This window comes from Gobio gobio, assembly GCF_949357685.1.
Source record: "Gobio gobio genome assembly, chromosome: 3".
In the NCBI taxonomy this organism is placed as follows: domain Eukaryota; kingdom Metazoa; phylum Chordata; class Actinopteri; order Cypriniformes; family Gobionidae; genus Gobio; species Gobio gobio.
The window spans coordinates 10,031,949-10,176,127 of NC_137099.1; the positions used below are offsets into that span (position 1 = coordinate 10,031,949).

General features: G+C 36.4%; 7 protein-coding genes across 19 annotated transcripts; 6 read left to right on the forward strand and 1 right to left on the reverse strand.

Annotated features, from left to right (window-relative positions):
• Nucleotides 1-737: 737 nt before the first annotated feature.
• Nucleotides 738-20,632, forward strand: abcb6a (ATP binding cassette subfamily B member 6 (LAN blood group) a). Its single transcript, XM_079811456.1, has 20 exons — nucleotides 738-925; nucleotides 1,957-2,509; nucleotides 4,285-4,422; nucleotides 4,519-4,708; nucleotides 7,311-7,403; nucleotides 7,500-7,692; nucleotides 7,937-8,058; nucleotides 9,058-9,167; nucleotides 9,282-9,347; nucleotides 9,494-9,619; nucleotides 13,952-14,028; nucleotides 14,769-14,832; nucleotides 14,915-15,000; nucleotides 15,130-15,187; nucleotides 15,761-15,865; nucleotides 16,724-16,898; nucleotides 17,127-17,239; nucleotides 18,863-18,957; nucleotides 19,092-19,160; nucleotides 19,255-20,632. The coding sequence occupies exons 2-20, from the start codon at nucleotides 1,994-1,996 to the stop codon at nucleotides 19,412-19,414; spliced, it is 2,556 nt and encodes an 851-aa protein (XP_079667582.1). The 5' UTR covers nucleotides 738-925; nucleotides 1,957-1,993; the 3' UTR covers nucleotides 19,415-20,632.
• A 1,018-nt stretch (nucleotides 20,633-21,650) lies between these two features.
• On the forward strand, nucleotides 21,651-32,444 carry cnppd1 (cyclin Pas1/PHO80 domain containing 1). The gene is made up of 8 exons (XM_079811626.1): nucleotides 21,651-21,829; nucleotides 22,232-22,334; nucleotides 23,821-23,902; nucleotides 25,376-25,496; nucleotides 25,614-25,742; nucleotides 27,023-27,084; nucleotides 27,421-27,538; nucleotides 30,498-32,444. Exons 1-8 carry the CDS (start codon nucleotides 21,767-21,769, stop codon nucleotides 31,119-31,121), a joined length of 1,302 nt encoding a protein of 433 aa, XP_079667752.1. The 5' UTR covers nucleotides 21,651-21,766; the 3' UTR covers nucleotides 31,122-32,444.
• Nucleotides 32,445-33,241: 797 nt separating this feature from the next.
• Nucleotides 33,242-43,757, forward strand: prkag3a (protein kinase, AMP-activated, gamma 3a non-catalytic subunit). Of its 11 annotated transcripts, none has more exons than XR_013816145.1 (13): nucleotides 33,242-33,582; nucleotides 34,057-34,093; nucleotides 34,208-34,314; nucleotides 34,427-34,508; nucleotides 34,605-34,663; nucleotides 35,982-36,027; nucleotides 36,698-36,752; nucleotides 38,262-38,388; nucleotides 38,486-38,651; nucleotides 38,746-38,783; nucleotides 39,356-39,502; nucleotides 41,747-41,917; nucleotides 42,976-43,757. XR_013816145.1 is itself a non-coding variant. In XM_079811750.1 (13 exons), exons 1-13 carry the CDS (start codon nucleotides 33,526-33,528, stop codon nucleotides 43,456-43,458), a joined length of 1,032 nt encoding a protein of 343 aa, XP_079667876.1. In that variant the 5' UTR covers nucleotides 33,247-33,525; the 3' UTR covers nucleotides 43,459-43,757. The 11 variants fall into 11 exon arrangements, 6 of the variants coding, with proteins under 6 accessions (XP_079667876.1, XP_079667875.1, XP_079667874.1 ...); XM_079811750.1 differs by having other exon boundaries at nucleotides 33,247-33,582; nucleotides 41,747-41,840; nucleotides 43,442-43,757; XM_079811749.1 differs by having other exon boundaries at nucleotides 33,251-33,582; nucleotides 35,982-36,042; nucleotides 41,747-41,840; nucleotides 43,442-43,757.
• A 1,230-nt stretch (nucleotides 43,758-44,987) lies between these two features.
• Nucleotides 44,988-65,746, forward strand: retreg2 (reticulophagy regulator family member 2). Of its 2 annotated transcripts, none has more exons than XM_079813139.1 (9): nucleotides 44,988-45,347; nucleotides 46,763-46,866; nucleotides 48,474-48,504; nucleotides 48,661-48,790; nucleotides 49,426-49,510; nucleotides 53,052-53,189; nucleotides 53,542-53,630; nucleotides 56,149-56,284; nucleotides 62,422-65,746. In XM_079813139.1, the coding sequence occupies exons 1-9, from the start codon at nucleotides 45,112-45,114 to the stop codon at nucleotides 63,156-63,158; spliced, it is 1,686 nt and encodes a 561-aa protein (XP_079669265.1). In that variant the 5' UTR covers nucleotides 44,988-45,111; the 3' UTR covers nucleotides 63,159-65,746. The 2 variants fall into 2 exon arrangements, with proteins under 2 accessions (XP_079669265.1, XP_079669266.1); XM_079813140.1 differs by having other exon boundaries at nucleotides 45,037-45,347; nucleotides 62,425-65,740.
• A 3,785-nt stretch (nucleotides 65,747-69,531) lies between these two features.
• mdh1b (malate dehydrogenase 1B, NAD (soluble)) lies at nucleotides 69,532-84,021 on the reverse strand (the record flags this gene model as incomplete). Its single annotated transcript, XM_079811960.1, has 9 exons — nucleotides 69,532-69,726; nucleotides 71,879-72,018; nucleotides 72,355-72,530; nucleotides 72,749-72,890; nucleotides 74,167-74,681; nucleotides 77,484-77,626; nucleotides 83,325-83,459; nucleotides 83,579-83,691; nucleotides 84,000-84,021. The coding sequence occupies 9 exons, from the start codon at nucleotides 84,019-84,021 to the stop codon at nucleotides 69,685-69,687; spliced, it is 1,428 nt and encodes a 475-aa protein (XP_079668086.1). The 3' UTR covers nucleotides 69,532-69,684.
• A 220-nt stretch (nucleotides 84,022-84,241) lies between these two features.
• On the forward strand, nucleotides 84,242-93,483 carry fastkd2 (FAST kinase domains 2). Its single transcript, XM_079811622.1, has 13 exons — nucleotides 84,242-84,334; nucleotides 84,671-84,752; nucleotides 85,670-86,306; nucleotides 87,270-87,373; nucleotides 87,466-87,574; nucleotides 88,522-88,645; nucleotides 88,748-88,887; nucleotides 89,167-89,339; nucleotides 90,606-90,769; nucleotides 90,852-91,076; nucleotides 92,442-92,526; nucleotides 92,666-92,780; nucleotides 92,988-93,483. Exons 3-13 carry the CDS (start codon nucleotides 85,707-85,709, stop codon nucleotides 93,114-93,116), a joined length of 1,968 nt encoding a protein of 655 aa, XP_079667748.1. The 5' UTR covers nucleotides 84,242-84,334; nucleotides 84,671-84,752; nucleotides 85,670-85,706; the 3' UTR covers nucleotides 93,117-93,483.
• Nucleotides 93,484-94,481: 998 nt separating this feature from the next.
• On the forward strand, nucleotides 94,482-108,340 carry gtf3c3 (general transcription factor IIIC, polypeptide 3). 2 transcript variants are annotated; one of them, XM_079812118.1, is made up of 18 exons: nucleotides 94,482-94,688; nucleotides 95,018-95,123; nucleotides 96,835-97,112; nucleotides 97,220-97,343; nucleotides 97,849-98,040; nucleotides 99,437-99,602; nucleotides 99,864-100,011; nucleotides 102,457-102,589; nucleotides 102,881-102,981; nucleotides 103,350-103,521; nucleotides 103,661-103,863; nucleotides 103,943-104,044; nucleotides 105,136-105,271; nucleotides 105,575-105,800; nucleotides 107,118-107,308; nucleotides 107,409-107,533; nucleotides 107,705-107,857; nucleotides 108,002-108,340. In XM_079812118.1, the coding sequence occupies exons 1-18, from the start codon at nucleotides 94,602-94,604 to the stop codon at nucleotides 108,122-108,124; spliced, it is 2,766 nt and encodes a 921-aa protein (XP_079668244.1). In that variant the 5' UTR covers nucleotides 94,482-94,601; the 3' UTR covers nucleotides 108,125-108,340. The 2 variants fall into 2 exon arrangements, with proteins under 2 accessions (XP_079668244.1, XP_079668245.1); XM_079812119.1 differs by lacking the exons at nucleotides 94,482-94,688; nucleotides 95,018-95,123 and adding an exon at nucleotides 95,690-95,794 and having other exon boundaries at nucleotides 108,002-108,335.
• Nucleotides 108,341-144,179: the final 35,839 nt, after the last annotated feature.

The window sequence follows — 144,179 nt, forward strand, 5'->3', positions numbered from 1 at the left end:
AAGGATACGTTGTGGTTTTGGGTATTGTACTAACACAATTGAAAATATGCTGAAATGTTTGAAAAAAGGGCACTTTTGATGATATGTTGTGATATTAGTACCATGAGTTTTGAAAATGCACACCTTGCTTGTGAAAATAGTACCAAAGCGAGTAAAAAAAACTGTAAAAGACAAAAAAGTCATAAATCCAAATTGACCTTTTATAAAAAATAAATCTTAAAATAATTGCTCTCTACTATCAACTAATATTATTTTAATTAATCATCATTACCCTCAAACACAATGTTTAAAATAATAAGATATAAAAACATATGACATAAGAATAGCTATATAGTTTCTCTTTATAGTAAAATAAGCCGTATGCACAAGGACTGCCTGCCCTTTTGTTGTTATACAGTTTTGGGCGGCTGATTTCACATGGTAACAAACAAAGACTACTATAACAACTGTTTCACGTTTAATTCCTCGGCGGCTCAGAAAGCCAAAGGTTCCTATGAGTAGCCTACCATTCAAATCTTATGTCTTTTAACTTATTTTAGAAATACGAAAGAGCATGCTCTTTTAAATCGATTTTATTAGTTTTATTATTTTACAATAAACGACGACATTATGAAAATCACCGAGTAACCACAAAGAACCCTGATTGGACCATCCGTACTTGCGCTGAGAAACGTTACACTTACCACGTGACAGCGCAATGCGACCGCGGGCACTAGGACCACGAGGCGTCTGTTTGCACCGGTGTTATTGTGTAAGTCATGGATGGTGGAATTGGTCGGCGTGAGTTTCTGACTGTAAGGTCATATACAGCAAACCACACACGATGAAATGTTTTAGGAGTGCTAACATCATAATCCATCTGAGGGGGTAATTATTCAAGGACGCACACGAAAGACTAGAAGGATCCCAGTGACATTGGAAACAGGTTAGTTCATATTCACACTGGCCTAACACAAGTTCACATGAACGTCGTTTCACACGGTAATAATAAACTTTGGTACAGTAACTAAGTTATATGTGCTAATACATAACACTCACAAAAAAAGTGGAACTGTCATATTCTTTGTACATGCATGCATTATGCATACAGTGTTTTATCATGTTAGTGTATTAGTTGGTCACAACTTTTTTGATAATAAAAATATATAATAAATGGGGCACCATGGCCAAAAAAAAAAAAACCCCACATCGCTATGTAATGGTATTGCATTATAATGCAAGTTATTATTATTATTATAATGACTGGCTTATGAACACCTTCCACAATAAATATTTTTAAAATATATATTATATTTAATACATTTATCAATATTAAACATATGCATCATATTATTATTATTTATTATGCTGATATTTTCATGCTATATTTTGGTCCAATATAATAAATAATACTTTTTAAAAATCAAGTTGATGTTTTTTGTACATGTACTATGGTAATATTCTGGTATTATGTAAAAGTACATTGGAGTATCGTGTAAATACCACGGTATATTATTATGTTAAATCATCCAATACCATGGTAGCACAGTGTCTGAGACTATTACTGTACCATGTTATTTTAGTATTATTGAGATTTTATTATCTTTTTTTAATAACGTTTAAGTAATTTTGTTGTGTGTTTTTGTCTATAGTTTTTAAATTTTATTTCCGTTTTAGTTATTTTAGTACATCAAGTACATTTGTTATTTTTAATTACATAAAATGTTGTTTTTGTTTTTAGTTAACTATAATAACCCTGGTAATACTATTGTGTGGTACAGCCACAGTACTTTGTAGATTTACTACGGTAGTACACGTGTACTATGACATTACTGTGGCATTTTTTGTACCTTGTAGTAAATACCTTGGTGTAAACACCATAGTATGTGGGGTAAAGCTTACATTACCATGGTATTGCCATCTGATACGTCCCTGTGTTATGGTCCTGCCACAGTATGTTTTTATTATTTTTTCCAGATAATCTTTGTGTGGACCCTTCATCATCATCATCATCATGGTGGGGATGAAGAGTTACTGTGAATCCGGCGTCTCCATGCAGCAGGTCTGGGTGGAGGGAGGTCTGACTCTCTGCTTCTACTTCACCCTGGTGCCGTCCGTCCTCCTCACCCTCTTCTTCCTCTTCGGCACGTTTCTGTGTGTTTGCTACAGCCGTTATGGCACAGACATGGAGCCCAAGTTCATCCCTCGCTCTCGACTCTACCGGCTCCAGGTGGGCCTGTCGGTGCTGCTCGTCCTGCAGGCTCTGGGCTGGATGGTGTTCCGGATCGCTCGGAGCGAAGAGCTGCCGGGATACGTGGTTCTGTACGGCTGTCTCTCCATGCTGGGCTGGCTTTGGGCCGTCGCTCTGCTGCGTCTGGAGAGAAAGAGGGTTCTGGTGAGGGACAGAACCAGAGGACACAGTTCGGTACTGTTGATGTACTGGGCCGGGGCTTTTGCGGCCGAAAACCTGGCGTTTGTGTCGTGGATGAGCCCTCAGTGGTGGTGGACTCTGGAGACGTCCGATCAACAGGTACATGCGTGATTGGTTAGGAAAACTCTTGTCTATAAGTAAATAAAGATGATTCGCATATGCTAATTTTTTGCAATAATGTAAATTAATGGGCATTTTTTGCCTGTTTATCAAACATCGAGTTACATCCAGTTACGCACCAGATTGCAGTGCTTTTTAGTGTTTAATATTGCATTATCATGTATTTCTTTAGTATAACCTTTAGCACGTATTCCATTGTCCTGTCTAAAGTGGAAGTAATTGAAAGTGGTGACAGATGTAGGTGTGCTGCTCACACACCATTACTCAGCAAAATGGTAATTTTGTGAAAGGATTATTTACCTTACATATTGAGGATCCCACTCTGAATGACTCTGCAATTCTGTCAAGTTTGGATTGTCATTCAAAAAAGCAGGGTTGTTTAGTCATTTTGTGTTTTTAAATAGTAGTCAGTGACAATTATTGTTGAGTCATGGTCAGTTCTGGCTGCTTTCCTTTCTGGCCTCTTTGGCTACACCCCAAACGTTTACGTTTGACCAATCAGATAACAGGTTATGTGACACTCCATGACGTTGCAGTTTTACTCTGCTCACTCTAGTCTTGCTCTCAACTTTGAATGTTGAATGCAAAAGTTGATTGCATATTATAAAAAAAATATTTTTTATAAAAATGGCAATTTTGCCAGATTTCACTAAAAGAACATTTACAAAAATATTCCAGTTATCACATTTTTTTTTTTAAAAAGTCTCTTTAAAAAAGTTTTTTAACTTTATTACAAATATATTGCAAAATGAAAACAATAATGTAAATATTATTATTATAAGTGTGAATCAAAAAATTAAAAGTACATTTAAAAAAAAATAATAATAAGCATGATTTCATCTCTTAAATGTCTTAGTGTGTGTTTTGGTCATAATGTAGACTTTTTAAAAGCTTTTCTCTCATAATTAGGACTTTTAATCATAATTTAGATTTTAAAAGTCCTAATTTCAACTGTTCATCTCACAATGACTTAGCATGTCATGTTTTTTTACATTTGATTTAATAATGAGGACTTTTAAAATCATATTCTCAATATTTTATCTTATAATTATGACTTAGCATGTCGTATTTTCGACTTTTTATCTCACTATTATGACTTAAAATCATATTTTTTTACATTTTATCTAATAATGAGGACATTCTGATCAGTAATATAGTTGAATATTTAGTGTATATACATAATTTTATATTATCCCTATTTGATTGTCATATATATATATATAAATAATAAAAATTTACTAAATTATTAAACCATTAATACATAATCAATAATTATATATTATTAAACAATAAATATGTTTAAAAATAAAATATAATTCTTAAAAACACATTTTATTATTATAAATGTAAGTAGACCTAAAACGTAAAACTAAATCTAATTGTAAGCAGTTTAATATTATATTTCAGTTTAAATATTTTATGTTTAAAATATTGTATGTTTTTTATGTGCTTTATTTTAAATTTGACACCCCAAACTTATGCTATAATTGTTTTTTGGGGGGTAATTTACTCAAGTACATAAGACAAATTCAGTAAGACACACTGGAAAAAAATGCATTCAAATCCATCACACAAAATAGATTATTTTTAAAGCCAAAGAAACAATAAAATCTAAAGTCTTTGAAGTCGACACTAATGACCAAAAATCTTATCATAATTACATCAGAGATATGTATGATATGATTCTAGCAGATACAAACAATAGCAAAGAATAATGGCTCTGTGCATATTGTTCATTGTGACTCTGTCTGCAGATGGAGTTTGCTTTCTGGCTGGTGCGGTACTTCAGCTCAGGTTTGCTGTTCCTGATAGGCCTCAAAGCTCCAGGGTTGCCGCGCCGGCCATACATGCTTCTGGTCAATGAAGATGAGCGAGATGTTGAGCACACCGCAGTAAGACATTAGATGCCCTCTGCTATTGTCAAATCTGCATGAATATATCTTACTATCATAATCAACAATCATAATCTCATTAATGCAACTTTTCAGCCTCTCTTGGGTAATTCTGACGAGAATCAGTCTACGTGGAAAGACTTTGGGAAGAAGGTGCGTCTGTTGGTGCCGTACATGTGGCCTAAAGGCAATGTCGTGCTTCAGCTGCTGGTTCTGCTGTGTCTCGGGATGCTGGCAGTGGAACGTGTCATCAATGTGTTTGTGCCCATCTACTACAAGAACATAGGTACAGAAAAAGAGTCTTAATCATCATGATTCAATTATTTATGAAATAATTGTACTTTTAGGTCCGTAGTTTTTTCTCAAATGGTATTCTTAGTCTTTTTGTTCACACATTAGCTGTCCGGTTGTTAAGGCTGACGTCACGCGGCAACGCTTCCGGGTCCGAACGCTCTCTCATACCACAAGAAAAACAACAAACGGTGCAAATATTAGGGCTGTGCGATATTGAAGAAAAATGCGATATGTGAGATCCTTGTTAAATTATGCGATACGATATTGCTTTAAGTGTGTAAAATCTATTTCTTTCCCCAACTCTATCTTTCACTTAAAGCATAACTGACTGTGTTTACATGAATACTCATCAAGACAGCCATTTTGATATAACTGTGTGTGTATTTGACAGTTCGAGTGTGTAACATGACAGGAAAAAAAAGAACGGCTTGTGCGCACGTTTCGGTGTGTGTGTGTCAGACAGCACGAGACTGCAAGGAGTTGTTTTTCACAAGTTATTGTGTTTAATAACTCTTTTTAACGTCAAGCAAGTCCCATAAGTAACAATCGTGTGCCCAGTCTATTCTCTGCTAATGCGTCGACCTAAAACGTGCACTTTTCACAATGTTGAAGTAGCCTACTAAAATCATTCAGATATTGCGCATAATTTCGATATATTGTGCAGCCCTAGCTAATACACACACAATGTGGTGTAACACTACAAAAAAAATTATAATCATAACCTTTATCTCCATACCAAAATTCCAGATGGCCAGATAGTGATTCATCTTTTATAAATCGTTAAAATATTAATGTCCATGACGCTGTGAGCACAGAGACTGTTGTGTAGACTGTAAGTATTTAAAATATTTAACTTTTTAAAATGTTTTATGTTTAATATGAATAAATAGCGCTCATAAACGACCGTCGATGGCATTCTCAAGTGAAACGAGTTGAGGCTTGGACCCAGAAACGGCAGGTAGAGTCCACACCAGTGCGGCTTTGCAACGAATTTCGGGAATTAAATATTCTCTAAAAAAATTAATTAGAGCTGTAGAAGTTGAATGTTGCCTTTTCTTGGTTGTAATTTTATTTTTTTAAACATAAGTCAGTAATATACTGTATATACCGATCAAAATATATACCGATTTAAAAAAATTTTTTTTTGAAAGAATAAGTCTCTTATGCTCACCAAGGCTGCCTTTTTTGACCAAAAATACAGAAAAAAACTTCTGTGTGAAAACTTCTTGTGAAATATTAGAACAATTTAAAATAATGGTTTTCTGTTTTAATATACTTTAAAATGTAATTTATTCCTGTGATTTAATGCTGAAGTTTCAGCATCATTACACCAGTCTTCAGTGTCACATGATCCTTCAGAAATCATTCTAATATGCTGATTTGTTATCAATGTGAATATTTGTTATAACCTATGCTACTTTTTGCAGGATTCTTTGATAAATTAAAAGTTTTTTAAAAAGAAAAAAAGGACAGCATTTATTTTTAAATAGAAATCTTTTGTAACAATATACAGTACCATTCAGAATTTTACGGTCAGTAATTTTTTTCTTTCTTTTTTGAAAGATATGAATACTTTTATTCAGCAAGGATGTGTTAAATTGATAAAAAGTGACTAAAGATTTATATTGTTAGAAAACAATTAATGCTGTCCTTTTTTAAATGCATCAATGAATCCTGAAAAAAATCACAGTTTCCAAAAAAATATTAAGCGGCACAACTGTTTCCAACACTGATAATAACTGAGTATCAAATCAGCATATTAGAATGTTTTCTGAAGGATCATGTGACACTGAAGACTAGGTTAATGGCTATGGCTTAAAAAATACATTATATTTTAAAGTATATCAATTTTAAATTGTAATAATATTTCACAGTATTACTGTTTTTGTTCTGTAACAGTAATACTGCTGCTGCTGCTGCATAAATAGACATACAGTTTCTCAAAAAAGTTGATAAAACATTTTTTATGTTTAAAGTTTATGACATGCCCATCTCAGGAATTATTTCCAAACTTCCCAGTGGTAAACACGACATCAGAGGGCGTTCATGTGCAATTTTTACCTAGAAAACTTGCATTTGTACGATAATTCCGATAGCATGTGAAGGCAGCATTAACACACCAGCTCCCCTCTCACACCTGAGACCTTGTAACAGTAACGAGTCACATGAGACCGGGGAGGGAAAATGGCTAATTGGGCCCAATTTGGACATTTTCACTTAGGGGTGTACTCACTTTTTGTTGCCAGCAGTTTAGACATAAAGGGCAGCAAATGTACTCTGTTAAACAAGCTGTACACTCACTACTTTACATTGTAGCAAAGTGTCATTTCTTCAGTATTGTCCCATGAAAAGATATAATAAAATATTTACAAAAATATGAGGGGTGCACTCACTTTTGTGAGATACTGTAAATCCCGTAGCAGATCTAGGCAGGTGGAGCTGGGGAAGGTGGAGGGTTTCAGAGGAACTCTGATAGCGCGCTGCAGGACTAGCCTACTACAGCAAACACTGAACCAGACTATTTAAATGTTGAGCATGCAATCTTGGCTACAGGATCCGCATTTAAAAAAATATCATTTTTATCTCCTTCACAGTGAACCAGCTGACAGACGGGAGCTCTTGGAAGACTCTGGCGACTACAGTGTGTATTTACGGGCTCCTGAAGTTCCTGCAGGGTGGTGGAGCTGGTGAGGGAACGCCACCCAATTGAATGATTGTAGTGTGACGTGGAATATCAGTTCAAATCTGACCACATTCTTATCTTCATCTGTTTCGGTCTGCAGGTGCGTCTGGGTTTGTGAGTAACATGCGTTCATTCCTGTGGATTCGAGTGCAGCAGTACACTAACCGTGTGGTCCAGGTGCGTCTCTTCGCTCACCTGCACTCTCTGTCTCTGCGCTGGCACCTGGGCCGCCGCACTGGAGACGTCCTGAGAAGCATCGACAGGGGAACCTCCTCCATCAACAGCCTGCTGAGGTGACGGCTAAAGAATATAGGAAATATGACACAAGATTGTGTCCTGATACCACAAACCTTCTTATCTCGAGCTGTTTGCATTTGCATGCAATTATAAACAATGGTCTATTTGCAATATTAATCAATAATTTATTGAATGCATACAGACCTTACATATAGATAGTGTGCTTGTACAGGAAAAGTGATCCCAGTCTCTATTATCTTGAAATATTTTAAAATATTTTTATTTGGTTTATTCCAACAGCTACATCGTGTTCAGCATCTTCCCCACCATCGCTGACATTGTCATCGCCATTATCTATTTTATATCCAATTTCAATGCCTGGTTTGGCCTCATAGTCTTCGTTTGCATGGCCCTCTACCTCAGTGAGTATCTAACAATGGCCATTTCTAAATGTGTATACATGAACACACACACACACACACACACACACACACACACACACACACACACACACACACACACACACACACACACACACACACACACACACACACACACATGAATCTTATTGTTGCCCCCATTACAAATTATTTACATTAGAAATTTGTAATATGTCTTTAGCCTTATAATACAGCTGCTCCTTGGAGTATTAAAAGTACATCTGCGTGCTGAAAGTATATATATATATATATATATATATATATATATATATATATATATATATATATATATATATATATATATATATATATATATATATATATATAATTTATTTTTGCGCTGAGCAACACTTGAGCAATATATAGTTAAAATCAGGTATTAAATATGTAGAGCGAATGATTTTTCCTGTACCCAAAAATCTTGTTTCGTGAGTTTTGTTTTTGACGTATGACATAAACTCTAAAATTGCCAAAACAATTAAAAAATTAATTAAAGCTAAATAGAAATATATAAAAAACTAATAAAAATGACAAAAGCTCATGACAAAATCACTGAAATATTAAAATGAATAACATAAAGTTAAATAAATATAAGCTAATTTAAAATATTTATAAATATATTAGTAGTGTATAAATAATACTAAAACAATACTGTCAAATAACTTCATTGTGTGTCTTGTTTGATTCTGCAATTGGTGCACATTTATGACTTTGTAAATAAAAACGGTTATGTTACAGTTAATTACAGTTGATATTATGCCTCATTCATCACACTTTATTTTGTCACGGCATTCCGTGCAAACTGTTAACAGTATATGACATTCTCCACAAATAGTAGTTTGACATTCTGAATATAACTAAACTCTGCAGGAGTGCAGTTTTGATTCTCCTCCACTCAGTAATCATTAAAGACAGAAGAATAGAAATATAGCAGATCAGCATTTGATTGATTGACTGCTCTGTTATCTGTGTCTCTTTCAGCTCTCACCATCGTTATCACTGAATGGAGAACCAAATACAGACGAGATATGAACACACAAGATAACAATGCCAAATCGAAAGCTGTGGACTCTTTATTGAACTTTGAGACGGTATGGAGTTGTTTTCGGTTTGTTTGGCTAAGGTGTCAATTGTGCTTTGTAATATAATGCACATAATGTGCAGTCATTGCATATGGTGTGATTGAGTTATGATATTGTCAACAGGTGAAATATTACAATGCAGAGCGTTATGAAGCGAGTCGCTTTGAGGATGCCATCCTGAAATATCAGGTAGTATTTTTTAAGAACGTTTTTATACTGCTCTCCACATCTGATTTGTTACAACATTTGTATGTTATAGTTTATTGATTAATTGCTCACAGTAATAAATCATAAATATCCCTTTCATAATTACCGGTATATTTTATTTTGCTCAGGTATCGGAATGGAAGACCAACGCCTCTCTGGCGTTTTTAAATCAAACGCAGAACCTCATCATTGGTTTGGGTCTTCTGACCGGATCTCTGCTCTGTGCGTACTTCGTGACAGAGGGAAAGTTTCAGGTACGAACAGTCAGGACACCTCAGATATCAGACCACTGCCAGAAACCTCTGAAGCCATCAAATCATCTATAGTTTAAAGCAGCAAAAAAAGAGATGTGAAACAAATAAAAACAGGAACATAAATTAATTATAACATTTAATTTATTCAGCAAATTGATCAAAAGTCATAGTAAAGACATTTATAATGATAAAAAAATTCAACTTTCTAACTTGAACTTTCTATTTTATCAGTGAAGCCTGAAAAAAAAAAAAAGTCAATGTTGATAATAATAAGAAATTCTTCTTGAGCAGCAAATAATAATAATAATTAATAATAATAATTAATAATAATAATTAATTTATTTGTCATTGTTAGTACAACGAGATTGCATAAGTGCATCAATCGACAGTGCATTTTCATAAAGTGCCAGAGATAAACAGTAACACATATCACAACAAAATCAGGGCAATTGTCATACAGTAGATCAAGAGTGGGGAATATGAATGAATACTGCAGCGATGCAAAGTCCAGTTCTCAGGTATTGCAATTGGTGGATAGTGTGCATAGTAAATGGGTTAAGTTAGAGGGGAGCTGTGTGCATTCAGCAGTCTGACTGCCTGCGGATAAAGACTATTAGCCATTCTGGTGGTCCGGGCTTGAAGAGACCTGTACCTCCTCCCTGATGGTAGAAGACGGAACAAGCTGTTTGCTGGATGGAACCTGTCTCTCATGATGCTGTGTGTCCTACGTAGACAGCGGGAGGTGTACACTGTTGAAATCTCCGGGAGGACAGTCCCAATGATTTTGCCAGAAGTTTTTACCACCCTCTGGATCCTTTGCCGTTCAGCTGTAGTGCAGCTGGAGAACCAAACTAACAGCCCATAAGTCAGTACACTTTGGATTGCACAGTTGTAAAAGTTTATCATGAGCCTCTGTGGCAGTTTCACTCTTTTCAGTTTCCTCAGGTAAAAGAGCCGCTGCTGGGCTTTCCCTACCGCTGAAGTGATGTTTCTGCCCCAGGACAGATCCTCTGAAACAGTCAGACCCAGGAATTTAAAGTTGGTCACCCTCTCTACCTCCTCCCCATTAATGATGATAGGTGACTGGTCAGGATGGTTTTGTTTGCGAAAGTCAACTATGAGTTCTTTTGTCTTCTTTGTGTTAAGAACCAGGTTGTACTTTCTACACCACCCTGTCAGAAGTTCGATCTCCTCCCGATATGCTGTCTCATTGTTGTTTATTATGAGGCCGAGCACGGTTGTGTCGTCAGCAAATTTAATGATGTGATTCGTGGGGAAGGAGGCAGAACAGTCATATGTGTAAAGTGTGTAGAGTAGTGGGCTGAGCACGCAGCCCTGGGGGGCACCAGTATTGATGTTTATAAAGTCTGAAACGTGCTCACCTATCTTCACACATTGTGAGCGGTTGGTTAAAAAGTCCAGTATCCAGCAGCATAGTGACTTGTTTAGTCCAATATTACACAATTTCAGCAGGAGTGTATTAGGCCGTATTGTGTTAAAAGCTGAACTAAAGTCAATGAAAAGTAGCCGTGCATAGGTGTTTTTGTGCTCCAGATGTTCCAAAAGTGTGTGAACCACAATAGCAATGGCATCCTCCGTTGATCTGTTCTCTTTATATGCAAATTGGTACTGGTCCAAAGCAGGTGGTAGGGCCCTTTTTAGGTGTTTCATAACCAGCCGCTCCAGGCACTTTGCCGGGATCGATGTGAGTGCCACAGGCCTATAGTCATTCAGGCATGCGACATTGGCCTGTTTAGGGACAGGAATAATTGTGGCTGCCTTAAAACATGATGGTACCCAGGACCTGGACAGTGACAAATTAAAGATGGTTGTAAAGACCACTGCCAGCTCGGCCGCACAGTCCTTTAGTACCCGGCCCAGTACTCCGTCTGGACCAGATGCCTTCCTGGGGTTGATGTTACCCAGGCAGAGTCTCACTTCATGAACGCTCAGGACAGGTGAGGAATCGTCATCGGAGGGCAGGTTGGGCCACGAAGTATCCTTATTCTCCCTGTCAAAACGGGCTTAGAAATTATTTAGTTCCTCTGCTAGGGTGGAAGAACCACTCCTGGAGGCAGATGTTGTTCCCTTGTAGTCCGATAGTGCTCTTATTCCCTCCCACACTTGTCTTGAGTTTGTGGAGGTGTTAAAATGTGCTTCAATCCGCCTTTTATAATCCAATTTGGCAGACTTGATGCCCCTTCTAAGAGCACTCCTTGCTGTACTGTAATTCCCTCTGTTACCAGACCTATAAGCTGCGTCCCTGTCCTTAATCAGTAGCCGAACTTTGTGAGTCATCCACGGTTTTTGGTTGGGAAAAATATGGATCAGCTTCCAGGATGTGACCCTGTTCACACAGAAATTGATATAATCCATTACTGTGGTCGTATACTCGTCAAAAGACTGGCGTGTCAATAACTCCCGGTCTCTAAAAAATCAGCATATTAGAAAGATTTCTGAGGGATCATGTGACAGTGAAGACCGCTTTGGAATCACTGGGATTACATTTTAAAATATATTAATCTACAAAACAGTTACATTGTAAAAAATATTGGACCCACTTCATATTAGGTGGCCCTAACTACTATGTACTGACATTTAAAGGGGTGGTTAACCACGATTTCACTATTCTAACTTTAGCTAGCGTGTAATGTTGCTGCTTGAGCATAAACAACATCTGCAAAGTTACAACGTTCAAAGTTTAAAGCAAAGGGAGATATTTGCTTTTAAAGAAATCAATTTCTAAGGACTACAGCAAACGGCCGGTAGGCGACTACAGACATTCCTCCCGGGTTGGTGACATCACCAGCCTCAATATTTACATAAACCCCTCCTCCTAGAATATTAAATAAGGGGGAGGTGAGGCCATTTTGTATCGCGGCGCTGTTGTGGTATAGTTAGGCTGGAGTGTTGTTGCCGCCATTCTGGAAACGCTGTTATATTCATCCGGATTGCAGGTCTGGGGTACTTGCTTTGTTCAGCCTTCATAGGGACGGGGGTGCGTTGCAGAGCGTTTAACATACAGCATGTTATATGCATATGTGTATGAGACAGAGGGGAACAGGCGCGTGCGGGGCTCCCGCTGCACATTTCAGAGAGGAAAACTTCCACAATCTTCGCGAGTTCAATGCATGATTTGCACAACGGCTTGTCCTGAAAGCTGGATTTACAAACAGAAGCTGTTTACGGGCCACAACCTGTAAGTCTGATTTATTTTTCATCGATGTGTTTCCTGTAATCGGTTAATTGTGCGTTGTAGCAAGGAAGTAAACAGATGACAGCGCTGTTCTGCAAACCAGTCTGTTAAATGCTCATTCATACTTAACGTTATCCGACGAACACCTAACGTTACAAACACTAACGTTAAAATCTCAACAGCGAACTTGGCATTAGTGTAAATGATTCTTTGATTAGAGCTTTTATGTATTATTTATCTACAGGCATGCTAAACATGGTTCTGTGTGTGATTTGGCTACTAGTAAAGCCAGTGTTTAGTGTTCGTTTTGGGTTAATAGTTCTTGCCACAGATATTTGGCTATAATCGTTCTAAAAATACAAAAGTGCCATTCAGTAGCGATCACTGTAGATCCGCAGTCTTTACTCTCGAGGACTGAACAGGTTCTGCTCGATCATCTTCACTAAAATGTTCTGGGTCTGATTCAGGCTCAGATTGGTATGGTTTTATTGACGCCATTGTTTCTAATACTGACCAAAGCACAGTCTACCGGTAAAGGTAAGGGGCGTGACGTTTCCGATAAACGTGCACTAGGCGGTTAGCGAATCACAACACACTGGGCCAGCTAACCAATCTGAGCCCATTGCGTAGATGCAGTAGATGCACACCTGTATTCAAAGTCATTGTTAAAAAGACAATAAATGCAAACCTGTAATGGCAAATCAATTGAATTTTGTTTTAATTCTTCTATAAGTTTTTATGTTGCAGCCGTACAGTTTGGCTAATGCACTAAATTACTTTATTTTAATTAAAGATTGAGCTTGTGATGGAAATGGCAATGTGAAATTTCCACTCCAGACTTACAACATTAATGGCTTGAGAATTTTTTTTTTTAAATAAAAAAGATATATATGAAAAATGTGTTCATTTGGCACTGGCAAAAAAGTGTAATGAAGTGCAGAATACATTTTTTTAAAGTATAATTTTAATGTCTTTTAAATATGTTTTAAAATAAAAAGGAATAAAATAAGGAAAAAAAATAAATTCGAAATTATAAAAAAAAATGTATTAATATAATTTTATTTGTATTAAAAAAGATTTCATTATTTTTATCATCATGTGACATGAACTACTTGTACCTCATCATGGTCTTCCAGGTTGGAGATTATGTGCTGTTTGGAACATACATCATCCAGCTCTACACTCCGCTCAACTGGTTTGGAACATACTACAGGTATGGAGCTTTTTTGTCTTGGTTGAAGGAACACGCCACTATTTTTGAAAATAGACTCATTTTCCAACTCCCCTAGAGTTAAACAGTTGAGTTTTACCATTTTCGAATCCATTCAGCCGATCTCCGGGTCTGGCTGTAGCACTTTTAGCATAGCTTAGCATAGATCATTGAATCTGATTAGACCGTTAGCATCTCGCTCAAAAATGACCAAAGAGTTTAGATATTTTTCCTATTTAAAACTTGACTCTTCTGAAGTTACTAAGTGTACTAAGAACAACGGAAATTGAAAGTTGCAATTTTCTAGACCGATATGGCTAGGAACTATACTCTCATTCCTGCATAATAATCAAAGAGCTTTGAGTCATACCATGGGTTCAGCGGCGCAATGATATTACACAGCGCCTGAAAAGAGTCCCTAGCATGCTCTCTGTGCAAGCAGGTCGTCACGTTGGTTATATTGACGGAAGTTAGACTATTTTCAGGCGCTGTGTAACATCAAAAACCTACTGCTTTTTTTTTTGAGCGAGATGGTAACGGTCTAATCAGATTCAATGATCTATGCTAAGCTATGCTAAAAGCTACCGCCAGATCCGGAGATCGGCTGAATGGATTCGAAAACGGATCCTATTTTCAAAAATAGTGGTGTGTTCCTTTAATAGTTTAGTTTATCATCAGTGTATAGATCACTTTTTATATAAAAGAACAAATATGACAGTAAGCATGTATCTTTCCTTGAGCAGAATGATCCAGAACTCCTTCATCGATATGGAAAGCATGTTCAAGCTCTTCACTGAGGAAGAGGAAGTGAGTGGAGGGTTTTCTTTGAAATTCATTTCAGAGAAGCTTTTGAATAATTAATGACATGGTAATTTGTGTTTTTGTTTAGGTGAAGGATGATGTCAATGCAGGGAACCTTAACTTCAGACAGGGAAAAGTAGAATTTGAGAATGTCTTCTTCAGCTACACGCAAGGGTAAGAAGCTACTTAAATGTATTTCTATAATTCTTTATTATTATTTTTAGAGGAATTTATTTGACAAATGAACAATAGTCACTCAATAATATGCAACTTTTATTTTATATGATGTGGATATTTGTGCAGCAAGGAAATTCTAAAAGACGTCTCTTTTACCGTACTTCCCGGACAGACCGTCGCACTTGTAAGTCTGTTCTGTTTTATACTGTTCTGCACTAAACTGTCATTGAGTTAAATTCCCTAGAGTATATTTGAGTACACAAAATATAAATACATCCTTTAAAAGTTGTTTTGCTGTTCATGCCTTTTCTGCTTTGTCTTGGTTTGTACACTACCGTTCAAAGGTTTGGGGTCAGTAAGATTTTTACATGGCTGCATTTATTTGAATTAAAACAGTAATATAGTAAAATATTAGTACAATTTAAAACGAATGTTTTCTATTTTAATCCTGTTATGATAAATCCACATTTTCACATTATTACTCTAGTCTTCAGTGTCACATGATCCTTCAGAAATCACTCTAATATAATGATTTGCTGCTCAAGAAACATTTATTATTATCATCAATGCTGAAAACTAGATATCCTTTGTAACAATATAAATGTCTTTACTGTCACTTTTGATCAACTTAATGCATCCTTGCTGAAGAATTCATTTCTTTCAAAAAAAGAAATAAAAAAATTGTACTGGCCCCGAACTTTTGCACAATAGTGTGTGTTTGTGTGTTACTCCTCATGACTGTTTGGATTTCTTTCAGGTCGGACAGTCTGGGTCAGGAAAGAGCACCATCATCCGTCTGCTTTTCCGTTTCTATGACGTTCAGGGCGGGTGTATAAAAATAGACAGTCAAGACATCTCAAAGGTGAACCTGCCATTGGCTTGAACCTGTAACTGGTTTTCCAAAGTTACTAGCCACACAGCATTTTCACTGGCCAATCTTTTAACATGGATACCATGGGGGAAACCTGCCAAATGGATATTTTTAATATTATCTCATAATTTGGTGTCTGCTGTCACTTTAAGACTTGACGCACGGATCCATTATACTGTTACACATGTGTTTTCTTTCTGAAATGTTTACATTCACTTAACGTTACTGACTGTGTATACGCGAATACTCGCCAGTTGTCATTTATTTGTGTGTATCTTACTGTTCAAGCACAATAAGCGAAAAATAACTCAATTTAGTACTGAGATGCGGCTTTATGTGCAAACACTTTGAGTGTGAGCACAAAATCTGTGGGAATGAGTAAAATTATTCACAATGCGCAATATTCATCCGGAGAAAATGAACCGAGCGAGTGAGTGAGGGGAGGCGGGTTTGTGTGTCAAGTCGCTGTCAGAAAGATGAGAGAGAGAGAAAAGCGCAGCTGGTATCTTGTATCTATTCTGCAGAAAATTAGTATTGGAAGAGTTTCAGATATTTCAGTATCTATATTTTTGACACTATTTTGCACTTGGTTTATAATTTAAGATGCCTTTTTAAAAGACTACAATTTGAAAAATGTATTTATTATATATAAAATTCAACCCGCCAAAGTGGCTAGTAGGAGTGACTGTGTTACACACCACTGAAATCCACCCGCATTTGGCAGGTTGGCGGGTGTTGATGTCAAGCCCTGCATATGTAGAGGAATATTCTGTCCTTTGTACTTTGTTTCAAATTTTAATGGTAAGCTCATGTGCGCTGTGTTAATTCATACGTCTGGTTGTGTCTCAGGTGAAGCAGTCCTCTCTGCGTGCTCACATTGGCGTCGTCCCTCAGGACACCGTCCTGTTTAATGACAATATTCGGGACAACATCCGCTACGGTCGAGTTGCTGCTTCTGACCAGGAGGTGGAGGAGGCTGCGATTGCCGCTGACATCCATGACAAAATCATAACTTTCCCAGACGGTGAGAACCATTTTGGCATTTAATTTTTTTAAAATTAAACTAAGCAATGAATATAAATAGGGTGTCTGAAATACAGACCTTGATAAAATGTGCTCTGATTATTTGAGATCATTGTGCTAGACAGAGAGCATCACTTTAGGTTTTTATGCCATCCATTTGGCTCATTTTGAGTCTAGATAATGTTTGAGTTCATACTAGCTGATATTCATAATTGATTTATATTTGTAGGCTATGACACTCAGGTGGGTGAGAGGGGGCTGAAGTTGAGTGGAGGAGAGAAGCAGAGGGTCGCCATCGCTCGCACCATCCTCAAAGCGCCACAGATCATCCTCCTCGATGAGGTACATCATCACCAGTGGATTATGGGAGAATACTTACAAAATTATTCTGTTCATCCTGTTGTTTTTATGATTTCTTGTTGGGAATTGCTTTACTTGTTTTAGCAAGTTTATGTAGTGCTGTGGAATTGACCGTCCGCCAAGACCCGCCCCCTTTTGTTACTGTTGCCATGTCTGACAAGCCATGGCGCTCTCACACCACACACACACACGTTCTCACGTAAAGAAAATACATCGCGGAGCAGAGTTACTTTTGATACGAAACAAAGTCTCAACTTTCAAATTTTGTATTTTTTTTTACGAAATTTAAACAATAAGTAACATTTTGTAGCTCTTTAATGTGTTGTGATCGCTGTAGCGCCTCAGTTAAAGCTGCTCGTGAACCGATCATCTCTTCCTTCTAGTTCATTGATAAGCATCAAATAAACACGAATGAACACTAAAAGAAATGTTGTTTCAACCGCGGAAAGACGTCAGCACACACCGTTTTTCAAGTCTTGACTTTTTCTCTCAGAATTGCGCAATATAAACTCAATTGTGAGTTATAAAGTCGGAATTGAGTTATTTAAACTCACAATTCTGAGTCTTTTTTTCCCTCAGAATTGGACTTTATAACTCACAATTGCCCGTTTATATCTCAGATTTGTGAGATAAAACTATTTACTAAGTCAGAATTGTGAGATAAAAGGTCACAATTATCTTTTTAATTGTTTTATTCTGTTGTGGAAACAAGCTTCCATACAGAAGAGACTTCTTTCAAAAACATAAAAAAATCTGCTCCCAAAATTTTGAACGGTGGTGTCAGGAAAAACACAATGCTACACATTCACAGTATCGAACGATTCTGAGTCAATGAAATTTCAGTGGGTGGATCACCTCTGCTTTACCGGACAGAAACAGAAAACAAGCAACCAATAAGAACTATTTTTGTGATTAGAACAAAAACACAGATTAAAGGTGCACTATGTAACTTTTTGTCAGTAAAATATCCAAAAACCACTAGGCCAGTGTCATATATTTTGTTCAGTTGAGTACTTACAATATCCCAAATGTTTCCAACTATTTGTAAATCGTGAGAAATTGAGTCGCCTGTTGATGGTGTCATATCTGCGTTACCCTCGGTTTCTGGTTTCGCTTTACTCTCACTGCAGTGTGCAAAAAGTGTCATTGCATCCACTGAGAGAACACACGTAGTAACGTCATAACATAATTTTCAACACACTCAGAAGTATCTAATATGATAAACAGAGCTGCGTTACCTCATACTCATGACTGGAAAACCGGAAGTGGTGCCAGCGACTGTGGCATAATAAAAGTCCCGCCGGCGACTATGCCATAATAAAGGTCCAGCTCCTGCTTCATAACATTAATAATCACATCTATGAACATGATTTCTGCCCGAGTCCTATCCCGATTCTTTTCCACCGGCTGTGAGGTGAAGACCACATGTCCCAAGATTCTGCGCTCAAACTTGATGTCATCAAACTACGTATTTACAAAAGTTACATAGTGCAGCTTTTAATAGTGTTTTTTAAATTGTTTCTAGTCTGGTTAGGACAAGTTTTCTCTCCAGTACTTTTGAAAATGTTTTTATCATGGGCTAATTTGCTCATCCTCTGCCCATAGGCCACGTCTGCTCTAGACACACAGACTGAGCGAAATATTCAGGCATCGCTGGCTAAAGTCTGCGCCAACAGAACCACCGTTGTGGTGGCACACAGGTAAACACATAATTAAATGAATTTAGAGTTTTTACTCTCATCAATTATTACAGTAAAAGCATAAGCCATAGGTCTTTTACACATTATAGGATATCTGATTGTATAACACTATCACTGATGTGCTTGTATTTTAGATTGTCGACTGTCATTGGAGCCGACATGATTCTTGTACTTCGTGATGGGCAGATTGTGGAGAGAGGAGGGTGAGTTTATTTATTGCTGAACGCAAAGTCAGGTTTGCTGTGGGTTAATACATGAACTATGCAGTTTAAAGTCCAGTATTATTTTTTTTCGTAGGCATGAGGAGCTGTTGGCGAAGGGAGGGCTGTACGCTGACATGTGGCAGAAACAGCAGCAGGTGCAGGATTCAGACTCTGCCTCTGACAGCGAGACTAAAGACAGGAATTCAGAGAAACTACAGCCACAAACATCCTCTACAGGACACAAGGGGCACTAGATGGATGATGGGACGGGCAACAAAACCTGATTTTGTGTGCATTTTAATCTCGTCCAGTGCTGTTGTGGCATATTAGATTTATAATTATGTAATATTATATTTTCCTTTGTTTTTGCCAGTTCTTAAAAGTGTCCCATTTTGCTTAAGGATTTATTTATAAGATATCAAAATCATATAATCATATATATACAGCTCTGGAAAAAAAATAAGAGACCAGTTCAGAAATCAATGTTGAGTGGCCTCTTAATTTTTTCCAGAGCTATATATATATATATATATATATATATTTAGTTACAATTATTAATGAAAAGATATAATGCATTATAACATACATTATGAATACCTTTATAATGCATTATTCATAAAGGCATAAAGTGCATTTATAATGCGTAATAATATCACCGTTAATGAGAGAAGACTGACAGAGTTATTGTACATTGTATAAATCCCTCCATGTCTATAACTTTAGGCAATACATTACTGACACCTTATTATGATGAATGTACGTTCTGTTATTCAAGTGAATTTCTGTGGTTGCATTGACTCTATGATGCTTCCCATTTGCTGTTCTTTGTAATAGGGAAAACTGATTGTAATTGTAAAAATGATCATATACTTTGAGGCTTTATTTAATTTAAAAATGGATCATTATACTTCTGGAGCCATTGTATATCAGTCAATACTGATAATGCTGATATTTGAATTTCTATACAGGCTAAGATTAAATCTGTATTTAGGACTAAGGGAAAAAATATCATCAATCAATTTTAATGTTAATTTCTGACATCATGTGCACATTCGTCTGACTTTTTTACTTTCGTTATGATCGTTTGTGTGGTTAAACATCATATTTTCTTAAGCTGTGTGTGTGTGTGTGGAGCTTAGATGCAATAGATTGCTGTACTGTACAACTTCAGTTCATCAAAGAGACAAAGGAGATCACTCACTTTATAGCTTTGACACTAAACTCAGGGGACAAGGTTGAAAGGAGCCATTGGGTTGTGTTTTTGTCATTGAAAAAAATTCTAGTACATTTTTTAATGGAGATGCAGACTGGCAGAATTTGCCTTGGATAAAGTAATTCATTTGTGACTGAATGGCTAAAGTCTGAAAAAATGTGTTCTATTGTACATTAAAGCTAGAGAGCATGTGTATGTTTATATAAATATGTTTATTCTGCTTATTGATCGTTCTGTGCATAAAATGCAAATGCGTGTAGTCTCTTCATATTTTGTTTACAAGTTCATATGTGTGTGTGTGTATGTATGTATATATATATATATATATATATATATATATATATATATATATATATATATATATATATATATATATATATATATAGTGTGTGTGTATAATTAAGGGTGATTGCCATTGAGATGACTTGAAAAAAGTGCCCCAATCGCACTGAATTCACCCTATATAAATATATATATATAGTATTATTGACCTCAAGTGCTGATCATGGGGCGTTTTGAGATTAGTTTGTATACACAATAAATGGAAATATAAAGAAATGTTATTTATTTGGAATGGATCAAAAAGAGAGCATATACAGAAATACCAGTTATAAATATCACCGCTGATTTGCTGAAAGCTATATGGCTCATGAATATTAAATACCTTCGTACGTGATTGGACGGTTGACTAAGTCATGCGAAGCATGAATAAAGCCATGAATATTTCGCCATAATAGGACAGGTAAACTGCCATACCGATCTAGAAAAATAACTTAGAAACGTAGCTAACGTACACGAAGGCCTCATTCCTCTAGGGGGCGGTTTACGGCCAAAAAGGAAATACTCCACTCAAATCTAAGGTTGTTTTTGCGTTTTAATGAGATATTTGCACATTGAATAAAAATTAAAAAATATGACTCCCAATGTAGATTACTTGGCATATAAATGAAATTTGCTATCGCAATCTGAAATTATTTTAAAAATGCCGTAACAAGTAATCATAAACGACTGCGATTGGTCCATTAACAACAGCGGTGAGAAAAGTAACATATTCCACGTTGGATTAGCGTTTCGTTATTGATAACACTGAGGAATTTTAATAACCTTTGAATACAAATTCACACGAAAATATCCACTGTACCTGACAAATTATAAACCATAATAAATATGTTTGATCCAACTTCCGCCTACTAAAAGTCCCGCCCCAGTCCGAACTTACACTAACTGCTGTTTACGCTCTTATTCTATTTCTACGCAGCGCATTGACTTGCGTAACTGTGATTCTGAATTCGTTGCAACGCATCTGTCACGGTAGAGAGAGGGCGCCTCCACGACGCCTTTCTTCGGCCTTTCTGTGTTTTCAGCCCTTTTAAATGAACGTTGAAGGCCCAAAATGGATTTTGGCGATTTGTTTGACGAGCGGACGTTCACCTTTTCGGACTTTCAAGAGTTTACGGTCAGTATCTCGGGTGTTTTTTGTTCTGGTTGAGCCGTTTTTGGCGGGTGAGCGAGAAACTATCGCGAAACTGACCAATGCAAGAACTTGTGTATTTAATCATGTCTTCCTTTATATGAAGCCCAGAATTTTAAACTGGGAGAAAATGATTACTCGTGAATACAGCAAATGTCTCTTTTATTTCAGTATGTAAGACAGTAACGTTAACTATTTGCTGTGAGTATTAGTCTAGTTCGAGGCTTCATCATAGGCCCAATGTTTAGGTGTGAAGAAACACGTATACCAGTAGTTGTGTTGTTGCTTTAATGATGTTAAGTACTCACAATATACCCCTTTTTAAGATAAAAACTAAGACGTGTATCTGACACTTACATATGTTTTGCATTCTGTAATCATGAACAGTTCCTGCCAAGACATGAGCACTGGTCGGAGAGAGTAAGGAAACGACTGTATTATGGTCTTGACTCTGACAGCCCGTTGGATGCTTTATCTTGTCCCATGACAGGTGAGTCAACTAGTAAAACTAGTGCAAACTATAGTGTCTCTAGTTGCATTTTAGTGCAACTAATGCCGTGTCATTTAAGTTGTCTTCTTCACCTAACTGCTTGTTTTGTCTTCTGTGTTTACATGGACTTTTTCTTGAAACATTTTGAAGTTACATAATATTTAAACAATTAAAAGTGAAAGTTCACCTTAAAATGAAAATTGTCATTAATTACTCGCCCTCAAGACTCATTCATCTTCGGAACACAAGATATTTTTGATGAATCTGAGAGATTTCTGTCCCTCTATAGACAGCTATGCAGTGACGCTTCAAAAAGATCAAAAATTAATCCTAAAACTAATCCATATGAATTGAGTGGTTTAGTCCAAATTTTCTGAAGAGACTCGGTCGATTTATATGATGAACAGATTAAATTTAGGCTTTTGTTCACGTATAAACATTGATAAGCAAACAGAAACTCAACCAAACCTGCTTGACGCACGAGAACAAACCTCATTGGTTCTCGCTAAAGCTCAAATGTGCTACAGAACACAATAATGAACCACATTTGTTCTTGTGGAAGTGAAATTTTTTTTTTATCTGTGTATATTGTACTTCTATGTATATTTTCATCTGTGTTGTATTTTTTTTCTTTAATATTGCACTGTCCTTGGAGCGGACCTGGCTTTCATTTCACTGCTGGTTATATATGCTCTATATAATTGTGTATGTGACAAATAAATCTCTTGAATCTTGAATCTTGAAATGTGGTGCAGATCACGAGAATAAACCTCATTGGTTCTCGTACGTCAAGCGAACATGCTTGAGGTTCTGTTTATCACAACTGATGTATGCATTGATGAATATTTATGTGAATAAAAGCCTAAATTCAATTTGTTCATCATATAAATCGATCAAGTCTCTTCAGAAAATTATGACCAAACTTCTTGATTCATATGGATTAGTTTTATGATCTCTTTATGAAGCGTCAAAGTAGTAGTTGCGTAGCTGTCAATGGAGGGACAGAAATCTCTCAGATTCCATAAAAAAATAATTTGTGCTCTGAAGATGAACAAAAGTCTTATGAGTTTTGAACAACATGAGGGTGAGTAATTAATGATTGAATTTTCATATTTGGGTGAACTAACTCTTTAAATTAAAAAAATATATATTCTTTACATTTATTTTTACAGTTGAGTGCAATGCATGCAGTTGTATAACAACTAGAAGATTATTATTTTAATAATTGGGTCTATTTTTTTTATTTTATCTTTATTATTTATATTTGTACTTTGTATAAAATGTAAAATTAAAAACGGGAACATTTTACTCGTTTAAGTACTTGGTCTTTGTATGAAATTGATTGGGGTCAAGCAAAGTTTGCATATCATTGCATTCCTAGATTTGGCCTTGTTTGGTTTGACACATTTTATCGTACATATACTATACATATGACGGTTATTGCTAAATCGAGTATACACTTCACTCATAACTGTATTTCCTCTAGATATTGCTGTGGAACTGCTCCAGAAATCTGCCCCAAGTCCCATAAGGAAACTCCACAAGAAATACGCTGCACATGTGGCCAGGTAGGATTGCCTTATGATATCTTTGACTTCAAAATGTAATCTCATTATACTGCCGTCCAAAGGCAAAGCGCAGTAACTACACATTTGGTCAAAATTGAGTTAAGACTTGAAATGGGCTTTGTGACATCTGTTCTGTCTTGTGACAAAGTTTGCTGGTTCAATTTTGTCCAGTTAGAGAAACAAGCGTGTCAAAATTGCAGTAACTACAAAATCCAAGCCAATACCAAGGCAAACCGCAGTAAGTGATGTTACTGTGTTCTAGCTTTGTTTCCCCGTTTTTGACACCGCAGATACTGCGGTTTCAGCCTTGTCACGATGGGGATTGTATGCGGTTTGCCCCGATCGTAACACACAGAAACAACAAGCCAACCATGGCACAATCCCGCAGCCAAATGGTTGAACAAATGGATGGTTGAACTTGCGTTAAAATGCAAATATTCAAAGACTGGTAAGGAAGATAGCAAAAAAATAACTCCTAGTAAGGCAACTGACAACTTTATAATCAGTTAACATTGACTAGCCAGCCGCTAGCAAATTTTGACTTACCTGTGCTGCTCTATTAAAGGCAATATCCTCTGACAACGTAATGATAATCTGATTTAATCACGTTTCAGGCAGCTAGTCCAATTGTATTGACAGGGGTTACACCTTCAAAAGTTAGCTGGGTCTGGTAAAGTTATCATGTTAGACAAAGTTACTCTAAAAGTTAGCAGCGCCAAAACATTATGGAAGTTTGAAAAAGTACACTTGCATAATGTACTGAAAGTACTCTATTTTCACGCACTAATTTCTTAGGCTACTTAATATATATATATATATATTAAAAAAAAGTGCCAATCAGTTTTTTGGATTTCACAGATAGGCTAGCTAAGAATACATAATAATTATATTTTAATTATTAATTATAGCTTTAAGGGTGTAGATAGCATAAACAGGAGAAGAAGTTAGGCTAAAGGGAGAAGAAGCATACGTAAGTTATAACTTACTCTCTAACCTCTAATTCTAGGAAATTATGTGTGGCCATATTAAAGGGATAGTTCAACCGAAAATGAAAATTCTGTATTATATAAAGTTTATTATTACTATAAACATGTATTAAGAAGCATGAAAAAAAGTTGGATGAACACATTTAGTTTGTAGATACTGCACTTTGCCTTTGCAATAGTGTTTTAGTTGTTTAAGGTCATCCAAAGGCAGAGTGCAGTATCTGCATTTTGGGGGTCAAAGATCACATCGGTGGTCATGGTTTTTATCTATAAAAAAATGTCTTCCTAAGAAGGCAATACATGAATGCATTACCACTAATCTACCCACAACATGTTTGACTAGCTGGTGTAAAAACTTTAAAGCCATTTTTCTCAGTTTCAGTGTTTGCGTAGTTACTGCACTTAGCCTTTGTAGGGCAGTATAATACATACTGTATGTTACATATTCACCGGATCAATATGAAACCCTTTTTTTTTTGTGTTACAGGGAAGCATGCATATCTCCTTGCGCTATGATGTTGGCCTTGATATACATTGAAAGACTGCGACACAGAAACCCCGAATACCTGCAACAGATCTCATCCTCAGATCTCTTTTTGATATCCATGGTATGCATATCCAATCATTTTATTAGCCTTAATTTTTTCTGGTTTGATATTCTGTTTAATTTGAATAGTGATGCCGGTGGTGATTAATCTTGTTTTCTCTGAATTTGTCGTCTCCAGATGGTTGCCAGTAAATATTTGTATGACGAAGGAGAAGAGGAGGAGGTTTTCAACGATGAATGGGGAACTGCGGCCAAAATGGATGTTCAGACTGTCAACACTCTGGAGATGAATTTCCTCAATGCGATTGTAAGCATTACCCTCCACTAGGGGTGTGACGAGATCTCGTGCCACAAGATCTCGCGAGACTAAACTGTGACGAGATTTCTCGTAGAGGTGAAAAGCTGTCTCGTGTCATAATCAATTTTTTTACAGTCTATGGTCATAATGTCATGACGGAGTGTGAGGGTGATGTTAGGATAGAATAGGCCAACACTATGTTTACATTACGCATCCACTCTAGTTTTGCTTTTTATATAAATAAAGACGATTTAATTCAGGCGGATAACAGTCGCTTCAATTCCATCAGCTCACCCAACACGAGCTGTTTGAGTCGTGCACGCAGCACTGATCACGTGACGAGAAGACATTGAGCGTGTTATGAGTGTGCGTTACATGTGTTAGTGAAGCGCTCGCATTGTATGAGTGTATGTTACATGTTAGTGGACTCAACCGTGGTGAGTTTATATTTTAAAATGCACGTTCAGCACCACCGCTCCCTATTCCCAAAGTACGCACGATTGCGAAATTCAAAGTGAAAGTAAATGCGAGCGCGCATTCAAACGTGATTTCAATACTTTACCGCTGTTTGAAAGCGGCTCCTTGAGGCACGCGAATATCTCCCAATATAAAAGCTATCCCGTTGTAACCATCTCTTAGCTCTGTATCATGCTTGAAGATAAATTTGGTCTCTATTTGCACTTTGAATATTGAGTACTTTGATTATGGTTATTGTTCGCGCTTAATATCTATGATCAATTTGTGGGAAGGAGTTCAGTTAGGAGGTCAAAAGAAGCTCATGTGCAGTTCTAAGGTCTGAAGAGACAATCATACAGGAAAGAAGCTAGTTGAGTTTTTGCCAAAACCTTTACAGTGCTTTAGTATTGTTGTCTTTTACTGCATATGATAATTCATACTCAGAAAGTAGAACTGAAAATGATATTCATTACAAGATGATAAGTTAAAACATTTCAAATGCACCTGCAAAGAATATTATTTTTTATTTTTCTAGTCATGTATTTCATCATTGAGGATTTCTTAAAAATACTATGTAAAAATCTCGTCTCGTTCTTGTGAACACAATCTCGTATCTTGTCTCGTCTTGTGAGATAAGTGTCTCATCACACCCCTACCCTCCACCCTTCCAAAGACAAAGACAGCCATTTAAAGTAGTTTGGCCTGGTTTGTCCTTTCATACACAGTATGAATTATTAAGGCTAATACTGGATTAAGTTTCATTGGTGGATGTGAATTTTTCTTTTCTTTTTTCTCTATTGAAATTGATTTGAAACGATCTTTCACATTTAAAGGACTGGAACCTCTTCACCGAGCCAAGTGACTTCTTTAAAGTCCTCAGTCAGGTGGAAACCAGGTTGGTTAACACACACTTACTGTACATCTAATGTTATCCTCATACACTTTGAGTGAACACCCCTACTGGCCTTTAAGGGGTCACAGCATACATTTTTGTTCTTTTCAAAAGATCACAGACCATTTTTGATGGCATGACCCATTTTAATAACTCATAAGTATTTAAGTTTTTTGAAACTGGGCAGTGACTCTTCTTGGGCTTAATTCACATGCCCTTTTTAGTCTAATCTGTTAATCAGAGTGATTTGGATTAGCAATACATTTCTTTTAAATCATGTCATGTGCTCATTTTAATGTTATTATGAGATCAATATTTTAATGTGCTTTGTCCCTGCAGCATTGCGGAGCGACAAGGTATGAAGCGAGGCTGGTTCACCTACACGGATCTCTGCGTCCTGTTGGAGCAAACCAATTGGAGGGAAGCCCTATCAGCTATCTACCAGCACTTTACCAAGGTGAACAATCATAGCTTAACCTGTATGAGCTCATAAAAACACCAAAAAAAGTAGCTCCTATGATATGTGCACTTAATTCCAAGTCCTCTAAAGCTTTATGCTATTTGCTGAAAATCTGTGGCACTGTGTTAAGGTGTGGCACTTTACCAAGGTGAACAATCACAGCTAAACCCATATGAGCTCATATGTACACCAAAAAGTAGCTCATCTAAAGCCTTATAATCTTCCCCATCTTGGCACTCAAATCTCCTTTGTTCCAAATATGGCACATTAAGACACCTGTTTTGACATCAGTGATATTTCACATGGTGTCAAGAGAGAAGATTTTTTTGAGCAAATACCGGCTTGTATTTTGGCCTGTTCCTCACACTAAAGCTATTGTATAGTTTAAGAACAATATTTGTGATCATCTTTAATTAGGGATGCACAATTTGAGGGAAAAAATCAAATGATGAATTTTCTCGAAACAATTCTTCAGGTATTGTGCAATTTGGGCCAAAAAATGTGATTATACATCAAAATTAGGGATGTAACGATTCACTCAACTCATGATGCGAAACGATACACGATACAATTTTTTTTAACAAAATGAGATTGAAGGCAAATTATAAAGCAAGTGTCCAAATTCTGCATGTTTCTTTGTAAAGTTTAAATATATATTTTATGTCAAATAATAACTCAATTTAAAACAAATCCTCAAAGTCCCTTCAAGGAGCTCTTCCATGGGTGTTTTATTGGGAGTAGGTTGTGTCAGCTTCTTCACCCTCATCCTGCACTGAGGAGAAGCAGAAATAAAAAGACTAGATCAAATTTAAGTACAACAGTGACAGGCGTTTCACATTGTTATAAAGGCAAGATTTTAATTATAAATTGTATCAGAGTTAGAAAAACAGAACACATTTAGATAAATATGCCATAATAATCAACAAATTATTGAAAAGAAATTCATGTACACATTGAGAGAAGGAGAGCGATAGTAAAATAAATACAACATCTGGTTCTGCAACAGCACAGATTTCTCCTTCAGTCTGTGGAATACATCCTCGGCCTGGTCTTTTTTTCTTGATGAGGAAAGGCCTGGAATTAATTATTTCGCTGTGAAAACACTGATGCACCTTGCGATCTTCATGGCAATCGCCCTGGACGCTGCGAGTGGGGCTGCAAATCCACCGGTCAGTGTGGTTTGGCCATAATGTGGTGATTATGGAAAGTAATCCGCCACACCTCATATTTGAATGATTCCATATGAATGAACTGAAAACATTCGCTTATTTCACTCTTCTTCGCGCCAGTGCACGCACAGTCCATCAAGCTAGCTACAACTTGCTAAAGTGAAGCTGTTTAAAACGTGTATCGCCACTCGTTTAAAAATTTCAACCAACTTGAATCGTCACACATTTATATCTATTTTCAACCGGCTCCGACTGAATCGTTACATCCCTAATCAATATGACTATGAAATAGTAGTGTAATATAGTATTGCTAAATTATTAAAATAATAAAATTGGGAGCTCTTAAATTCCCCATGAAATCAAAAGCTTATCTTATAAGCTAGTGTGCTCCAAATCAAAGATATGTCACATTTAGAAGATTTATAAGCATTCAAAATGTATAGTCTCTCACTTCCGCCAATGTGGATCAGTGACATTGATGACATTACTCTGCACTTCAGCTTCATCAGATTTTCTATCCAATCAAATGCTCTAGAATCTGAAGCGCTCCGCCCCCTACATTATAAATAGACGCTGATGCTGCGGCTAAAATTGGTCACTTGTTCACACATTTACTATTTTCTACATGGTGAATGGCACATAGTGCACTATATAGGGGATAGGGAACGATTCAGACACTGTAAATATGCTTTCCATCGGGGCGAATGTTTCATGTTGGGGTCACCCAAACCGCTGCAGCGCACAAGCACATGCGCACAAACCCATTTGAATTCTGCACATAATGTTGTATTTTAAAGCGATATGAAGGAGATTAGGAGTAGAAAAACAGTTCGAGATAAGGAGTAAACTGGCTTTATCGATATAGCTGATCGATATGTCTCGCCCTGTCTTCCTGTTTTTTAGTGGAAATTACATCAACACATTGAATAATACTGCGTGTTTCAAGGAACTTCAGTGTGTTATGTTCTTTAAATGTAATTAAAGCTTCTCTTCTGTTGACGACAACCGGTTTATGAGTGCTTCTCATTATCAGTTTGCAAAGATGGTGTGTTGCATTTTCAAATGCACGTTATGAGTAACCCAAACTCACAGCACTTGCAGTGTTCCTGTGGAGCAACATTTACTGCATACTGAGCCACTCTGAGCCACTTAAAACACTGTTATCAGGAGCTGTTTGCGTGTAAATGAACACAGTGCCACACTTCACTTTAAAGGACAACTCCGGTGGAAAATGAACCTAGGGGTAATTATCGAGCCACGAACGCTGTGCTAAGCTGAACTTAATTCCTATCGACCAGCTCACTTAACACAGTGTTCGTGGCTCGATTCGTCGAGACTGCTTTCCAAGATGCCTCCTGTCTGTATACGCGTAATGTACTGTCTTTATAAAGTATCTTCTTATTAAACTGTTTGTACACTTACAAAGTTCTCAATGCTTCGGTTTGGATGTAGGGACCCTCATTATGCTACTGTGTTAGTGTGAGGCTATTTTGAGCCTTGTTAGTGGTATTAACTAGCTATTTAATTTTACTTATTATATGCCCCATAGACTAGTGTTATAAGCTAATCTGTTTTTAGAGATAAAACTCTTTACATTCAATTTTCATGAAAACGCATCCCAGAGAACGATCTACTCGGTAACCATGTGTTAATTACCCCTAGGTTAATTTTTCACCGGAGTTGTCCTTTAAAACCTGCCACTTTAAAACCATAATCGTGATACAGCTTAATTTTGTTTAATTGTGCAGCCCTGTCTTTAATCAGTTGTGTTCTTTGCCTTCCCTCAGATTACCTGTATGTTGGGTCTCCTGTACTTGACTAGCGTAGCCGGTCTCATCGCTTCTTCCGCTGTCATCCACCAGCTCAGCCGTCTTCCCAATACCAGCCACACTTACTTGGACCCGATTAAGCACACATTCATTCAGACACCAGCACTCCTTCCTGACCTCTTGCTGGACTTGCCCCGGCCAAATTTAAACCTCCATTGCTGTGTCCTGACCAACGACAGCTTGAAGTTGCAGCCCACAGTCGTGCCAGAACAGCAGGGTTCTACCTCTTCGTCCTATCAGAACATGGTGCTCTGTCTCTGGGGCTCCATCCTCTCTACTCTCTCCTACTCAAACCCCTCGCCGGACATCCAGCCACAAGACTGTTTGGTATCCGAAGTGATCTGTCGCGGTCACACGGGCGGTTTCCCCCAATTCGCAATAGCGCGCAATGGCTCGACGACGCTTTCCTCTCCATGGTATGCCCGTCTCACGGCACATTGGCTTGGGTTAGGTCAGTTTAGCATAGGCCTGATGTTCCCAGACCCCCATGTTAGCTCTATGCCACCATTTCAAAGACACCCATGTTGCCCAGAGACTACTTTGCCATTTGGGAAATCGCCATCTCTTCTAATGCCCGGTTAGATGAGACTTAAAGCAATTTAGCAAATTAAAGCTTTAAAGTTTACATACGCAGTCAACTCCCTAGGTTTCCCTTGTTGTATATGAACCAGTGTTTGGTTGGTTATAACTGGGTTGTGGTGGGATGGTATGTTGGGGAGAAGGTAGTAAGGAGGTTTATTACAGAAGTGGCATTTGAATTTTGACGTGTTTGATGCAGATGCAGTGCACGCTAATGCAGTATGAATGAACAGGCTTTCTTTTCTTTTCTGGCGGACGGGTTATTTTGTTTTCTGTTTGTTACATGAAAAAAATAATGGTAAGTAGTTAAGTTAACAAAAGGGTCTGCTCTTATGCCGGAAGTGCGTGCTCTTGTTTTGAATAGTTCGTCTGGCTTTGTGTAACATGCCGATGTACTGAGGAGGGCTGTATTGTTATGAAGTTCCTTCCTGTGAAAGCCTTTTATTTTCAAGTTGGGAAATTGTTTGAATTTAAGCCTGGTATTTTGTTCACTTGGTTTCAGAGAGGACGGGTAGAAGAGAAGTAAAAAGGGATCAGTTTTACAATGTCAGTTGTACAATTTAGTTTAAGATATATCTTAAGATTTCTAATGTTCTGATAGTTTATCCCCCAAAGCATTCATCATAGAATGCAATCATTTTCTAACGATCCTCAATATTTTGAAATCCCAAAGTAATAACATATTGGAATTGCTGAATGGGCTAGTTCAATAGATTTATTTTGGAGCATTGCTTGACTTTGGTAATGAGTTTAATTTGGCTTTATTTTATGTTCTTTAAATGTAATTAAGCAAATTATATATTAGGATTTGGGCATAAAAAAGCACCATTTGACACCTGATTTTGTGATATCTCTTACATATCCACTATAATTTGTTCATGACTTCTATATTTTCATGACTTGTCCCAATTTTGTACATTTTTGTATAGAAATTATAAAAGAACATATAGCTGCAACAATGGAGGTAATAAAGATATCTTAATCTTAATCATTGTTCGTATGTCTTTTTATTATTATATTTATTTTTGTTGTATGCAATTAGAAAATGTTTTAAGCATGGATTTGTATATTTTCTTATACTAAACTTGATTAATTGCTGTATTTTAATAATAAAAAAAAATTATATATTAGGGGTGTCACGATTCGATACATATCACGATACTGAACAATTGCGATATTCCAAGACATAAGGTAAAAGGTTAACATAAAATGTACTGTTGATTTTAAATGCTAAATTTGGTATTACATTGGAGGTGAAAATGAATAGCCTTGGACTTGGTGCTGGTAACCCAATGAACAAATAAAAATATTCATGATTTTAAAGCTAAAAATACAGAATTATTTTAGACGAATATGCTTGCACTCTACACTGACTAGATGTATTTAAAATAATGTAGGCCACTTTTTACTGTTAACATAAGACATTTGGCATTATCAGGACCCACTAACATTCTCCTATTACATTATTCAACGACATTAGTCGTTTAATGTAGTACTGACACTAAAATTTGTTATTTTGGGTAAACTATACACAAAATTGTCACTCTCCACGATATATTATTTATATATATTATAATTAATCGCATCCAAAATAAAAGTTTGTGTTTACATAATATATATGTGTGTACTCTGTTAATTATTATTTATATATAAAAACACACACAAGCGTGTATATATTTAAGAAAAAAATATTATTTTTATATATAAAATATTTTTATATATTATAGATTATATAAATGTATATACATTATATGCATGCAAATATTTCTTAAATATATACATGAATGTGTGTGTATTTATAAATAAATAATAATTAACAGAGTACACACACATATATTATGTAAACACAAACTTTTATTTTGGATGCGATTAATCGCGATTAATCTTTTGACAGCCCTAATTATAACACATTATATTTTTTGTACATATATGCAATACTTTTAAATATAGAACATGAAACTGAACTTTTCTCATTCTTTAAAAAACTGACCCTTGTCAGGATCAAAAGTCTTTTTTTTTTTATTTAAGGAAATTGTTAAAACCAAATTTAACGACTTGGCTTTTGGCAGGTGTGGCGTAAAGTTAATTTTGGACCCTTCATGAAGGAATGGGTGGCCGCGCGCATATCACACAGGCCACGCGCTATTTTTGGAATAACCTGTGCGCGCTCCTACATGCCAGCTCTCGTGTTGTCTGTAGTGTCAAACCAGACACCTTTACGCGACATTTAACAAGACTCGTACGGCAATATCCTAAAATAGGTAGTCGTCTTTTCACCAGAGCGTCGTCGCTTTGTCTGTCCATCGGTCCTGCTGCGTTTAGAGGCAGCGTCGCGTTTTAAATAACCGAGCTCATCCTAATATAGCTCGGGTGAAGCGGGATCAGCGGGCATGCGCAGGACAAGGAGATGTGCACGGAGAAGCTCGGCCGTAGTGCACACGCACAAATGGACACAGGCACGCAGGTAAGCGACAGCAGGTAATAAACCTTCTCTAGCGGGTGTAAATCAGCGTCTGATGCATGCGTTAAAATAAAGGCTTGAGAGAAGGAAAAAATGCAGAGCAGCTGAGCTCAACGTAAACACACTGTTTTTACAAGTTAACATGGTAATACCATATCTTTTTTTACGCTGTTTACAAAAATACCACGGTGCTACTGTGGTATTACCTCTTTTTTTGTTGTTGAAATTTAACCTTGGTGGTTTGGAAGCCCAGTTATGCATGGAATTTAATACTATGGTATGTATTAAAGTACCATACAACCATCCTACTGTACCTCCAATTACATTTTGTATAAGGGATGTAGCAGTATAAGGGATAAACCAGTTATGTTATGCACAGTGCACCTTGTCACCTACTCTTTAATTTAACTCATTTTCAGTGAATTATTCTTTTAAAGTCAACATAATGATAATGTCAACATACTTGTTTTTTGGCAGGACGTTTGCCATGAGGACTGTATGATGAATAGCACAGGTAGGACAACGTACATTTCATAAATCATAAAAATTAGTGTGCAGCACGTTAGGTTCTTATTAAGGCATCTTCAAAACTAAGATGTTATTTGGTGTGTCTTCATGTCCCCCCCAGACCTTGATCCGAATGCCGAAGCTTATATGAACTTCATGAAGAAACACTGTTGTTATGATGCGATTCCCACCAGCTGCAAACTGGTCATTTTTGACACCTCACTGCAGGTTGGGATGCAGAACATTTCCTGGGTGTGACAGAAAATGTTATCGTGTGATTCTCATTAACAATATATTTGTCTCGAGGAGGTGAACACACACATCTATTGTATCGACACAGGTGAAGAAGGCCTTCTTTGCTCTGGTTGCGAACGGCCTGAGAGCGGCCCCTCTCTGGGACAACAAACTGCAGAGATTTGTGGGTAAGACTGACCCCGCTGAGCCTCTGCATATTATTTTTATCTATATGAATTGTTCTCTTTCGTAGTGTTTACTTCATCTTCTTGTCATTTTCTCAGGTATGCTGACAATCACAGATTTTATCAATATTCTTCATCGGTATTACAAGTCACCTATGGTGGGTTGCTATCACGGCCTCTTCCCTTGTGTTGTTGTCCTTCATGGTTTGAATCATATTGATTTTTGCATTGACTTTCCACATAATGCTGCATGAATCAGATACAGATATTGTTTCTTTGATAGTTGATAACATTGAAATAGTATTCGGCCCCAGTCTTTTTTCCCTCAACCTGATTCCTTGAGCTTTTGATTTTTCAATCATTCAATCTGTGGTTACACTTTATTTGGTCCCACTTTATATTAAGTGACTTTACTAACATGTAAATTAATCATAAGCTTTTACATTGTACTTATAAAAAAAATACCTGCATGTAATTACAGCTGTAATTATTTCTGTAAATACATCTATAATCACACTGTTGACCTTTACTTACCTAGTTTTTTAACCCACCCTTAAACCTACCCAAACCTGTCCCTAACCTTACTCGTATACTATCTCACAAGTGTTTTGCAATACAAAATGAACACAAAAAGCACATTGTACTTATTTTTTGTTGTAAGTACATAGTAGTTAAGGACAGCAAATATAAAATGTGACCCTTTATTTTACAGCATGTGTACTTACAGTGTACTTACCTAAGAAAGTACTGGTTAAAATAAGGGGTTAAGGTTAGGTTTAGGGGCATGGTTCAGGGTTAGTACCTAGTTATTACCCAGTTATTGTAATTACTATAATAAGTACATAGTATGTACATGGGGAACAGGACTGTAAAATAAAGTGCTACTGAATCTTCTCATCAGCTTTGACTAAATCTTCAGATATGTGTTGTCTTTTCAATACCCCTCACTCACTTTTTAAATATATTTTATATACTACCGTTTAAAAGTCTGGGGTCAGTTTTTTTTTTAAAGATAGAAATTAATACTTTTTTAATTCAGCAAGGATGCATTAAATTGATCAAAAGTGACAGTGAAGACATTTATAATGTTGTAAATGTCATTTCAATTCTGTTATTTTTACCTTTGTTTAATCAAAGAAACCTGAAAAAACGGTTTCCTCAGTAAAATATTAAGCAGCGCAACTGTTTTCAACATTGATCATAATAATAAGAAATGTTTCTTCATCAGCATATTAGAATGATTTCTGAAGGATCACGTGACACTGAACACAAGAGAAATTATGCAGAAAACACACAATATTTCACAATATTACTGTTTTTATTGTATTTTTGTGAGCATACGAGACTTCTTTCAAAAACATAAAAAAATCTTATCGACCTCAAGCCTTTGATCAGTAGTCTACATTTATATTCTATATATTTATATTACACTATATAATTATTATATATTTTATAAGTGTTTTTGTTCTCTTGTAGGTTCAGATCTATGAACTGGAGGAGCACAAGATTGAGACATGGAGAGGTGATTCATTTCAAAGTAAATAATCTGAACTCCACAGATGATGTTGGGATGTTGTCTAGCACAGATATAATGACGGTCATTGCCAGTTTTATCAAATGAATTCTGTCTTAAAGGACTAAGTGTTTGACTTGCTAAAGCATTTAATATGTAAAGGCCTGGTTTCACAGACAGGGCTTAGATTAAGGCAGGATTAGGCTTTAGTTAAATTAGGACAATTAAGTGACTTTTATAAATGTGCCTTAGAAAAACATTACTGAAGCGGATCTTGAGACCAAACATGCATTTTAGTCTGGACTAGCTTAAGCCTTATCTGTGAAACCGGGGGGAAATGTTTTGCTGAATAATAATAAAAAAAAATTCCTTTTGCATGAATTGGCCACTTTTTCCCTTAGTGGAAAAGAGTGAAATCAATATGGACTATTTACTTTTTTTTTAATAAGCATTCTTTACATCTCTGCAGATGTTAGGATGACATATTTAGTAGTGAAACATTATCAGGCTGGCTGTATCTCCACAGGGCTCGATATATCTCATGCAGCTGCCATTGACTGTCATTGCGTGATTATAGGGCAAATTTACTGCATAGTGTTACCTGAGATGAACGACTTGCGTTTGATTTTTTTCCAATGTTTTTTCTGTTTCTCTTGTCATGTCCTCTGTCTTTCTGTAGACATCTATCTGCAATACCACAATCAATATCTCATCAGTATCACACCTGATGCAAGGTATTATAAACTTACAGTTTTGTAGGTGGCGCCAGGGTTGCTGGTGCAGTTTACGTATATACGTTTTTATACCTAAGAATTGTAATCGTAATTTATATAGAAGATGCAAAATAGATATTCATGTTTACACTACCATTCAAAATGTTGGGGTCTGTAAGAATGCATATTAAAAATGTTTTAAATATTATACAATTTAAAACATGTTTTCTAATTGAATATATTTTAAATTCCTGTGATGATCATTACTCCAGTCTTTAGTGTCACATCCTTCAGAAATCATAGATATTATGCTGATTTGCTGCTCGAGAAACATTTCTTATATTATTATCAATGTTGAAAACAGTGGTGCTTCTTAAAGGGGTTCTATTATGCCCCTTTCTACAAGACGTGCCGTTTTTGCATGTGCCCCTTTAAATGCAAATGAGAAGCTGCTCCCGGCCCCTTTTCAAGAGGGCGGAGCCTCAAGAGCTTGTGTTAGCAGCTCCGATTACCTCACACAGACTACGTTTACATGGACAGCAGTAATCTAATTATTGACCTTATTCTGAATAAGACAATATTCTGATTAAGGTGTTTACATGAGTTGCTTTTAGAATATTCCGTTCGTGTTCCCGTTTTACATGTTATAGAACATAGCTCCATTAATAGCACGTCATTTCATCCCCATGCCACAACGTCCAATCATAGCGTGACTTTGGGACGGGTCTGTTAAAATCAATGGGCTCACAGAAAATCCGGTCCCGGATAACAGAAAATGGACAAAGAGGCGGGACGTGGGCGGAGCTGAAGTGACGTGATGACTAACAGACAGCAGACAAACGGCTATCCAGCTGTCACTCAAAGTGGCCACGCCCTTAATTATGCAGGACTTTAATGCTTTATATAATGTAAACGAATGAGTTATAAAAAAAAAATCACCCCCCTCACAGTTGTCATGAAGGGCAAAATTAGCCGTATAGACCAAAGCCACAATTTGTACCAAGCTGTAAACATGTTTTATTCTGCTGTAAAGTTGGGCATTTTAACATGGAGCTCAATGAGATTCTGCTCCCTTTTGGAGCCAGTCGATGAATTGGAGTTTAAGTCACTTTCCGTATTGGCTTCAAGAGAAACTGGGGGAGGTTGCCGCTTGGTCGTAACTTTGCAAATGTTGTTTACGCTCAAACAGCAGCATTAAGTAAAAAACACTAACTTAAGTAAAAAACTTAAGTTTCACACTAACTTAAGTCAAAAAAAGAAATCAAAAACAAGAACCCCTTTAATATTTTTTAAATATTTATTTCTTAGATGAATAGAAAGTTCAGAAGAGAAACATTTATTTGAAATCTAAATATTTTACACCATTTTTGATGTCTCACTTTCAATCAGTTTAATGCATCACAGCTGAATAAAAGTATTATTTCTTTAAAAAAAAAAAAATCTTACTGACCCCAAACCTTTAAACAGTAGTGTATCTATTTATGATATATTTTATAATGTATATTAATAATTGTTTCTGTCCATACACAGCCTCTTTGATGCCGTCTACTCTTTACTGAAACACAAAATCCACAGGCTGCCCGTCATCGACCCCGAGTCTGGAAGTGTCCTTCACATACTGACCCATAAGAGAATCCTCAAGTTCCTCCATTTATTTGTAAGACGAAAAAAATCCCGTTTTGGGCTCTATTTGAAGGCATCATGTTACAGTTCAGCAGGTTTTTGTATGAATATGATTTTCTGTTCATCTCTAGGAAGCCTCAGTGCCCAAGCCACACTTCTTGAAGATGCAAATTAAAGATGCAGGAATAGGAACTTTCAGAGATGTAGCCACAGTCTCACAGACGGCCACTGTGTACGATGCACTTTCTGTGTTTGTTGACCGACGTGTGTCCGCTCTCCCAGTGGTGGATGACGATGGTACACTTAACTCAATAACATTAGTCAGAAATTAATGTGTTACAGGACAAAATAAATGTACTAACTTTTCTTCTGGTTTTTTTTTTTTCCCTAGGCAAAGTGGTTGCCCTGTATTCCAGATTTGATGTGATTGTGAGAATCTCTTCTCCTTTTTTAATTTCAGATATTAAAGGAACACTTGACTTTTTTTTAAATTATTAAAACATTTTTTTTTTTTTTTTTAAAGGCTCATTTTCCAACTCCCCTAGAGTTAAAAAGTTGAGTCTTACCATTTTCGAATTCATTCAGCCAATCTCCGGGTCTATAGATCATAGATCATTGAATCTGATTTGACCGTTAGCATCTCGCTCAAAAAATCACAGAAGAGTTTCGCAACTTTTCATTTTCCCTCGGTCTTAGTACACGACGTAACTACAGAAGAGTCAAGTTTTAAATAGGAAAAATATCGAAATTTTTTTGTCATTTTTGAGCGAGATGCTAATGGTCTAATCAGATTCAATGATCTATGCTAAGCTATGCTAAAAGTGCTACAACCAGACCCGGAGATCGGCTGAATGGATGCGAAAACGGTAAAACTCAACTGTTTTAAGTCTAGGGCAGTTGGAAAATGAGCCTATTTTTTAAAAAAGTGTAGTGTTCCTTTAAAAGCAGAACTGGCTTAGTGGGAGAACTTGTAACCAATATCTTGTATGATCTCCTGACAGAATCTCGCAGCGCAGAAAACCTACAATAACCTGAGCATGAGCATGCAGGAGGCCGTGCGGAGGAGACGCTGTTATGTGGAAGGAGTCATGAAATGTTACCCTGACGAGACTTTGGAAACTGTTATTGACAGAATAGTCAAGGCGGAGGTAAGGACGTGTATTCTAAACTGAGGCTGCTCTCATTATTTCTGAGATGTTTCATTTGGCTACAGGTGGAAATCAGGCAGTTGGCTAGTACTGGCACGTTTATAGAAATGCTAATTAATGTGTAGTGCCTTCATAAATATTAGTTAAAAAATAAGTTCGAAATAAAAAAAATATAAATGAATCCTCCTCACTTTATTTAATACATTTTTGTCCCTTTTATGGCAAATTCAATTTTCTATTGTATTCTTTCGAATTAGATTTGTCATTTAATGCTGTCAAATCGATTAATCGTGATTAATCGCATTTCAAATAAAAGTTTGTGTTTACATAATATATGTGTGTGTACTGTGTATAATTATTTTTTATATAAATAAACACACATGCATTTATATATTTAAGAAAATGTGTTATATTTATATATATATAGGACTATATATATTAGGACTATCGCGATTAATCGCATCCAAAATAAAAGATTGTGTTTACATAATATATGTGTGTGTACTCTGTTAATTATTATTTATATATAAATACACACACAAGCATGTATATATTTAAGAAAAAAATATTATTTTTTATATATAAAACATTTATATTTATATATATTATAGATTATATAAATGTATATACAGTATATACATGCAAATATTTCTTAAATATATACATGAATGTGTGTGTATTTATATATAAATAATAATTAACAGAGTACACACACATATATTATGTAAACACAAACTTTTATTTTGGATGCGATTAATCTTTTGACAGCCCTAATATATATATATATATATACAGTATATACATGCAAAAATTCCTAAATATATACATGAATGAGTGTGTATTTACAGTATACAGTGGGTAAAAAAGCATTTAATCAGCCATCAATTGTGCAAGTTCTCCCACTTAAAAAGATGAGAGACCTGTAATTTTCATCATAGGTACACTTCAAACTATGAGAGACAGAATGAGAAAAAAAAATCCAGAAAATCACATTGTCTGACTTTTAAAGAATTTATTTGCAAATTATGGTTGAAAAGATTTCTGGCTCTCACAGACCTGTAACTCCTCTGTCCTCCACACGTTACTTGTATTAATGGCACCTGTTTGAACTCGTTATCAGTAAAAGACACCAGTCCACAACCTCAAAGCACAACCTTATATTTATATATAAATATAAAAAAAATATTAAATATATGCATGCATGTGTGTGTGTATTTATATATACATAATAATTATACACAGTACACACACACACATATATTATGTAAACACAAACTTTTATTTTGGTTGCGATTAATCGATCTGACAGCACTAGTTTTATAACAAGTGCTATTTAATTTCAGTTCTGCATGAAACGGAAGTTGTGAGAGTCGTTTCTTCCCTATTGTCATTTGGGTGGGACTCCATCTGGAATTGATTGGATGGATGTGGTTTGCTATTGGTCGATCTCATGTGAGTGACAGTTTGTCCCGCCCTCACGCCAGTAAACATGTCATCAGAGAAGAGAAGAGATCTTGCTGCAAGACTGAGGGGACGATATTTTGATTTAATATAACGAGGGCATATGATTTAAAAAAATGATGATGGGCAACAGATAAATACTGCAATATTCCATAAAAAAATAAGAATTGTCAAATTTAATTTCATGGTGACTAACTTTTTTATTATTCTTTTAACTTGTTTAAAATGTTTTAATTTTAGTTTGTGTGTGTGTGTGTGTGTACCTGTGTACCTGTGTACCTGTATTCCCTATTTTATGGGGACCAAATCAGTCATTTTTGACCTTGTGGGGACATTTTGATATGTCCCATAAGGAAAATATCTTATAAATCATACAGAATTATGTTTTTGGAAAATGTAAAAATGAAGGTTTTGTGTTAGGGGATAGAATATACAGTATAAAAACCATACCGCCTATGGAATGTCCCCATAATGATAGAAATACCAGTGTGTGTGTATGTGTGTGGTCCAGGTAAATGAGGACGAAATGTCACCACAAAAATGGCAATATCCGAAATCCTTGTCCGTGTGGGGACATCTTTTGGTCCCCATGAGAAAAAACAGCTTATAGATCAGACTAAATGATGTTTTTTTGAAAATGTAAAAATGCATAGTTTTGTGTGACGGGTAGGTTTAGTGTTATGTAAAAAAATCATTATGTCTATGGAAAGTTCACATAAACATGAAAACACAACGTTTGTTTGTGTGTTTTTCTGAGATGTTTTATGTTGGCTCTGTGTCCAGGTCCATAGGCTGGTGCTTGTGGACAGAGATGACGTGGTTCGGGGAATAATCTCTCTCTCAGACCTGCTGCAGGCCATAGTCTTATCTCCGGCAGGTATTGATGCTCTGTTTTCCTAACCTGAGAGGATGTGTTTTCTCCTGTTCCCTCATCTAACCAGCACTAGTATCCAGGTATGCTTTACTCTGCCTTCCCAGCATAGCTTTGCCAACACATGCATTGCTACTGCATACAGTACTAGTCAAAAGTTTGCACACACCTACTCATTCTTTATTAGTACTCTATTTTCTACATTTTAGTACAGTCAAGTATAGTCATCAAAACTATAAGATAACACACATGGAATTATGTATTGATCAAAAAAATGTTAAATGATTCTCTTTTATCTGAGGTGCATCATGGGTTTCTCACTGTTGAAGGGGTTCACGATCCACTCCAGCTAATTTATTTGGAAAATATACGTTTTTTATTATTATATTAGTAGTAGTAGTAAAAAAAAATGTTTTTTATTTATTTATTTTTCAAAATAATATTATATTTTAGATGTTGTTACTCTCACTTTCAATCAGTTAAATGCATCACAGCTGAATAAAAGTATTAAAAAGTATTAGTAAAAAAAAATCTTACTGACCCAAAACCTTTAAACAGTAGTGTATCTATTTATGATATATTTTGTGATGTATATTAATATTTTTTTTCTGTCCATACACAGCCTTTGATGCAATCTACACAAAATCCACAGGCTGCCCGTCATTGACCCAGAGTCTGGAAATGTCCTTCACATACTGACCCATAAGATATATTATATAATATATCAATATAATATATTCATATTATTATTTAAAAAATTATAATCAAATAACAAATACTAATATTTATTTTTTCTAATAATAATCATTATTATTATTTTAATAACAATAATTAAAATATAAATAACAGTATTTTTTCTGAATAAATATAATAATAATAATTCTTATTTTTTATTTATTATTATTATTATATGGAATTTCTATCATATAGAAATTCATACATGTGCCTAATTTATATTTGTCTACAAAACACATTTACTGCATTTAAGCATAAAGCATAACATCGTGAAAAACATTCATTCAGGTGTGTTCAAATGTTTTACTAGTACTGGTAAACTACACCACAGTATTATGTTTCTTTATTAATATACTCATATACTCATTATTGTATATTATGTTATGTCTTCTCTTATTATCTAAAGCTCCAGCAGCCATGAATCACAACCACTCCTAATACATTTTGATCTCCACCGCGCTGATGCATTTTCTCTCTACTTTTGGGTATTCTCAACCAGTGAGCAATGAAAATGACTGAAAACGCCTGTATGCGATACTAATCATAGAAAATTGCTGGTGAATAGCGACTCCCCGCATGCTTTATGCATGTGCGTGACCTCTTTGTTGCTTGTACGAGTATGTGAATGTTTGAGAATACCCTGGTAGGTCAGGGCTGTGACCCTGGGGTCTTTGTTACGGTCATTTAACACCAGGGCGGTTGCAAACACAGTATAATGTCAACAAACAGCCACTGGTCCATCCTGGTCCAGACCACTTATTTCTCTGGGCTGATATTGTGGTTGATCCGCAGTATTTGAAAGAACACCATGGTATTATACAGTAGTGATATCATTCAACTCTTTGTAAGTGTATTCTCTCATCCTGTTTCAGATATTCAAAGAGGATAAAATATATGACCGCGAGCAAGAATGAAGAAAGAATCTCTTCTTTTACATCATTTACATTGTCAAATGTCATGGATTATGTAGAGATTATAATATATTAAACAGCAGATTTCTCATTTAACTGAGAGATTTATGATGAGTACTGACAAAGATAATTGTTGCTTTAAGTTTTTATGTATGAGTGAGCACACAAGGCCTGGGATTTTGATCAAATTGATCATCTAGTTTGCCTTTTTGTGCTGTTAAGAAATGTATAGTCAGATTATCATGTTTCTTTTTCTAATAAACAATTCCTTGTGCTCTTTTTTTTTGCCTGATTGCCCACTCCACAAATAACAAGAAACATGAAAGCTAAAAACCAGAAAGAACATCTGTTGCAACCATTGGACATCAAATGTCACCTATTAATAACTGTTTCCTATGAAACAAGGACACAAAGTGAATACTGTATCCTACAAAATAAAATCCTAACCATCTGTTGCATTTTAGCTGCCTATTCTATTTCTAAATTAATAAAATACACTTCTTAATAAATTACACAAACTATTTGTAAAATATTTTTTGTCTAAACAATTTTATTTTAAGTGCTCATAATGTTATTAAAACATTTAATTAAATATAAATATTACATTAATGTTTAATTAAATAGTTGTTGATAATAATTAGATTTGTAATTACATATTTGATTTAAATCTTAATAAAATATCTTAATTCAATTTATTCAATAACATTACATATAGTTACACTGAAATAGTTATACTTTAAATTGTTTGTAAAAATGCAATTCTATTTCTAAAGAAAATACAATTATTAATTATAACATATTATAACTATGTCAATAAAAATAATATTTGGTAAACAATGTAAATGTATACAAAAATTACACTTTAATTATATGTAGAATAAATATGTTTTTTTAAGTACAATTTTATTTTAAGGGTTAATAAAGTTATTGAAATATTTAATGAAAAAAAACATTGAAATAGTTATATTTTCAATTCTTTGTAGAAATACACTTCTATTTCTAAAAAAAACTTAAATGATGAATTATGTGCTATAAATATATCAATAAAAACAATTAATATTTAGTAATTAAACGTATTAATATGAATAAGCGTATTAATAAATTAAACAAACTATATGTGAAATAAATAAAACTATATGTTATTTAATTAATAAAGTATAATTTTATTTGAAGTGTTAATAATATTACTGAAATATTTAATTAAATATAAATATTAAATTAATGTTTCATTAAATAATATGTAATAATAATTATAAAATATTTGAATTGCATATATTTTATTTAAATCCTAATAAAATTCAATATTTTATTCAATAACATTACTATAGTTACATTGAAATGGTTATATACAATTCTATTTATAATAAAACAAATCGAATTATTAATTAATACGTACTGTAAATATATAAATAAAAAATACTATTTGTAAATAAACAATATATTATATACTGTGTGTGTCCTGCAGCCAGCAGATGTCACCCATGGGCGCAGTAAACACTGAGCATGTGACACTGTAAGAGCCTGTAAGATCCACTGTGTGTGTTTCTGTTTTTTCTAATAATCCATGACGAGCCTCTCCTGACCAAACCCCGTCATCAACAACACACACAAACAACACTGGACAAGAGACAATGGCGAGCAGACGGGCCTCGGTGTCTTCCTCGTCGGCGGGTCTGGAGGCCTGGTTCCCCGCGCCCGGCGGCAGCGGCAGCGGGGAGGATGAGCCGGAGCTCCGGCGGCTGCGGGAGCGGCTGCGCGGGTGGCTGTCGCAGTGTGAGCCCGCGGTGATCTACGCGCAGCGGCTGCTGGTGTGGGAGAGGCCGCTGCACAGCATCATCGCCGGGCTCGCGCTCAACACGCTGTTTTGGTGAGACGCGCGAATAAAGCTGTTCGTTTGGGAAAGACGGTGTTAATCCCGACCAGGAGCCAGTAATCTGGCTAATCTGCTCGTTTGTAGATGCTTCAGGTCGGAGTTGCACCTTGTTGCTTTTGTGCCAGCTTCGCTACTTTTACCGTTCTATGGACATGTGCTATGTTTTTAGATGCTACCATTACGGAATACCATGGTATTCTTATGATAATCAATCATAGTATACATTCAAATTACCATGGGTTGTGGACGTTTATCATAAATATCATGGTACATATGGTTGTCATCCTGACCTGTACCATAACATTACCACGTTTACTGTGGCATACTATTACAAAAAGTATTATGGCAGAACCATAGTACAGTCATGGTATGGAGACTACAATATCATGACATGACAATATCATGGTACTTTGATATATTAATGTTTGTCATATAGTAGCATGGTATTTACACTCTGAACACTATTAGACAATCAATTACCAGGGGTAATACCAGGTTTGTTTTGGGCATTTATCATGGTATTGCCATCTCTATTAATTTATAATGTAATTTTATATTGTATTGTATTAGGGGTATGTATATATATATATATATATATATATATATATATATATATATATATATATATATATATATATATATATATATATATATATATATATATATATATATATATATATATATATATAAATTTCAGGGTAATACCATGTTTGTTTTGGGGATTTATCATGGAATTACCGTCTCTATTATATTGTAGAGATTATATTATATTGTGTTGTATTGTATTTATTAATTTTATATTTTATATACACATATTTGTAATATTGTGTGTGTGTGTGTGTGTGTGTGTGTGTGTGTTATATAGTTATATAATTAATACATGATATATAATAAATATAACATAAAATATTGTGTGGTGTGTGTGTATATATATATATATATATATATATATATATATATATATATATATATATATATATATATATATATATATATATATATATATATATATATATATATATATATATATATATATATATATATATATCAATAATTAATAAATACAATATAATATAATATAATAGAGATGGTAATACCATGATAAATGCCCAAAACAAACACGGTATTACCCTGAGATTATATATTTATATATATTACACACATAATATAAACAATATTTTATGTTATATTTAATGTATATTGTGTATTAATTATTAATAATATAACTATATAATATACACACACCAACAAATTATTACAAACATGTTTTTACTATGCAGGAACAATGGTAATTTGATTATTATTACATATAGGATGTTACATACATGACTCATTTCTATCGTATGAGTGTGTCATATGTTGTTTTTATAATTGAATGTGAGGATTTAGTAAATGATGTGTGTTTTTAGGATCCTGTCGTCCACATCTTTGAGACCCCTGTTCCTCCTGAGCGTGTCTCTCATCGGACTGACTCTTCTGGAGCGATGGAAAGACAAGCTGCCACAGATCACTGGTGATGCATGCATACACCATACTGTGCTTTTCATTCAGAGCATCACATACAGCGCATAGACACACACAATATGACTGGGCATAGCTGACGGGTAGCGTATATAACACCGACTGTATGTTTTGCAGACTTTTGTAAATGTCTAATTCATTACTCAAATGTATTTGCGCTGAAATGTCTTTTGTTAACTGGGAACATACTTTAATTTAAACAGTCATGGGTCAAGTAGATTCAAAATATTGAATGTAAGAACTAAAACACAGTAAAAATCTAGCTATAATCAAGGCATGTTTTTACACACAGTTCAATCGTTAAACTAAATTAACATAAGGAATAATAATATTTAATTATTTTTTATTTATTTGCAACAATACATAGTAATGAACAGCTACATTTTTTTAAAGGGGCTATATGCGTTTTTCTGAAATTTAAACTCGCGACTGACACCTGTGGCCAAAAAACAGAGCTGCTCTTATTTTCTGCTCGCTCTCGTAGCGGTGGTGACGTCACATCCGCAGACAGCGCGGGAAAAATCCGACCCGACAGAAAGTAGGAAAAATAGGATACAGGCTTATAGGTGCACCCACTGTGAGCGGACAAGGTGTCCGTATGCTCATCAGGAGATGTTTGAGTCATAAATGGTAAAATAAAAAGGCTATTGTTACGTTTATTTTGGGGGAAAAGTTGCATATAGCCCCTTTAAATAATTTAATATTTTTATTCAACAAAGATGCATTAAATTGATCAAAAGTGACAGCAAAGACATTTATAATGTTACAGATAAAATAAATTATGCTCTTTTTTTTAAAACTTTTTTTTATTTATCAAAGAATCCTGAAAAAAACCCAGCATAACTGTTCGCAACATTGATAGTAATAATAAATGTTTTTGAGTCAAGTCAACTTTATTTATATAGCGCTTTTAACAATGCAGATTGTTTCAAAGCAGCTTTACAGTGTTAAACAGGAAAATAATGCAGCATAATTTTATTCAGCTGTATAGCCATTCTGGAGAAAACGCTGATGTCATCAGTTCATTTCAATTATCATACAGTGACAGTGTGGGCTTTAGATCAGTAATTAGATCAGTAATTTAGTTTATATGGTTAATTTAGTTTAATAATTAGATTTATTTCGATATTTAGTTGAAAAATTTAGTGTCCCCAACTGAACACGCCAAGCAAGAGGCAACAGTGGCAAGGAAACCAAAACCCCATCATTGAGCAGCAAATCAGCATATTAGAATTATTTCTGAAGGATCATGTGACACTGGAGACTGGATGCAGAAAATTCAGCTTTGATCAAAGGAATAAATTACATTTTATGATATTTCAATAATTGTAATCATTTTTCACAACGTTACTGTTTTACTGCATGAAATAAAATAATCCTTGGTCAGCGTCAGAGTAAAACATCTGTGTTGTCACAAAACAAGGAGGGATTGCGAAACTAGTCAATTGACAGTCTTAATGACCAATTTTAAATGCACAGTTTATTTAATTTAGCAGGCCTGCTAAAGCATGATGATGTATTTTTTGTGTTATAAGAATTGCACGAGGCTCAGTGTGTTCATTTCGTCCTCGCTCATGTTTGCTCTTCTATTCTCTACAGTGTGGCATCCAGAGGCATCTGTCATTGAGCGGTATGTGTCTTGAATAATCTCTGCATGTCTCAACAGAACCCCGTCCCTTATGTGCGGACTGCTCACTTGCATAACTTTGCCTTTGCTGTATCTAAATATTGTTTCCTTATTAAATTCGCCCTAACTGTGCAAGTTAATTTGCGCATGTTGTTACAGAGAAATGCTAACGGACCAGCCACGTCTGTTGAGCGTGGAGGAACTCAGCCATCAACTCGCCGAGAGTTACCTCACCTTCAGCCTTTACATCCAAGAAATGCTCCAGTACAAACAGCAAAACCACGGAAAGGTGGGCAGAAGGAATCTGTGACTGAAAAATATTTGAAATGTGTTTTAAAATGATAATTCCTGCTTTATTCACCCTAATGTCATTCCAAACCTGTATTACTTTCTTTTTTTCTGTGAAACAAAAGGTATTTTATTCATTTATTTTTTGTTATTATTATTATTATTTTTTTTAAATATTTCTCAAAAGTCTACACTGCCGTTCAAAAGTTTGGGGTCCGTATTTATTTATTGTAAAGAAAGTAATAATGCATTAAACTGATCAAAAGTGACCGTAAAATCCTGCAAAAATGTCACTGGTTCCACAAAAATAATATCAATTTTGAAAACAATTGAGCTGCTTGATAAGAAATACATCACATTAAAATGCTGTGACATGAAGACTGGAGTAATGATGCTCAAAATTCAGCTTTGCATCACAAGAATAAATTACATTTTAAAATATAATAAAATATAAAACAGTTTAACTTGTAATAATATTTCACAATTTTACTGTTTTTACTCTATTTATGATCAAATAAATGCGGCCTTGTTGAGCATAAATACGTATTTCAAAACTCTTACCGACCCCAAACATTTAAACAGTATTGTTTGTCCAGAAAGTGTTTACTGATCAATCTTTCTGTTTCATCTCATCAGTTCTGCATCATGATGTGTTCGGGATGTTTAATGCTGGCCCTGGTTGGACATTACATTCCCGGAGTTATGATCTCCTACATCATATGTGAGCAAACGTCCCTCTGTTATGTTTTTTTTATTTCCATATATCACTTTTACACACACTGCTGCCCTTGTGCACCAGCTACACAAATTATGCAACACACAAACTATTCAAGTCCACCTCTGCACTTACATAACATTTGTGTTGTATTTTGCGTTGGTACTACTGTATATATTAAAGAAGCAAAATGCAAAAAAGATTATTATATTACTCCAGAAGATATTGCCAGCAATTCACTTTGGCTGTGTAAAAAATGCAGTCACATAAAATACAGAAATACAACAGTCTTTACACTGCATACTACATAATCTAAATACAACAATAACTCAAACAGGTGTCAAAAAGTGTAGATATTAGGGATGGGCGATATGGACCTAAAAATATATCACAATATTTTCTGGTATTTATTGCGATGACTATATAAATGTAGAACCATTCCGCATATTTTTGGCTTCAAGTGAGAGCTGCATGCATTCTTCAGAGCCTCAGAAAAGCAAACATTGATCTAAAGTAAAACCCATCATCAATAGGCTCCTAAAATATAAAAAATACATAAAAGAATAATAATAATTTAAAAAAAAAATAGTACAAATCCAAACACCAGCCTTTCAGAAAAGGAAAAGTGCACATATACTTTTCTTCAGTAAAAGTGCAGGTCATGTTTAAATAGTGCAACTGTGCTGAAAAACATTGCACAATACAAACAATAATAATTCAAATCAATGACAAGTTTGAAATGTAAACACAGATTCTGTATTTATTCATATTCTGCTGGTGCAAACAGTGGCAAAAAGAGTGCAAACAACAAAAGTAATAATCCCAACCATGTCTTCAGATTACAAAAATATAGCAAATGATGATTTAATGATAGAACTGCTGGGTTTATGAATATTAATCACGTTGTCAGCGTTCGCTTGAACTGATTTGCTGAAATCAAAACGGGGATGGTAAAAGATGAGCACCAGCCAATGAGATTGCCGTTTGCGCATTCGTTTCTGCTTTAAAGGCTGAATAATTCCAAATGAACGCCGTTATTTTCCAGGAAATACAACAAAGAATATTGTTTACATGTAGCACATCATCTGCGTGGTATAAGACTCTCTTGCTCTCTCTGCGTGTGTGTGAGAAACACTGAGCTCTCAGCAAAGTGATGGCGAGTCATGCGTCAAATACACTGCGCATTCATCGAGATGAACTGAAATAGTGTGCTTTACGGATCGCTTGACAAAGAGAAAATCCCTCAAGCGCTCAGTCCAAGTGCTCAACGAGTGAAAATATATCTGTGTACAGGTTCCAGTATTAGCGATAAACCACAGCTTCCACCATTGTTGTTTTCGCTCTGCACATGAGCTGCGCAGTGTTTCCAACTATTTTCCAGGGAAAGTAGCTAAAGGCTGCCCACAAAGTCACTAAATGTTGCTAGATGACGTAATGCGTTAATTAGCATATCCGTGACGTCAGCATGTCGTACTTACGTTCTGCTTGCCTAATGTGTTTCCTCCAAGCGGCAACCTCCCGTTGTTTCTCTTGAAGCCAATACGGAAGTGACTTAAACTGCAATTCATCGACTGGCCACTAGGGGACAGGCTCCAGAAGGGAGCAGAATCTCATTGAGCTCCATGTTAAAATGCCCAACTTTACAGCAGATTAAAACATGTTTAGAGGCTGGTACAAATTGTGGTTTTGGTCTATACGGCTAATTTTGCCCTTCATGACAACTGTGAGGGGGTGAATTGTTTTATAACTCATTCGTTTACATTATATAAAGCATTAAAGTTCTGCATAATTAAGGGCGTGGCCACTTTGAGTGACAGGTGGATAGCCATTTATCTGCTGTCTGTTAGTCATCGCGTCACCTCAGCTCCGCCCACGTCCCGCCTCTTTGTCCATTTTCTGTTATCCGGGAGTGACGCACGATGTCACGCTGACAAGATGGCAACGGCCAGCTCGTCCCTACTTTGCGCTTCAAAACGGCTCTTCAGAATCCTATGGGTGACGTCACGGACACTACGTCCATATTTTTTTACAGTCTATGGTTTCCTCTCCTAATCCATGCTCGCATACTGTATTTTTAAATAATACAATACATGGCCGACTGTCCAACAAAAACCTTCTCATTTCCTATATCTTTTTTTCATACAATAGAACGAGTATGATATAGTGAATGACACATTTTTTTTAAATAATCTGAATTGACAGATGTCAGAAATTGAATGAACTAAAGCTCTGTGATAGTGAGTAATATAAGTGATAAGCACAAGAGAAGAATGGAAATCATAACGGGTCAAACTAAATTCTTTAAAATATAAAACAAAGGAAGCAGATAAGTGATTGGTCAGTGGCAACACTGTGTGCTCATGTGGAGCTCGCTCATTCATGTCTGTCAGCTGCTGTGCGACTGTGCGTTTGACGCCATGCGCTGCTCCTCTCAGCCACTCACTGAAGAGGGTAGACGCAGAGAGAGGTGACGGCAGGAAGAAAGCAAGACGTCGCAGTCGCAGGACAGCACTGGCGACATTTGTAAAGTAATTGACGTACAAAAAGTAGCTAGATTTGTCGCTAGTCGCTTTTTTGAAAAAAAGTCGCTAAAGGGGTCTGAAAAATCGCTTAATATAGCGACAAAGTCGCTAAGTTGGCAACACCGGAGCTGCAAATGGGTCACGTCATCAACTAGGCTTTATCGTTATTATCGCGGGAAGAGTAATTCTTATTGTGAGGGACATTTTTTACCGGTTTTTTATGTGTTCTCTTTTTAAGTGAATCTCAGGTACATATCTTGGTCATATTTTCCCATGAAATCAAAAGGAGATAACTAAAAATATTTTCCATTAAGAAAAGAGGTCATTCATTTTTTTTATTTAAACTAATTTGAGTTCAGTGGTGAATATTACGACTTTAAATATATTTCATCATGTCACATTTCTAGGTTACACTACTGTTCAAAAGTTTGGGGTTGGTAAGATTTGCAAAAAAAAAAAAAAAAAGTTTTATAAAATATTATTGCAGTTTAAAATAACTATTTTCTATTAAATTCTATATATTTTAAAATGTAATTTATTCCTGTGACACAGTTATATTTTCAGCATCATTACTTCTAATATGCTGATTTGCTGCTCAAGAAACATTTCTGATTATTATAAATGTTGAAAACAATTGTGCTGCTTCATATTTCATATTTTAGTTTTCATGATTTTTTTTGGTGAATAGAAAGATTTATTTGAAACAGAAAACTTTTGCAACATTATAAATGTTACTTTTGATCAATTAAATGTATTCTTGATGAATAAAAAAACAACAACATTATTTTAAAAAATCTTACTGACCCCAAACTTTTGATAGGTAGTCTATCTAACAACATATTTATGATTTTCTTTAACTGTTAGATGTTACCTAAAGTGTGGTAACATTTACGTGAAATAATTTAGCCTAAAATATCTAAACATCATACTTTGAACATAACAAATATGATATCACTTCTAGTGACCCCAGGCATTAACAGTAGTGTGTGTAGAGGTTAACTGTGTGTTTCTCTGTGCTGCTTTAGTGCTGAGTGTGCTGCTGTGGCCGCTGGTGGTCTACCATGAGCTGATCCAGAAAATGTACACCGGACTGGAGCCCATACTGATGAAACTCGACTACAGCATGAAAGGAGACGCACAACGCCGCAAATACGAAAAGAGAAGTGAGAGCGTAGCCTTTCATTAGTGTCCTAGGCTGCTAACAACATAGTATAAAGCCCAAAATTCTTAAACAGACTGTATAATGTACAGTACCGTTGCATGTTGCAGCAGATATTTTGCCTGTATGTTCATGATTAAAGTGAAATCAAGCATTAAGACATTTTAAGTGGAGTACAAAAAGTTACAGAGACTTTTATCTGCATCCAACAACAAGAAATATAGTTGAATATTAGTGGTGATATATTGTGTGCTTCTGCTGCTGATATCACAGTTTTAAGCTATTTACACAGGGGGTTGGTAGTGTTTCGCTTCCTGTTAGACTCAGCTCAGGAAAAGGTGTTTGTGTGTGTGCAGAGCTGAAGAAGGAGCAGGAAGAGGGTGATGAGCCGAGGGCAGAGACGGAGAGCGAGAGTGAGGAGGAGCTGTCCTGCTTCGCTCCCACTGTGAGTGTCCTCTGATACAGGGGGCTTAGTTTCATGAGGGGTCATACCTTAACACTATATCCCAGTTTAAAGGGGTCATATTCTATATTTAATAGATTAGGTTTTCAAACTGGGGTCTGTAAGGGAGTGCTGGGGGTCAGTGGAAAAGTCTAAAAAAAAACTGTAAACAACTGTAAACGTATAAATAATAAAAATAGGAGTAAATTTGTTATTTAAGTAAAACGCTGGTTAAAATAAATTAAATAAAAACTGCATCTGCAGTATAGAACAGTAAAAGGCTGTACATTTTCTAAATACAATTTTTCACATAATTATAATATTAATTTTCAAATTATTTAAGGCTGTCAAAATAACATGAAAATAAAATTAATCTGAGAAAAAATAAAAGCGTAAAAAAAAAACCTCCTTTCCGTATTGAACTTTGACGCTGAGCTGTTCTCGCCACCATTCGACTGTAAAATGAAGGAGGGAGATGAGAACGCGCTGCCTGGATCAATGATTGGAACATTTATTAATAAAAAAACGACCTGATGGAAGTGTTGATAAAAAGAAAAGTTGTCTGCAGCAAGGAATTGAAACAAATTAACATGTAATTTACTAGAGGCTCTGGCCACTTCTTTATTGCTATTTAAAAAATCGATTTGAATGAATGATTCAATAACTCACTCATAAAGACTTCACTGGTTTCATTACTGGATGGATCAGTGTTTTTAAACAAATCTCTTGAATGAATTATTCAATGACAACTACACTCATCTAAAGGATTATTAGGAACACCATACTAATACTGTGTTTGACCTTCAGAACTGCCTTAATTCTACGTGGCATTGATTCAACAAGGTGCTGAAAGCATTCTTTAGAAATGTTGGCCCATATTGATAGGATAGCATCTTGCAGTTGATGGAGATTTGTGGGATGCACATCCAGGGCACGAAGCTCCCGTTCCACCACATCCCAAAGATGCTCTATTGGGTTGAGATCTGGTGACTGTGGGGGTCATTTTAGTTCAGTGAACTCATTGTCATGTTCAAGAAACCAATTTGAAATGATTGGAGCTTTGTGACATGGTGCATTATCCTGCTGGAAGTAGCCATCAGAGGATGGGGACATGGTGGTCATAAAGGGATGGACATGGTCAGAAACAATGCTCAGGTAGGCCGTGGCATTTAAACGATGCCCAATTGGCACTAAGGGGCCTAAAGTGTGCCAAGAAAACATCCCCCACACCATTACACCACCACCACCAGCCTGCACAGTGGTAACAAGGCATGATGGGTCCATGTTCTCATTCTCTTTACGCCAAATTCTGACACTACCATCTGAATGTCTCAACAGAAATCGACACTCATCAGACCAGGCAACATTTTTCCAGTCTTCAACTGTCCAATTTTGGTGAGCTTGTGCAAATTGTAGCCTCTTTTTCCTATTTGTAGTGGAGATGAGTGGTACCCGGTGGGGTCTTCTGCTGTTGTAGCCCATCCGCCTCAAGGTTGTGCGTGTTGTGGCTTCACAAATGCTTTGCTGCATACCTCGGTTGTAACGAGTGGTCATTTCAGTCAAAGTTGCTCTTCTATCAGCTTGAATCAGTCGGCCCATTCTCCTCTGACCTCTAGCATCAACAAGGCATTTTCGCCCACAGGACTGCCACATACTGGATGTTTTTCCCTTTTCACACCATTCTTTGTAAACCCTAGAAATGGTTGTGCGTGAAAATCCCAGTAACTGAGCAGATTGTGAAATACTCAGACCGGCCCGTCTGGCACCAACAACCATGCCACGCTCAAAATTGCTTAAATCACCTTTCTTTCCCATTCTGACATTCAGTTTGGAGTTCAGGAGTTTGGAGTTCAGGAGATTGTCTTGACCAGGACCACACCCATAAATGCATTGAAGCAACTGCCATGTGATTGGTTGATTAGATAATTGCATTAATGAGAAATTGAACAGTTGTTCCTAATAATCCTTTAGGTGAGTGTACATTTGAACATTCTCTTGTTGCCTCCTACTGGTGTAAAGATGTAATTGATAGTTTTTTACTCTATATTTTGATAGCTACCATAGACTTCATTGTTTATATCCCAACTATAAACTTTTATATCAGTACACAAAAACTTCTGTGGTGATTTGAATTATCACAGAATGTTTGTTTGTTTGGAAAGAGTGTTTGTGAAGCTGTTTCACAAGATTTGCAATCTTTAAATGATTTTTTTATCCACTGGACAAAAGTTTGGGGTCAGAAGTTTTTGAAAGAAGTCCCTTATCCTCAGCAGAGCTGCATTTATTTAATCAAAAACAGTAAAAATGTAATATCGTAAAATATTATTAACATTTAAAATATATTTTTTCATGTTTTTGTGGAAACCGTGATAGATTTTTTTTTTCAGGATTCTTTGATGAATGAAAAGTTCAAAAGAACAGCATTTATTTGAAATGGAAAACTTTTGCAACATTATAAATGACCCCAAACCTGTGAAGGGTAGTGTAATGCCCGTCGCTGATTGGTTGTTTGTTGGAGCAGGTGGATGTGAAGACTACGGCTCTGGCGATGGCCATCACAGACTCTGAGCTGTCCGATGAGGAGGCGTCCATACTGGAGAGTGGAGGATTCTCTGTGTCCAGAGCCACGACACCACAGCTCACAGACGTCTCTGAAGGTACCACTGCTGCAAGGGCACTAAAGTCTTAAAACTAGCTCTTTTCTATCAAATTGATTGAGCACATTTATGTGATACATTTTTCATTTGTCATATTCATTTTCAGTCTTTAATGAATAGAAAATTCAAAAGAAAAGCATTTTAATTTGAAATCTTTTGTAACATTATAAATGTCTTTACTGTCACTTTTGATCATTTTAACGTGTCCTTGCTGAATAAAAAACATTTAGTTAAAAAATCCAAACTTTTGAATGGTAGTGTATAGAATAACATATTTAACATATTTTATAAGAGTGGTAAAATTGTTTCAGTGAAAGTTTTACCAAGCAATATTAAGCAAAAAATGTAATGCCATGTTGAGACCCCTCAATTTTTTCCTCAAACTTTTTCTCAACATGGCAATTAATGTTTCTTTCCGAGCCCCGCACATGACGTGCAAGAAAAAAAAGGAAATCCTGCACACAATTTACTCATTTGTTCCCTCGATTTATAAATCACGCGCACTATTTACTATTTAGTTCCCTCGATTTATAAATCATGCGCACTATTTACTATTTAGTTCCCTCGATTTATAAATCATGCGCACTATTTACTATTTAGTTCCCTCGATTTATAAATCACGCGCACTATTTACTATTTAGTTCCCTCGATTTATAAATCATGCGCACTATTTACTATTTAGTTCCCTCGATTTATAAATCATGCGCACTATTTACTATTTAGTTCCCTCGACTTGCTAAATCGTGCAGACGATTTACTACTTTGTTCCCTCGACTTGCTAAAAAAACAATTATTCAACAATTACGTTCAAAACAATTACTCATTTGTTCCCTCGATTTATAAATCATGCGCACTATTTAGAGATGTTCCGATACCCTTTTTCCCCTCCCGATACCGAGTACTGATCCGATACCTGGGTGTGTATCTGTATTTACAGCTGTACACACTACTAGCCCTGTATGAATTGCTAGAATTATTTTATGGTGTGCTCCAGACTTATCCCTTAATAAAACATGAACAAATACATACAGTGAACTACTGTATTTATTACAGTATTTTTATTATCTGACATGCATTTGACAGTAATATTATTTATTTTTCTTAAGCGAAAAAAAGAACTTCAAATGCAGCCACAAATCTAACACATCAAACTGAAAACGATATTTTAGTGTTACAGTATAACTGTATAAAAAAACTGTGCAACAAATAAATCTAGGAATATAAAAAAGGATATATTAATCAGAAAATAATCTCTTTACAACAAAACAAGTAAAAAAAATAAGCAACCGTCTAGGCATAATAATTATTATTAGTAGAGACGTATTATAATTACATAGAGACATAGCTAAATCTACTGTAGGCTACAACAGTAGCTTAATCTATTGTCAATTTCTTCATGTTAAACCGAACTTTTATTTTGACGAGTTGACGTGAAGATCTTTGAGTGTCTGTGTTCATGATATAACGGTAAATTCTCATAAAGTGACGGTTTATGCGTTTGTGTCCTCATATAGTGACACGGCAGAGACTACAAAGACAGCGAGCGAGTGTCATGCGTGTGTGTGTGTGCGCCCCTCATCCACAGAGACGTAGAATTTGCAGGAGTAATATTTAAATAGTATTTTGCATTTTAATATTCACAGACACTAGTATATATTCGGCTACAGTCTGGAGCCCTGCGCTTAGATTAACACGGAAGCGACTGAACGCAGCTGCGGGTACCGAATATAGCCTACTCGGGAGTAGGGGTGAGAGAAAAGGTCGATGCATCGCGATTTGTTATCCAACGATTCGGAATCGATTCTCAAAAATTCAGAATCGATTCTGTGTTCAATTCAAACGGCCACTTCACCACTGTGAGCTCGCACACGGTCACTGACCAAACCGAAAAACCCGTTGATAGGCGAACGTTCGTATGCTGGTGAATTGGCTTCGTTTAAAGCAGCACTAGGTAACTTTTCAACCTTTATAATATATTTTCAAGACTCTTGTGATGATACATCGACTTACAATAGGTTGAATGACACGTCTGCCATAGCCTGACGGGGTCTGTATCGTTTTTAATCGTACTTTTAAACTTCGGGTTTCGGGTAGTAACCCGAGAACAAAAAGAACTACAAAATGCGACTGCTTTACGGCATATACGTCACTTCCACCACCACCCCCACTTCCTTAAATTCAGACGTGCAACTAAACAACTATCGTTTGTTTGCCGGATGTTATAGTCATGGCCGAAGCAGCACAGAAAAATAAGAAAGTAAAGATTTTGTCAGAGGAAACGAGAAAGTGATCGGATTAAAGGCAGGACGAGGATCAACAATTGGCCAGCGTTTGCTCGTTGGCGTGAGCTGAAGGAGGAGGGGCTACATTCTTGCAAGTAAATACATAAGACGTACAAAATCATATTTTAGGATACCTAACATGTCTGTGATATTTGTTTATTTGTCTTGCCTCAAGCTATAATGCAAATCTATTTTTCAAATTTGCAGATTCATCTAGGGTAGCTTGATATTATAATATTGACGATATATGGTTATTACATACCACTCAAATATTGAATTGAAGTATCATATAGATTCCGTAAAACGGGAACCAATAGACTAGGCTACTATAATGACGCTGGCTTGTAAACGTGAGCATCGCGATCATTTGGCGTTTGAAAAAAATAAAACCCATGAAATGATATTCATATGACATGCTGAAACATATGCCACTGTACCTGGGGTGAAGACATTTCACACGCGACGCAAGCAGAACACCTGCATGTGAACTCCATAGACAGGTGAGCTCCTCCTGCAGTGTTCAGGGCTATCATGGTTGTCATGTCAACAAATGCACGTGCGATGCATCCCCTGATGTAGAATGACAGAGTTTACGACAGTAGTAGAGGACAATACTGTTTCCCAACTGTAGGGGGACCCCGAGAGCAAAACCTACCTAGTGCTGCTTTAAGATAAAATGGACAAACTACGACCTGCTCAGGGGCGTTGCACCCCTGGGGACACTTTTCCCGGTGAGAGGGTTCAGCACCCGCACGTTTTGTGCAGTATTTCCACAGTTTTGCACAAATGCCTTTCAGCAGTCGCTCCTCCGTTTCTCTGGCCGCTCTGTGTCTGCACTCGCTGCGGCTGCCTCCCCTTTTTAAAAATGTATTTTGCTTATTAAATGCAAAGTTTTTAATTTCAAAAGCATTTTTAAATAAAGTTCATATTTCCAACAATCGAAATTCTGAGTCAAAATAACAAAGTGGTGCTCAAGTAGGCTATAAGGCGCTTTCCTTGCCATGAATGCTTAATAACACTCCTATGTCTCCGATGCGGTGGCCGGGACATAAACCTACCAACATCCGTGGCATCATTTTTGGAATGACTTATCGAATATTGCTGAGCTCTACTGCATAATGTTTCAAACAAATTAAATATTCTGAACAAAGACTTTGTTTTGGCGAGTGATTGGTTAAATGTCTCTAACATGACTGTTGCAGCTCGGCAAGTTTTCTCATGTGAGATGTTATGCGCACACAGTGAATTTGGCTTCTCAGCGAGTGCTAAAGTTGTTTTTCTTCTGCATTAGCATTGCATTGGCTCTAACCAAAGTAAACTTTTTTTTGCTTTAAAGACATTTTTTGTTCAAATGTTCTAAAGAAACTGAAAAATTGTCACACTTAGTTGTAAATTGAGAACTGTTTATTCATAATGATTGTTCTTAGCAATTGTATGGCTTACTATGTTTCGTTAGAGCTTGTTAATCTTGAATATAACTTTGTTAATAAAATAAAAGTATTGAAAGAAATCTTCATAATCATTTTTAATATGGTAATACTGTCAAACAGATATTCTAAAAAAAAATAAAAAAAAACACATATTAGCTCCTATTTTGGTTAAAATGTATGTATTTGCACAGCAGGATATTTAGTTACCAAAAATGTATGTTAAGAATCGTTTTGGGAATTGAATCGTTACTCCCGGAATCGGATCGAGTCGTTAAGTGCCTTAAGATTCCCACCCCTACTCGGGAGTCGATAACTCATCATATTTTTTAAATTTCAGCACCGACTTGGTACTGAAGTGCTCATACTTGAGACATCCCTAGTCAGCGTTTTACTGTCTTGTAGGTCCAGTCTGAAATACTGTTAAACAGCGGACATACTGCTAACGCATTTTCATTTCTTCTTCTCGCAGTGGTCATAACTTGGTCTTGTTTAAGAAAATGGTATTGGATCGGTACATGAGTTCAAGTACTCACCGATACCGATGCCAGAATTTGTTGTATCGGTGATATTTCCGATACTAGTATCGGAATCGGAACAACTCTAGCACTATTTACTATTTAGTTCCCTCGATTTGCTAAACCATCCATGCGATTTACTCATTTGTTCCCTCAAATTATAAACCGTGCGCACGATTAAGCCTACTAGTTTTTTCCTGCATGTCATGTGCGGGGCTCTGTAGTTTCTAATATGTATTTGCATTTTATTTTTTTGCTTAATATTGCTCGGTAAAACTTTCACTGAAACCGCAGTATCAATATATTTTTTATGTTCAAAAACGTTTTCAAGTTTCATATTATGATGTTAAAACATGCATGAATATCTAGGCTAAATTATTTAACATACTTTTACCACTCTGGGTACAACAATTCAACAGAAAATCTAATAAAATATGTTAAACAAGTCTGCAAATAATAATAATAAAAACTAATGAAGGTCAACAAACACATTTCTTAGGTAAATCTTGGGTAAATTCTCAGTTTTGTTGTAATCATTTGTTGAAACTTTTGAATAAAATTAGAATTTATATGTAAAAAATATTCTTGCACAAATTAGAATTTGTTTGTAAATCTTTTGTTAAACCTTTGAGTAAATAATTTATGTGTAATGTGTGCTGGCCTCGATTTGTTTGATTTAAAAAAAAAATTATTGACTTCATATTTTCTTTTCTTGTGAAATCGTATGAATACGTTTTTTGACTTCTTCTCCTTCCATTTCCTTCTTCAGTATGACTAAATGTTGTGTGTATATTAGGGCTGGGTATTGACACAAATTTCACAATTCGATTCGATTTCGATTCACAAGCTTTCGATTCGATTTTTGATTCTTTTCGATTCAATATCGATTATTTTGGATATGTATCAGGTATAATACATGGACAATTTTCTCAAGGAAAACTAATTTCTGAACTAATGTTGTAAACTATGGGAGTCAGTTGATAAGACATTAGCCTACTAATATTGAAGGTAAAAATTAACTGATTTGTATACAAACACTTAAATGACACTAAATTATGTTTTTTTTATATAATAATAAAGTTAAAATATTAACTTGACAATTACATAATCATAATTCTACTCCAATTAGTTTTTTTTTTTTTTAAATATAAACATTTAACGGATGGCTGTCATAAAAATTTGCCAGATTTATTAAATATTGAAGAACATTGACAATGAATAGCTATGAAATGTGGTGCATATAATTAGTAAAATGCTCCTCTCTAGAGTAAATTTTTCTTGCTGAGTTTATGGACACTGGATATGTTAGGTTTTTTCTGAGGTAACTGTGACGTTACGTGACATTGTTTACTTGTTAGCCGTTTTACTTACATCTTTCTGCGGTTGAAACACTGATTGAGCTATTCTATGTGACATGATACGGATTTCGGTAAGTTGTCGTGTATCTTTTATAACACTTTTTCTGAAGCTCATTTGTGTTTATTTCGCGCTGTTACTGGTATTAAGGCGGAAGAGAAGATCCGTTCATGTTTGCTCAGTGCTGCCGGTTCTCTTGAGCTGAGCTGCGGCAGAGCGATCTCGCGCCACAGCGCCAAAGCGGTATTTATGTTTTTGAATTTCGTAAAAAAAAATTTGACTACCGGTAATCGATTCTTGGGATTTAAGAATCGATATTGTTTTGTAAAAGTGAGAATCGATTAAAATCGAGAAATCAATATTTTTTTACCCAGCCCTAGTGTATTTGTAGTGCATTTATACAAAATGTAATTAATATTAATTCAGTTAACATAATTGAATTGTTTTGAGTGCCACTGAGAGACACCATTTATACTTTTCAGATGAATCAACCTCAGAATGACTCGAATTATTTGACGTTATTATCCTTAATGGCGTTTCTCTGTTTTCATCAGCAGACCTGGATCAGCAGAGCGTGCACAGTGAACCGGATGAGGCGTTCACTAGAGACCTAGCTGAGTTTCCGTCAGTGGACGAGATGCCTTCTATTGAACCGGGTCTGTTCCATTTCCCATTGGGCGTTCTCGGGTCGGAGCAGGTGGGAGCATCTGGCTCCGAGCACCAGGAGGAAGCCCTGTCTCCGGCCAGCCTTCTCATCCAGCACTTAGCATCTCCGCTCCACTTTGTCAACACGCACTTCAACGGACACGGACAAGCAGCGGGGGCGGACCAAAGCATTGTGGGTACTGAGAAAGAGGGAAGGGTATTGGCCGAGGCCGTCCCGAAACCCGCTAGATCCCTGGAAGCCCTTAGCGAGGAGATAGTGAGCACGGCCATCTCTACCGTAGTACAGAACACTCTCTCAGCCCTGTTGCGGTCTACGGAGGCCAACGAAGGCTCGTCCATGGCTTCGTTCCTTCCCACCGAAACGCCTCCCTGCCCGATGGAATCGCCCCTCGAGCTGCCGTCCGGCCAAGAAGCCAGCGCAGAGGAAGAGGACGCTGACGTCACCGAAGCAAGCACCGAAGAGCAGCCGGATGTCACACTCGTACCCACGGAAGAAGAGGACTTTGAGCTTCTGGACCAAAGCGAACTGGAACAGATGGATGAGGTGTTGGGCCTTGGTGTTGACGGACAGGAAGTGGGCGGGGCTTCCACAGACACACCCCCAAGCAGTCAGCAGGATTCCTAGCTTCCCGTCTCCTAAACTGTTTATTTTATTTATAGTCCATGTAGATACCATATACTGACATATGATTTGTGAAAGGGAATGTCGCAGTCAACTATGCCTTTTTTTTGTTGTTTTCGGGAGTGAGATCACTGTGATCGTTGGTGTGCTTTTGGTTCCTGAGCAGGTGAATGTCGTGTCTCGCAAAGTGTACAACACAAATCCTAAAGGTTTTTTGACAGATCCAAATCACCTTCAGCCTCAAATAATGCCACTCGGATTTCAAAAGCGACTTAAAAATAGACGTACAAGTTTTAACCGTTTATCGTATGTATATTTTGACTAAAAACCTCATGACAAGAGCCCTCTGGTTTATCAATAGGGGCTAATGCATGGGGTCACGAGAACAAGCCATGTGGGCTGAGTGTTATTTGCTTGTAGGGCTGGTAGGTTTTGTGTGGAAGGAGAGGATGAGCAGGATATGACTGCAAATTCTCAATGAAAAGTTGGTCATATCAAAGATTTCTTTTCATAAGAATAGCTAAACTAATATATTCTATATTATATACCTATGAAGTGGATGGTTTTATTTATTAAAATTGGTTAGAGTGAAGAATAGGTTACTATCAAATATGTCTTTTATTACATAATAAAGTTGCTGGGACATATTCTGGGACACAAAACTTAGCAAATTTGGCTGTGTAAATCAATTTTTCAATTCAAATTAATATTGGTGTCATTTACTTGTCCCATATATCACTATTTTTCCCGTTCTTTTTTTTTTTTTTGGACAAAAGTGACCGTGAATGCAACATAGCATACTTTAGCTGACAGAACGTCATGTAGAAGAATTAGGAGTCTAACCATAAATTTCATATGTTCATATTCAGGTTCAACATATTATAATTGGATGCACTTTTGAACTATTGTTGGTCTGTACATGCTCCAATTTTGCAGGACTTTTTCCAGATTTTCATAACCATGCCAAATGCACTACCATTCAAAAGTTTGGGGGTCAGTAAGATTTATTTTTTTTCCCTAAAGGAAATCAAACTTTTATTCAGCAAGGACGCATTCAATCGATCAAATGTTACTGTAAAGACAATTAGAATTTAAAAAAAGTTTTCTGTTTCAAATAAATTTTAAACTTTCTATTCATCAAAGCATACTGGAAAATTAAAAGTATCATGTGACTGAAGACTGGAGTAATGATGCTGAAACATTAGCTCTGCATCACAGGAATAAATTACAGTTTAAAATATATTAAATTATTTTGTAATCAAATAAATACAGCCGGGGTGAACATAAGAGACATAAAAAAAAGAGAAATATTACAGACCATAAACCTTTGAATGGTAGCGTGCATTGTATTGCATTGTAAAAATCACATCAAGTTGTCACAGATTGCCTGAAACGATAGACTTTACTGTACAGAGTTCGGAAGGAGTTCATGCATGAGCCTGACTGAATTATTTTCCCTTTTTTAATTGAAATGAACATTTATAAGAGGGGAACCCTAAGTGAAAGATTGAGCCTTATTTCTATATATCTTTATAAGATGTACTCAATATATCAAGGTAATTCTAGAATTGACAACGTAAAGCTCAAACATTATATTTGGGATTTATTTTTAAAGCATTTTATTATTCATTTGTCTTCATGTCGATGTCAAAGGTCTGAGTGACTTCTTACATGACACAATGAATATAAGATGATTTTATGATCCGCTATATATATATATATTTTCAATTATTAATCATAGCTACTAAAGGGAAATATCTTTTAAACTGGAAATGTGTATATAAAAGCTATGTATATGGCCTGTAACATCGGACACGCGTTCTTTCACACATAAAGTAAGTTTTACAGAGCTGTTCAATGTTTGGTGGCAGGTTAACATTCCTTTAAAGTTGAAAGTTAAATGGATTGCTCTTACACCGCGTCCTAACCATGGTCCTAATGTGACCAGTCAGAAGTTTCTTCCATTATAATTTGAGTTTTGCCAACTGCGAAAGCTGATTGGTCAAAAACTCTGCGCCACATAATTGCAAACCTGTTCTGTGTTGCTGTGATTGTATTTTTGATTTCAAAGTGGACAAACGAGCTTGGTTAGGACAGTGTTTTTGCTTTGCACGATTGAGTTCATTTCGCGCCTTCTCCTGTAGATATCCTCGTGCACATCTGATCCAGACCGCAGATTTGTGTTTTCAAATATTTACGGTGAGATTATCTTTGTTTAAAGTGATTGTGTTTTTGCTCATGCTGTTACTGCTTTATGATTTATAAAAAAAGCACTTAGAGCATTGAACTACAAAATGTATTGTAGAATGTCATTTTGTTTACTGACTTGCACCTCCTAATATCTCTAATATACACCCATAAGCTGGTTTTCAACTGCTTTGTGTATAGCCCACTTTCGAACTGTAGGTCTCAGCAAATTGAATTTACACTGGTTGTGGCATCACGGTTATTGTTGGGAAACAAATATGGACGTTCAGAATTGGGTTTTCACTGTGGACATTGGGAGAAGAGCGAGCATGATGTATGTAGTTCAAACTGGGGTATGGGGGCCGCTAGGGGGTCTGTGGAAATGTTTTTAGAAGAAACACTATAAAAAGAAAAAGTATAAAATAAATAATAAAGCTAATATTAATTAAGTAACTAGCTAAATTTGATTAAAATGGAAACATACCAAAAGTAAGACTATATATAAATGAAGTATAGATATGATTTAATGAAATTTGATTAAAAAAATGCATTGGATTAAAATAATAAATATATACATTTGATTTAAATAATTAAAACATCCAACATCCATCAAAACATGGAGTAGATCGTGTCCATCAACACCCCCAATATTCGCACCGTCCTATACCTCTTCGTGGGTCAACTTTTCATTCAGTAATGTTCAGCTATTTTGATTTATATGCTGTTTAATGTTTGAAGATTGCATTATTTTATGCATAAACAATGGCTGCATCCAAAATCACACACTTTCCTACTATGTAGTAGGCGAAAAACAGTATGTCACAAAAGAAGTATGTCAGAATTAACAGCACTCTTAAAAGAGTAGCAAAAAGGACTTGGATGACCTACTACTTCCGGAGAGATTCAAAGTGTGCATACGATGGACACTTTACTTTCCCATGAGGCCAGGGACGGGAGAGATTTGTGAATGACGGTGAAGCGACGCAACTGACGCTGGTGGTCACATGATAATGACAACACCAGCTAGATCATCTTGTCTTGTCAGTAATATACTGCATATTTACATATATTAGTATTCTTTTCAAGCATACTGTATGTTTTATACAGAGCGAAAATAGCCTGCATTTGACCGAAATTACAGAATCGGCAGAAACCAGGCTATTTGGATAGCATCGTAAATGTTTATACGGTTGTCAGTGTATGGGACACTACATATCATTTTAGTTTTAATAAGATTTTCCCAAACAATAGGCAAGAATAAACCTGGTGTCCTCCATGATTCCTGTTCATTCTAACAACAAAGCGCTTAAATGCAACAAGCTCGTAATCACGACTTCTGAAGTGAGAATTATGACATTTCCAATAGCATGTGAAGGCAATATAAAACAAGAACCTACTCAAGAGAGTATGTGATTTCTGACGCTATTGCTTGTTTCTGCTTCTTCACCTGTGTTTTGATTTGGAGATTCTGTACTCTTTCTGAAAATGTGTAATAGCGCCCCTATAACAGTGAAAACATGGATTGCTGGAAAATTCCGTCAATGGCAGGAATTTTTTTTGTTCCCTTGCTGCCTTATCAGGCACTGACTTTATAGTAGGGGTGTAACGGTACACGTATTCGTACCGAACCGTTTCGGTACAGGGCTTTCGGATCGGTGCACGCCTGTACCGAATGGTTTCCGAGTGCAATCTTTAACAGTTAACAGTCGGCTTGTTTTAAGCGCGGAACACACTTCAATCTGAGTTCCCACACGAACATATTAAGTATTCAGTCCATTTTATCACGAAATTCAAACGATAAATGCCGGCGGAAAGACCTCAATATAACTGCTTGTAAACTAAACAATGTCATGTAACGTTAGCATCACAGTTAAGTTACCTCAGGCAGTCATTCAGTGTCCACAGAATTTTATTCACTAGAGAAATCATCTCTTTCACTAAATATATGCTCTATATTAGCCTATAGGCCTATATTCATTATATTCTACTTAACCTGTTAGGATGTCTTGATTATTTCATGCGTGTTAAATAAACCTGTCATGAAAATGACAGACACTGTGTGCTATAAATGATTATGTTTCAACAACGAATTGGAGAAAAATGTATAATTCGATTTAGAAGTTAACGCAAAAACTGCCTTATGTGAAGTTTACATGTTTGCATACAATGTGTTGATTATTATACCTAAAAATAAATAGCAACTGAATTTAGGCTAATAGTTTGGGCTCTGTTGTTAACCTTTAATATTAATGCGCAAGTAAGGGCTCCCTATATAGTTTACAGAAATATCTTCAATAAACTCTTAGTTATAATTTAATTCATTCAAGGACAGACACTTTTTTTTTTTTTTTTTCAGTAAACCACTGTTTAATAAAAATAAATAAAAAGCAATTTTGTAAAACTGCTGTATACCGAACTCGTACCGAACCGTGACTTCAAAACCGAGGTACGTACCAAACCGTCAGTTTTGTGTACCGTTACACCCCTACTTTATAGGCAGCGTTTGCACACGAAGGCACCTCACGAAACGATTTCGGAGAGACATCTGAGGGAGTGTAACGGTTTAATGATCTACAGCAAAATGGAGAGAGCTTTGGTGACTCAGCAAATATTTAATTACTACTACAATAGTAATTTCTCGCAAAAAAATGTACACACAAACTGAGGAGCAACCGCAACTTTCAGATGCCATCTTTGGTTTTTAGCGCAACTGTCACAGAATGGAAAGCAAAGGATTGTGGGATATGGAATATGTCCTCCGAAGGCAGCATTTTTACGTTTCAGGCGCAGTCCATGTCTTTATACATTAAAATATAATACTGCCTTAAATTTTAGGACGGGGATCCCTCGCATGAGGAAGATCATATTTTGGGGTTCTTGATGTCTAAAAAATTGAAAAGCCCTGATATAGATTACAGGTTTTTAATATGTATTTGCATGAAATATTTGCTGACTGTGCTCAGGGAACAGCGAGAGATAAAGCCAGGCATGACAAAGGGCATGTGAGGTAAGGCTACCATGTTGACAGTCGTGCGGTGAGCTGGCAACAGAACCGGAGGCAGATGGTCACACTGCTTATAGTCGGAGGTGACTAATCTCGATTATTGGGGGTGATAAATCGCTGAGTATGGAAAAATCTTCGGTATTAAAGGAATGTCATGTAAATGTTGCAATCATGGTGCATTCATAGATTATTCCTTTCAGACTGTCAGAGCCAGAGATATTTAGGTTTGTTTGGCCTTGTAACCATGCAGATGACCATAGTAACCCCTTAGCGACACACTAAAAAACTCCATACCATAACAGTGTCTTATGGTACTCTAAAAATACAGTCCAATGCACAGTCCTGTGTTAATATGAAGGAATGTTCAGTATTGTTTCCTCTGTATTTTGAATGATGCCGTGTACTGTGCTGTGTTTTACTACAGTAAGCAGAAAATGTCCTGCCAGACACCTTTTTCGTTTTTTTTCGACATGTGTTCTATTAGTGTATATATATCAGCAATTGGGTTGTTTTAACCCAGCGATTGGGTTGTTTTAAGCAAACATTTAACCCAACCGCTGGGTTAAAACAACCCAATTGCTGGGTTAGTCTATTTTAAACCCAATTTGGGTTATTTTTAACCCAGCATTTTTTAGAGTATAAGGTTTGCACATGCAAGCACCACTCAATATACAAAAAAAAAAAAAGTTCAAATCTATTCCTCTTACCCAGTGGTTTTCAAAATTTGGACTTGAAGGGCCCAAACTGTATGTCCAATGCAATATTCAAAACTGCCCTCATATAGACTTAGATATGTTTTGTATTTCTGCTTGTCTGGCTATCATCTGCTTGTCTGGCCGGCTGATCGGGCTGGGTTTACCCAGTCTATAGTTCTGCCTTAAATATGACAAAACTGCTTGTTTTAATACATCAGTACATCTAGCTTCCGTTACAAATAAAAAAAAGTTTTAAATGAATTAACCACAATTCATTTTCTGATTCCGGAAGTTCCAAGAACTGAGAACTGGTTGTTCTCCAAACACTCACCGGACACTTTATTAGGCACACCTTGTTAGAGTGAGAACCTGAACCTGAAATCTTCTATCTAATATTACTACTTTTTTTTTTTTTTAGGTCAAGTTGCATAACTTGAATATTGTAATTTTAGCACTATTAAATATCAACAACAAGAGTCTCGCAAGATTTGAGCTAAACATTTTTATGGGCCAAGTTCATCACACTTGTCCTTTAAAGCACTGAGATTGAATAACCCAAATATAGCTTTAAATATCTTAATAGAATGATGATGTGTCATGTTACTGAAGGAGTGAGCCATTGAAGTCTGCTTTTGGAGAGCCGTCATTCATCTTTCTTCAATATTCTAGCAGCAATGTCTTTCTCCTAGAGCAAATAAATACATAAAACAACATTGATTAACCATTGCAATCTTATCAAAGCGGATCAAGTGTTCTATCCATGTCCTACCAGGAGGAAGCTCATAAAAGCATGTATTTATTTGTTATTTAAAGTTGCCAAGCGACTTTGCAAACTTTCACTAGAACTCTACGGTCTCCAAAACATTTTATGGATTTAGTTCTATATCAATTAACCTTTTTTTCTAAGCATGTATGATTGATTAAAACGCTTGTATACTGACAAAACATTACATTGGCATTTCACTATATGCTGGTATAATTTTTTTTTTTCAGGATTATTTAATGAATAGAAAGTTCAAAAGAACAGCATTTATCTGAAATATGAAGCTTTTGCAACATTATAAATGTCTACTGTCACTTGATCAATTCAATGCATCCTTGCTGAATAAATGTATTCATTTCTCTTTCCCCCCCAAAAAAAAATTCTCACCGACCCAAAACTTTTGAACGTTGTACATTGTTACAAAAGCTTTCTATTTCAGATAAATACTGTTCTTTTGAACTTTCTATTCATTAAACAATCTTGACATTTTTTTTTTACACAACTGCTTTCAACATTGATAATAATCATTCTTGAGCAACAAATCATCATATTAGAATGATTTCTGAAGGATCAGAAATGATGTGACACCGAAGACTGGAGTAAAGATGCTGAAAATTCAGCCTTGAATCACAGAAATAAATTGCATTTTAAAATATATTCCAATAGAAAAAAGTTATTTTAAATTGTTAAAATATTTCACAGTAATACTGTTTTTGCTGTATTTATGATCAAATAAATGCAGCCTTGGTAAGATTAAGAGACTATTTTCAAAAACATTAAAAAACCTTAATGTTTCTAAACTTTTGACTGTGTGTATATGTACACTCACCTAAAGGATTATTAGGAACACCATACTAATACTGTGTTTGACCCCCTTTCGCCTTCAGAACTGCCTTAATTCTACGTGGCATTGATTCAACAAGGTGCTGAAAGCATTCTTTAGAAATGTTGGCCCATATTGATAGGATAGCATCTTGCAGTTGATGGAGATTTGTGGGATGCACATCCAGGGCACGAAGCTCCCGTTCCACCACATCCCAAAGATGCTCTATTGGGTTGAGATCTGGTGACTGTGGGGGCCATTTTAGTACAGTGAACTCATTGTCATGTTCAAGAAACCAATTTGAAATGATTGGAGCTTTGTGACATGGTGCATTATCCTGCTGGAAGTAGACATCAGAGGACGGGTACATGGTGGTCATAAAGTGATGGACATGGTCAGAAACAATGCTCAGGTAGGCCGTGGCATTTAAACGATGCCAAATTGGCACTAAGGGGCCTAAAGTGTGCCAAGAAAACATCCCCCACACCATTACACCACCACCACCAGCCTGCACAGTGGTAACAAGGCATGATGGGTCCATGTTCTCATTCTGTTTACGCCAAATTCTGACTCTACCATCTGAATGTCTCAACAGAAATCGACACTCATCAGACCAGGCAACATTTTTCCAGTCTTCAACTGTCAATTTTGGTGATTTTGAGCAAATTGTAGCCTCTTTTTCCTATTTGTAGTGGAGATGAGTGGTACCCGGTGGGGTCTTCTGCTGTTGTAGCCCATCCGCCTCAAGGTTGTGCGTGTTGTGGCTTCACAAATGCTTTGCTGTATACCTCGGTTGTAACGAGTGGTTATTTCAGTCATAGTTGCTCTTCTATCAGCTTGAATCAGTCGGCCCATTCTCCTCTGACCTCTAGCATCAACAAGGCATTTTCGCCCACAGGACTGCCGCATACTGGATGTTTTTCCCTTTCACACCATTCTTTGTAAACCCTAGAAATGGTTGTGCGTGAAAATCCCAGTAACTGAGCAGATTGTGAAATACTCAGACGGCCCGTATGGCACCAACAACCATGCCACGCTCAAAATTGCTTAAATCACCTTTCTTTCCCATTCTGACATTCAGTTTGGAGTTCAGGAGATTGTCTTGACCAGGACCACACTCCTAAATGCATTGAAGCAACTGCCATGTGATTGGTTGATTAGATAATTGCATTAATGAGAAAATGAACAGGTGTTCCTAATTATCCTTTAGTTGAGTGTGTGTGTGTATATATATATATATATTGTACTCACCGTTTTAAGTTCAGCAGCACAAGCATCCAGTTTTCCCCTCAACTCATCTGTAACAGTAACATCTGACCGCACTGTCCAGTGACCATCCCTGAAGCTCACGGGCATAGAAAACACCAATCCTGCTGGAATCCCAAACTGCCCTTCAGATTTAGAAAGGTCAGACATTAGCATACAGATACACTGTAAAAATATCTGATCAATAAGTTATGACAACATATATTTTTACACACATTTACTTTATGTGACATTGCTTTAACTCATTAAAATAAGCAATTTTGTTTAAACTTTTTTGTAAGTTACAAGATTCAACTCTTTTTTTTGTCTGTTTAATGTAATTTACGTTGAAATAACTTAAACATTCAAGTTGATTGTACTTAAAAATCGAAGGCAGCATCTTTGTTTACAGTGTACATTATAAATATACTTACTGTAAGCTGTATTTATTTCATGTTTGAGAATGATTTGAATGGTCTTGCCTGTAGTAAGTACACCCAAAGAGAAAAGTTCCTCTGGAGAAGCATCATTATTCCAGGCCCTTAAAATGGTCATTATTCCATTGGTTGATGAAATTGCCATGGCTTTGTTGGTCTTGGAGGAAATTGTGGCACGATGTTTATGTACTAAACTCATAAAATCTGTCTCCAGCCATTTCCTTATAAAACAAAACATGAGTATAGTTACATAAATGGCGGACTATTTAAGATATGTATGGAACGTGCATGTGTTTATCTGATGACACTCCAGTTATGTCAGATGTGTTGTTCACTTACTTATAAAATCATACCCTTTATACTGATTCATAAATGGATTCGTAATGGAATTGCATAAAAGAGCCATATGGCTTGAGGCATGCTCCACAATGATCTTTACCAATCATAAATCATTTCCATGACTCGCTGAGAAAAACCATCTGGTCCCCGAATTGCGCCATCATATCTGAAAACCTTCGCCCTCTGCAGGTCAATATGGAAACTGCCACTGATGTTTCCCCATACAATAACATGAGTTATGTCTGTTAATATAATAAAAAGGGAAAATTTGAGGATGCAAAGCAAAAGACAGTAAGAAAAGCTTAATTACATTTTAAATTATTTTAATAATGTAATTATTTATATATTTTAATAATAATAATAATAATAAAAAAAAAAAAAAAATATATATATATATATTATAACTAATTATGTATTATTTATGTAGTATTACATTTAGTTTTGTATTAATATAATTTGTGGTATATATATATATATATATTTTATGTAACAATGTAATATATATATATATATATATATATATATATATATATATATATATATATATATATATATTTTATGTAACAATGTAATATATATATATATATATATAATATTTTTTATGTAACAATTTAATTCTTGATTAAATTAATATAATAATACATGTATTATATATATAACTAATTATGTATTATTTATGTGGTATTACATTTAGTTTTGTATTAATATAATTTGTGGTATATATATATATATATATATATATATATATATATATATATATATATATATATATATATATATATATATATATACCACAAATTATATTAATACATGTATGTATATATATATATATGTATATATATATATATATATATATATATATATATATATATATATATATATATATATATATATATATATATATATATATATTATATTATGTAACAATGTAATATATATGTATATATATATAATATTTTTTATGTAAAAATTTAATTCTTGATTAAATTAATATAATAATACATGTATTATATTATATATATTTTATAATTTGTTATATTAATATAACAATTAATGTAATAATACATAAATAATACATAATTAGTTATAATTAATATGATTTATTTTATCAATGTAATTCTTGATTAAATTAATATAATAATACATGTATTATATTATATATATATATATATATATATATATATATTTTAATATAAATATAATTTAATACAATTAATAAAAAAATTATTTAATATAAAAATGTATGTAATAATACTTGAATAATACATAATTAGTTATAATTAATATAATTTATTTTAACAATGTAATTATTGATTAAAATCAATATAATAATATAACATACAATTTTTATGAAATTGTATATTAATATAATATAAAATAATGTAATAATAAAAATGCGTATTGTTTCTTCAGAATATTTTCAAAAATAATTATGAATCGTATCAAAATAATCAAACTGAACTGAATCAAATTCCAAAAAAAGCATCATTATATTAGAACAAATATGTATTATTTTACCTGCTGTTTTCACAGAGAACTTCTGTGCAAGCTGAGTTCCTGCCTCGTATTCTAGCTGCGTTGTCATCGCCACAAAGTTGTGCGGGTCAACAGAGGGTGCGTTCTCAATTAACAGCGAGCACTTTAGATTAATAAAGGAGTCTCCTGCCACTATCACTCTTACGTCTTTCCGTGCATTCGCCTCGATGAGTTGCCCATAGCAACTGAAACATTCTGCAACCTGGCTCACCATGTGGACCTTGTCATCCGGCTCATTGTTACTTTCACATCTAGGCTGCAGGTCATCCAGAAAGATGATGAAGTGGGCTTCCTGAAACGCCTGTGTCTGGTCTGAATGGACAGTGACCTCATGGAGCTGAGGTAGAGCGAGGTCTTCTGTTTCCATCTTGAGTCCTTGCAACATTTCCTCAGAGCTGCAGTTGTCCATGAGGTGAAGGCTGAAAAGGGGGAGACCTGGAAACAGTCCCGGGGTGAACAACTGAGGAATGAGGCTGTAGCAGATGGGGCTCAGGGCACTGAAAGAGGGTTTTCTCAGGTTAAACTTCATGCATCTAAAGATAATAAGTACTCTTTTAAAGTGCCCCTATTATGCTATTTTGTCTTCTATAATAGGTTCACATGCATCCAAGGTCAAAAAAACACTTTTTTCATAATATACATTGTAGCATCACCTCTTTCCTCACTGTCTGAAACAGTTCGATAAAGGATTCGCTCTCTCTAAACCCTCCCTTTCTGAGAGCTACTCTGCTCTGACTGTTGTGATTGGTCGACCGTTTTTAGTGTCGGAAATGAAATGGCCATTACTGAATTTTAGTTTCGGAGGCTTCCTCAGCACTTGTATACACAATGATACGAACAGTAATAATTGAGCCCGAGTCCTCATCCTTTGGAAGTGCATGCAAAATGGATTTGGTTGCGCAGCGCAGAAAATAGGGTCTTCTCAACATGCTAACAACAAAAACCAAACTCTTCCAGGGGCCTGTTCCATGATGGTAGTTTAACAAACTCAGGGTTACAGGATTAGTTTCGAGTTGACAAAACCAAACCAATCTATTCAGGCTTTGTTGGTCCCATGATGCTGATCATCAGCTTTCTCTGTCAAACTCCTGAGTTTAGCTGTGACATCAGTAGTGAACAGCCAATCACATGCTGTGGATCAGTGAAAAAGATTAACTTCTCGTGAGAGAAGCAGTGAGATTCATTTCTCTCTTTTGCAGAATATTACATGATTGAAAAATATTAAGAATTTAAACAAACTTACACAGCAAGAAGAAAAGAGCTGTCTATGAAAGAGGACAACTTAAAGAAAATATCCACTATACGTCAATGCACGTAAAAGTTATGAAGTAAGATTAGTTGATATCCAGAGAATTGAACATTTAATCTCACATGTAGTCATTTTTATAGCTTTATTTATTGGTTTTAAAGCTTATTTGTATGACCTTTGTATAGGCTATTTATATTAATTTCAACTAAGTGCCTATTAATGATTGATTAACTAAAATGATACATGTGTACTTGATAAAGGGTATAATAATTACATAAACGCTATCTAAATAATTCAAAATGATTATTATTACAAATAAACATTGTTAAAAGCCAGACGCTTTTAATTTGGAGTAGAAACAGGGGGAGTGACTTTATTGCATCAGAGGTGTGTCACTTTGCTCAAAGCTGATTGGTCCAATTTCAGTTTGTTCTCTTATCCAGACTATAACCTGCCCTGGAGCAGGTTAGCCATGGAGCATAAATTACTATGGAGATGAACACTGCTAAAAGCCAAACCCCTTTAATGGTACCTAAAACCCAGGATTAGCACAAACTAAGCTTAAACATATCTGGCTAGCCAGCTAAACCGGCTTCATGGTATAGGCCCCAGGCCTCAGCAACAATACAGTGTTTGAGGGTGGTTCAATGTAGACATTGTTCGTGGGCAGCCAATGAACACCTTAAGATGGCATTATGCAAATTAGGTACAAACCTTTGTTGGTTCGAGCAGGAAGTAAAACTGGAGTTACTAACGACTAGTTTCAGGCAGTTCAGAAGCAGTTCTTTCTTCTGGGAGACAATAGATCTTTGAAACTTTGAAGACCTTTAAAAGGTCCGTTCACCCAAAATTCTGTCATTAATTACTCACCCTCGTGTCCTTCTAAACCCATAAGACTTTCGGATTTTCAGAACACAAATGAAGATCTTTTTAATGAAATATGAGGGATGTCTGTCCCTCCATTGATATAGCCAACTAATTTGACGCTTCAAAAAGTTTGATTGTAAAACTAATCCATATGAATTGAGCAGTTTAGTCCAAATGTTCTGAAGAAACGTTATCGCTTTATATGATGAACAGATAGAATTTAGGAATTTTTATTCACATAAACATTCATTAATGCACACTTCACTTGTGGTAAACAGAAGCTGGACGAGAACCAATGAGGTTCATTCTCGAGTTATGCAGTCGAGTTGAGCTTCTGTTTATGTTCACTGATCAATGTTTAAATGTGAATAAAAGCCTAAATTCAATCTGTTCATTATATAGAGCGATTGAGTCTCTAAAGAAAATGTTGACTAAATCACTCAATTCCAGAGGCGGACAGTAGTGAAGTATTTTTACTTTCCAAGTAATTTTATTTTTCAAGTATATGTACTTTATCGGTGTTCTTCTTTGGAAAAGTTTTACGTTTCACAACATTCCAAAACATAATATTGTAATTTTTACTGCACTACGTTTCATATTGAATATCATTTAATACTTATTGTAGTGCTGTATACTTTTACTCAAGTAATTCAAAGTTTCACTTGAGTAAAAGTAAGAAAGTACTACATTTTTAATGTAATTAAGTATTCAAGTAAAAAAAAAAACATTTATTTATGAAACGTAGTGCAGTTAAAAGTACAACATTATGCTTTGGAATGAAGTGAAGTAAAAGCTTTCCAAAGAAAAACTGTGATAAAGTACATATACTTGAAATATGTACTTGAGTAGAATTTAAAAATACTTCACTACTGTCCGCCTCTGCTCAATTCATATGGATTTACGATCTCCTTATGAACTCTTTGAATCGTCAAAGTGGTAGTTGCGTAGTTGTCAATGGAGGGACAGAAATCTCTTCAGAAAAGATCTTAATTTGCGCTCTGAAGATGAACAAAAGTTTTACGGGTTTGGAATGAAATGAGGGTGAGTAATTAATGACTAATTTTCATTTTTGGGTGAACTATCCCTTTAACATTCACAAACAGCTATATTACACACTGCATGAAATGTAATATCTAAATACGCATAATAGGGGCACTTTAAAGGCAAAATAAAACATGTCCACCTGCTGATCCAGATGTGCAGAGGTCTGAGAGACCTGTGTCTGTGGACTTCCTCCTTTATACACAGCTCTTTAGTTTGTTGATTCTCTGCTGCAATTTCTAGCATCAGATCAGAGTTCATATCTGAGATGATGCCATAGTAACCCTGCAGGAGAGGACAAAATAATTGATATTCACATACAGCATCTAAATGAAACAGGATGTCGCTGATCTTAGATTAGATTCTGAATCAATATAATTCAGGGCAGAAAGAAACTTTCTGCAGGCATTTTTGGTCTCTGTGAGTTCAAATGGAAGGTATTTGTTTAATGTTATGTTTTATCTTGCAGTCTAAATCGACATATTGCAGTAATTTTAGCGCTAAAATAAAATCTGTCCCTGCATCCCACTGTGCACACTATCTGCCCTAAATAGTATTGAAAATGACTAATGTCTCATACAATTTAGGTATGCACACTGAGATGCAGGCTATGTTACATCCACCAGCTGGAGTGGCCATGATATCCACCAGAAGCTACTCCACCCGACTCCTTTGTCTTTCCATCATGAACTTCATTTCCCATAACCCATTGCCTGGACTCATTATTATTTTATCACTTCAACCTATGTGTATTATCTTGTTATGGTTTGCCTATATAAACCATGTGCGTTCACTCTCACTTTGCGAAGTCTTGTATGTGTTACACTGCATTTCTGAACGCTTTCTCTTGTTTCCTGTATGATGGTTCTGTTCTACTACCTGGTTTCCTGGATTTCCCTGTTTGCTTGTGGCCATTTGCCTAATATGTGGATTATGATTATGGATTACCCCTAACCAGAGGTGGGTAGTAACGAATTACATTTACTTCGTTATATTTACTTGAGTACATTTTTTGGGTAACTTGTACTTTTAGAGTAGATTTAAAGATGGGTACTTTTACTCTTACTCAAGTAAATTTCTTGTGAAAAAACTGTACTTTTACTTAGTTACATTCGGTGGCGTTCCTCCATTACTGTCAAATGGTAATAATTATATTATATATATTAAAATAAGTTAATATGACTTTCGCAAGTCTCGCGAAACGTTGGAGAGGCTGCTTCGTGAGAGGTGGCTACGCATCACCCGCTTATAATTAGCGTGCGTTTCGTCGGAAGATGATGGCCAAAGCAGAGGAAGATGTGTGTGAGCTACGGGAGGCAGATTGCCCGTGGCCTCAAGTTCAGTCTATGTTTTCACTCCAAGATGTCAAAAAAGAATAGTTTCATAATGCGATGCATGTTGTGTGCACCAAAACGAACTGACATCTCTCAGCATACAAGAATTCAACCCTGAAAAGTACATGTAGCGGTAAGTGTCACAATGATGCCTATATTTGAACACTATTAACGGTCATTTGTGTGAGGGTCTGTTGGGAACGTTTGGCCGAGCCCCCTGTCAGAGAGATCTTCAACTCCCACCTCCGGCAGAACTTCGACCGGATCCCGAGGGAGGCTGGAGATATTGAGTCCGAGTGGACCATGTTCTCCACCTCCATTGTCGCTGCGGCCACTCGGAGCTGTGGCCGTAAGGTCTCGGGTGCCTGTCGAGGCGGCAATCCCCGAACCCGGTGGTGGACACCGGAAGTAAGGGATGCCGTCAAGCTGAAGAAGGAGTCCTATCGGGCCTGGATGGCTTGTGGGACTCCGGAGGCAGCTGACCGGTACCGGCAGGCCAAGCGGACTGCAGCTTGGGTAGTCGTGGAGGCAAAAAATCGGGCCTGGGAGGAGTTTGGTGAGGCCATGGAGAAAGACTATCGGTCGGCCTCGAAGAGATTCTGGCAAACCGTTCGACGCCTCAGGAGGGGGAAGCAGTGCCCTACCAACACTGTTTACAGTGGAGATGGGCACCTGTTGACCTCAACTGGGGATATCGTCGGGCGGTGGAAGGAATACTTCGAGGATCTCCTCAATCCCACCGACATGTCTTCCGTTGAGGAAGCAGTGGCTGGGGACTCAGAGGTGGACTCGTCCATCACCCGGGCTGAAGTCATCGAGGTGGTTAAAAAGCTCCTCGGTGGCAAGGCACCGGGGTTGGATGAGATCCGCCCTGAGTACCTCAAGTCTCTGGATGTTGTGGGGCTGTCTTGGCTGACACGCCTCTGCAACATCGCATGGCGGTCGGGGACAGTACCTCTGGACTGGCAGACCGGGGTGGTGGTCCCTCTTTTCAAGAAGGGGGACCGGAGAGTGTGTTACAACTATAGGGGGATCACACTTCTCAGCCTCCCCGGGAAAGTCTATGCCAGGGTACTGGAGAGGAGAATTCGGCCGATAGTGGAACCTCGGATTCAGGAGGAACAGTGTGGTTTTCGTCCCGGTCGTGGAACACTGGACCAGCTCTATACCCTTTCCAGGGTGCTGGGGGGTTCATGGGAGTTTGCCCAACCAGTCCACATGTGTTTTGTGGATTTGGAGAAGGCATTCGACTGTGTTCCTCGTGGCATCCTGTGGAGGGTGCTCTGGGAGTATGGGGTCGGCGGCCCCCTGCTTAGGGCTGTTCGGTCCCTGTACGACCAGAGCAGGAGCTTGGTCCGCATTGCCGGCAGTAAGTCAGACTTGTTCCCGGTGCATGTTGGACTCCGGCAGGGCTGCCCTTTGTCACCGGTTCTGTTCATAATTTTTATGGACAGAATTTCTAGGCGCAGCCAAGGGCCGGAGAGTGTCCGGTTTGGGAACCACACGATTTCGTCACTGCTTTTTGCAGATGATGTTGTCGTGTTGGCCTCCTCGAACCAGGACCTTCAGCGTGCACTTGGACGGTTTGCGGCCGAGTGTGAAGCGGCTGGGATGAGAATCAGCACCTCCAAGTCCGAGGCCATGGTTCTCAGTCGGAAAAGGGTGGCTTGCCCGCTTCAGGTGGGTGGAGAGTTCCTGCCTCAAGTGGAGGAGTTCAGGTATCTTGGGGTCTTGTTCACGAGTGAGGGAAGGATGGAACGGGAGATTGACAGACGGATCGGTGCAGCTTCTGCACTAATGTGGTCGATGTACCGGTCTGTCGTGGTGAAGAAGGAGCTGAGCTGCAAGGCAAAGCTCTCGATTTACCGGTCAATCTACGTTCCTACCCTCACCTATGGTCATGAGCTGTGGGTCATGACCGAAAGGACAAGATCCCGGATACAGGCGGCCGAAATGAGCTTTCTCCGCAGGGTGGCTGGGCGCTCCCTTAGAGATAGGGTGAGGAGCTCGGTCACTCGGGAGGAACTCGGAGTAGAGCCGCTGCTCCTCCACATCGAGAGGGACCAGCTGAGGTGGCTCGGGCATCTATTTCGGATGCCTCCTGGACGCCTTCCCAGGGAGGTGTTCCAGGCACGTCCCACCGGGAGGAGGCCCCGGGGAAGACCTAGGACACGCTGGAGGGACTATGTCTCCCGGCTGGCCTGGGAACGCCTCGGGGTTCCCCCGGAAGAGCTAGAGGAAGTGGCTAGGGAGAGGGAAGTCTGGGCGTCTCTGCTTAGACTGTTGCCCCCGCGACCCGGCCCCGGATAAGCGGAAGATGATGGATGGATGGATGGATGGATAACGGTAATTTGGTAACTATGGGAAATTTTCCCTTATTATAATACTATTTCACACACTGTCCGAGTGTTTTCCTCATATGCGCTCTTGTGCAAGCAATGACAAATCGTTTGAATCCTCCAAACAACACACGTCCACGAACAAACGTTCACATCTTCACATTTACATATCCTTTTCTTCACAAAACGAAACAAATTGAATAGCCTAATGTGACGTCTTGCATTTATACACAAATCCGGACAGACACCTGTCTGAAGTGTAGAAAATACATACAAATAAAAACGGTATTGTATTTTATTCCTACCTAAAGAATAGCCTATATACTTATAAAAATATAAGAACAAAGTATGTTTTAAGAAGAGCTCTAGTTAGCCCATTAGCTTAGCCCAAGGTTCATTAGCTTACATAAGTTAACATGAACTAATAATGAACTGCACTTATAAAGCACTTATTTATCTTTATGTTAATTTAAACATTTACTAATGCATTATTCAAGTATTGTTAACATAAGTCAATGCACTGTGAACTAACATGAACAAACCATGAACAGCTGGATTTTTATGAACTAACGCTGACAAAGATTGACTAATGCTGAACAGAGGTGTTGTTCATGGTTAGTTCATGTTAACTAATACATTAACTAATGTTAACTAATACAACCTTATTGTAAAGTGTTACAGAGAGGTGTGTGGAAGCTCTCCAAGTAGCCTGAAATTCAGGGTTTCGCTTCTTATCAATCAGATCGAAAGTAACTAGTAACTAACTACTTGAGTAGTTTTCTCATCGAATACTGTTTTACTCTTACTCAAGTAAATATTACGATTGTTACTTTTACTTTTACTTGAGTAAATATTTCCGTAAGTACTTGTACTTTTACTTGAGTACAGATTTTGGCTACTCTACCCACCTCTGCCCCTAACAAAGCTGTGTTTGGCTCTTCTAGCTGTGCGTCAGAGCAATATGCAACAATCTGACGCATCTTTTTTTGCAGTTTTACTCAATCGCTTTGGATCGATTCTCAAATGACCCCCCCCCCCCCCCTCAAAACAATAAATTTAGATCTCTGAACAATTCGTTTCTTGTTCACTCCAGATTTGCATGTTTTAGTACTTTTGTGCAAAAGAGTAAATGCATCTGTCTTAAATGTGCACAATAAATAAATGTGCATGGCTTGGTGATGAGTTGATTCTCAGTGAAATTGTCATACTATTAACTTCTAAACATTCTTTCATTGTGTGAGTTTCATTTATTTTCTGTTTAACCATAACACAGTTACAAAAAAGCAGCGTGTAAATACAAATGTGCATATTCTTATTCGGTGTATTGACTTTTACCTTTTGAAATGTTTCTAAAACTCTCAGTGTGATACACATGACTGGTTGACTGCCATGGTGAGGAAACATCTAAATATTTGACCAGTACTGCCTATGTGACGACAAGAGAGAAAAAAAAAACGTACATTTTGTGGCATTAGCCTTTTTAATTACACAATGAAGTTTTGAAACACGAATTGTGTCAATTTTGGGTGAGTTACTTACTACATTTTGCAAGTGTTTTCCAAAAATGAGTCAAAGGAACCATAAATTATATGGACTATATCCTTCCTTATTTAGGTATTTGCTTGATAACTTAAAATTAAAGTGGTACACAAGCCGACTTGCGCTAAAAGAGTAACCCTTGACTCCTTGAACCCTTGACGCATGCGTATTGACGAACGCAGAAGTGCAGAGGATAGAGCAAAACAAAACACCGGTCATGAATTAGAGTCTAAAACGAGAATTTTTAAAGAGAAATGGTGGAGGATTTCGATATTAGAGAAAGAGGGGCTCGAGTTTGTGGCCCAGCACTATCCACGAGAGGCGTCAAAGCGTGCGATGCTCCTGTACATCGCATCAGGGGTTACTCTTTTAGCACAAGTCGGCTTGTGTACCGCTGACCGCCGGAAGCTAGTTATTTTAGTCTATATAAAGTTTTAAATATGGATATTTTTCTTACACAAACGCACCACTTCGCTTCAGAAGGCCTTTATTAACCCCCAGGAGCCGTGTGGAGCAGTTATATGATGGATAGATGCACTTTTATGGACTTCAAAAACGACACAACCATTCACTGCCATTATAAAGCTTTGAAGAGCCAGGACATTTTTAATTTTATGTCTCCTATACAATTATATTTTATTTGTCTGAAAGACGAATGTCATATACACCTAGGATGACTTGAGGCTGAGTAAATCATGGTCTAATTTTTATTTTTTGGGTGAATTAACCCTTAAATTCCTCTATTTTATTTTGCTGTCCTATCATGCAAACCTGAGCATGCTCAAGGAAATCACTGAAGCCTCCGAGCAGCATTCCTTTACCCCCGCGATCAATCAGCTCCCTCCATACTATAGGAGAGCTTGAATGCGTCCATCCATTTGATGCACATGTGTCCCCCAGCCATTTCTACAAAGAAAGATGGTTCAATATGAATAAAAGACATAAATGAACAAATTACATCTTTAGTTCAACACAAAAATGAGAGATTGTGAATGGTGCAATGATTAAAGAGCTCATAGGTTTACCTCCCAGTCACTGGGAAGCACACAGATCTTGTGAATGTGAAAATCTGGCAGGTTTCTTTGCAGCACATCAGCAAGAAGCTCAGCTTTTGCATAATAGGGACAATCAGCTTTTCCTGTACAGATGAATGGAGAGAATAATATATATTGTTGACTGCGACATGATTGACCACAAGCATGAAGGAAACTATACAATAACAGCTATAATGTGATATAAAGTTGATAGCCAGACAGACATGATAGATAGATAGATAGATAGATAGATAGATAGATAGATAGATAGATAGATAGATAGACAGACAGACAGACAAGATAGATATACAGACAGACAGACAGACAGACAGAGACAGACAGACAGACAGACAGACTTTCATTAAAGTACTAATTTCGATAGTTTGTTCAATTAGCCATAAAACCGCCCAACCTGCAAGAACAAATTTTGCCATGTTTTAGTCCATTCACAAGCGCGTCCGGTGTTGCTAGGTAACATTGTGTGTTCCGCATACAATTTTCTGAGGAGGAAACATCTCGGATTTCTCTTTCGTTTTTCAAAACAAATTTTTTATGGTTTAAAAAATAATAATATTTTATGATAATATGAATTAAGCAAGTTATATGTGTGTTTCTTTAACTATTTTTAAAATAACATTATGAAAACCACGCGATACTACAAGCGGAACTATCGTGCGTGCGCTCCGTGTTTCTGTCATGGCTGCGCTCATAGTGACAGCAATACACATGCGAAGACCACAACCGAAGGTAACATCTTTATATTATGATTATTAAAGACAAATGGCTCATTCAAATACATGACTGTGCCATAATTAACCGCAAGTAGGTAAATAGTTGATGGGTCTTACAGCTACAGTGAGGCATTTCTTCAAGGACATATGGCAATATAAGCTCAAAACAGTTGTCCTCTAAATGTATTTGTTAATTTTACTTGATTTTTCCATTTACATTTTTTACATAATTATATTTATTTTACACCTTTGGCTAAATTCAACATTTGGTCGTTAAAATGTATTGAGGATAATCAGACCGATAAGTATACAAATTATACATAAATTAATTTCTGGGTTATTCTGATTCTAGTAATATTTCAAGATCTTGCCTCCACCTGTGACCCTGTCGGATGCATTTGAGAGAACACGAGCAGAGACAAAACATATGAACGGTAAGATCAGTAACAACACCTTGCTAGGTTTCACTTTTTGCTACGATTTAACAATCGTAATTTCCCAATAATTAGTTGACTTTTCAAAGCTCTTCACACAGTGAGCACAACAGCAGTCTGTGTGAGCTAAACTGTGGATTATTTATCATTGCTTTGACACAAAATGCGTTGAGTGACTACTTCTTTTAAATTACAATTATTTTCTCACTCTGACCGAAACACCACCAAAACTATGTACCTACAAACCAGTTTTCACCTGTTTACATAATTTTTTCCTGCCTGCCTGTCTTCTGATAGTATCCATCCATCCATCCATCCATCCAGCCTGCAGGGAATTAAAATCAGTAGAGAGAGTGTCATTCTTGTCTTGCAAATACATTTTACAAAAGAAAATGCTACCTGTTGTTAGTGTGTTTAAGCTCATAGTTGAACAAAGTGTGCGAGTGTTTGCTAGTGTAATGACAGAATAAGTTGATTTGAGACATGTATGGTGTTTTGGTAGTTTTAGTGCATTTTGAATGTGAAATAAACTGCTGTACCAAACTGAAAGCTGGTAAAGAGAACAGTGTGAAGAGTTTTGAAAAAGTGACCAAAATGGTTGGGAAAAAAATGGTAAAAAGTACTGTGATAATCATCGTTTCAACCAAAAATACCATACCTACTACAATTTATATGATTATTTTACAGTAGTAAAACAAAGGCCCGATTTCACAGACAGGGTTTAGATTAAGTTCTGTTAGTTATTTAAGGGACTTTTGTAAATGTGCCTTATAAATAAAACATTACTGGTGTGCATCTTAAGGCAAAACAATGGCACTGAGATATTTTAAGACATGTCTTAAGCCTTGTCTGTGAAGTCGGGGGACATTTTAGTAAGGACAGAGGTTTTTATTTCACCTTTTCATTTGTTGAAACAGGTTACACCATGTCTGAAGCTTTGGAGAATCACCCACTATGAGCATGTATAAATCAGGTTTGGACACGCTCAGATGTGCTCTGAGAGCCACGTCGCTGTGGAAATGTGACTCTTTTACATGGACACAGACGTCTTTATGTTATAAAAGCAGAAGCTTTGCTCTATCATCTCAGCTGGGAAGAAAACGCATACAAGGACACGCACTAAAACAAGTCCGGTATTACAGTCAGAGCGGTCATGATGTTCTCAATGTTGAGATTAAACCAACTGCAGCTTCTACAGAGACCAGCGAACCCCTGGATAAAGCAGAAAGGACTCCTTTCTACAGCCATTTGCAGAACTGTTTTTGCCCCACGGATGTGCTGGACACTTTGAAGCAGTTCCCAGCGTCGCAGCAGCTCATCAGCAGCATCTTCACCCGCATCTGGGAGAGCACGAAGAGAATGACGGATGAGCAGCGGCGCTGTGAGCTGCGGCTGATGTACGAACACCCGGGGTTCGAGGAGGTCTGTGAACGAGCCACGACGGACGCCTGGCGCATGAAGAGCGATGACCTGGCCTACAGTCTGCTGGCCATTGTCAACCTGGGAGTTTCGCAAAACACACGTGTTGTGCAGACACTGCTGCGTGTTATACAGGTGAGTGAAGTCCTGATCACATTGGAGGTTTCGTCTATTCACATATTTATTAAAGGATTAGTTCACTTTTAAATAAACTTTTGCTGATAATTTACTCACCCCCATGTCATCCAAGATGTCCATGTCTTTCTTTCTGCAGTCGTTTGGATGAAAACAGTCCAGGGTTTTTCTCCATATAATGGACTTCTATGGGCTCCAAACGGTTCAAGGTCCAAATGACAGTTTCAGTGCAGCTTCAAAGGGCTTTAAATTCATTTACCAGTTCATTTACCAAATTCATTTACCAGACGATGAATAAGGGTCTTATCTAGCCAAACGATCAGTTTCTGTGAGAAACCGAGCAGTATTTATGCTATTATTTTACCTCTTAACAGAGGAATGCGATCGTCTCTGAGCTCCGCCATTACTTCCGGAGAGTAAGGTCAAATTTGATCCTGGTCATAGATGTATACGTAGATGCCTCATTAGCGACTGCACGGATCAGTAGAATGAGGCATCTACTATCGATATATATCTAACCACGATCAAATTTGACCTCACTCTCCGGAAGTTATGGCGGAGCTCAGAGACGATCGCATTCCTCTGTTAAGAGGTAAAATAATAGCATAAATACTGCTCGGTTTCTCGCAGAAACTGATCGTTTGGCTAGATAAGACCCTTATTCATTGTCTGGTATCGTTTAAAGCCCTTTGAAGCTGTACTGAAACTGTCATTTGGACCTTGAACCGTTTGGGTCCCACTGAAGTCCATTATATGGAGGAAACCCCTGGACTGTTTTCATCCAAAACCTTAATTTCTTTTCGACTGCAGAAAGAAAGACATGGACATCTTGGATGACATGGGGGTGAGTAAATTATCAGCAAAAGTTTATTTAAAAGTGAACTAATCCTTTAAAGGTGCAGTACACAATTTCTGAGAAACGCTGTTGAAAGTCACATGATCCTTCTAATATCCTGATTCCAGGAGCGGCTGAATCAGTTTGATATAAGGTCTCTTTCGGTGTTGGCTGCCAGTATTCGGGAGATGGAGAACTGTAGGAACATTCAGGCCCTGAGAGAGGCTTTAAGGTGTGGAGATTGCTACAGCCCTAATATGACCTGCAATATGATATGCAACATCTGTGTGTGTGTTTTCATCAATTTGTGTTCTGATTTTGAAGGTTGTTGCTGAAGGATCGTATTCCTGAGATCCAGAGCGTGGTTGTCCTGCAGAGCATGATGCGTGCAGTGGGCAAAAACTCTCCAATACATCTGAAGAAACAGCTGGCGGTTAGATTTATGATTTATTCGCCTTAAATGTGTTGTTTGCTGACACTCACACAGAAATTGGATTTATCAATCAATTAAATTATATTTTGCATAGTGAAAATAAAGCTTTTTATTTTACTTTTTTTGTATTTTTGTTTTATTAATATTCTGAATTAGATTTTATTTTTATATTTTTAATTTTCATGTTAATTTTTGTTTAATTTTAAGTAAAAAATTGTTTTGTTTTGTATTTCATGATTCACTTCATTATTCGTTTCATTAATCTTTTCATCTTTTTTTTATTTTTATATATTGCTAATTAGGTTTAATTTATTTTTGTTTTAGTCAGTTTAATTTTTTTTCCCAAGTTAATGATATTAGTGCTTCAACTTAAACTTATCTCAGTTTATTTCCAAGGCATCATTTCTGATTTTCATTTAGTTTAAGTTTTCAACTAATAATTCTATTTTATTTCAGCTTTATTTCAATTAACAGAACTGTTTTTAATAGTTTTAGTTAACAATATAAATAACCCTTAGTAGTAGTTCTCATTAAATTCTCATTCCTGTAATACAGTAATTTTTGTTTTGTTTTGTAGTTACAACCATGATATATAAATACTTTACAGTTTGGGGAAAATTATTACATTTTCTATTTTCTAAATAGTAATAGTTCTTTTGCACATTACAGGAATGGGAATGAAGGTTTCTTTGCATTTTATTGCAAAAATTGTTGAAGGAAATTGTGTTCAATTCTCTTGAAAATAATACCACAAAACGTATTGCTTCATAGACTATTTTTTAAAATGCGAAATATAATTGTGTATTGTTTTTCTTATGATTCCGTATTGAAATAATCTGTGTGATGCAGCTGTCTAGCAAGAAATTATTATTGTTGCAAAGCATTTTTCCTGTTTAATGAAATTGTCATGATCATTTCTAGCTTAATTCCTCTTTATTCTCCCTCAGACAAAAACTCTGTCATTGGCAGATGAGTTTAGTCCACCCAACACCCAGTACATGTTCTCCAGCCTGGCTGCCATGGACCTGAATTTCAAACCTCTGCTGGATGTCTGCAGCAAGAACATAGCTGGTGAGAATGACCAGGATCCTCTCAGATGTTCCCTGATCCACAGCAAACGGCTAGAATGAGTGAATGAAGACCTGTTGCTTTACTTCTCATTGTTTCCTACAGAAAATGTGCATGAGTTTCCCTACGGTAGGCTTCTTTCTGTACTGAAGTCCTGCCATGAGCTTCGCTACAGAAACTACACCCTCTTCAGCTCTGTGTCTGAGTACATGGCCAACACATTTGATATGTGGTCCAACAAACAGGTGCGATATCTGCTGATACAAGCTTTCAATTAAACTGATGCATGTGAAACTGCACGGTACATTTAAAGAGGATTTCACAATATTTTGGCTCAAATAAATGCTGCCTTGGTGACTGGTTACATTACAACCTTACAACATTACAACCTTTTACCAAACCCAAACTTTTGAATGGTACTGTATATATTATCAACCATCAGATCAGTTAGGCCATTATAAAAAAATAATTGTGTGCTGTAATTGACCAGAATGGTAATGGTAAATGCTTTTCATGTTTTTCAGGTGATTCTCATTCTAGTATCATTTGAGGATCTCTTGTTCAGACCTGCGGTCCTGTTGGATGCATTTGCAGAGAGAATCATCCAGAAGCCTGACAGTCTGACCCTGAAAGACCTTCTTAGTGTTTTAAAAGTGTTTTCGCTCCTCAATCATGACCTGAAAGAGAAAAAAACAGAGTAAGACACTGTTTTAATCCGTAATCACTTACACTGTCAAGTTTGGGGTCGGTAAGCTTGTTTTACAATGTTTTTGAAAGCTCACCCAGGCTGCATTTATTTGTTCAGAAATGCAGAAAAAAACGTAACATTGTGAAATGTTATTGCAATATTTGAATACGTTTTAAAATTTAATGTATTCCTGTAATGACCAGGCTGAGTTTTCAGCATCATTACCCCCGTCTCAAGTCACATGATCCTTCAGAAATCATTCTAATGTGATGATTTGCAGTTCAAAAAACATGTATTATTATAATCAGTGTTGAAAACAGTTAAAGGGAGCCTGTTATGTTCTTTTTCAAAGTCTTGATTTTGTTTTTTACTCTACTAGAATAGGTTTTCATATTTTTCACATATTCTCCATTGTTGCAGCTCCTCTCTTCCCAGTCTGTCAGTAATGCCCCGGTCAGTTCCTGTCTCTATGAAAAGCGCAATGTGCTCTGATATGTCTGCTGGACCAGTGTGTTGTGATTGGTCAACCATTTTGAGCATGTTTTGGAAAGTTCCCGCCCTTTACCATAACCGCGTGTTTCATCACACTACTAAGCCTGCATATCAATGTGCATACTATCCATCCTAAATAGTATGTGACATTAGTTATATTCAATACTATTTAGGGCAGATAGGGTGGATAGTATGCACACTGGGATGCAGGGTTTCGAACTCAACCAGGCCTGCCCCTCTATTTTGTGTATGCCTTGGATGAGAATTATTTAAATGAGGAATATTGTGACGTGGTTATTCTCGGAAGAAATCTCAAGACTACAATCGAGGAAACCATGCGCACTGATATAGTGAATAAGACTAGTTTAGACTAGTTAGTTGCAAAATTTCCGTTTAAATGTTAATGAAATTGGTCGTTGAGCACATCTCTAAATAGGACCCCTTCAATATTTTTTTACTTAATATTTCTGTGGAAACATAATTTTTTCCCCCCAGGATTCTTTGATGAATGGAAACTGACTTTATTTGAAATAAAAATATTTTGTAACATTATAAATGTCCTTACTGTCACTTTAAATAAATAAATAAAACATTAATTTCTCTAAAAGAATCTTTCTGATCTAATACTTTTGAACGGTAATGTATATCTAATAAAATTATTTTCCAATAAAAATACATATTCTTATATATCAGAATATTCAACTACATAAATCCCTCAAAAACCCAAAGCAAAAGTTGTTTTTGCAGAGCAGGCATGTCTCTGACTTGTTGCTTTTGAATTAGGTTACTGGCCAGTGTAACGAAGGTTTTAGAGTCCTACCTTCCAAAGATGTCCTCCACCGACCTTCTCAAAGCCGTTTACTATCTGGCATTGCTGGAGCACTTTCCTCAAACCCTACTGGATAAACTGCTACAGCAGGAAACCCTGGACCAAATACTACAGAAAGGTGAATATCGCTACTCTTCCTCTCTCTCTCCTCATACAAGGTGCATCACATTTCAGCTGTGATCTGTTACGTGTCCTCATAGGCAAACAGTCCAATAAGGTTCAGAGGTGGCTGCACACGTTGGATCTGTGTTTGCGACTGGATCAACCTCAGCTGCCGCCCTCCCTGAGGTCTATCCCAGGCTTCCACTTCACAGTTCCTGCTCATGAAGTCCCAGTCAACCAGGAAATGCTCAGTGCAATCAGGAGCATTGTGGGAAATGATGTTGTTCAGGAGAGAGTGCTGGAACAGAGCATTTACTTCATTGGTGAGATAAATCTCATGTTACTGTGCAGTTTTCTACTGATTCCAAGTTCAAGCTTAGTGTTATTTACAGTAGCAGATGTTACAAGTTGGATTAAAACTCGCATTTATCACATGAGCACCATAAGTTCAATGTGTTGAAGCAGATGCTCTAATCGCTAGGCCACAGCTCAGACTTTAAAGAAATGTTATAATATAATTTAGGGCTGTCAAAAGATTAATCGTGATTAATCTCATCCAAAATAAAAGTTTGTGTTTACATAATATATGTGTGTGTACTGTGTATAATTATTTATATATAAAAACACACACAAGCATGTATATATTTAAGAAAAATGTATTATATTTATATATAAAATATTTATATATAATATAAATTATATAAATGTATATACAGTATATACATGCAAATATTTATTAAATATATACACGAATGTGTTTGTATTTATATATACATAATAATTATACAGAGTACACACAAATATATTATGTAAACACAAACTTTTATTTTGGATGTGATTAATCGCGATTAATCTTTTGACAGCCCTAATATAATTGTATCCTTTTCACAAAAGAATGTTGGTGAAACCAAAACAATGAAAAATAATATTAACTATTTAATTATTTATTATTACCATATTTACCATATTATTATTATATTATATTATATTATATTATATTATATTATATTATATTATATTATATTATATTATATTATATTATATTATATTATATTATATTATATTATATTATATTATATTATATTATATTATATTATATTATATTATATTAATTATATTATATTATATTATTATTATACAAGCGTAAATAAGTGATTGAGACAAAATACATTTCAGGAAAACATGTCCAGGTAAAATTTACTCCCAAATCAAAAGGATAAAAACAAGAAATTCTATTTTTGCATAATAAAAAAAATAAAACATTTAGCACCATTAAGATATCCAATACAATGCAAAGTGCTTTAAAAGCATAAACAAGCAATGGAAATTTGAAACAAAGTTTATAATATAGCAGTCAATGTTACAATACAATAAAATAAGTTATCAACAATGAAATGTTGATAAAGCAAAATAGTATATAAATACATTTGAATGATGATGATGATGATAATAATATATAAAATTAACAAATACTAAATAATTTGTTTTATAAGACTATACATAAAAGCCGGACTAATAAGGTGTACTTTATATTAATTTACATTATATATAAGCTAATATAGATTACTCTGCACAATCAATCACAATCCCTGAATAATTTTACTCAGAAACGTGTCACATTTTGGATGTTAATGTGTTGTTAATGGCATTTTATGTTGGTTTTAACATAATTTGAATCTTTGCTTTAGACTGTGTGATTACTCTGCCGCGTCCAAAAGAAGAAACCTGCGGCCTCCATGCGGAGGATTCTGGGTCACCTGAATCTGCCCAAAGGTAGCAAAACTCAAGACAGCTGTAATGTTGAAGAATCACATGATAATCTCACATACCTACTGTAGATGTTTCCCCTCCAATTCAGGGTTTTAAAAGGTTGTTTTAGAGACAAATAGCTCTTCTCTGTCCTATGTTTCAGGATTGCGGTGGTCTGCGCCCCACCTACTTCATTTTGCTTTGGTACAACGCACCCTCGTGCCAGCTTGGTTATCAAACTTCGGCATCTTGAAAAACTTGGTTATAAACCGGTTTTGGTAAGTGTGTTAATTCCTCGGATACACACTAAATGATCCCACCAAAACCTGATACTCATATATGGTAAACATCACAATACTGACTTAGTACTTTTTAGTTAGGGAAGCCTGCTTATGAACAACTGGAGAGATTTAAGTCCATGTTCAATCTCTGGTTCTCGATTTTGCATTTCCAATAATATTCCTCATATATATCACCCTCTTTAGGTTCCTGTCCATGAGCTCAACTCTAAAACTGAGGAAGAGAAGATTCAGATGCTACAGAAGCTCATTTTTCCAGCACAGGAATCGTCTGGAACGCAGGAAATGCTGAACAACAGTCCAAAAGCAGAGTGAATTTCATAACCGTTCCTGAGAGAGCAAGTCTGTAGTATTTAATTTGCCTTCATGTATGAGGGACATTCTTATCTTACTCAGAGATGGATTCAGGATACATATTTATTGATGTGTGATATCAATATTGTACAGTTATGTATTCCTCCAACACCAAATGAAAAACAAAATGAAACGAATGAAAGAATGAATAAATATGCACTGCATTTTTTTAATCAATAATAATAAAAAAGACTTATTGACTTTTTCCGTGTTGTTTATTTTGACTTCAGAAAAATAAGTTTTAGGGTCAATGACATGACATATATTTTTTGTGTCCGAATTTATTATTTTCCTAAAAAGCAAAACAAATAAATACATGTCACATATCAAATTGATCCACAATATTTCCTTTATAAGATACTCTTTCAATTATTTTGAAATTCAATTGCCTTTTTGAGTTGTGGTGTTTCAAAGACCTAAAATGTCAGGTGGTGCGACCAGCAAATCTACATTTAAAAGTATCAATTCCCACTGCAATTGCAAAATTAAGTAAGAAGTATAAATTTAAACCATTATATAATGTATACAAATAATTTAAAAAAACATAACTCCTTATGGAAAATTGTGTTCTGAACGCATAGAAAAGTGTCAGTTTATATGAATTGGACTAAAAGGGCAATATATAGGAAAGGGAATTTACCATGTAATATGCATTTTACAATGATTCATATGTATATTGCATATATATATTATTTTAAATAAATATATGGTCGCACCACCTGACATTTTCTGGGTGGTAGATCTTGTTTAATAATGAATTAATGCTGTCTTAAAAGCTGTAAAACCAATATGAATCAACACCATACATTTTTTGGACATAAAAATGCATTTTAAAACTCGTTTGCTTAAAATTATGAATTGTTTATCTTAAAAAGAATATTATTTTTCTTATTTGTCATTGACCGTTATGCAAACATGCACAGATGCACACACACTGTATATTCTATTCCCTAACACTAAACCTACCCATCACAGAAAACTATGCATTTTTACATTTTTTAAAAAACATTACTTAGTCTGATTTATAAGCTGTTTTCCTCATGGGGACAAAAGAATGTACCCACACAGACAAGGATTTTAGATATTCCTAGCTTTGTGGGGACATTTTTTTGTCACTGTAATGTAGGGTTTACCAGGAACACTCACACGTGTATGTATATCATATGTATGCAAATACATTTTAATAATGTAAATACAGTATATGTTTACCAGTGGTTATCATCACGATAATTACGTTATAATACTTGGACGCTTGATGGCGGTGTAGGACTTTTGGGATCACGTCACCTGTGTTTGTGTTTCACTCACCGTCGAAGAAGAATTTGAGCTTTCTGATTGGCTGAAAGGCAGAAACGCAGGAACTGTAACACCGCTCGTGCCGTCCATCAGTGTGTTATGATTGTACTATACATAACATGAAGCAGTAAACTTAATTATTTGTCTACAATGTCCGAATTGAACGATTATTTAGAAGGTAAGATTACTTTCGAGGAGTTTGAGAGGCGGAGAGAGGAAAGGAAAGCAAAGAAAAAGGTAACATTGCACTGCTTCTATAAGTAAATTTGATCCACTCACATGTTCTCCTTTCAGCTTTTATATAAATAATTGTATGATATGTGTCTGAATATACAGTTAATTATAGTGCATATATCCAGTAACCTTTCATTTTTGGATTGTGTTTTGCTATGCACCATAGTAATGCATCTAGAGTAATTTTATACTATAGTATTTGTTCATTTGGGCACACATGAAATACACAGTCCACAGTTTATTACAGTGCATACATCCACTAACCATTCAATTTGGATGGTTCGTTGTATTGTTGAAGTACTGTGGAGTATCAGTGCATGTTTTTGTTTCAGGAGCAGAAGGGAGATGTGTCAGATGAGGAGGAAACTGCTGATCAGGAGGATGCTGTTCCTTCCACTTCCAAAAGATGTGCTAGAGGAACACGAAAATGCCAAACAGGTGGATATTACATCATATTACCAGGGTACTTAGTGTAAGTGTCAGGGGCAACGCTACAAGTGAAAGTGGTCAAAAATAATATTAACCTCACCAAGTTTTACAAATGACACAGTTACATAAACCAAGGCAGGGGTTTTCAAACTGGGGTCATCCAGAAGGTACAGAGAATAAAAAGACAGCAAAAATGGATCAAGTCTACCGAACTGTTTCATTTCTAAATGTTTCTCTCCTTTCTTGCCGTATACATACTTTTTCCAGAATTGTATATGTTTGCTTTGTATCTTACTAGTGAGTTTTTCTCACTATAGTCCCCTTTATTTTGCTCACTGGGTTTGTAAGGCAGTTTTCTTAACGCAGTACGTATGCTGCACATACATTTATTGTGAAAGTTGCTTATACAAATCATTTTTAAATGAAAATGTTCTTCTTCAGGTTTATACACCCAACATTAAGAATAGCCAATTTAAGTTTGGAAACAATATGTTGTTTTTATAATGTCACACTTACTATATAACCGTTTAAATGTTTTTTTCATACATGAAAATGTATAGATGGATTTTAGGAAGGGGGTCCCTCATAAAAGATTCATCGTATTTGGGGGTCCTTGGCATCATGAAGTTTGAAAACCCCTGACATAAACAACATAGCACAGTGTTAAGACTGTGTCAGAGGTAATTACTTTCTTTTCTGATTCAAATTAGACTAATCTACCTTTTCATGCAACTCATTGAAAAAAGTATAACTTGTAAGACTAGTCTAAGCAGTTTATGCAACTGGCCTAATATTTACTATATTATAAGTTGCCCACTAAAACGTTAATATCCCATCAAAATTAGACATTCATTAATACATTAAACATGAGATTTTTGGCTGAATCTTGAAACCAAAAAATCTGCCTTATAAATTTCAAACTAATGTGCATGATGTAGATTGAAATAGCCAATTTGCCATATTACAAACACAATAAATAGGATATCAATTATCATTGTTATATCTTTAATAATAGATTTCTGTAGCAAGCTTTCGAAAAACACAAATTTTAAGGAAGTGTTTATTAAGGTAAATGTATGCTAGCATGCATACTGAAAGACAAAACATAACTTAAACATAATTTTTAACCAATTGGGTATGTTATTAAATCAGTGTTAAATGGGACGTGTTATAAATTACACTACCATTCAAAAAGTTTGGGGTTGATATATATATCATATATATATATTGATATATCATATCATATATATATATAATAATATTATTATTATTATTATTATTTTTTTTTTTTTTTTTATTGTGTGTGAAAAAAGTCTGTTATGCTCCCCATTTATTTAATTTATTTATTAAAAAAATACACAGTAATATTGTAAATATTATGGCAATTTAAAATAACTGTTTTCTATTTTAATTTATTTTAAAGTGCAATTTATTCCTGTGATGTAAAGCTGAATTTTCAGCATCATTACTCCAGTTTTCAATGTCACATGATCCTTCAGAAATCATTCTAATATGATTTGCTGCTCAAGAAACATTTCTGATTAATATTATCATCACGTTTGTTTTCATCCCTGACCACCGATAGATCAAATAGGTTTTGGTTTCACATCTTTGCTTGTTTAGCAAACGTATCAGGAGCACTTGAATGAAGCATGTGGGGATCAATATTCAGTGTGACCGCATCACATCACAAGTTGTATTTTGTGTGATGTCTTGACAGAGACGACAGAAGAAGGAGTCAGTCCATCTGTTCAGAGAGCTTTTGCCTCCATGATGGGAGATGAACTGGAGGAATGTGTGGATGAGGATGAAGAGGATGAAGATGGACAGATAGAGTGGAAAATCATTGGAGAAGATGACGGCGATGATGATGATGATGACGATGCTGAAGAAGAAGGAGAAGAAGATGAAGAGGACAACGACAGCAATGAAGTCACACCTGGAGATGTGTTCGCCTTAGAAATGGAGCTGAACCGTGAGAATAAGAAAATGATGAAGGTCAGTAGATCGCCCTGCGAGGGCAGAATTAATAATCACTGTTTTTGAGAGTATTTGATTACATTTTCAGTTTATTTGTAAGCACACTAGTCTCATTATTATTTTAGGAGAGACGTCCCCGCAGTAAGTTACCACGGGCTCTCAGGGGACTGATGGGAGAGGCCAACATCCGCTATGCTAGAGGAGACAAGGAGGATGCCATTCTAATGTGCATGGAGATCATTCGCCAAGGTGGAGTTTTGTTGTTGGTTATTTGGGGTGTGATGCCTTTGTGTGTTGGTGCAAATTTGACATGGGGTCAGTCCAACACACTGGTCCAACAGAGACACAGTGTTTTAAAATCGGCACGAAACGGATAGTCTTTTCTTTCCTATTGTGACATATATGAGTGAAATGGCTTCTCAAACAAGAAACATGTAAATTGTCCCCATGGACACAACTTGGGGAATTGGTTGGATGGTTGTGGTCTGCTATTGGTCGATCTCATGTGAGTGACAGGTTGTCCCGCCCTCACGGCAGTAACGTCATCAGAGAAGAGATCTCACTGCAAAATGGAGGGGAAGTTATTTTGATTAAAGATTACGAGAAGAATTTTCATGTGCAATAAACACTGCAATATACCATAGAAAATGAGAACTGTCAATTTCGATTTCATGGTGACTTTAATTGTAATTGTGTGACTGCATATTAACCAGTAGTGCCACAGAATAAATCCCATCTCTTCCACCTCTCTCAGCTCCTGTGGCATACGAGCCGTTCTCCACGCTGGCTATGATCTATGAGGATCAGGGGGACATGGAGAAAGCGCTTCAGTTCGGACTGATCGCTGCTCACCTGAACCCCAGTGACTGTGAAGAGTGGGTCAAACTGGCGGACATGTCCCTGGAGCAGGAAAACATCAAACAAGCCATCATCTGCTACACTAAAGGTCTGTACAGTAGATGCATTCAAAAGTGTTGTATCAGTAAGGAAAGAGGTTTCTTGTGGTCACCAAGGCAGCCTTTATTAGAGCATAAACATTAATTTTGAGTATTATTACAATTTAAAATAACTGTTTCTTATCTGAATCAATTTTAAAATGTAATTTATTCCTGTGATGTAAAGCTGAATTTTCAGCATCATTACTCCAGTCTTCAGTCTCACATGATCCTTCAGAAATCATAATAATATGCTTATTTGCTGCTCAACAAACATGTATTCTTATTATCATCAATGCTGAAAACAGTTGTGCTGCTTCCGTTTAAAAGAACAAAAGAAAGTTCAAAAGAACAGCATTTATTTTAACTTTTGTAACATTGTAAATGTTTTACTGTCACTTTTGATCAATTCAGTGTATCCTTGCTAAATAAGAGTTAAAGGGATAGTTCACCCAATAATGAAAATTAGCCCATGATTTACTCACCCTCAAGCCATCCTAGGTGTATATGACATTCTTCTTTCAGACGAATAAAATCTGAGTTATATTAAAAATGTTCTGGCTAATTCAAGCATTATAATGGCAGTAATAGTTGCTCTGTTTTTGAAGTCCATAAAAAATGCATCTGTCCGTCAAATAACTGCTCCACATGGCTCCGGGGTGTTAATAAAGGCCTTTTGAAACGAATCGATGTGTTTGTGTAAGAAAAATATCCATATTTAAAAATGTATTTCATTTTTTTCTATGGCTCTGCATCGGCCCTCCCCGCGCCATAACTTCCGGCGAATAAGGTCAAAATACATGCAAAATACTGGCACGATCATAGATATGTAGATTCCTCATTAGTGCCTGCGCAGATCGTCGAATAAGGAATCTACGTATATATATCTTTGATCACGCCAGTATTTTGACCTTATTCGCTGGAAGTTATGGCGCTGGGAATACTAGATGACATTCGTCTGATAAGAGGTAAAAAATAACATAAATACTGTTCGGTTTCTCGCAGAAACCGATCGTTTCATGTCTTAAGACATCAATGTGTCGCCACGAGCCGCATGGTTTAATAAGGATTCGCATGTCTATGTGTTTTTACTCTCATAGCTCTCATACTCTAAAATATCCCCATTGACATGCATTATACGACTATCACACTGCAACGGTTGGAGTTAAAAATCTTAATTTGTGTTCTACTGAAGAAACAAAGACACCTACAACTTGGATGCCCTGGGGGTAAGCAAATAAACATCAAAATTTAGTTTTTGGGTGAACTATCCCTTTAATCTCTTAAAATCTTACTGACCCCAAACTTTTGAACATAACTGTCAGTCACCTTACTATAATTCATCAGATGTTCATTTACTAAGATGCCTTTGTGAAATGTGTCTAAAGCCTGCTGTTTCGTTCCCAGCTATTAAATACGACTCCAGTAATGTTCAGTACCTGTGGGAGCGCTCCAGCCTTTATGAGCAGGTCGGGGAGCACAAGCAAGCCATGGACGGGTATCGCCGCATCCTCAGCCTACTGCCACCATCCGATGGAGAACAGTTCATGCAGCTCTCACGAGACATGGCAAAGTATGATGTTCCCATATGTTCTGAATCTTATGTTGATCAAGTTTTTTTTGCACCATTTGCATCATACCCCCTTAATATAAAAAAACTATTGCACCTTTATGACTTCACATGTGTAAGTGGCCTCTGTTATGATTAGATTGTAGGATTTGAATTGGAGTTTTTGTATAAATGTAGATACTTTATGAGTGCATGTTTGTGTCATCAACGTCATGACCATTTCTGAATGCCATACAGCTTGAACTGTGCATGTATTTCTTTCAGGAGTTACTATGAGAGCAGCGAGTTGCCTTCTGCTATAGGGGTCATGGAGGAAGCTCTGGACAGACATCCTGAACTAGTCACAAATGAGTGTGTCAACATGGCTGCTGAACTCTTCATAGCCAACCATCAACATGACAAAGCTCTAGAGGTGAGATCAGATGAAGACTAGCAGGATACTCAGTGGCCAATAACAAAATTTATAGAGCAGAACAGGGTGCCAAATGTCCGTTATAACGGCGTTATATAGAAATGCATGTCATATATACACACATGATGTTTCGTATTTTTGGTTTTGTGATTTATTCGGAGTGTCTATTTACACCAAGTGCAAATAGTGTGTCTTGTTGGCAAGTGCTATTTGCACTAACTCCACCTAACAATGCCTGGATGGCACAAACAAGATAAAAAAGACACATGTTTCAACACCTTAAGTGGCGTAGTCAGTAGAGCTTAAGGCTCAGTAATCTTGATTTTGACGCGATCGACCCGGGTTCGAATCCACCTTTTGCCGAGCTCGCTCTTCTCCCTTTTCCCATCACATATCACATCGGAAAGGCAATTACTTTCAATAAAAATCAAGAAAATATTCTTAAAGTGGAAATAAAGTGCCTAACGAAATGTTTAATAATAATAAAAGCATTTATTGGGTAGGATTGGGGCTTTTATTGTCCCATGAAGATGGCATCCATTTAATATTTTTTATAAATATAATAATTTACACTGTTGTTATTTTATTTATTTATATTATTACACTATTATTGCATCCTGTTAATGTACAACAATACTGAGGTGCAAATAGTATGTATCTGTCAAAATAAAGTATAAATAGCATCTAATTAGGCTACTATTTTACACAAAGAATTGCTACTTTTACATGGTGTACAGTGTTTCCCCTAGAATTTTTTCCAGCAGCGGTGCTGTTACGTGCCGGAGGTTGTTACCAAGCCGCTCGTCGGGGGGGGGGGGGGGGGGGGTCCGGGGGCATGCACCTCCGGAATAAATAAAAAATTAAAATAAACCATGACTTCTGGCAAGTTTTGTGGATAGAAATAGACATTTTGAACATTAAAATCCAAATTAAGTCCAAATCTTCTTTTCATTAGTTTAAAAGGTGACTATCTTATAGCCTATTTTACTTCAATAACCTGCAGGGACGTGCAGAAAGTTCCTAAGGGGCAAGGGCTCAAATGTAAGAAAGGGGCAATATGTAAAAAAACCCAACAAAAAAACCCCATAGTGTTTGGATACTATTTTATGTATCCAAAGCCTGCATTTATTTAATCAAAAATACCAGAAAAAACAGTAGCCTAATATTGGGAAATATTATTACATGTTTTTTTTTTTACCTTAAGTTTTTATTAATCAAATATATTGTTGTTTTGATTCACATTATGGCTCAATCGTCACCAAGTTTATTAGATGCTGCCCCTTTAAGACGCAGATCTAAAATCATTCTCCCTTTTACGCCCATTTAAGCTAAACTGTGTTTAAGTGAATACTCTCCAAGCCTGTCATTTTGACATATAGGCTATTTTGTTGTGTATTTGATGGTTTAGTCGCGCACACGAAGCATATGTGCAATTCGGTCCGTTTCGCAGCGTGCTTACACACACACACACACACACACGCCTGCCTTGAACTTGGAAACAGCGTCTATTGCGCGGATTATTGTGCTTTTCATTTAATCAAACGCGTTCTGCAATTTAGCCAAAGTGGAGAGTGCATTTGCCCACAATCACGGATTGTGCTGAATCTGACGTTAAATGCATGTTTGAGGAGAAATGACAGCGCGCGCTGTGAAGGGAAGGAAGTTGTGCTAGACGATGCGCGAGCATAGTTTATAATAGTTTTACCTCATATCTTCTTTTTTTAATCCTTGGAAGCGAAAAAAAGATTAATATCACAGCCCTGTGATATTGTGAAAGTGTAAGCAGACTACATTTTTGTTTAGTTCTCTGGCCATCGTCAATCTCTTTCTCTCTCCTTTACAGTGTGTAAGTGAATATCGTGATATTACTGATCATGTGAAGATTTTGCAGTGGCGCTGAAAATCCAGCGGCGGCGCTGCGCCGCTGTGAATACATTGTAGGGGAAACACTGGTGTAAATAGAATATATTACTATCGCTTGGTATGCTATTTCACTTAGTAAATAGCATCTACAGTTATTTTCACTTAGTGTAAATAGCCGCTTCCTTTTTATAATGTGTGTTTTTCATTTGTATGTATAAATTGTTTGTCCTTTGTGTGTACACATGTTGAATTCCCCATGGGGATAATAAGTCAAGTCAATATATAAAGAAAATATTGATACTGAATTAAGTTAAATATTTCAAATTGTGTAATTTTTTTGCTATAAAAGTTATAAAATTTTTCCAAAAAAAGTGAAAATATAACATTTTGATCTATTATTGTATACAAAAATAAATTGAATTTATTATTCGTTATGTTTTCCTTAATAAAGTTAGGAACTACAATGGCTTTTTGCTATGCCATTTCAAACATTTCAGTGTACACATGATGCAAGATGGTTCTAAGTGACCCCCCTTTCCCCTATTCATGTTAATGTAAATGTTATAATGTATGTGTCTGCAGGCACTGGTGAAGTTTTGTGGCATCGTTCTGAAAAGACAGGAGAAGGAGGAAACGGAGATGGAGACAGGTGACCTGACGCCTGCACAAGAGACAGAAGGAGAAGAGAAGAAAGAAAACTCTGAAGAGGAAAAAGGTGAGACGAAATAGATGAATGTTCTGTCATAAGGTGTATTGCTGTACTGTACCACAGAGGTATCTAAATATACAATAATAGCAGTAATATGTTAAATAATAATTATAAATAAATGTGTAATAATAATACAAATATGTTTCTGCAATTAAATCTATTTAAACGCATATTTTAATGATGTACTGTATACATTCTATGCTGCCTTTGCAGTGTAGAGTTTAGTTTGGTAGGACTAGGCTGATAATCGAGAGCATTACGTATGAAAACATCGCTAACATTTTTTTAAATGCATAGGGAAAATCTTAGCGGTGGTGATTCCTGATAATGTTCCCGTTGACATCAGAGTGAAGATGATGGTGTGTCTCATCCACCAGCAAGTCTTCAAACCTCTGGATGTAAGTAGATTTCTACACACACACAATCTCTCATTTACTATATAACTCTAGCTGTATTACAGAAGCTAGTTCCTATGTTGCTCTTGAAAATACTAGGCTACTAATATTATTGTTTTCTGATAATTAGAAGTGTCTTGAGTTTTTTTCTCTGAGAGTTTGCAAAAAGTGCATCATCTGCAAAGCATTGCCTTCTATTTTAAGCATCATATTTGTGTTTAATGTGTTCATTATACATTCATTAATAAAATGCCTTTTTAACATTCTAAAGGGATAATTTTAACATTTTAACATATTACAAATGCTGATGTTTGACGGACGACGGATGTCATCCATGTTTGATTTTCTGGCCTGTGACATTTTGTCTGCAGCCCATGTTGACGTCTCTGATGGAGCAGAGCCCGGAGGAGCTGGGCGATTTGTATTTGGACGTGGCCGAGGCTTTTATGGAAGAGGGCGAGTATAACTCCGCCCTGCCTCTGCTCTCCGCCCTCGTCTGCTCGGAGAGATACAACCTGGCGGTCGTTTGGCTCCGACACGCAGGTTACACACTATAAACCTTTTGTTGGTGCACTAAATTTGGGAAAGCAATGAAAAAAGGATGCCGTTATAAAAGTCAAATGTCTTGTTCTGGTCAAGAACTGCTTATTCAAACTTCTGATTGTGATTTACTTCTTTGCAGAGTGTCTAAAGGCACTTGGTCATTTGGAGGTTGCGGTGAAGAGCTACAGTAAGGTTGTTGAAATGGCTCCACTGCATCTAGACGCCCGTCTGGCACTATCCACCCTCCAGCAGCAGTTGGGCCGACCCAACATGGCCCTCGCGGCCCTGGAGCCCATGTATGACGCGGAAACCCTTGCACAGGACTCTTCTGCCGCCCAGCAGGTGTGTGTGTATATCATAGTCATGTGTTTAAGTGCTAAGAGTTGGGCTTGTGTATAATTACGTGTGTGATGTTTTTCAGGAACTGAAGCTGTTGCTGCATCGCTCGACTCTCCTGCATGCTCAAGGACGCACTGATGATTACATAGATACAGTTTTGACCATGCTCTCCATGCTACTTAAGGTCAGATTCTGCACTCAATGTCTGATCGTGATATAAAGAGAGCATATAATACAGTGTATCGATAGATGTACACAGAATACCTGAAATTGCAATGTGCACTACTGTTCAAATGTACTGTTTTTGAAACGCCTTTTATGCTACCAAGGCAGCATTTATTTGATCAGTAAAAACGGTAATATTGTGAAATATGACAATTTAAAAGAAGTGTTTTCTATTTGAATAGATCTTAAAATATAATTTGTTCCTGTGATCAAAGCTGAATTTTCAGCATCATTACTCCAGTCTTCAGTGTCACATGATCCTTCAGAAATCATTCTAATAAGCTGATTTGCTGCTCAGGAAATATTTCTTCTTATCACATAAAAACAGTATTTTTGTGGAAATGGTTATAAAAAAAAAATTCCCCAAGAATTTAATGAATAGAACTTTCAGCATTTATTTGAAATAGAAATCTTCTGTAACATTATAAATGTCTTTACTGTCACTTTTGATCAACTTAATGCATCCTTGCTGAATAAAAGTATACATTTTTGAACAGAAGTGTATTTTACATAATATTTACTGAGCATATTGGTATGTATCTGATTAATCCACACCTTTATCAGTCTGTTTGTAGCACTATATGCTCTTGATACATTGCCTATCTATCTATATTATCTGATTAATCAGACTATTTTTTGTATGAATCGGCATACATCAAATTGAATCAAGGAATTACTAATATGCTATAAGCCTGTTTTGCCAGATTCAGTTTTATATAGGCAGATTAATCTGTGACCACCATGCTTTCTCATAAACAACTGACATATACTGTTGAAACAGTGTTATTTTAGTTTTGATTGATTATAGCATTGTTATAGCACAGTTGTATTTTATTTCAAGTAATGAAAATGCTTTTAGTTTTTGTTACTGATAATTACCCTGAATCAACCTATAAGTTGAATACCCATCTAATATGACCATATCAGTCAACCACTAGCTCTTCATTCCTACTCTCTGACTACCAGGTTTAGGATACTTGACATCTCACACAAAATAAATTCTCTTCATCTCAAATGTGTGATGTGATTGTGCTTTCTTGTTTTGTGAAGGTGGCGATGGTGAGGGCTCAGGTGTGTGTCGTCTCTGATACGTCCTCTGGTGTCAAACATCTGAAGCTTGTAAAAGAGTCACGCAACAAACCGACAGAGATCGATGACCAGGAGGCAGCTTATCTGGATGTGACGGGTAAAGCACATCAGATGGAACTACATTAACTCTTATTCATTGTGCCATTCCCATCGAATTGCTGTCCTAGGGCTTTGAGATCTCACAATGAATTGTATGATCAATAATATTTACATACTACAACCCAGCAGCTGTCAATTGTAATGAAACCAGCTCAAAAGGAACTACAACAGGGATCTGGGTTCTTTTAAGTCAAAAAGCCTTAGTAAACTTACATCAAAATGTAATTACTTGCTCCTCCTTTGAAACATCTTACCTTTTCTTTTGACCTTTTTCGAGAATCACAGTGTCTTTCTCTCTAAGGTAAGACGAGCGTCCTCTCTCGAGACGACTGGTGGAAGCTGTTACTGCACTGTTTGGCCGTGATGTGTGAGGTGAAGCGCTTTGCTGAGGCTGAGTTATTAGTCGACTCCACTTTAGAGTACTACTCCTTCTACGATGACCGCGTCAAACGCAAAGAGCTTGAATACCTCGGCCTGTCCGCCGCCTTCCTCGACTACAACTTCCGCAAAGCTTATGACTATATAAGGTCAGTCTAAATCTGTCTACATAAACATCCTAAATAAAATCATTCATTGATTCAAAAAATCATTCACAAAGTCATTCACACATGTTTCTCTCCTTGTGTGTTATATTATATATATATATATATATTAATATACTGTTGGCGCTTTCGGCGGTGGACAGGGGTCAGCATGGGCACCCTGACTGATCTGCGGCTATGCAGCTCCATACACAACAAACTACGATGCTCTGTGTATTCTGACACCTTCCTATCAGAACCAGCATTAACTTCTTGAGCAGTTTGAGCTCCAGTAGCTTGTCTGTTTGATCGGACCACACGGGCCAGCCTTCGCTCCCCACGTGCATCAATGAGCCTTGGCCACCCATGATCCTGTCGCCGGTTCACCACTGTTTCTTCCTTGGACCACTTTTAAGATATTGACCACTGCAGACTGGGAACACCCCACAAGAGCTGCAGTTTTGGAGATGCTCTGACCCAGTCGTCTAGCCATCACAATCAAACCCGCTCAAATCCTAATGCTTGCCCATTTTTCCTGCTTCTATCACATCAACTTTGATGACAAAATGTTCATTTGCTGCCTGATACATCTCACCTACTAAAAGGTGCTGTGATGAAGAGATAATCAGTGCTATTCACTTCACCTGTCAGTGGTCATAATGTTATGCCTGATTCAGTGTGTATATATATATATATATATATATATATATATATATATATATATATATATATATATATATATATATATATATATATATATATATATATTATATATATATATATATATATATATATAACATTTAATCAGTTTTTGTCTTTATTTATGCAGTATTTTGGTTAAAAACTAGAATCCTGTGTTATCCACCAAAATTGTATTTGTTTTTGGTGAAAAAATAGGGGATTCTGTGTTTTATACATGATTTTTAAAAAACGATATATATATAAAATTATTTATTCTATATTTAATCAGCTGTTTAAAACTGCTTTGAAAAGAGAATTTCATGTTTAAAATACAGAATCCTGCATTTTTCACACAAACAAAAAAAATTGTGGGATTCTTTGTTCTAAACAAGAAAAAACTATGATCAAAATACTGCAAAAACAAACACACAAGGGCAGGAACATGTGTAAAACTCCAGATAAACTGGTTCTTCTTGAGGTACAGAGGGTGGAAAATGAAATCCGAGGCTGAAGGTTTTATTTTTATATTTGATTTCAAAGTGCTATTTATTTGATTGGGAAGTGGCTTCAGTGACCATTTGTGCGTCTTTCTCGGTAGAGAACTTGTCTTTAAGTACTTGAAATATACTCCATCTTTTGCAGGTTGATGTTAATGGACAATGTGGAACGGACTCAGCTGTGGAACGTGTTTAATCAGGTTACCCTGCACTCTCAGGATGCCAGACATCATCGTTTCTGTCTGCGTCTCATGCTCAAACACCCCGATAACCATGCGCTCTACCTTCTCAATGGACACACCTCGCTGGTTTCTGGGACTTTCAAACATGCACTCGGTATGGTTTAGACTTCAAACCATTTCCTATGGCACAGTCCTGCACTGTTAAAATGTGTTTTATTATTATCGAATTATTCTACTTTCTCTTCTCTGAGTAGGTCAGTACATGCAGGCGTTCAGAAACCAGCCCGACCATCCTCTTCATAGTTTGGTTGTTGGTCTCACATTCTTCCATATGGCCTGTCAGAGGTTCGTCATGAAAAGGCATCCCCTCGTTGTGCAGGTACACCATGATGTGTAATTTTTTAAATATATTTAATATATTTTCAATTTAAGAATAGTAGTAATAGTAAATTAAAGCTGCAGTGGTAATTTTAAAAACTCAGACGTCCCTATTTAGATAAATGAATGTATGTGTGCTGCGCATATATCATGTATTTTGGTTGTTCCTCAGGGATTCTCATTCCTGTGGCGCTATGTGGATCTCAGAGGTCATTGTCAGGAGTCTCTGTATAATCTTGGTCGGGCTTTACACCAGCTCGGTCTCAGTCATTTAGCCATTCACTACTACGAGAAAGCCCTCACCCTCCCCCCACTCAAACTGGAGGTAAGACGCTTTGAGTTTAATATCTGTGTGATCCACCATACATGCATAAAGCATCACAGAAACCTCCCAGAGTCTCAAAGATTCTTAATAAGCTGTTTTTTAAATGCTTTGTGAAATGCAAACGATTTCTCTTGTCATTTGAAGGGGATTGATGATGATCAAGTGGACTTGAGAAGAGAGATTGCCTACAACTTATCTCTTATTTACCAGTCCAGTGGCAATAAGGAGATGGCCCGCCATGTCATCTATACCTACTGTACTGTTTGACTCAATGAGCCATCAGACTCACAGGTTCCTTTTACAGTTGCTTCTATAAATGTGCAGAGTAAAAAATATTTTTTACTATATTTTCTTTTCAATAAACTAATTTATAATATTCATGCAGTCTTTGATTTTGAGTTGTGTGTTCGTTTGGGTGTAGGATGAATTTAAATGTTTTAATACGTTTAGAAAATGAAAGAAATAAAATACATTTATCAATTTTTTTTTGCTATTTTAATTTGTATACAGTGTATGTATGTATACACGCACATACAGTACAGCTCTGGAAAAAATTAAGAGACCACTTAACATTGATTTTTCAATGGTAAGTGGTCTCTTAATTTTTTCCAGATATATATATATATATATATGTACTGTATAAAAATGTTAATATTTATGGAGCACCAAAGCCTATTTGCAGTTCATTACGTTGTGTTATATTTTAGCTGAATTCTATAGCCAAAGTCTGAGAATTGATGTGTATTTTAATGGCAGGTATACACAGGTAAGCATTATATAGAAATCCCAGTAACACTAGTTTAGGATCCAATTCTTATTATTTACTAGTTGATTATTAGCATGCATATTACTAGGATATTGGCTGTTTATTAGTAGGGGGAAAGTGGGGTAAGATGAGCCATTTTTTAAAACTTATTTGGTCCTCAAGATAAGAGAAAATAAGGCAGAAGTGCAATTAAAGTATCTAAAGTAATTTCAGGGTGTTTTCTATCATTTTAAATTATAAAAATGCATCTATGACAAAGAGTTCTAAAAATATGGCTTCTTAAAAAAAAAGTGTTCCTGTGGCTCAATTTACCCCAGGCTAGGTGGTCAGTGGGTAAGTTGCACTATCTGGGTGTAAACAGACCATCTATTTGAATCTGAATCAAACCCAGGTGCAATTGTAAAGATAATTTACCTCTTTCAAAAACACCATTAATCAAATAGTCATATTTATTTTCTTAAAGCTAACCAAATGAAGTTGAAATTTCAAGTTCTTTAATTGTTTGCATTTCTTGTTGAACTGTATGCATGTTGAACACCGAAGTTGTAACCTTCCCAAAAACAGCCTAAACAGAGTTTGCGGAGTAAAATTAAATACAAATAAAATAAAATAAAAACGGAATTATAATGAATGAATAAATGTCATTGAAACTAATAAACATTTCAGTCAAAAGGTTCTTGGCATTGTAGTTTTTTCTGCAATGTCGAACATGTTAGGCCATTAGGGACTACAGGTGGAAATATACAGTATATATGATTAAGCATCTTCTGGGTCTTATAAGGATTTGGTGTACTGGTATATCCTTCCTATCAAATAAACTCAAACTAATTTTTTTTTTTAAAAGGAAATAAAACGAACCAGTTGTGTAACATTACATTGAAATTATACCAGTTTATGATTGAACTTAACTACAGTGCCTTATATGGTGGGGTAAGTTAAAATGCTGGCTCAACTTACCCCACAACATTTGTCTCACTTTGCCCCATAGCTGCCATTTTGGATTAAACTAGCTAGCTAACCAATTCAGGCTAATATTTAGCTAAGTTATTTGCATGGTTTTAAACATTGCTAAATCACCAATATGGATCATAAATATTTTAGGCCCAAACTAATTTTCATTGATGCAACTTTGCCATCTGTTATGCTAAAATTTTACTTTGACTAGCCAAAAACATTTTTCAAAGTGAATGGGTGCCTTCCTCTCCTCCCATGGGCTTCTTCTTTTCACAGTGTGGCAGAAATGATGGGTTAGGTTTAAAAGTGTACAGTTGCCAAGATAAAGGGGGTGGGTCAATTTACCCACTGGCTCATCTTAGCCCTCTCTCCACCTACTTATAAAGTGAATATTAATGCATTATTCTGCATTACCATATATTTTACACCCCTTAATCCTACCCAATAGCTACCTAGCCTTAACAACTACCACCTTACTAATATTAAGTATATGAAGTATACTTAAATATGAAGTAATTAGGAGTTTGAGGCAAAAGTTGTGGTTAATAGTTGGTTGAGACTGAAATCCCTAATACTTTATATTCTTCTACACACTTTTCTGAAGTTAATTAAGCTCCAAGCAGTCTCTGTTCACACTTTGTTTTATAATTCAACCTTAAGTGCTTGCAAAGTACAAACTTGCAAATTAAAGTACTTTCACATCCTTCCTTCGCCCTTTTCACCCCCTCCGTGAACTGAATTTCAATTCAACTTATTGAATCGGTTCGTTTGGGTGATTCATTTCCATAAATTGTGTCCAAGCAAACTATTAAATGGGCTCTTTGCTTTGAGTCCTGTTTCAACAAGATGTTTCCACAAGACGTGTTCACACAGGACGGGTTCAAAAGTAAAAGTTTCTTAATAAAATGCTGCGTGGCTTTTTATTTTTTAATTTCTTACAAAATACATTTATAGTTGTCTAAAATACTGCTGTTGTTAACTTATTTTAAAGATTGGACTGCAATTTTCTTTTCATGTTTTGGAAGCTGTATTGCTGCTTTTAGCATTTCATCATGTATGTTGTATTTTTTGGTACATTTTTAACTACTTTTAAAGGATTAGTTCATTTTAAAATAGAAATTACCCCCTGAATTACTCACCCTGGAGTGGAGTAGCCTATGTTTATTATGGATGAATGCACTTTTTTTAGCTTCAAACTCATATGGTCCGTCACTGTTAACGTGGAAGCGTCAAGATATTTGTTAATAACTCCGATTGTGTTCATCAGAAATATGAGTCATATACACCTAGGATGGCTTAAATGTGGGTAAAGCATGTGGTAATTTTAATTGTAAAGTTGTTAACACTCTTTCATAGAACAGACCCGTACATGCCTTTCGAATCGTTTAGAATGAATCAAAGAACCGGTTCAGCAGCAGGTTGACTCGTTCGCGAATCGAACATCACAACATGGTGAGTGAACGCCTACCTCTCGTGAGCTCAAAACAAAAGCAGACGCAAAGCTCGTGGAATTAATCCAACACAAATGCAAAGCAACATTCACCACAACGCATCTCTCGCGCGTTCAGATGAAGCTGTACGCCCGGCCACGCGCATGTTTTTGTTCGGGTGCGAGTGTTTTCAGTGGGTATGAGGTGGCATTGCGCGGACACGGGGCTCTTTGTAAATGAATAAGAGATGAACGCGGCTGGATTCAGACTGGCACACCGCGCGCACGGACGCAGACCGACACTGCGCAGTAAATCTCAGCTGGGCTGGGTTCTGGCTGGTTCGGTTGGGTTGTGGTTCCGTTGAGACGGATGCTTTAGGGAGAAACGGGGGAGGAAGCGCGCTGGACCCGAACCGAGGCCCTCAGCTGCGAACATCAGCTGTTCCGAGCATCCCTGGGTGTTTATTTGAGCTTCCCCAATTCATCACCTTTTTTGACGGTAAGTTACATGTTTACCTGCATGTGGATTCACTGGCAAAAATGTTAATTGATATTGTAGTCAATTTATAAACAATTTATTGAAAAAAAAAGCATAATAACCCGCACCGTTGACTGTTGATTCAAATGGAAACCAAACAACATGATTGTATATTACATTTACATTTAATTAAACATTTTCTAAACTGTGTACTAGGGCTGTGCAATTAATCGAATTTCGATTTCGATTTCGATTTTGCCTCCCAACGATCACCAAAATAGTACAATCGAGAAAAAACGATTATTTTGCCTTGCGTTCTGAATGAAACGCGCATGCGCTCATCCGCCCCTCCCGAAGCCACAATCTCTCTCAGATCGGGAGTCTCGTGTGCATATCATCCGCTGGAATTTAAAAACTCTGCGCGAGTAAAGATGGCAGAAGGAGGGCAGTTACAGCAGCGTTTGGTGAGCAAAAAAGGCAAAACCAACTCCGTTGTCTGGGAACAGTTTGGCTTCGAGGAATCAGACGACGAGCAAAAACATGTTACGTGCAAGATTTGCTACATGTAGTGTCTGCAACGCAAGAGAACACCACGAATTTGTTTAACCACTTGAAAATTAAACAGAGTGACCTATGACAATCTAATATAGAAACAAAAACTGACGAGAGCAGGGATGCCGTGTAAACGTCCTTTTTTCCCCCTCATATTTTTCAAATTATTCTCTCTTTGTAAACTTTGTTCAATGCATGCGAGTGCTGTCGTATGTTCGAATATGACCAGTCGTTTTCCCCGTCATCACCCGGGTTTAGTGCCAGAAGCCGCGCGCTGTGAGAAAATGTATCTGTATCTGATAATGTATCATCCGAGAGCGCGCACACGTCTCTCAGCGCGCAAATATTGAGTTCTCTTTCAAGTCTTGCTCTTGAACGGACAAACTCACACAAAACGTATGTCAACATGTCCATCTTGATGAGTATCTTAGCAGACATAGTCTGTATATGCCTTAAGTGAACTTTATACAGTCGAGAAAGACGACGCATATCCGATCCGGATTGAATAGCTTTTGTAAGTTTAATAGGATTAATCTTTAATTTATGCACTCAAATATGCAATGTTATTTTACATTTGAGACATTTCTGTACCTGAAAACTAATGTTAGACGTACCTGAAAAGCATATCTAGCCGAACCATATTGTTTATCTTATTTATTTGTGATTATCATTTTTACGTGAATACTTTTATACTTTGATTTGAATATATGTTATATTATTTATTTTAATAGTTCAAAAAGTACAACAAATGTTACAATTTCAATTGAATTGTTGAAAGGTGTATTTTTAATAAATACAACACATTCCCAAAGTCATGTGAAATAATCGTGTTACATAATCGTGATTTCAATATTGACCAAAATAATCGTGATTATGATTTTTTCCATAATCGAGCAGCCCTACTGTGTACCACTTTAAAGCTCTATAATTACATTTCAGATAATCGCTCCCAGATGCCACAGGTTTCTGTTTTGTACATCCTTAAACCCTAAAACACCCAGAACCTGTGGCATTTGAGGGCCAATATCTCTGATATTCAATCCTAGGCACATTTAAAGTTGCTCTTATTGTCTAAAATGTAGTGTGGATGTAATTTTCCTGATGCATCAACATGCATTTGCCATAAAGGCTGTCAAAGAAGAGATTTATTGATATTGATTCATATGGAAAAAAGCACCAATATTATACATTAGATTCACATTTGATATGGTAGGTGCAGCTTTAATGTGCCTAGAATTGAATGTCAGAGAATTTGTCCCTCAAATGATTCAGTTTTTATGTTTGCTTGAACCAACTATAAGTGACAATATACATCATGTTAAGTTGAAATCTGTTGCTTTTCATGCATATGTCAAGTAAATCACTTTCTCGCATCATCATCAGATTTATTTATGCAGTTTTATTGCCAGTGTGGCATGGACATTGGTTACAAACATATGCAAATGTATAATATTCAGCATATTTCCTATTGATGTAGCGTTCGTTTGTATGCATTGCATCTGTATTTTGTACAATATTAGCAAATACATGTTCTTAGGTTTTAAACATTTACTAGGGTTTTGAGTTGAGTCTGTATGATTCTTTGGAGGTGAAAACAGTTTTTGATTGTTCCTTATAGGTTTTCAGATCAGTGTATGGGTTCCTGATTCATTAAAGCACAAGTATGGGGTGGTTTTTAAAGAACAAGAGAATATGAAGTGCCTAGTTCTTTCATGACATAAGGCTGTACAACCATAATAGATCTGAACGTGAGAAGAACTGCACGATTGTTCTTGTTTTACATTGTGATTTTTTTTGTTGTCGAATCAGATGCTTTTTTAGTTGTACTATAGTTAAAATGTCCACACAAAAAAAAGTAATCCTGACACGCCTAGCAGAAAGTTTCCAAGACTAGTTTTCCTCACAAGTAATGAGGTCACATAAAGCTTTGCTTTGAAGAGCAGCTCCAAAATCCCACTTCAGGACTATTTAGACCATCTATGTGATCTGTGGATTAAATGACACAGTTAAAGCTGGTGGCTCAGTCATTAATGCCTCGCCTCAGACTCAATTTCAGGATGGCCTGGTTCTCATTCAATCCAATATTTACCTCTCTAGAAGGCTCAACTGTTTACATATCCATGTCGATTAATTTCCGAGAGTCGCCCAAGCACCCTTAGTGTTATTTTGAACTTGTAAAATTGCTAGACTCCTCAGATTTTCCTGTAAAATTTAGCACCTAAAAGGCAGAAATGTCTGCAGATTACACCTGGGCTTTGCAACGTCTGATCGAATCATCTTGATTTAAGTATTGAATCATCTCTGTGGCTAAGGATGTTATTGGACATCGGATCAGACACTCTTGGATGAATAATTGCAGGAGCTATAGGTGGAGACGGATAGAGGATGGACGGTAAGAGTCGAGATGGATGGTTTGAGAGGGCTATATGAGAGGACAATAGCAGCTTTCAATAAGGTCTGAAGAAATCAATTCGGCTTGTACTTTAAGTTTATTGGCATGGCAAATAGTTTATTGGGTATATTTACTTTTTTTATTGCATGAGCAGAATTAGCTGTGCACAATAGTAAAATGGACTTTTGGTGGTCCAGATGGCAATGATCAAATTAACTGATAATGTGTTTGTATTCTGATTAGTTTGGCAAGAATGTGTCGCATTCTGCATTGTTTGAAATTGACATCCATTGATGGGGAATTTGTGTAATGTTTTTTAAAAAGTTGCATTCAATGAAAAACTTTGGATGAAGTCGTTCATAAGCCATTTCACTACATAATATGATGAATTATGATATTAATAATATCTTTATTTTCCTCCTTTAGGCTACAATGAGTGAAACAAATGTTTTATTTTATAAATAGGATGTTTTAATGAAAGATTTCTTTTTTATCTGGAATAACATGCATTGATAAAACATTTTCAGTTAGAATACAATGCTTTGAAGAACAGAAATAGTCTGATGGATTGATCAAACAAGACATATTGTGGTATGCGATGAAAGCAAAATCCTGTCATTATAATTCCATCAGTTCTGCAATGTTTGGCATGTCAAGTGTTTTGTCAAAGTCATGTAAGTTGACACCCACTAAGCCTGCCTGTGTTTCATTAGCATGACCTGAATTGGCCTTATTAGCTTACAGAATCTGTCTGTGACATCACATAATGCTTTGTCAAACATTTATAGTGCTTATTGGCTTTTAGTTCTGATGGAAGAGTCTATGGGCCAGATTTACTAACAGCTTGCGCCAGCACAAACCCTCTTTTGACGTTAAACTACTGTCAGGATTTACTAAAGACACGCAGTGATAAATTAGCGCTGAAAAGGCTTGGACAGGGTTATTTTAGCGGCTGACCTTATTGCATATGCATTTGTAGGAGTTTCCTTTTCAGGCACAAAATTTATGGGAGGAGAGTATTTAAATGAATAATGCGAGGTGATTTACTAAGGTTTGCACTCGTCAATTTACAGGATTTTTTTTTGCCATTATTTGACGCCCGAAAAAGTATGTCTTAAACCAGACGCTAACTGGGAAATTGTGTTGGTCATTATGGAAATTATCCATTATGGAAGTTATCCTGTGTTTTTTAATTTGTTCGTCGACAGTAGATCACTCGCAAAACTTTCCACTCACATCGGCACTTTTATGGACTTTTTGGAATGCTAATTTGCCCTGTTTAGTACCCCAAATCAGAAAAAGTTGGGACAGTATGGAAAACGCAAATAAAAAAAAAAGAAGTGATTTCTAAATTTACTTTGACTTGTATTTCATTGCAGACAATATGAACACAAAATATTTCATGTTTTGTCTGGTCAACTTCATGTCATTTGTAAATATGCATCCTTTCCTGTCATTCAGACCTGCAACACATTTCAAAAAAAGTTGGGACAGGAGCAATTTAGGGCTAGTAATGAGGTAAAATGGTTAAATAATGATGTGATTTGAAACAGGTGATGTCAACAGGTGATTGTAATTATGATTTGGTACAAAAGCAGCATCCAAGAAAGGTCAAATCCTTTAGGAGCAAAGATGGGCCGAGGATCGCCAGTTTGCCAACAAATACGTGAGAAAATTATTGAAATGTTTAAAAACAATGTTCCTCAAAGAAAGATAGGAAGAGATTTGGATATTTCACATTCAACAGTGCATAACATAATTAAAAGATTCAAGGAATCTGGAGGAATTTCAGTGCGTAAAGGACAAGGGCGCAAGCCTAACCTGAACAACCGTGATCTCCGATCCCTCAGGCGGCACTGCATCAAGAATCGTCATTCATCTAGAAGCGATACCACCACTTGGGCTCAGGACTACTTTGGCAAACCTTTGTCAAGTACCACAATACGTAGTTACATCCACAAATGCCAGTTAAAACTGTACTGTGCCAAAAGGAAGCCCTATGTTAACAGTGTCCAGAAGCGCCGTCGACTTCTCTGGGCTCGGAGGCATCTGGGATGGACCATCACACAGTGGAAACGTGTACTGTGGTCAGATGAATCAGTATTTGAGGTATTTTTTGGGAGGAATGGACGCCGTGTGCTCCGGACCAAAGAAGAAAAGGATCATCCAGACTGTTACCAGCAACAACTCCAAAAGCCAGGGTCTGTCATGGTATGGGGTTGTGTCAGTGCCCATGGCAAAGGTAACTTGCACTTCTGTGAATAGAGATTTTGGAGCATAATATGCTGTCTTCTAGGGCTGTGCAATTAATTGAATTTCGATTTCGATTTTGGCTCCCAACGATCACCAAAATAGTACAATCGAGAAAAAACGATTATTTTGCCATGTTCAGTTTGGCAAGAACACTCTTATTTTGTCTTGCGTTCTGAATGAAACGCGCACGCGCACATCCGCCCCTCCCGAAGCCACAAACTTCTCTCTCTCAGGTCGTGAGTCTCGTGACTCGTTTGCATATCATCCGCTGGAATTTAAAAACTCGGCGCGAGTAAAGATGGCAGAAGGAGGGCAGTTACAGCAGCGATTGGTGAGCAAAAAAGGCAAAACCAACTCCGTTGTCTGGGAACAGTTTGGCTTCGAGGAATCAGACGACGAGCAGAAACATGCTATGTGTAAGATTTGCTACATGGTAGTGGCTGCAATGCAAGGGAACACCACGAATTTGTTTAACCACTTGAAAATTAAACACAGTGACCTATGACAATCTAATCAAGAAACAAAAACTGACGAGAGCAGGGGTGCTGTGTAAACGTCCTTTTTTTTCTTCATATTTTTCAAATAATTCTCTCTTTGTAAACGTTGTTCAATGCATGCGAGTGCTGCCGTATGTTCGAATATGACCCTTTTCGCCGTCATCACGCAGGTTTAGTGCCAGAAGACGCGAATGAGAAGTAGCGCGCGCTGTGAGAAAATTTGTCTGTGCACTCATCCGAAAGCGCGCACACGCAGCGCGCAAATATTGAGTTCTCTTTTATGTCTTGCTCTTGAACGGACAAACTCACACAAAACGTATGTCAACGTCCATCTTGATGAGTATTCTAGCAGACATAGTCTGTATATGCCTTGAGAAAGACGATATATATATATATATATATATATATATTAGTGCTGGGCGGTATACCGGTTCATACCGAATACCGGTATTAATTTTCTTTATCATGCATAGGGGAAAAAATACCGTCATATACCGTGAAACCGATATAATTTAGAAAAATACCGTGATATACATTTTTGGTCATACCGCCCAGCACTAATATATATATCTCCGAGCATTAGGTCTTAAAGGGGCAGTAGCCTTTACTGCTGTCTGTTTAATGTCAAACAACAAAAGACAAGGACATCACATTGTTCTTGATTGAATAGCTTTTGTAAGTTTAATAGGATTAATCTTTAATTTATGCACTCAAATATATAATGTTATTTTACATTTGATACATTTCTGTACCTGAAAACTAATGTTAGACATACCTGAAAAACCTGAAAACCATATCTAGCTGAACCATATTGTTGATCTTATTTATTTGTGGTTATCATTTTTACTTGAATACTTTTATACTTTGATTTGAATATATGTTATATTATTTATTTTAATAGTTTAAAAAGTACAACAAATGTTACAATTTCAATTGAATTGTTGAAAGGTGTCTTTTTTAACAAATGCAACACATTCCCAAAGTCATGTGAAATAATTCGTGTTACATCATCGTGATTTAAATATTGACCAAAATAATCGTGATTTATGATTTTTTCCATAATCGAGCAGCCCTACTGCCTTCAAGAAGACATCTTTTCCAGGGACGTCCATGCATATTTCAACAAGACAATGCAAAACCACATTCTGCACACATTACAAAGTCCTGGCTGTGGAGGAAGAGGGTACGGGTACTTGACTGGCCTGCCTGCAGTCCCGACCTGTCTCCAATAGAGAATGTGTGGCGCATTTTGAAGCGCAAAATACGACAACGAAGCCCCCGTACTGTTGCCCACCTTAAGACTTGTTTGCAGGAAGAATGGGACAAAATTACACCTGAAACACTTCATCACTTGGTGTCTTCAGTCCCTAAACGTCTTTTAAGTGTTGTGAAAAGGAATGGCAACATTACAAAGTGGTAAATGCTTTACTGTCCCAACTTTTTTTGAAATGTGTTGCAGGTCTGAATGACAGGAAAGGATGCATATTTACAAATGACATGAAGTTGACCAGACAAAACATGAAATATTTTGTGTTCATATTGTCTGCAATGAAAAACAAGTCAAAGTAAATTTAGAAATCAAACAAAACAGACCATCTGTAAAACAGACACATGGCCATCCAAAGCGCTTTACATATTGCCTCACATTCACCCATTCATACAGCGACGACGTTGTAAGCCATGCAAGGTGCCATCCAGCTCGTCGGGAGCAGCTGGGGTTAGGTGTCTTGCTCATGGACACCTCGACACTTGGTCAGGTGGAACCGGGGATTGAACCATCAACCTTCCGGTTTGTTGACAACCTACATGAACCACTGAGCCACTGCCGCCTTTTGCATCTCCAAGCAACACACAGCAGTGTTTCATCAGTGAATTGAACAAATCAATGATTGAGTCAATGATTCAATGATTCATACATAAATACAGCCACTTGCTTTAATACTGAAAGATTAAATTAATGTATGAGTGACTTGATGACTCACTCTTTAAGACAGCGACTTGCCACCATCTACTGGCGGTTTTATTTTAATGTTTACCATAATTTCATATTTCTTTATTGAACTTTTTTTAAATTTAAAACATCTCGTAGCATTATTAACGGCATTTTGCATTCCTGCCACCACTCCTGAGCAACATTAAACAGTGTGTAAATAAATCTAGATGTAGCTTGTTCCACACAGTGTAAAACATTTTTTTTGTTGATAATTATTTTATTTGATTGAAATGATTAAGTTAGTTTAATGTATTGCTTTATTTTATAATACACTGGGTTATAGGGTAAAATCTCAGATTTACATGCAAGATTTTGCTTAGATTGTCTAATGGTTAGAACAAACCTCTGTCATAAAAGACAAAAAGCGGGAAAAATGTACATTTGCCTTTACTTTCACGAGTTCGAAATTGTCAGATGAGCCAGTTGGCTGTGATTTATTGCCTTCTGAAATTATTTATTCTAGTTTGAAACAAATATCTGGTATACATTTGATTTTAAGAAGGAAAATTGGTCATTGAATATAAAATAATCAACATAATTTGTAATTTTTTTTTAAATATCCAGTTTAAGAGGCAAGAGGTAAAATTCATCATCTTTGTAAAATACTTTTTTCATGTTACATAAAGTTTTGCAGTATTAAGCGCAGTTTGTTAATGATAATTATAATAGTGGTATTCGACCTGAATGTGAATCACACTACTGCACTGTTGTGTCTGCTGGTTGGACGTCTGGTTTGCATCACTGTGAATGTATTTGAATTGTGGTATGTTTCTAATTTTGTGCTTTGGTATGTTTACAATGATCAGGTATGCAGTTGAATCATGGGAAGAACGTATGTCATTGTTCCTGCGTCATTGTGGTAAACATGTAAGCTTAAAGTTTTATTTTTGACTGTGTGTTTTTGTGTACAGAGCAATCGCAGGAAGAAGTCAAGGCTCTTTCCTGGTGTTTCCTTAAGCAGAATGCATGTACACACACACACTTGCATCACTCTGTACCCGAAATAGAATATGCATCATGGCCTATTGTTCATCCAAACAGTGCGGTCACACTGATGTGGCATTTCTCAGCCTTATTTGTCAATACAGGATGAAATGTTTGTCTGATAAACCAAAATGACATTTTATTGAATATTAGTCAAAAGTCATTACTAGGGTTTACAATCGAAAATCAATTCCAATTCTGGAATCGGATAGGCCTACTTAAGGTCAGGAATCAGATACTTGTTATAAAATTACATTTTCTACACGCTTATCGATTCCTGTGTGCACATTATAATGTGGTTTTAAACCATTCAAGTGCAAGGAGATGTGATATGTTGTTCTTTATGTGATAGCCTGCGCACAAAAGCCACCTATCACATAGTGCATGAATATTGAATTGAATTCTCTTTCGTGTCTTCTTGTGCTTTAACGGACAAATACACAAAATGATGTCGAAATATCTTTGTAAACACAGCCGGTTATGTCTTAAGTGAATGTAAACAGTTGCATGTGTAACAGTATAATGGATCCGTGCATTAACTTGTTTTTAATTATTAATTTTGGGTGAAAGTATAGTGTATTATAAAAAAAAACTAAAGTAATATAGCCAGAAAATATGATATATAAACTTTCTTTTAGTTTATCATGTAAAACACACAGGTAGCCTAAATAGGCTTTAGAACTACCCAAATCAAACCCGAGTGAGCACTTTTTTTTTTTTTTTTTGTCCGCAGAGTTCACTGTCTTGTAAACATATAGAAGTATGAATGAAATGACATGATCTGAGCTACTTCCTACGTTGTGTTTGTTGTTTACCATTTGCATGCGAATGTAGTATCCTACACCTCCCCATGTTAACAAACTTTAAAGACTACCAAGTTTATAAATGACAAACAAATATAGGCTAGTTGTCTTATATGTCTATAAGTGAGCATTATATGTAGCGTTGGAGCCGCTGTGACGCTGTACAAACGCTTCCAGTGTGTATACTCTCACACGCTGCTCAAGCTTGCAGTGTGATGAAACGGCTGTTAAAGTGACAGAAGCCTAATAAACCTGCCGTCTTACTGTTAATCAAAGAACAAAAGAAAAAGAAAATCAATCAATCTTGACTGAATAACTTTTGTAACTTTAATAAGGATTAATGTATATTTTATCTATTTAAATAAATTATTCGATTTCAATTTCTGAACTTTGTTCAGTTGCATTTTAATTTGTGTTATTGCTAATTTGCTTATTTGTTCTTTTTGTATTAATGACTGTATACTTGTCTTTAATAATGAATGGCTGATTTTTGTTCATTTATTCAGCTGCAATGGAATGTTTTGCAAAATGACACAGAATAAATAAGCTTGATATCTAAATATTTGATTTCATTTTTTTTTTTACCATATTGAAGTCAAAACTGGGAATCAGAATCGATAGGCAGAAACGGTATCGCTAAAATTCAAGCGATACCCAACCTTAGTCACAATGCCTTTGGGATATTCTACAACAGATGATAAAACAGCCTTGACCGAAAAGTCAGAAATAGAAAGTCAGCCTTGAGAAATATTGTTTAGAATTTGTATTGTTGAGACTTTTTTTAAGGATGTTTAAGTATAAACTTAGTCTTCCTTGGGAGACATGAATGAGACAATTGTGGATATACTAGTAAAAGTATGGAGCTTTAAAATGAATGTCGATAACATTACTTAGCCTAGATAATTGACTTTAGAGAATGCTAAAACGTGTTTATAGTTAATGCTGAAATCTTAACTTTAGATTGCAGACTTTATCTTGGTAAATATGAGCGCAATTTGAGACATTTTGAGACTGTTTTTGAAACTGATAAATGTGTAATATTATTAGCATCTTTTTCTTCTGAGAAGCAAAAGACCTCAGAAAAAGTCTCGTTCTCAAACTTTTCTCCATGCTTTCTTGAAGAAACTAATGAGATGCATTAAAGAGATCTTCACTTTTCTATTTTTGTCATTTGCTAACTCTGAGTTATTGTCAGATTTTGTTGGAGCAGCATCATAGAAATCTTTAAAAATCGTACAAATGAGTTAAATGCCTTCTGTCATGCTAAACAGGCAGTTACGTGACTCCTAACATTAGCATGTGTTAATAAACGGATGTTAATACTCTGTTCTGCTAGGAAGCACGTTAAGATGCTACATTAGCCTATTGTTTGGCTGTGAACGCCAGCTGGCATGCACAAACCCGCCTCAGATATGGGTCAGTGTTTTGGCATCTGAGTGGCTGGGATGTGCTGGCTCATCTATAAATAGCGTCACCCTCAACGCTGTATAAATAAACAGTGAAACTATATGAGGTGTTGCAGCGCGGGGGCTAGTCTAGTTTGAGGGAGTGTTTGCTCCTAAAACTCAAGTTTATCTACTCTTGACCTGAGAAATGTAAATACAGGGAGAAAATGACACCAGTAGCTGTTTTATGCTGAATTCTGTTGAATCACTAAGTATACAGTGAGTGCTCTCATTGCTGTTTACACCTGTCATTTTTAACAGATGAAAATGTGAATATTTTATTGATATTTTAGGTATTTTAGGTATATTTTAGGTTATTTAGGTAATTTTGGACACCATTTTTAAAGATCTTCTTTTCCGTTGGTGTGTTTAAGCTGTCAAATGAAAATGTGATATATAGTTGTGCATTAAATACCTTCAGAGTTTTTATGTAGGACTTGATGACATTTTTATGTTATTTCATAATTACTTCTATTGCCTTTGAAATATGGTTAAAATGTACAGAATCTACTGACAAACATTTATGGTAAACAAAAATGTACTTTAATGTAATTTCTATTGAATCTATATATAGATAGATAGATAGATAGATAAGATAGATAAGATAGATAGATAGATAGATAGATAGATAGATAGATAGATAGATAGATAGATAGATAGATAGATAGATAGATAGATAGATAGATAGATAGATAGATAGATAGATAGATAGATAGATAGATAGATAGATAGATAGATAGATAGATAGAATGGAAGACAAACAGACCCACCGACCAACCAACAGATAGTTAGATGGATAGACAGATAAAATGATAGACAGATAGATAGATAGATAGATAGATAGATAGATAGATAGATAGATAGATAGATAGATAGATAGATAGATAGATAGATAGATAGATAGATAGATAGATAGATAGATAGATAGATAGATAGATAGATAGATAGATAGATAGATAGAATGGAAGACAAACAGACCCACCGACCAACCAACAGATAGTTAGATGGATAGACAGATAAAATGATAGACAGATAGATAGATAGATAGATAGATAGATAGATAGATAGATAGATAGATAGATAGATAGATAGATAGATAGATAGATAGATAGATAGATAGATAGATAGATAGATAGATAGATAGATAGATAGATAGATAGATAGATAGATATTACACATTTGTAATGATAAATTAGCAATTTAGTATATTTAAAGTATTTTAACTTGAATGTAATATTTAATAACACTCTACAGTTAAAAATAAAATTGTCCTGTGCTTTAGTATGTAAGTCAGCACACCAAAATAAGTATACTTATATACTTAGTATATAAGTGTACTTCTTTAAAGGGTGACAAAAGAACATTTAAACATAATGATTTAAAAAAGTAAAACTATTAATTTTACCTTATTACAAAGTGCACTTTTTAAAAGTGTACCTTATTTGGTAGCCTTTTATTTAATTAATATTATCTGGAAGAAATATATATATATATATATATATATATATATATATATATATATATATATATATATATATATATATATATATATATATATATATATATATATATATATATATATATATATATATATATATATATATATATATATATATATATATATATATATATATATAATTATTATTTTAAAATATTCAATACAGTTTAGCACACTTAATTGTACACCAGAATCTTTACAAAAATAGAGTCCGTTTTTTTTCCCGTTAGAATTTATTTAGGTTTTTTTTTCAGAAAATGCAAACATCTACTTTTTTTAAATCATGTTCCCCTGGAAAATGTATTTTATTGAAAATTTTATTATGATTTTTCACCCAATTTAATTTATATTGTAATAATGATTTAAGTAACCATGGTATTTTGGTGGACAAACACATTTTTTTGTTGTTGTGGCCATTTGTTCATGATGAGCCCAGAAAATTCTTCTGAAATGAGTCACAACATCGCTGTAAATGGTCATTTCCTTATCCTGCCAAGAGATACTCTTATTGAAGGAAAGGAAAACAGATATGCATACAGGGAAGATTGCATAATGATGATCATTTAGATACTATGTTGTAAAGGTTAAAATATGGGAATGGGAAAATGACTGAGGTGCCCTTGAGCAAGGCACCGAACCCCCAATTGCTTCCCAGGTGCCAAAGTAAAATGGCTACCCACTGCTCCGGGTGTGTGTGTGTGTGTGTGTGTGTGTGTGTGTACACGGTTTTCTGTGTGTGTGTATTCACTACTGTGCGTACTAACTTAAATGAGTTAAATGCAGAGGACAAATTCTGAGTATGGGTTACCATGTTTGGCCTTCACGTGTCACTTTTCACTTTCAAAATGAAAGGTTATACCTCAGATACTCCCATTTACCCAAATATTCTAGTTAGCGTTGTGCATATGTCCTGCCATCAGGCCGGCGTTTAGCCTGAGTGCTCTGAGGTTCAAAGGTAAAGTCTCTCAGTGGAGGCATTAGACAGGATTTAGCCGTGCGGCCTCAGACCGGGAGCTGAGTCAGTCATCCGCTGCCTGAACGGCTTCGGGAGGAAGTGCCTTGAGGAGGGGACAGGATGTAAGATCATTAGCTAATGCATTTTAGGTGAGCTTGACTGTTCCTGGCAGAGTAACAGGCATCAGCACCACAGACAGACCTGCTGAAGGCTGTGGGCAGAGCAGATATCGCCCTCGCTCATTACTTTAGGCATGTTGGCGTGGTCCAGTGGTCAGCAGTTGAACTTATATGGGCTGTACTAACTAGACGGATGGAGGGGTAAGGTTTATGGTTGAGTGTTTAATTGTTTATGTGCTTGTTTGGCTTTTTTTCTAAATTTGATGGATTATGCTGTGCATTGTAGGTTTTGTAGGCCCGTTCCAATGGTGCGTTCAAGTCATGTCGGATAAATCGTATTTACGAGTTGAACGTGCATGAATGCCACCACAATTACAATTGGGAAACTTTCTTTAAACCCAGAGTTTCCGAGTTTTGGGTGTGCAGGTAGCTATGTTTCCATCCAAAGTAAGGATGCACCAATATGAACATTTTGGCCGATAACCGATAATTCTTTATGTTTGAAAGCCGATAACCAATATATTGGCCGATAAATCTAAATCCAAATTTGTATATAATTATTAGGCCTGTCAAAAGATTAATCGCATCCAAAATAAAAGTTTGTGTTTACATAATATATGTGTGTGTACTCTGTTAATTATTATTTATATATAAATACACACACAAGCATGTATATATTTAAGAAAAAAATGTTATTTTTATATATAAAACATTCATATTTATATATATATTATAGATTATATAAATATATATACAGTATCTACATGCAAATATTTCTTAAATATATACATGAATGTGTGTTTATTTATATATAAATAATAATTAACAGAGTACACACACATATATTATGTTAACACAAACTTTTATTTTGGATGCGATTAATCGCGATTAATCTTTTGACAGCCCTAATAATTATATATGATAATAAAAACAAAAGTCTCACCATTAAAGCCATGTCCCAAGCACACAATTATAATGTTCTCATTATAATGTTATGTAGTCTATATAACAGACTTACGCTGCACGTTATACTTTACTGTATTTTCCTTTTTTGAATTGATTCCAATCATATTTCAAGCAATTCAAAACCATCTTGCCGGTCAGTTTGCATCTGAAGCGTCTCAGCTGAAGGAAATAATTCATTTACTTATCAGCTTTAATATATTGTTCTAATTTTCTTATTGTGACGATAACATTAAAAATAAACATACATGGGCTAATACCGATATGGTGGCTAATATATCGTGCATCCCTAATCCTAAATTGCGACTTAAAAGGGTTAGTTCATCCAAAAATTAAAATAATGTCATTTATTATTCATCCTCATGCTGTTCCACACCCATAACACCAGTAAGAACCTGGCTGATTTCAAAACACTGCTTCATGAAGCTTCGGCGCTTTATGAATCAGCATATTGAATCAGCGAGTCTATTCAGCGGTTTGGATCGCCAAAGTCACGTGATTTCAGCAGTTTTGGGGGTTTGACAAATCAAACCGAATCAAGATTCAACTCGCTGATTCGATACTCTCCAAAGCTGTGTTTTGAAATCGGTTATCACTTTATAAGTCGTTATTTCGTTTTTTTGGCGCACCAAAAATATTCTCATCGCTTTATAATATTAATATTGAACCACTGTACTCACATGAACTGATTTAAATATGTTTTTAGTACATTAATGGATCTTGAGAGAGGAAATGTCATTGCTGCCTATGCAGGCCTCACTGAGCCATCGGATTTCAACACAAATATCTTCATTTGTGTTCCGACGATGAACAGGTGTCTTACGGGTGTGGAACGGCATGAGGATTAATAATAAATGACATTATTTTCATTTTTGGGTGAACTAACCCTTTAACTTATGAGCAAAATTGGAATATTGCATAAAACATTTGCAAACAAAGCACTGCTTCCATTCAGTGAAGCCAAAGAGAACAAAATCGTAATTTCCTGATAAACTGGCTCTAAATATCACTAAGAAAAATGGAAGTTTCTGCAGTTGGAGTAGTATATAATAATTTCGGATATAATAAATGACTTGCGCCTCAGAGTGCTCATACAAAACACAATAAAGTTATCTTGCTTTTGGGGCTGGATGAGTGCTGTTTGGGAATGCAGTCGTGTAAGACAGTTCTGAGAGATAATTATACCGAATCACAGTCACTTTGACAACAGACTTTGGCTCAGGCATTTCAGATGCTGTGCAATGAGATCGGTCCGCTGGATGGTCCAGTTATGCCGTGCCATTTCAAAGTCACATGTCTTTTTTCGATGCACATTGAGGAATGTGTTCTGTAAATGTGTTTCCATCTTTGTTTATGCACATCCATCCATCCATCCATCTTCTTCCGCTTATCCGGGGCCGGGTCGCGGGGGCAGCAGTCTAAGCAGAGATGCCCAGACTTCCCTCTCCCTAGACACTTCCTCTAGCTCTTCCGGGGGGACACCGAGGCGTTCCAAGGCCAGCCGGGAGACATAGTCCCTCCAGCGTGTCCTCGGTCTTCCCCGGGGCCTCCTCCCGGTTGGACATGCCCGAAACACCTTCCCGGGAAGGCGTTCAGGAGGCATCCGGAACAGATGCCCGAGCCACCTCAGCTGTCCCCTCTCGATGTGGAGGAGCAGCGGCTCTACTCCGAGTTCCTCCCGAGTGACTGAGCTTCTCACCCTATCTCTAAGGGAGCGCCCAGCCACCCTGCGGAGAAAGCTCATTTCGGCCGCCTGTATCCGGGATCTTGTCCTTTCGGTCATGACCCAAAGCTCATGACCATAGGTGAGAGTAGGAACGTAGATTGACCGGTAAATCGAGAGCTTCGCCTTACGGCTTAGCTCTTTCTTCACCACGACAGACCGGTACATCGACCGCATTACTGCAGAAGCTGCACCGATCCGTCTGTCAATCTCCCGTTCCATCCTCCCCTCACTCGTGAACAAGACCCCTAGATACTTGAACTCCTCCACTTGGGGCAGGAACTCTCCACCAACCTGAAGTGGGCAAGCCACCCTTTTCCGACTGAGGACCATGGCCTCGGATTTGGAGGTGCTGATCCCCATCCCAGCCGCTTCACACTCGGCTGCAAACCGTCCCAGTGCATGCTGAAGGTCCTGGTTAGAAGGGGCCAACACGACAACGTCATCCGCAAAGAGCAGAGACGAAACCGTGTGGTCCCCAAACCTGACACCCTCCGGCCCTTGGCTGCGCCTAGAAATTCTGTCCATAAAAATTATGAACAGAACCGGCGACAAAGGGCAGCCCTGCACATGTTTATGCACATGTTTTCTTAAAAACTTTATCTGACTCAATTGAGCACATTTTTGGAATTATGTGCATTTTGGCATTTTCATTAAGCGTTTTTTTTTTTTAATGCGATATCCCAAAAATGCACACGTTTATGGGCGTGCATTTGCGCTCTCACTCTAGTCGCGCGTGCCCTTCTGGGAGAAGAGCCCGTACAAGGACATTCCACCCTTGCTGACGTCAGATAGACCCATACTCGAAAAAAACTTTCCGAAACTTGTGATAAACCGGAAAGAGAGAATTTTTGGCACTTAAAACGTCCAACTTCTTTTTTTGGAACTTTGTCCATGTTTAGCATGGGAATCCACGTCTTTAACAGTGTAAAAACTCAGTATGCATGAAACAGCACCCCCCCCCCCCCCCTTATTACTTTCATTTTGTTTACTGTTAGCTACTTAAATAGTAGCATTTGTGGAAGGAAACTTTGTTACCGCATTGCGTATTGAGATTTGTTACCGACAAGTATCAGTGTACAATTTATTGTCTAGTAGGTAATATATAGCCTTATAGATTTGACAGTAGCACTAAGCCATATTGTGTGATATTGGTTTATTGGTCCATAGGAATGGACTTTGTTGCATTGTCAATAGCCTCTGCTGGACTTTGCCAACTCTAGTTGACACTTGTTATTAAAAAAAAAAAAAACTCTCATGCTTTTTTGAAAGCATTAACTGAAACTGAAATTATAGAGAAAATAATCTGTTCTATTCATCATTCCAACAATTCCTTAATGGCTTGATAGTTGATATTTTTGACTAATCTGTCTACTCTCAGTGATTGAAGGTTGATTTTGAGTCAAATCTGGATTAGTTCAGCAGGGATTCAGACCACAACACAATGGACTTTCGCCTTGCAGATGACAAAACTTACATGAAGGAACCACGTATAAATATGGTCATATTTCGGTCAGTTACCAGAATATTGTCGATGCTTGAGCCAGAGACTCTTCTGAAGCGACCACCCAGAATGTTCATAGTGTTATTTTAGTATTATTAGTATTTATTACAGTAAGTATTATATATTATTATTATTGTATTTATTAATATTTCAAATGATCTTTTATATCTTTTATATTTTCAGTTTAATTATATAATTGTATTTTTATTTTAATGTTTTAGTCAGCTTAGTAATTGCTTTAGTCATTTTATTCGTCTTTAATAAATTTGTTTCATTTGTAATTTTAGTACGTGGTAACTAACTGTAATACGGTAAAGTCTTTTACTTAATCTTTTACATTTTAGTTTTTCATCTATTATATATTCATCTATTCATCTATTATCTATTATCTATTATATATTATATATATATATATATATATATATATATATATATATATATATATATATATATATATATATATATATATATATATATATATATATATATATATATATATATATATATATATGCAAACTATTAAAAACAATTTCCAGTAAATACACATATATAATATAAATATATTAATATACATACTGTGTATTTACTGGAAATTGTTTTTAATAGTTTGCTTTAGTTAACAATAACAACACTTCCTCTAAGTTTGTCACATCAGGTTTTGCAAGTGATTTTTTTTTCCATCACTTTTTTCACATTTTCTTCAGAAAAATCTTCAATCTAGTTTTACCAATTTTATAACGGTAACAAATCACAATTTTGATACAAATGGTATATTTAGATAGATATATACTCCTAAAATCGAATAAAACTTTACAATATGAAGCATACAAAAGAGGTTTATTCATTTGAGAAGGATAAAGTGCGTAACAGTAATCCAAAAAGATAAGAGAGGCATATGCTGTGTAGTTTGGGAAAAACATGTTTGGAAGAAATTACAGCGTAATGAAAAATATCAGTAGGACAGGTGGAGGAGGCAGAGATGAAATGTGAGATGGCTGTGAACTGTGAGACCGAGGGAGGGACAATCCGGCTGCAGAAATGAGATGAGACTGGTGTGGTAATACAGGGATTAATAGAAGCGCTCTGTCACCGCTAAATCCACCCATTCACTCTCTAATCCTCGGCCAGCGATCAGCCACACACCTACTGCATGTGTGCCAGTTAGCATGCTAGCGTGTAGCATGGGGAAACAGACATGTTGTCAATGAGCTTATCTATCTATCTATCTATCTATCTATCTATCTATCTATCTATCTATCTATCTATCTATCTATCTATCTATCTATCTATCTATCTATCTATCTATCTATCTATCTATCTATCTATCTATCTATCTATCTATCTATCTATCTATCTATCTATCTATCTATCTATCTATCTATCTATCGTTGTGTCAGTGTGTCTCAGAACGATAAGACAATTTGTTGTTCGGTCGTTCTACCTATCGTTCTATCATTCTGTCTGTCTTTCTATCGTTGTGTCATTCTGTCTCTCTGTCTTATTGTACTATCTGTCGTTCTGTCCAATGAAGCACTGTGAATGATGTGGAGTAAGTTTCCTTAAGTTCTCAAACTACTTAAATACTTATATAAATGTACTTATACTCATGGGACTGTAGAGCTTTCTAGGGCTGGGTATTGTTAGGAATTTGACAATTCGATTCGATTCTTGAGGCTTCGATTCGATTTCGATTCGATTCGATATTGATTTATTAGCTTCGATATCAATTCAATAATAAGTAAATACACAAGTAATGAAGTACCTAAGTATATTTTTAAATAATGTGTGCAGTATTACCAATGTTTAAGTACAAATTGACCCCAGCATGTTTCCTGTCATGGTTTATTTAGCAGAACAAACCGTACAATATTGTACATGTGTTGAATACAAACCACAACTGTAACAAACAGGTGCTTTATTAACACCTCTAAAGTGCATGTAGCTGTAAGTAGTAGACAGTATATTCCTTTCTTCCTATACATTCAAGTTATAAAAGAAATGTAAACAGAAGCACAAAATGTGCATACTCATAAAAGAAAGTACAACCATAGATATGATAACATTACAAAGTGCTATTTTGTCAACACAATAAATAACACTGAACAGCTGATCAGAGAACCTTTGGCTTATTTACTTATTTACGTCGGCTTTTAACGTTGGCGGTGCAGGCTTGAACGGAGCGTTTTGTTTTTGTAAAGCGCGTCTTGTACAACGCTGAACCGCGCTGAACGCTCTCACTAGAGTGTTACCCACAGCGCCGCCACTGGCCGGTGGGCTGAATCGATTCATAGGATTTGATGAATCGATATTGAATTGAGAAACAAATAATTGCAATGCATTGATGAAACGATATTTTTACCCAGCCCTAGAGCTTTCCCTCATTGAAGACTTTTTTTGCTTCTAATTTTGTGATTCACTTTGTAGCTGGTAGGTTTGTTTCATGGCTTATACACCTTTAAAGGGTAACTAAACCCGGAACCAACTTTTTTTAGTTAATGATCTGCAAGACTGGGGCTTTATTAGTGCTGTCCATTGATTCGAGTAAATGTTCTGACATTTGGGTATAAAGTGTTTTAACTCTATAATATATGGTGTGAAACCGCCAAAGTGCTGCCCTCTTAAGGTTGAACGGTGGCTACTGCAATTGAATTTTCCTATTGGACGTTGTAGGTCATCGTGACGTAGGATGGTTCTTCCAACGGCTCACTTCCCACGCCCCTGGCACGAGCTCACCACGCCCTCAGAAATGTTTCCCCAATCACATGATGAGAATGGCTTCACTCCAGTCATGTTACATGAAGTAGAAACATTATGAATTAAACTTACTTGACACTTGCTTTAACATTGTAATGAAGAAAATGCGGTTAAATAATGCAGTTGTCAGTACACGTCAGGCTTTTCTTGCGACATTATTGCCGCCCGTCATGTGTTCAGATAAGTTTCATACATGAGACGCGCTTTCAAACCTCGACACGCAAGTGGTTCCCGTGGTAACGAACAACAATACCATAAAGTACTGGCGTATATAGTCTAACTTTTATTTAAGGAAATCTGTTTATAATAGGCTATTAGGTTTGAACTTATTGGTCCTGCGCTGTTTATTGATTCAGTTAATTTGAATGAAAATACATCGTATGTATCTAATCTATTTTTAGTGGCATTCAGTGTAAGGATTTGACTGTTCATAGATTAGGTCAGTTCTCTTGCGCTGCTGCTTCACTAGCATCGTCGGCATTGGGAGTTAACACAGTTTAAGCCAGCGTCTCGCATTGATAAGGCTCCGGGTCTGTGTCTACAGACAATTCACCCTCCTCCATTTCAGGTGAAGGTGGGGGAGAATGACCGCTCTGTTGCAAAGCTACTGGCGTCACTCCAGTCATCCTCCATCTTTGCGACTCTCGAGTCAGACAGCTGTCAATCAATCCGTCACTGCGGGTCTCAGGTTCACGCCCTCTGCTCAGTCCCGCCCTCGGTTCGTCCCCTCTGTCTCAGCTGGGCTCTGCCCACTTTTCCAGCATTTTTCAAATATTGCCAGTGGGTGGAGTTAAGTGCTGAGCTGGGGTTTAGTTACCCTTTAATTAAGACTTTTTAAGATCCCTATAGGAAAAATACTTCTGTTTTTTTGGTGGGGTTCCTCTGCTAAAATTCACATTCACATTACATATTCAGGTCGTTTCAAAACCCTGGGACATGGAAAACAGCCCACGGCAACAGTTTTAAAGAAGCGGCTAATCTACAGAAAAAGTAGCTAATCTGAAATATGATTGAAGCTTTTACTTTTACCGGGACGTGCTCGCGCGCGCTGCCGGACTCTGACCTGAAGCGCGCGCAGCCACGCACACGCCTTTCACTCAGACAGATCGCGACGCCATTTTCGCAGAGTATTGGGTTTGAATGGTAAAAATGCACGTCCTGGCGAGTATACAGGTAAACGCAGTCGGATATGTCTTTAGTGAACGTATACAGAGTTGAATGAGAAATCGGGTGTTACAATGAATTTGGTCCGTGCAGCTCTTAAAGGGCCGGACCTAATATTCTGTGTGAAGCAGGGCAGGAACCTGGGAGGAACATGCCTGCCAAGTGAGTTTTTAGTTTTTTTTAACCCTAAAACAATGAATAATAAGTTCTGTCATATTATTAAATTACTTTTACAGTTTTTTGCCATGGTATTGATTCAGTATGGGTATTGAGGTATTTTAGTCTGGTATCATATCGAAGTCATAGTTTTGGTATTGTGACAACACTATTCTATATAAAAAGTATTTGCTGATATTCTCTTTTTTTGTTATGTTTGTTTACAAATTTGTACCTTTTCACATTTTTACTCTTTTAGTTTTACATTTTGTCAAGGGCTTGTTTACATTAATACTTTTTTATAGTAGGCTACATACTGAAGGCCAACGTTGCAAGTTAAATAAAATGTTTTTGAGTAAAATTGTTGAAAATTATTGAGATAAATTAGTCGATAGATTAATCGATAGATTAATCAATATAAAAAGTCGTTAGTGGCAGCCCTAGTCCTGACAGTCTTGTCTGTCTTGTCTCTGTTCAATGTTTCTTTGTTTGTCTCGTGCCTTACCACATGGCTCTGTCTTTGTTTGTGTTGGCCATGTGCTCCTCTTGTCCCACCTCCTTGTTTCCCTTTACCACGCCCCCTTTTTTAATCCTTGTCTAGTCCTTGTTTGCTTAATTGTGTTCACCTGATCCTCATGTGCTCTTCCCTTTATATTGAGCTCCTTTCCTATTGTCCTTGCTGGTTTGTTGTGTGCATTTGTTTTATGCTGTGTGCCTGGCTTGTCCTAGTGATAGTATTTGACTTTGCCTAGTATAGTCCTTTGCTTTATTTTCCCTAGCCTTATTTTTTGGATTTCTCTAGTTTTTATTTTGTTCCAGAGTTTTTACTCTAGTCTACTTGTGTCTTTATTTTTGGTCTAGTCTTCCTAGACTTATTTTTAGTTCTGTCTTGCTTTTTCTAGCTTAACTTTTATTAAGTGTCTCTCTAGGTTCCTGTAAGAGTGCAGTCTTGTTTTATTTCTTAGTTTCTTTCCATTTATAGAGCTTGGTTTTATATTATTATTTTTCTCTTTTGCTAGCTTCAGTTATTATTTAGGTGATTTTGTTTTCTTTATTCTTAGGTGTTAGTTTGTCTGTTATCTCTCGTTGTTTGTGTTTCTGTGTGTGTGTGTGTGTGTGTGTGTGTGTGTGTGTGTGTGTGTGTGTGTGTGTGTGTGTGTGTGTGTGTGTGTGTGTTGTTGTTTCCTGCCCTGTGTCCTGAGTTTGCCCTGGTCATTGACTCTCCTGGCCTGGCTACCAGTCTGGTTCTATAGCAAGCCACGTCACAAACTGTCAAGTCTTGTTCCCTGAGCCGCTTCCTTGTCTCCAACGTTGGCCATCACATCCTTGCTGTCTCTACCCGGACCAGCCAGTTCTCCCATTGTGTCCTGCCCCTATTGTTTGGACTTTTTTCCTGTCTCCCCATTCTTGTCCTGTGTCTTATATTGTTAATACATTTAACCCCCCCCCCCGCTCATTCTGCATCTGGGTCCTCACTCTCAGTACCTTGACAGAACGAACCAGCCAGGTCAAGAAGGAAAGGAGATCAATATAAAGGGAAGAGCACATAAGGATCAGGTGAACACAATTAAGTAAACAAGGACTAGACAAGGATTAAACAAGGGGGTGTGGTAAAGGGAAACCATGAGGTGGGACAAGAGGAGCACATGGCCAACACAAACAAAGACAGAGCCATGTGGTAAGGAACGAGACAAACAAAGAAACATTGAACAGAGACAAGACTGTCAGGGCAGGACCCTGATATTTACATTACAAGATGCATGAAATGTTATAAATAATAATAATGAATTATGTATTTAGCATTTCTAAAAAAAGGTACAAAGCTAAACTACATCAAGTAGTAGGGAAATGTTAAAATTGTAGTCTATGTACATTTAAAGAAGATATTTTGAAGAATGTTTGTAACCAGCCAGATAGAGCAACTATTAACTACCATAGTTGGGGAAAAATACTATGGTAGTCAATGGTTGCTCTATCTGCTTTGTTACAAACATTCTTCAAAATATCTTCTTTTGTGTTCAGCAGAACAAAGAAACTCATACAGGTTTGGAACAACTTGAGGGTGAGTAAATGATGACAGAATTTTCATTTTTGGGTGAACTATCCCTTTAAGTTACATACTTTGTTGTTGGCGGACTGTCGCGTTTAAACCAAATACCAAAAGTTTGCTGCTCAACTTGTAGCTTACTTTTAAATAGATTCAAAGTCCTGCTCTGTGTAGTCATGGCATTTGTGGGACATCAGGAAAATGCCTGACCTAGTTTTTCTTAAAACTTAACCCTTCTGATTGCATCCCAGCCATCTCAGCGTGGAGCGCACTGTTGTGAAGATATCCTGCCGACCATCACATCAGAGGAGAATAATAAATGAGATATCTAACGCTTCCTGTCAGCTTCTCTGGTAGTGTGAATCTCCTCTTTATCCTATTTAGTTTCACCTGCTACCTACCGTGATGCTCTCAGAGCAATCTGAGACTAATTGGTGTGTTTAAGAGGAAAGGAAAGGCACAGTGGGAGGGTCGATGGAACCGGAATTTTTGAGTTCACTTTATGGATTTCTTCATTTAGCCAACACTGTAAAAAAAAAAAACGATCACATACATTTTTTTCAGTTGGCCAAATTGAATTTCTGTGAATTAATTTGCATCAATTCACAGAAATTAAATTTGGTAAACTGAAAAATTTAGATGTGATCGGTTACTAGAAAATGTTCAATTGGAGACCTGAATTTTTTTTACAGTGAATGTGAGTGCCAAGCGGACCAGTTTGTGTTTCGGTCTTTACAAGTGTGAACACGCCCTAAGTGGGCAGTTCTTGTTTAGATTAGGTGAAAGTGTAGACCAGTCATGCTCAAAAATCTCTGCAAAACTAGAGAATTGCTGAATTTTCTCCTAAAATGTTGTTATTAGATAAGCTCTCCAGAACCATGGAGGTATAACATTAGGTTTCCAAACGGATCATTTTCTCAGGTGTTAGAGCCCACTCATTTCAACGTGCCGTTCGAATACGCTCAAGCTGCATGTTACGTGCTTCCCACTGTCTGCTGTTGTAAAATGGAGCAGTCGCTCCTCTGAGGATTTGCTCTGACAGCGGCGTACAGATGAGCTGTTGAAGGAATGATGAAAAGTTTCATTGGAAGCTTTGTGCAACTCTGGTGAGGGCTAATTTTAGCAGTAAGAAAAGGTGAGGACAGAAAAACTGAAATATCTGATTGTGTCGTGAGCTCAACCAGTTACCATGACGTGTGAAAAACCACGGTGAACGTAATCTGTACATTAAACAGAGAGAGTGGAAAATGCTTTTTACAGCTAAATTGGCTTTTTTTTGTGTACGGAAGTGTAGAATATATTTAAGAAATGAATAATTGTGAATCATTATTGACTAATGAAGAGGTGTGCTAAACTTTAAATAAGAGATAAAAAGGATTTTTTCCATTTAAGGTCTGTAACCCTAGTTTGAATGTCACTACATCCAGCCCGGCTTGCATGTTTTGTTTGACAGCAGAGTAAGACTACAAACACACATGCTTCACGGAAAGGTAAACATACTTCACCTGTCCCCCCTAAACCTCCCTTCTTCCTGTTTTTATTGATAGTGACATTTCCGGAAAGTTCCTCGCCGTCACATTTTTAAACAATGCAGCAGAGATGAGTGGGAGAGAGAGTGAACAGCATGGCAGTTACATAAGCACCAGACCGCCCAGTGGGACCTTCTCAGCCTCACTTGTCTTTTTTTTTTTATCACTCACATTATTCAGCCACATTTACAACAGCGTGTTTTCATGGACTACGTTTACATGGACAGCAGTAATCTAATTATTGACCTTATTCTGAATAAGACAATATTCTGATTAAGGTGTTTACATGAGTTGTTTTTAGAATATTCCGTTCATGTTCCCGTTTTACATGTTATAGACATAGCTCGATTAATGGCACGTCATTACGTGCCCATGCCACGCTACGCTGTCTGACGTCCAATCATAGCGTGACTTTCGTGGGTCTGTTAAAATCAATGGGCTCAGGCAACACGCTGTAACTTTACCTGCGGGTGTCGTTGTTGGATAGTGTACCTTTATAAAAATGAGTGATTTTTTTATACTTTTATAAAAAATATATATAGAAATATATATATATAACAGTTTTATTTTTGTAATATTATAAATTGTGTCTTTTCAGTTTTTTTTTGAAGAGACACTGCCCATCTTGCCTCCTTCTTGACAGCCTACATTTCGAATAATAGCTTTGATTAATGATCAAAATTAAGGTTTCAAAATTGTGATTGTTTGGATTGTATTTTTCTGCCGTCGAGCCACAGGCGTTCACTGAATGGCCATATGGCTCGCGAGCCTAGAGGTTCCTGACCGCTGTTGTAAGCAGACAATTATGAATCTGGGATTACAGATACAAATTTATTGTATTTTACTTTTACAATGAGCAGAATTATTACAACACAGAGAAAAAATATAGAGGAGGCAGTGTCAGAATGAGCAGTCAAGCAAGACACGCACCATAGCAACACGTCATGGCAACGACATTTCAGACTGACAGATACGTAATAGAAAAACTGGAATTTGAGCGCTTTGTTACTGTTTTGTACGCGCTGTTTTATTAATTATAATTCAAATTCTGTTTTATTTGTCACAATGTTATTGATAATTGTTGAGAGGGGCACTTTTGATACATTTTTAAAAAGGGCAAGGGCTCCCAAATCCCTCCCCTGCACTTGCCTGGTGTGTGTGTGTGTCCTGTCACAAAATGCGGTGAAAACTCCTTCACGACGTTAATAGTTAGATTAAGGTGTGTACATATCTACAATGCACTTCGATGATGCGACTAAAATAGGCATACTCCACATGTCTTAATTCGATTTTTGTTTAATTTTTGTCGAGTATGGCTTTAACCGGATAAAGGTCATTAGAAATCACTGTTTACATGGTAGCTTCTTAATCAGAGTATTGTCTTAATCAGATTAATATTAGAGTATTGTTGTCCATGTAAACGTACTGATGGTTAACTAAACTGGTATCAGAAATATCAGTACACTTCAATTCAAAAGTTTGTGGTCGGTACAATTTGAAGTCTTTTATGCTCACCATGGCTGCATTTATTTGATCAAAAATATTGAAAAAATAAAAATATTGTGAAATATTATTACAATTTAAAATAACTTTTTTCTGTTTGAATATGTTTTAAAATGTAATTTAGTATTGTGACGCAAAGCTGAATTTCCAGCATCATTACTCCAGGCTTAAGCGTCACGTGATCCTTCAGAAATCATTTTAAAGCTTGGTGCACACTGTGCGATTTTGGCCACGATTTGGCCATCTTAGACAAATCCTTAAAGATTCCTCTGATTCTATGTTAAAATCTGACATCTTTGATCGTTAGTTTGACATTTTCACCAGCAGCCGATTAATGACTGCTGCGATCAAATTTTACCTCAGACGAAATTCTGGCAGTGTTCGCTTGAGATTTCTTTGTAGCCACCATTTCAATCCTGTGTGTAATGCAGCTCACTGTCACCGAACACGTCATTGATTGATGATATAAAACTCCGGACAAGTTCTTACGTGCGTCCATTTTTAGCGCACCTTGACTATCGTACAGTCTGACATTAACGACAACTGAGATCTTACAGCAGGGATCATGTTCGAACAGTCTGTCAAGGAACAAACGTAAAGGACTATTATAAATCGCAACGTGTGCACCCGCCTTAATATGCTGATTTAAGACATGCTTTTTTGGGCGTTAAATAATGGTGAAAATACCAAAAAATTAATTAGCGCAAACGTTAGTAAATTACCTTGCATGATTAATTTAATCATATTCTCCTCCCATAAATTTTGCGTCTGAAAGGGAAACTCCTACAAATGTAAATCCTACAAAAGGTCAGCCGCTTTTTCACTGCAGGTCTTTAGTAAATCCTGACAGTAGTTTTTTTTTTGTACGCCAAAAGAAGCTGTTAGTAAACGGACCCATAATTTCTTAAAAAAATCTTACTGACCCCAGACCTTTTGAAAATTTAGCATGTAACTTTTTCACACTGAGAAAAATGTAAAAATCTTTGGTTACACTTTATTTTGATGGTCCACTTTAGACATTGTACGGTAACACTTTATTTTACATTGTCCTTGTTACATATGTTACATGTACTTACCATAGTAATAACAATAAATTATGCATAATTACATGGAACTAACCCTCAAACAAACCAAACCAAAGCAAACCCTAAAGGCCTGTACACACCAGGAATATCACGCACACTTATCGCCAGCGTTTTTCGTGACGTTTTTCGGTGCGTCTTAAGTGTTCATACCCAAGCGATTTTCACTGGCGATGGGCTGAGTGAACGTGCACATTCAGTAGATGGTGCTCCCGGTACACAAGGTGGTGCTGCGGCACTTTACGCTTCTGACACTCGCTTGTCACACAGAAGAAGAAGAGAGACAGCATTTACGTGCTTGCCAAAACCACAGACATATTATGTCTATGGCCAAAACCATTCACACACTTTTTGCTGACTGGCAAGCAGCATTAGAAGTTCATCTTCTGCTTTGTCTACGTACTTCTTCGTCGTCGTATCAATGTGTGCTCGGCAAGACCGTTTTGTGCTTGAGCACCACCAAGTCTTGTTTTACTGTCACTTCAGCAGCTTCAGGCACGTGAACAAAAGCGGCGATCTCATTGGTCGGACAGTTTTTAACACGCTGCGTCAAAATAAAAAAACGAACCCGAGGCGTTTTTTTTTTTTAAATGACGCTTTTACGCCTGCCGTTTTGCGCGTCGGTGTGCACACTCATCTTGGCGCCCTTTGTTTAGTCACAATGTATTAAACGTCGGCGATAAACGCGTGCGAAAAACGTCCCGGTGTGAACAGGCCTTAAACCTATAGTAAGTGCAGGTAGTTCATTAATATTACGTAGTACATAATTACACTGTAACAGTGACACCGTGAAATAAAGTGTAACCCATTCTACTAACTATAAGTACTTACATGTTAACTAACTCTCATTAGAGGATTTGCAGACTGTTATGTGTTAGGTGTTAGGGATAGGATTAGGGTTAGTAGAATAAGTTGACGTACGTGCATATTGACTTATAGTCAGTAGAATTTCTGTTGGGGACCATCACCAGAGTTAGCAGATATTAAAGCAGCACTAGGTAGGTTTTGCTCTCGGGGTCCCCCTACAGTTGGGAAACAGTATTGTCCTCTACTACTGTCGTAAACTCTGTCAGGGGATGCTGCGCACGTGCATTTGTTGACATGACAACTATGATAGCCCTGAACACTGCAGGAGGAGTTCACATGCAGGTGTTCTGCTTGCGTCGCGTGTGAAATGTCTTCCTCCCAGGTACAGTGGCATATATTCAGCATGTCATATGAATATCATTTCATGGGTTTTATTTTGTCAAACGCCAAATGATCGCGATGCTCACGTTTACAAGCCAGCGTCATTATAGTAGCCTAGTCTATTGGTTCCCGTTTTACAGAATCTATATGATACTTCAATTCAATATTTGAGTGGTATGTAATAACCATATATCGTCAATATTATAATATCAAGCTACCATAGATGAATCTGCAAATTTGAAAAATCGATTTGCATTATAGCTTGAGGCAAGACAAATAAACAAATATCACAGACATGTTAGGTATCCTAAAATATGATTTTGTACGTCTTATGTATTTACTTGCAAGAATGTAGCCCCTCCTCCTTCAGCTCACGCCAACGAGCAAACGCTGGCCAATTGTTGATCCTCGTCCTGCCTTTAATCCGATCACTTTCTCGTTTCTTCTTTTTGCTTTCCTCTGACAAAACTTCTTATTTTTCTGTGCTGCTTCGGCCATGACTATAACATCCGGCAAACAAACGATAGTTGTTTAGTTAAGGAAGTGGGGGTGGTGGTGGAAGTGACGTATATGCCGTAAAGCAGTCAAATTTTGTAGTTCTTTTTGTTCTCGGGTTACTACCCGAAACCCGAAGTTTAAAAGTACGATTTAAAAACGATACAGACCCCGTCAGGCTATGGCAGACGTGTCATTCAACCTATTGTAAGTCGATGTATCATCACAAGAGTCTTGAAAATATATTATAAAGGTTGAAAAGTTACCTAGTGCTGCTTTAAGCAGACAGTCTACTAATACTCTAATGACATTTAGTACTTGACAAAGGTACTTATAGTCAACAGAAAGTGGACCATCGAAATAAACTGTTACCAAAACCCTTTCTAACTTTTAAATTAATAATTTGATACAACATGCATTTACATGGTGTTTATATCTTTAAAATGTCCCTACGTGTAATTAATTATAAGTTCTATAATTACACTGTTGAGCCTTCCCTTACCGCTTACCCCACCCTTAAACTTACCCATACCACCACACCTGTCCCTAACCTTAACCGTATCCCTACTCAATAGCAGCAAAATTGTTTTGCAATACAATATGAACACAATAAGTACAGTGTACTTTTTTTGTTGTTGATGTAAGTGCATAGTAGTTAAGGACACCTAATATTAAGTGTGACCCTTTTTCTTTTATTAGAGACAAACGTCAGAGTAAGGAGCAAAAAAAAGAAGACCAGGAGATATTTTCGTGTACAGCATCTGAAATGTGACTATTTTTGGCATTGCTGCGCAATCACTGAGCTTTAACGTTTCTCTCTGGAGTATTTAGTATGGCTGTGCTCCAATTTTGTCATGATTTACTTGTATGACTTTCTTTTTTCCCCCCTGGAGAATGTATTCATTGCTGTTTGTCGTACAATTGCGACATGAGACTGGGGCTTTCAGGTTTCAGAAAAGCACCATAGAAGTATCCTAAAAGGGTCATATCACACATGCTATATTTCAAGTCTTCTGCAGTCATTGCAAGACATTTTTACTGAAAATATTCCCCTACAGTGAGCTTTTAATCTCCGCAACTTGAGAAGCTGATCAGTGCAATTTCATGGTTTTTCATGAATCAATCATTCATCAAAAAGAACTTTCAAAAGAATGATTTGTTCACGAATCACTACATCTTTCCTGAACTATCTGCACCAAGGAGAGCAAAGCCGGGTGTCAAAATTTTCAGTGAGTAATAATTTTGCACACAAAACTAAGAATTATATACCAATCTTTTATACCACACCTGCACCTTTATGATACTGTTAAGGTGTCATACTTTTATGGATGTAATTTTGGAGCTTGACAAAATGTTCAAAAATCATTTGTGTTCCACAGAAGAAAGATGCTGGTTTGAAATAGCATGATGAAGAACTGATGCCATTTTTGGGTGAAATATTTGTTTAGGATTCTACACCAATCAGAGTAAATCTAGCCATGTAAACAGTATTTGGCTACAGATGTCATTAAAGTGTGATGCCTTGCTTGTGTTCATATGCCGTTTCTGATATATATGGTTTTCATTCTCTCTCTCTCTCTCTCTCTCTCTCTCTCTCTCTCTCTCTCTCTCTCTCTCTCTCTCTCTCTCTCTCTCTCTCTCTCTCTCTCTCTCTCTCTCTCTCTCTCTCTCTCTCTCTCTCTCTCTCTCTCTCTCTCTCTCTCTCTGTCTGTCTCCACTGTAGTTATGTAAGTTCCACTGCACCGTCTGATCTCAATCAAATTTTATCACCCAAGTTTCATCGCTTTCTCATCTGTTTCTTTGTTGCTCCATCTGTCTCTGTTTCTCTGTTTTCTATCTGGTAATTGGATCGATATTAAACAATTGCACAGCAATTTAGCAAAATGGCTTTACTCTGTCAAAAGCAAACCACTTGTGGTGAAATTGAAAGCATAAAATTTTAACTTATTTTCATTTTTCAAAAAAGTTCCGAAAGTGATTTAAAAAAAAAAAAATATGCAGCATCTACTGATAATGTTCTTTTACAGGAAAATACAGTGGTGTACCATGGCATTAGATGCAATAGCATAGTACTTTGATATATAGTATATAACTTGATATTGATTGATTACCACATTCATGTACAATGGTATTAACCTCAAAATATGGTGTTGGGATGGGACATTGTCTATAGACTGCCCTACAGACACAGTGAGACAGCCCGTGACTGTAAACGGGATGATTTTGGCAGTAGTATGAAAAGCTCTTGTGTTTGGTTGGTAGCCAGGACGTGCTGAGGAAAGCTGGGCAGGCAACATCGCTCAGTGTTTCACACCCTTATGGAAACCTGCACAGACAACTCAAGCAGAAAGAGCTAATTTAAGAGCCACGCGCTTATCTAAGCTTGAAAGGAGGGCTGACTGTGAGAGTGATAAAGTGAGGGAAAATGGGAGAAGAAAGAGGTTTACAAAAGGATTACACAGTGATGCTCGTGTGCAGTATTTTGAGTTTTTTCTTCCTCTTTTTTCTTTTTGTCAATCAGTATAAATCATTTTGCTGTTGTCACTGATTCTGAAATTTAATCAAATTAAAATATGTATAATGTACACTACTGTTCAAAAACCTGCGGTCTGTATGCTTTATTTATTTATTTATTTATTTTAAGTTATGCACAACAAGACCGTATATATTTGACCAGAAATACAGCTAAAACATTAATATTGTGAAATATAATTACAATTTCTCAATTTCTATTTCAATATCTTTTAAAATACAGTTTACTCCTGTTTTTGTAGAGCAAATGTTTCAGCATAAAAATTCTTCAGTGTCACATGATCCTTCGGAAATCATTTTAATATGCTTGTTTGCTTCTCAAAAACATTTCTTATTATTATCACTGTTGAAAACAGTTGTTCTACTTTATATTTTGTTTGTGGAAACTGTGATATATATTTTTCAGTATTCTTAAATGAATAGAAAGTTCAAAATAACAGCATTTATTTCAACATTTATTGTAACATAAATGCCTTTACTCTCAATTCTGAACAATTTAATGTATCCTTACTGAATTAAAGTATTAATTAATTTTTTTTTTGATGCTGATGTCAAGAAAGGAGA

Bases quoted from the DNA above. Each gene is read 5' to 3' on its own strand.
- abcb6a (XM_079811456.1), top strand. From the start codon at position 1,994: ATGGTGGGGATGAAGAGTTACTGTGAATCCGGCGTCTCCATGCAGCAG. The intron at 7,404-7,499 runs GTGAGGGAACGC...TTCGGTCTGCAG, and splicing joins CCTGCAGGGTGGTGGAGCTG to GTGCGTCTGGGTTTGTGAGT. The intron at 9,168-9,281 runs GTATGGAGTTGT...TATTGTCAACAG, and splicing joins CTTTATTGAACTTTGAGACG to GTGAAATATTACAATGCAGA.
- cnppd1 (XM_079811626.1), top strand. From the start codon at position 21,767: ATGGATTTTGGCGATTTGTTTGACGAGCGGACGTTCACCTTTTCGGAC. The intron at 25,497-25,613 runs GTATGCATATCC...TGTCGTCTCCAG, and splicing joins ATCTCTTTTTGATATCCATG to ATGGTTGCCAGTAAATATTT. The intron at 25,743-27,022 runs GTAAGCATTACC...TCACATTTAAAG, and splicing joins TGAATTTCCTCAATGCGATT to GACTGGAACCTCTTCACCGA.
- prkag3a (XM_079811748.1), top strand. From the start codon at position 33,526: ATGTGCACGGAGAAGCTCGGCCGTAGTGCACACGCACAAATGGACACA. The intron at 33,583-34,056 runs GTAAGCGACAGC...GTTTTTTGGCAG, and splicing joins AAATGGACACAGGCACGCAG to GACGTTTGCCATGAGGACTG. The intron at 39,503-41,746 runs GTAAGGACGTGT...CTCTGTGTCCAG, and splicing joins ACAGAATAGTCAAGGCGGAG to GTCCATAGGCTGGTGCTTGT.
- retreg2 (XM_079813139.1), top strand. From the start codon at position 45,112: ATGGCGAGCAGACGGGCCTCGGTGTCTTCCTCGTCGGCGGGTCTGGAG. The intron at 48,791-49,425 runs GTGGGCAGAAGG...TCATCTCATCAG, and splicing joins AACAGCAAAACCACGGAAAG to TTCTGCATCATGATGTGTTC. The intron at 53,190-53,541 runs GTGAGAGCGTAG...GTGTGTGTGCAG, and splicing joins CCGCAAATACGAAAAGAGAA to AGCTGAAGAAGGAGCAGGAA.
- fastkd2 (XM_079811622.1), top strand. From the start codon at position 85,707: ATGAGCATGTATAAATCAGGTTTGGACACGCTCAGATGTGCTCTGAGA. The intron at 87,374-87,465 runs GTGTGGAGATTG...CTGATTTTGAAG, and splicing joins GCCCTGAGAGAGGCTTTAAG to GTTGTTGCTGAAGGATCGTA. The intron at 91,077-92,441 runs GTGAGATAAATC...TCTTTGCTTTAG, and splicing joins ACAGAGCATTTACTTCATTG to ACTGTGTGATTACTCTGCCG.
- gtf3c3 (XM_079812118.1), top strand. From the start codon at position 94,602: ATGTCCGAATTGAACGATTATTTAGAAGGTAAGATTACTTTCGAGGAG. The intron at 94,689-95,017 runs GTAACATTGCAC...TTTTTGTTTCAG, and splicing joins AAAGGAAAGCAAAGAAAAAG to GAGCAGAAGGGAGATGTGTC. The intron at 97,113-97,219 runs GTCAGTAGATCG...TTATTATTTTAG, and splicing joins AGAATAAGAAAATGATGAAG to GAGAGACGTCCCCGCAGTAA.